General features: G+C 46.7%; 1 protein-coding gene across 2 annotated transcripts; it reads left to right on the forward strand.

The window, feature by feature from the left end:
• The first annotated feature begins 6718 nt into the window (after nucleotides 1–6718).
• On the forward strand, nucleotides 6719–78861 carry Rgs9 (regulator of G protein signaling 9). 2 transcript variants are annotated; one of them, XM_034507358.2, is made up of 19 exons: nucleotides 6719–6976; nucleotides 21464–21560; nucleotides 26207–26257; nucleotides 26880–26986; nucleotides 27191–27242; nucleotides 27494–27552; nucleotides 29254–29330; nucleotides 33170–33251; nucleotides 41411–41482; nucleotides 52074–52103; nucleotides 53110–53171; nucleotides 53955–54068; nucleotides 55575–55690; nucleotides 61620–61707; nucleotides 62982–63120; nucleotides 64487–64572; nucleotides 67440–67557; nucleotides 76639–77123; nucleotides 78436–78861. In XM_034507358.2, exons 1-19 carry the CDS (start codon nucleotides 6920–6922, stop codon nucleotides 78584–78586), a joined length of 2043 nt encoding a protein of 680 aa, XP_034363249.1. In that variant the 5' UTR covers nucleotides 6719–6919; the 3' UTR covers nucleotides 78587–78861. The 2 variants fall into 2 exon arrangements, with proteins under 2 accessions (XP_034363249.1, XP_034363251.1); XM_034507360.2 differs by having other exon boundaries at nucleotides 41411–41473.
• Nucleotides 78862–144179: the final 65318 nt, after the last annotated feature.

Raw genomic sequence — 144179 nt, forward strand, 5'->3', positions numbered from 1 at the left:
TATGTATGTATGTATGTATGTATGTATGTATGTATTCATTCATTCATGTGTATGTATGTATGTATGTATGCATGCATGCATCTATCTATTATCTATCTATCTATCTATCTATCTATCTATCTATCTATCTATCCATCCATCCATCTATCGGAGAGCACAAGTTGACATCCAAAGTATTTCCTAATCATTCTCCATCTTATTTTTCAGGCCAGGTCTTTCATTGAACACAGAGCTTGCTGATTCAGGTAGAATGGTTGGCCTGCAAGCCCCTGGGATCCTCTCTTTTCCTCTTCCCTTGGGATTATAGATGTATACAACCATGCTTTTCTTTCTTCTCTTCATCTTTCTCCCATTCCTCCTCTTCTTTTTTTTTTTTTTTTTTAAAGATTTATTTATTTTATGTATGTGAGTACACGGTAGCTGTCTTCAGACACACCAGGAGAAAGCATCAGATCCCATTACAGATGGTTGTGAGCCATCATGTGGTTGCTGGGAATTGAACTCAGGACCTCTGAAACAGCAGTCAGTGCTCTTAACCACTAAGCCATCGCTCCAGCCCCCTCTTCTTCTTTTTAATGTGGGTTCTGAGAGAGCCAACTCAGATTCCCATTCTTGCACATCAAGCTCTGTACTGAATGAGCCATCCCCCCAGACCCAGTGCTATCATGTCATGAATCCATTGTGGGAGTCATTCATACATTAGGTCAGAATCTTTATGATCTGGTTGTCTCTTAGAGATGACATCATAGCTACCTTCAAGACTTGTGTTATGCTAATCTTAAGGTGTTATTCTTTCTGATTAAGTTGACCATTTAAATTAGTCACCACAGACTCTTTGCTGGTATACATTCTGTTTAGACACACTTTTCAGGTTGGGCACTTCTGGCTGAATAAATAATTTATTATAGTGAATAAATAATTACTTATTCACTATAATAAATACAAATACAGTGCACCATGGAATAGTTTCCTTGAAGTCTCTTTCCCTGCAGTGGGTCTCTCCTACCCACTCCTTCATGCCCACCCCTCTTTGATTACTGTGGCGGACATGACTGGGGAATGTCTGTGGTAATGCTCCACTTCCCCCTTCTTTGGTTACCGAGACAGAGTCTCATTATGTAGCTCTGCCTATCCTGGAAGTCACCATGTAGACTAGGCTGGCCTTAACTGCGTGGAGATCTGACTGCCTCTGCTTCCAGAGTGCTGGGATTAAATGCATGCTCCACTACACTCAGCTTGGTGCTCAGCTCTTGGATGTCTGACTTGTGACATCCTATGAGGTCTGAGTTAACATAGGATCACCTTGTAGGGAAGACTAATGTCACCATCAGCCCTTTGGGGCTGGTTTACTGTAGAAAAGAGTTTGACTTAGAATACTGACATCATAGACTTTAAAATTGAAGGCTACTTGAAATTCAAGTCTGGGTCCTTGTTGTTAGTAGTGAGAGGAAGAGGTTAGGTAATTTGATCGAAGTCACCCATCCACTAATCCATAGCAACATGAAAAGCAGGTCTGGATCATGTGGGAGGAGCCACAAGAAGAACTTTGAGGGGAACTGATATATTTCTTACCTTGGCAGTGTGCATATTGTTTTGTACATATGTTAAAACTTACCTGATTATACACTTCAAATGTGAATGGTTCATTGCATACCAATTATTATACCTTGACAAAGCTACTTAAAATGCTATCCAGTCCGTCCTAGGCAGAACAGGGGTTCTACAGCACACAGTTTGTGTCTTGAGGCCTCCACATCCCCTTATGAGGCCCCAAGGTTTTTTTTTTTTTTTTTTTTTTTAAATCAAAGTCTATTTTACATTGTAAAAATGTGTCTTTCTATAGTGCCAATAAAAAAATTCTATAGAGGGGCTAGAGAGATGGCTCAGCAGTTATTCCAGAAGACTGGGGTTCTATCCCCAGCACCCACATGGTGGCTCACAGCTGACTGTAATTTCAATCACAGAGCTATGACATCCTTTTCTGATTTCCAGTGACACAGAATGCACATGATGCCTGGGTATGCATCTGGGCAAACGACTCAAACACACACACACAAAAAAAATAATGAAAATGTTTTAAAAAATGCTATACTTCCAAATTTTCTAGAATGAAAATCACTAACACCCTTAAAGAAAGCTGAACGGATGTCACTAGTTCTGAGGTGACTTGTCTGGCGGGCAGATATAAGGGCACTCTGCCAAGTGGGGAGGAAGAAGGGTCAGAAGGAGCAACATTGTCTCCTTTTCCTTTGTTCCTTTCTACTGTGCTTATAGAACGGGCACCCAAATGAATTCAATTTAGGATACTAAAGACAAGATGGACAGGGTATGTAATATAGGATTGAGCTTTGTGGCTGTAGGTGGTGGTTACCACTGGGCTAAAGCAGTTTCTAAATAAGCCCTGGTTGAAGAAGATTTTTCCAGAAAGTTCCAATTCCTCTTTCCCTGTCTCTGAGCCAACATGCAGCATGCCAAGTGTGGATGATTTCTAGCCATCTAATTTTCTTTTTGGAGGAGGGTGTGCTCCGCCTCTACTTCCCTTCTGCTGAACCGCAGCTGACCAGTGAGGTGCCTGCTGGCCCCATGTGGTCCCTCTGTGGAATACTAGGGATTGGTAGGTCTCCAGGAGGTGTTGTTTGTCTAGTAGGAGTGGGGAGAAAAATTCACCATCTAAGAGGATCCCCCAAGTTTCTGTTTCATTTTTACATTTGCAAATGTAATATATACTGGTGACAACTTACACCACGGAATCATAGGCATGCAAATGGAAACAGTGTGGGCAGCGGCCCAGGGAGTCAGGTGAACCCAACTCCATTTCTGTCTTAGGCAGGGAGTTGTCAGTTATTACAGGAGTAGGTGCTGCAGAGCTGATTTAAAGTGCTCGAAGGCACGCCATGTACCCCAAGACATCTCTAGTCATTTGTGACATCAGAGACATTTGTCTTCTCTTCTGCTATGGTCTGCAATCATTTAGGCTGCTCTGCCAGACTCTGCTCTTGGAGGCCGACCCTACGATTCACCTCACCCAGGCTGAGCTGCCCTCTTTATTGTAGACTAGAACAACGGCCAGCCACAATAGAAGACTGAGGGCAGGAAGAGAGACATCTGGTGTTTATTCTCCAAGAGCTCTGTCCTGACAACAGCCAAATCTCACTGAGAAGACTGTCTTCTGCATAGAGAACCAGCTCTCTTTGGGCTTTGGTAATGGGAATAACCTTCCCACACTTGTTTCTCTCCAGACTTTCCCACGTCTTCTGGTGACTCCTTTAATTTAACACTGGCCAATTTCTAAGAAATGACTGTGTGGGACTTCCTGCTTCAAAGCAGTCAGATAGACCCACCATGAGGAAATGAACCCCTTACAGTCCCACCTTCCTTCTCACGCTGTAAAGGAAGCACAAAAGTGAGAGCCGAGTCTTTTAAACTCTGCATATCCAGACCTTGGTACAGTGGACTGAACTACAGAAGCTAGGACATTCTATTGAGATGGTCGTTGACCCAGGTGTCGAAGGACATTGCGGCGTGTGTGGACAACACATCATCCATCATACGTAGAATAGATTTTGTTCTTTGGGGACAAGAGCCATGGCATTTGTAAGTCGCATTGTATAACACTTATGGCTGTGATCTAAGTTTAGGCTCTGAATCACACTCTTTTAATGATGATGAGAACGCAGGATACCCAGGATGAAGAGGACAATGACGGAATCATTGTAACGGAACCAAGGAAAAGATTAGCTCTTAGCCCAGTACTCCTCTGACTTCTTGCAAGATCAGTTGGATTTGAGGATCTGTTTCTTTGTTGAGGTGTTGTTTACATACAGTGAGGGACTCTAATTTGAGCAGCATAATTGTTTGAGTGTTAATAGATGAATTCACTAGTGTAGCCGCCGTGCCTTTTAATGTGGCCACCTTTACAAAGATTTGTTGCGTATATAAATATGCGTGTAAGTGTGTTTGTGTGGGTGCATGTCTGTGGGTGGGAAGAGTGGGCATGCACGTTCATGTGTGTGGGTGCTGAGGCTGGAGGACAACCTTGGGTGTCCTGCCTCATGAGCCAGCCACTTTGTTATTTACTATAGGGTCCCTTACTGGTCTGGAGCTCACTGCATAGGCTGAGCTGGCTGGTTAGGTATCCTCAGGGATCTGGCTGTCTCCTTCCAGTGCTGGAGTTACAAGTGTATTTTAATGCTCCTTTTTTTTTTTTTTAGGGAAAAAAAAGTGGGGCTCTGGGGATTGAACTCAGGTCCTTAGGACTGCACAGTACGTACTTTACCCACAGTGCTTTCCCCAATACAGATTGTTTATATATCACTTTGGCATGTCCCCTCTGCCCCTTCCCATTCTGTCACAGACCCAGCCCCTCCAAACAGAGTCAGCGTTATGATCTGGGGTTCAGTGAGCTCCTTGTCACCACCCTCCAATCCTGCTGACTCTTGCTTCTTTATCCTCTCTTGCTTACTTCTGGTATCTTTGTTTGCCTGCTTCACCTTCTTGACTCCCCCCTTTTCCTTCAAGATCCTATAATGCCCCTTCATCAGAAATGCCTTCCACTCAGACTAGATAAAAAGCCATTTCCAAAGCCCTGTGTTGTGCCGTCTGGTTTCCGACGTATCTGAATTGTGTTTTGTACTGGTTTTATGCAATTATTCTTTCCCTCCGTGAAACTGTAAGTTCCTTGAGACAGAAATGGGATCACACAATCTGTTTTGAATGCCAGGCCTTTCGGCACAATGCCCTGCATACAATTATAATTGTTGTTTAAATAGGTTAGCGGCATCAATTTCTTTTGCAGGACGCTTTTATATCAAATTACATATTGGAGCATTTTGGAAGGAGCAGAGACTTAGCTCTGTGGGAGATTCACAGAGACACACTTGCCCTGGGAAGGCCGTAGCCCAGCTTGCCTCGGGGCGGGGGGTGGTGGTGGTGGTGGTGGTGGGACTCTCACCTGCCCCACAACTCCCATTGCTCTCTGTCTGTCCTGTTCATTGGCTTCTCTGTTTTCTGCCTTTCTCTGCTCATCTCTCATTTCTACTTCCTTCTGCACTCAGCTCGCATTCCACCTCAGATTCCTCTTGTCTCCGTGTCCTGTCTGCCTCCAGTTGACATTTGCAAGAGTAATGATCTAAGAAGCTGAACTTAAGCTTTGTGGAGCCACATCACAGGCCGAGGACTGGGCTCTGGTATGCCTACCAAGCATCTCTGGTCCAATGGGCTAAGGGAAGATCCTCTAAAAGATGATTGCGTCACCGGCAAGCTTGATAAGAGATGGCAGGGAACAGCAGGCTTCCCAAGACAGGTCCTATTCTAGAGCTGCGCACAATTCCTTACATTTTTGCCTTTCTTCATTGCGGAATGATTTAAACTCCCAACCCACCATCCCAGGAAGTCACCTCTATTTTCTCTACTTAGAATTTGTAGAACTAAGGAATGCTGGTGCCAGAAGGGAACCCGGGCTTTATTTGCTTATGTGTATTCTGTGTAACATTAAACCAGGAAGTTGTTCCATGAAGAAAAGTCAAGCTATTGCAGCTCTTTCCTGGGTTCCCAGCTCACATAAGGAACATACTTCTCAGAGGTCTGGTTTGATTGGCAGAAACTCTGGTCCTCTGCACCAGTGGATCTCTGGAGAGCTCAGATCCTATTCTATTGAAGGTTGTGATGCAGGGGCTTCTGAATGGGGTCCCAAGGAAACCAGTCACGAGCACTTTGATGTTGCTTGCAAACGTGAGTCAGTGTTATGTGAATATGTGTGTGAGCATGTTTTCCGAGAGTGTCTACAGAGTTCAACGGATTCGTACAAATATACCCTGAAAGGAAAAAAAAAATAGTGGATAAGGGTTTATATTCTAAAGGAATACCAGTTGACTGAGCACCCCTTTGGTCTCTCTTAACTTAAACATGTGAGATATTACGGTGCCTGTCTATCCTGCCTGTGTAGACTAAGTGAGGGCGTCATCCTTTTTTCTACATATATGCCAATATAGGCCCATCAATTGGTGACACACATACTAATATCCCCAGACAGGTTGACCATGGAGGGGGCTTAAGAATGTGTGGAGCAAGTGGACACTCTGGAGGCCTCTATTCTGTTCTATCTGCTCAATTTTTAGGTCAATTTAAAAGTTCTTTTAAGAGTCTATTAAAGACAAACAAATACAAGTATTGGGAATTAGAAGTAAAATATAATTTGCCTAAGGGCTAACAGCTAGCTAACGAGTGTCCACACTTCCTCACTTCTTCCTCTCTTGAAACCAACATCTTACTCATTAGTTTATTAGGTCAATAAGTAAAAGTCGACATCTGATTTTTTTTTCTTAAATATCTATTTAGGAACAATCACGGCGTTGTTCATTTATCTACCAGAAGCTTGATGGACACTTCTATTGGATATCATGAAACTGTTTAAAAGTCTTACTTCTCTCATAAAGAAATTCTTAGCACTAACTTACCAAAGATGCTCAACTCTTCTGCAAGCTGGCACGGGAAAGCCCTGTTCCCGCCGTGCTCTGTCTCACTTCTGTACATAATTTCTCCTAGGTTAACAGGCTCAAACACCTTGGGGCAGATGTTCTATCAGCTTCAGCATCCCTGATCCGGGCTTCCTACCTAAGGTTGGGTCCAGGTGGAGCCGGACGCCGCCCCCTGGTGGCAGGTGGGAGCCCGCGCAGTGCATGCTAATGAGCGCGCGGCGCTGCTCGCTGATTGGCTGGCGCGAATTCCAGCTGCTTTGCATGTCGGCGGGTGCGAGGGAGAGTCGAGGGGCGGCGGGCGGCATTCCGGGTCCTGCGCGCTCCGCTCTCTGTGTCTCCCGGTCCACGCCCAGGCTGGGGCGGACCAGACTGGCTTGTGAACTTGGGGGTTTTCCCTTTCGCTCCCATTCGTGTTGTGGTCGTGAATTCATCCAGGGTCCAGAATGACGATCCGACACCAAGGCCAGCAGTACAGGCCGAGGATGGCATTTCTCCAAAAGGTACCCCGGGTGTCCCCACCTGGACCCTGGCAAGTGGGCGGGGACCCAGTATGTGGAGTGTCCAAGGGAAGATTGGGCAGGGGCAGAGGGCGTCTATCTAGGTCTGTGCGTGCTGCCCAATTTTACTAAATGACTTCTGTGTGGCTGTATGTGTTGTATTTAAAACCATAATGATTGGATTTTCGCGTAAACTGTTTATAGTGGAGAATTTGAAGGCAGCCGTGATGATCTGCTGGAGGCCAAAAACAACCTGTTACTCAGGAGGGTGCTTGAAGCTGCGCGGAGATTTGTTACAAGGAATCGGCTATTAAATGAACATTTTGAACATTTCTCCCAATACCAAACAGCAGGATTTTTAAGCGTGTGCATGCGTGTGTGCATAAAAAGACCAGAAAAAATGTGATTTGTGGAATCAAGAGCCCCCCCCCCGACCCCCAGGTTGACAATCGGTGTATTTTCTCTATAGTTAGAACCTTTTCTTGTCGATGGCAAATGGCCAGCACAGGGGGTCCGTTCCTGATGGACGTGTGGGAGGTGGAATGCACCTATGGGGTGACGTGTCTGGGGACAAAGTGGTTCATTTTGTTCTGGGCTTTTAAGTTAGAAAGTGTGGGAAGAGACACTCACAGGATTAAGTCCCAGGTCACTTGTCTGCCCTCCCTCTGGCTCATGCCACTTTTCATAGGATTATCCTTTTGAGGATAATTAGCCAGATGCTTTGTGACAAGCTGGGCCCTGCCTTGAGCCCCTGGAGCTTAGCAACTGGGTGCAGTTGGTGACTAACTGTCCTAATCTACAAGATGTTAAAAGCTGGACAGACCTGGGCACACCAGGACATTCGTCACACCTGGTCATCTTCTCAAGAAGCCAGGTAGAGGAGATGCCAGGGCCATGCTGCAAACGGAAGGGAACGCTGTCTCACTCGGAAGAGTAGACAGTGCAGCTCCCAGCCCCTAAAATGAAACAAGAAGCTGCCCAAGTCTGGTGGTCAAAAGTAAAACATCATCTTCAGATTGTGTCTAGGATGGTCTTCTCCTGCCATGCAGGACAGCCCTGGCTTGGAGACTTAGAGTGTCTGTCTGGAGCACTCATGTTTTTATGATTTCCAAGTACCCTTTCCCTTAGCCTTTTGAGTGGTGTCTTGTTCTCCAGCCTCCTCTGTGCCCCACCTCCCACCCCAATCCTGGTATACCTTACCTCCACAGAATTTTCCTTAGCTCCTCGGACTTCTCAGCTCCTCCTCGGACCCCCTCACTTCCTTCACAGCCTGTCCTCTTCTCCGCTCCATCCTAAACTTTCTCACCTCTACCTCAGCTCCCCTCACCTCTACCCCAGCCTCTTCTTCTTCACCCTGTTCTGTCCCATCTATCCACATCTCTCCCTTTCTCCCAGCCAAGCCTCTCTTTCCACCCAGTCCCTGCACTCACCCCACTTCTTGGTCCTCACTGCCTCTCCTCTCCTCCCTGACATCCTTCATACACATTGGTTTTCTTTCCCAAGCTGAGTGAGCTCTCTCACAGGATGCTCCCCGCCCCTTTGACTTCCTAGGCACACAGGACACTGTCCACCCTTTGCAGCCTGGTTGCTCAGGGCCCGGTTTCCTCCCATCTCCCATTCCTGCCCTCCAAGGAGAAGAACCGGGCAGCCCGAGCACCCTGAGCTGTCACTCAGAGTGTCCTCATTTCTCTAGGACCCCAAGCCCTTCCAGGAATATCCTTTCCCATCTCTGCCAAACTCCTCTGTGAAGCAGGCTTTTCTGAGTCCACAGGGAGAGCAACTTCTCTCTCTGGGTCTACACAGTCTGTCTTCCTCATCCACAGTATTGCTTTCCTAGCTGCCTTCTACTGGTAAGGATCCCGTCTGCAACCCATCTGTGCCCACCGGGGTTTTGGGTTGGATCACAGAACCCCATAGGTCAGAGGACAGAATGGAGGTCTTTAGAACCTCAGGAGCCTATGGTAGAAAATCCTCAGCAGTTATCCACATGAGCTAGATAGACAGCCAGGCCTTCAGGAAAAGGCCTGGACCAACAGTATGTGGACCCAGGTGCAGGTACCATTCCCTACTCAATCAGTGTTCAAGGTGGACAGGAGGGCTTTGCATGCATTATCTTGTTTTGTCAGACAGTTGCTATTGTCCTTTACAAAGAAGGATACTGAGGCTCAGAGAGGTTAAGTGACTTGCCAGTCACACAAGCGTTGGTGGAACCTGGAAACAATACAGGTGTGGCCCTGTCTGTGCAAGTGTGATACAACGATCAGAGTTTTCTTATGGTGTGGGATAGGTGAGGAGGTTGTAAGTAGACCTATGTGCTTCGGGGACATGCGTCTGAGACCTGAAGGATAAGTGGAAGAGTCTAGGCAGAGAGAGACAGAGAAAGAGAGAGAGAGAGAGAGAGAGAGAGAGAGAGAGAGAGAGAGAGAGAGAGAGAAGAGGAAGAGGAAGAAGAAGAAGAGGAAGAAGAGGAAGAAGAAGGGAGAGAGACAGAGACACACACAAAGATTGAGAGACAGAGAGGAGAAGGAGGAGGAGGAGGAGGAGGGAGGGAGAGACAGAGACAGACAGAGAGACAGAGACACACACAAAGATTGAGAGACAGAGAGGAGAAGAAGGAGGAGGAGGAGGAGGGAGGGAGAGACAGAGACAGGCAGAGATTGCAGGTAGAGTGAACAACATAAGCCAAGGTGCAGAGGTGTAATGACACAGGGAATCTGGTGAGTTTGAGGGTCTGTTGATGCTTAGAAGACATCTTTTAAAGCACCAGGAACAGGCAGAAAGGTAGAGGGGGCAGAGGAGACAGCAATGAGCCCTCAGAATGCCTTGAAGGCAGTTTGATCTCCCACCCACCCTAGGGAATCATTGCAAAGTTTGGGATAGACAAATGATGTGGAGGACTGTAAACTAAGATGACCACGGTGGTGAGCCAGATGGGTAATAAGCTATCTTCATGTCCCCTGAGTTCAGCAAATCAATTTAAGGGTCTTCTGTACCTGCCTCATTACTCCAAACACCCTGGGAATGGAAGCTCTTCCCCAAAGTAAGGAGACCAATGCAGGTCAGCAGGACCTTGTCTCCTGTGAGTCAAAGTGTTTCCATCACAGGCTTCCACCTCAAGCCCAATGCAGTGTCTGGAGAGAGTACTCCCAAGCCAAGTTGCTGCCCTCATGTCAGATTGTGTTTAAGCTATCGATGCCTGGGGATCTGGAGGAAGTCCTGGATTCACTCTTCAGTCCACACACACTAGACGTGCTGTGCATATTTGTAATCCCAGTGCTTGGGAGGTGGAGGCAGGAGGATCAGAAGCACAAGGCCATCCTTGTCTGCTGTCTTAGTTGGGTTTACTATTGTTGTGGTTAAACACCATGATCAAAAGCAACTTAGGGAGGAAAGGTAGCAGTTTACCATTGAGGAAAGTCAAGGCAGAAACCCGAAGGCAGGAAGTGAAGCAGAGGCCATAGAGGAACACTGCTTACTGGATTGCTCCCCAGCGTTTGCTCGGATTAATGTCTGATAGCATCCAGGACCACCAGCTCAGTGGTGGCACTGCCTACAGTAAGCTGAGCCTTCCCATATTAATCCTCAATCAAGAAAATGCCCTACAGGCTGGCCTATAGGCTAATCCTATTGAGGAATTTTCTTTATTAAGATTCTGTCTTCTTAGATGACCCTAGCGTGTGTCAAGTTGACATAAAAAGTAGCTGTTACAGCTACCTAGTGAGTGTGAGATGTTGGCTCAAGCCAACAAGTGTGACAGAAAGGTAGAGACCCATCTGCCAGGATTTACTGTGGGGTTAGCTGGTGACACATGGCGAACTGAAGAGCGTGGGTGATTAGCTCGGACCCCATGGACCCTTACTCTGGTGCTGGTCTGCATATCTCAATGATAACATAGTCACTATCCTGGCCATTTTTACTTATCAGTGCCCTGGGGATTTTTTGATGCTATAGGAAGGAGCGCTCTGTTAGGTGACTTGGCTTTTCTGTGTGGCTTATGGTATCTCCCTTCTGCTTAGACAACAATTGAGAAGCAGCGGTGTGAAGGAGACTTGTTGAGGAGGATGGGCTCACTCTCCCATACTATCCTCTTATTTGGTATACAAAATGCAGCTCTGGGTGCCAGGTGCCAGGTGCGCCAACGAGCTCGGAGTCCAGTAGGAAAGACATACTGGGTAAGCCATGAGAAACACGGTACACGGTTGTGGCAGGTATTGTTGGAGGATGCACCCAGTACGGGACAAGTATGCTATGCTCGGGTTCAGAAGAGCAAGGTTTCACAAGGAGGCTTGTAACTGGGTTAGAAAAATTATTGATGTTTTTCTGGGAAGAGGGGAAGATGAGCAACATCTTAGGGTGATAAAAAATACATACATGTAGGATAGCCTGTCAATACGGAAGACTCCGTGAGTCCGGATCAGCAGGAAGAGGGAGGGCAGGGGGTGGGTGTTGAAGTGGGTGGATGAGAAGGCCGGAGGTAAGAAAGGCTGACTGACGCTGAAGAACTTCACATGATGCGGTGAAGATCTGACGCTTTCTGCATTTGATGAGATGCCGTTTGATGTTTTTTAAAACCAGGGATGAGTGCCGTGGGTTAGTTTACATGCTACAGGGGTGGTTCTGATGAGACCATGAGAGCCTCTTGATACTGGCTGCATTTTGGAAATTGCTGATACCAAGCCAGGGTCTGATGTATCCCCAGGCTGGCCTAAAAATTTCTATGCCATAGAGAATGACCTGGAACTTCTGACCCTCCTACCTCTACTTCCCAAGTGCTGATACTGAAGATGTGTGTCACCGTACCCAGTTTATGTGGTATTGGGAATTAAGCCCAGGGCTTCATCCATGGCAGGCAGGTGCCCTACCACCTAAACTACATTCTGCCCAAGCGTTAGTCTTTCTAGAAGAGCTTGTTAGTTAGTTTGAATATACGTTTGAAACAATAGCCTCTGGGGACACTGGGCAACAATTGGATCTATTATGGGTACCCAACTGGGAATTTTACCGGCAGTGGAATACTAATTAATATCTACCTTGCACTGGGCAGATCCCCAATGAATAATGTCCACATTCAAAGTGTCCACAGGGTACTCTTCCTTAATTTAAGGGGCGGCATGGTCATGATGAATGGATGCTAAACTCATCACTTAGGAGGGTGAGCTGGAGAACACACTGAACTCTGTGGACCAACTAAAGCAGAGACTGTAGTCCAGAGTGGGTCAGAGGACTTCCCAATGGGATAGGATTTAGTGGCCAGGTATGAGATGTGCAAGACACAAAAACAGAATCTAGCCACAGTCCTTAGCTGGGGATGCCTGAAATGCCTTGCTGAGGTAAGAGTAGGGTGGAGAGAGCAGATCTGGGGGCAAGACCACCATGTAGTGGCCAGGCATAGTCTGGTATGTCTTTAATCCATTGAGTTGAGCTGATCATGGCCTATTTGCAAGGTCACAAACGCCTCAGTTAGAAAAACAACCCTGTGGTTTTGGGTCACTTGCCCTAACTCAATATAGGAAAGCGGTAATTATGATTGTCCTCTTGGGGGCCTTCTCCAGTGTTAAGGAAAATTCCAGCCCCTGAGATCTTCCACTGTGAGTGACAGCTCCTTAATTTGGGGAGCAGTGTGGGTGTGGTAGGTAGGTGGGATGTCGGAGCCATCAAAGCCATCTCTTCCGATCCCTTTATGAGACTGTAGGTCCCTAGCTCACCCGGAGTCAAGTTTCAGCCAGGAACATGTGCATCTAGGAGGCCAACACAGGGTCATCCAGAGGCCCAGCAGTGGCCTGGTTTTATGGTTTTTGTTGTTGTTGTTGTTGTTGTTGTTGTTGTTGTTGCCTGGGAACCCGGCTGATTCTTTATCTTGAGAGGAGCTGAAAGCTGGTCTTCCCGGGAGCAGAGTGGGGATGGTTGTAGCTACCCTTTACCTAGGGATGATGTGAAAGTTTATGCTGCTGTCACAGGCTGGCTGAGTGGTTTAAATAACAAAAGCATAAGCCCTTGAGATGGAAATCTGAGCTCAGCGCTTGGCAGCTTGGCAGGGATGGGTTCCTGAGAAGCCTCTGTTCCTTGGTTTGTAGATAGCTCAACTCTGTCCTCACATCATCCTCTCAGCTAGGGTCTAATCCTCTTTTCATAAAGATCCCGCGTGTGTGTGTGTGTGTGTGTGTGTGTGTGTGTGCGCGTGCCTGTGTGTTTGCATGCTTGTGTGTGAGTGTGTGGGTGGGGTGGTGTCCCCGGGGATTGAATTCAATGTTTCATGAAAGCTAAGTCATGCTCTACCACGGGCTCTTGGTTTGTTCTTTCCATCAAAAATACTCTTTGAAAATTTCGCTTTTTCAGTGTCTTTGTGGACGTGCGCTGACCCCACCACTCATGTGTAGAAGTTGAAGGACAACTTTTCGGAGTCAGCTCTCTCCTTCTACCATGTGGCTCCCAGAGATTAAACCTGGGTTGGCAGGCTTGGTTGCAAACACCTTTACTTACCGAGCCTTCTCGCCAGAACCAGCCTTTGGTTTTTTTTTTTTTTTTTTTTAATACAGAGGTCTTACTGTGTAATTCAGGCTAGCGCTGACTGTTCGACTCTCTGGCCTCTGATGAGTAGGATTGCACGCATGCCCCCCCCCCCCCAACTTGGCTCTTACCACTCTGGCCTTTTAAAGAGCTCCTCCTCTTCTCAAAACACCTGTCTTCGGAGATACTGAGGCTGGTATATGAATTTGGGGAACGCTTCTCAGACTGTGACAGTTTCTCAGAGATGGCACCATGAACTTAGAATCCCATGAGTTTTAAGTGACTGGGGAGACCCCTCAGAGGGGTTTATGGGGGAAAAGCCTGAGAAAAATTGATCGGAACCTTAGTGTACTGACTCCCTCACAACGTTCCCCGAGTTCAGTGTGATGAACCCCCCTCCCACAGGCTTCTCCTTTTTGTGAAGGCTGACACACCTGTTAGAAAGAAATCTGACTCCCTCATTGTAATTTTTAAAATAACTCTCATTATTCCTCCTCTGAAGGTTATTTTCAAATTCTTAATAACTAGTTTTTTTTTTTTTTTTTTTTTTTTTAATTGCAAAGACAAGGAATCAAATCTGCTGACTTTCTCTTGGGGAAACTCAGGGTTTTTAACTTTTAAGGTGGGATACAGTCTCTTCTCCAATATATAGGCCCTCATTTGCATGAAACAACTTTCTTTCATCGAACAAAACAATTTTGAGGGTGGAGAAGATAACTCAGTAAAATGCCCACATATATTTTAAAAAAAGTCCATGTGTGGTGGTGCACATTTCTAACCCCAGTGTAGGGGAGGCACAGACAAGTGGAACCTCCAGATGCTGTACTCAACCTGCTTGCTGAATGAGTGACCCTTAAATGCAAGGCGGTGGCCTGAGGGAGAAGAGCCAAGGTTGTCCTCTAGCATATCTCTCTCTCTCTCTCTCTCTCTCTCTCTCTCTCTCTCTCTCTCTCTCTCTCAGTGAATTTATCCTTTCAGTTTGGCAGCTAACATGAGAGAAAGAAATCTTGGCTTTAACTTCAGAAAGTCAGGTACTTCTTTAATCTATGTCTCCGAGACTCACTGCTAAGAACTCTCAAGGGCCTTTCACTGGGACTTGGGGTTCACCAATTAGAATAGGCCAGGGGTCTTCCTCTGCAGCTCTGGGATTCCATGGGTTATACCCGGAGTTTTCCGTGTGTTGTGGTATCTGTTAGTTGTTAGAAGTCCGACCGCAGTTCAGAACAGACCACTCCAGACCACACGGTTCCAAGGGGAGGAGGTTTATTCAGGAGATAGGGCAAAGGTGGGGAGAAGAAGGTGGAAGGATAAGAGAGAAGAGAAGTAGAGGCCGGCCATGACCACGTGGAGAGAGAGGAAGGGGAAGGGGACAGAGAGGCAAGAGGGTAAGAGAGAGGGTAAGAGAATAAGAGAATAAGAGATTAAGAGAGTGAGGAGGGGGCAAGCAGCCCCTTTTATAGTGGGCCAGGCCTACCTGGCGGTTGCCAAGTAACTGTGGAGGTGGAGTTTAGACGGAATACTAACAGTATTTGGCACTGGCCTTGGGTCCTCCTCTTGCTTTTGTGGTTAGCACTTTATGGGCTGAGCCACCTGCCCAGACCCTGAAATGCATTTTCCGTTCAAGATGGCACTGGGAATGGGAACGTTTCTTCACAGACAGGCATGAGTAGTATCTGAGAAGTTTCTGGAGTTGCTGGGTTTCGGCTTCAGGCTGACCTTTGACCTGTGTGTGGCCGTGGCTTGGACCACACAGGGGATCCCAGCCTGGATCCTGAGATGGTGGCTTAGCTGCAAGCCTTAATTTTGCAACAAAGGTGAATACTACCCAGTACTTCTCGGTGCTGAATGAGGACAGCGCCCACACTCTTGAGAAGGTGGGAGCCCTCCAGCTTCAAGGCAAGGTGGCTGAGTGGGAGAGAGGCAGCAGGTAGAACTTTCAGTTCAGGGCTTCCCTGAATGATCTTTAACCTCCACTGCAACTGGGTTAACCTCTCTTAATCTCAATTTTATTGTATCGTGGTAAGACTTAACAGGAGATCTAACTTAGAGTTTTAAGTGTATGGCCCAGCAGTATCAACTGAAAAACAAAACAAAACAAAACAACAACAACAACAAAAAACAACATCCCCACCCCCAAATCAACCCAATATTGTAGAGCATGTCTCTAGGACTTACTCCCCTTAGCTGAAATTTTATACTTCTCAATTAGCAAATCTCCCCTTCTTCTTTTAGCCCCTGGCAACCAGCATTCTTTAAGCTGATTTTGCCTTTAAACAGCTCTTCATATGAGCACTCTGCCTGCTTCTGTGTCTGAATTATTCCCCTACCAATGTGAATTACATCCGCATTGCTCATCTGTATCTTTGAATATTGCAGACATGCCTTTTGGCATATATGTGTGTGTGCATATGTGTGTGCATGTATGTGTGTGTGTATGTGTGTGTGTGTTGTGTGACATATTCCTTATCTCCTCACTTGTTTATGGCTACTCACATTCTCCCCACATCTCCGCCATTGTAAATGATGATGGGGTTAACGTGTGGATGCAGATTCTTCTCAAGATCCCGATTTCAGCTTCCTTACATGAATGTGTGGGGGTCGGATGGCTGGATCACACGGAGCATCCTTAAAGTTGAGTTTTAACCTCTTTGCGCAATGTCTCCATCGCTGTCTATTGTGTACACAAGAGTGCACGCACGTGTCAGCCGCCTTACTTCCCCATGTAGAGAAGTCCAGCATTCTTCCACAGCATCCCCCTGTGGGAGTACAGTCCGGCTCTCACGACCGAGGGCAATTCTACCCACCCTCCTCATAGAGTTTTGAGGGTTATTTTAGTCACCTTCCCCTTCTGGCTTTTAACACTACAAGCATTGTCCTTCCTTATAATTCAGTGTGTAATTTTGGTCTCATAAGTACTGTGGTGTATCTTAATGCCTCCATGCTTCCTCTCACGTTTGATCTCTGCAGCATCCCCATATGATAAAAGCCACAAGCTCTAGTTTATGGAGATTCGAACGAATCACCGAAATGTTCAGCTTCAGCTCCTTGTTTCTTTGTTTGGAATCTGGGTGTCAAACTAAGGGCTCCATGCATGCTACATGTGTGCTCTTCCACTGAGCTATGCCACCTGCCCCCCAATTTCACAGTTATGGTTTCTCAATTTTAGATTGGAGCAGAATTTTGAACTGAGCTTTCCTAACATCCAGATTCCTTGCTTTTATGTTAGTTAACTAATTTTCATGCCACTCTCTGAGGACTAGGGGTATGTGGCTGAGGACTGGGTGTATATCTGTGAGGACTAGGGGGTATATCTTTCACTGTTTTGTACCCTCCCAGTGCTTAATAAGCACCTGAATTCGTTTCAGTGATGGGATTGGGTTTTCACCCACGGATGTCTAGACAGATCAGTTGCTGAGTTCCACAGATGCATCAATTCCATGCACACTACTAATATAAATGAATGTAAGCATGGCAGCTCATGCTGTCAGCATTCCTAGTCAAAACAATATAAAGACCTGAAACCGAACGCTTCAGAACTGGAAGCCTGTTGAGTATCAACCTGATACCACAATCAAAAAAGTCCACAACACACACACACACACACACACACACACACACACACAACCTATTTCATGTGAAAAATAATTTAGAATACTGCATAAAATTTTCTTTCGGGCCACGTGTCAAAAGCAGTAGATACAACAAATGTGAATTTCACGTTTAGACATAACAGGTTTCCATTTCTGAGCGATACCATGTATATGTGAATATTCCCACAGCTGTACTCCAAAACCACTTCTGGTATCATGCATTTTTGAATAGGGGATATTCAGCCTATATGGCTTTATATGTATGTACACACACACACACACTCACACATCTCTCCATATAAAGCATTCTAATGGTTGTTCAATTACATATCAAGCTATTATCAAACCATATAAATTACTGAGATACATGTTGGCATGGCCCCCATTTTGGAAAAGGGGAAAGAGATCCCATGAACTCAAATGGGCTGCTACAAGTTCTTCAGTTAAGAGAGAAAGGAATCCCAGGAGGTGGGGTGAGAATCTGGGGTTCATTTTGCTTCTGACCACAAGTACCTTCAAGGTGCAAAAGGACTTGTCTATCAGAGCGGCCACACAGAGTGGGAGGCGTCGTGATAGTATCAAGTTTGTTAAATTGAGAAGAAGCTAGTAACTGGGGAGCTGCTTGCTTTGAGTGTTTTCGAGGATGGGTCTCAGCTAGTCCTGAGAGTGTGTCCAAGTGTGTGCAGCTCAGACTTTAGGATAGAGCTGTGGACCAGGGAAAGACAGAGGGGGCTCTTCTCCCTTTCTTGTTCAGGTCCCGAGCCTGTGGGTGGAGCTCCCCTTTAGCCTGGGGACACTGTATCTTCCATCAGATCTTCCTATTGCACACCTGTGTGTCTGGTAAGATTCGCTCTGGGACCGATGCTTCCCTATTGCATTCACATGACCTTTTCGGCTTGGTCTTCATTGTTATCTTGTTACAGCATTTTTTTCCTTGTCAGCAGCTTCAGTTCTCTCCATTGCTAACTTGGGAATCAACCTTAGTCTGGACATTATAAACAAGGAGTGGGAGAGAGTGAGTGGGGGAGAGGGAGGGGCAGGCAAGGCAGGATGTAGCTTGCAAGGACATCTCTCCAAGGACCCTACCCTCTCCAACTCCTTCCCACCCTCCCTCTAAATTTCCATCATTCCCAATAGTCTGTCAGATTAAGAGCTTGTAGTTGGATTAACCCATTGGTCAGAATCCTCATGACACAATTGCTTCCTCAAAGTCCTACTTCCATACAGATTTTGGGAGCAAGCCTTCAACATTGGTCTTTGGAGGGACTTTTCAGATCCAAACCAGATGCAAACCAGAATACTTCCTGTGCTTGATATATACATTAAAGTTTATCATTGCAATGCATAGGACAGGATATGTTAGGGTAAATTAACATATCCTGGATATAGTTCTATCTGTGGCTATAACATCTGCTGGGATCTTGCATTATCTTCCCACATGATAGAGAGATGATTGCACCTGTGCAATCTTAGGCTTATGGACTGCCATCGTTCTTTGTTTTCCCAGCATTCCCCAGGGATATACCTGCTTGTTAGAACAATGATGGCCACTGGAAGCAGTGACGGTTTAGGGAGGGACTGTGATAGTCTCTTTATTAATAGGAACTTCCTGAGGAGGTGACATTTGAGACTTAGTATCCCTGTACATGAGACTTAGTATCAACTGTAAACATCAAATGTCAGTAGAAACATCTAGGTAGTCTCTTTTGTACATACAAAAATGTCTATTCTGCTTAAAACTATTTCTCACCTGATTTTATTTCCATTTTTTTTTCCAAGTGGAAATATTACTTTGTTGTTGTTGTTGCTATATGGTTTTGGTTCTTTTGAGACAAAGTCCTACTATGTAACCCTAGCTGGCCTGGAACTCACTTTGTAGAACAGGCTGGTCTCAAACTTGTAGCAACCCTATGGCCTCCACCTTCCAAATGCTAGGGTTATTGTCATGTGTCACCATATTCTGTGGGAAATATTATCATATTGGCTTTTTAAAACTGTAAACACATTATTTATTACTTGTGGGTATGTGTGTTGAGGTATTTGGTATGTGTGCTACAATGCATGCACACAGAAGTCAGAGGATGACTTTAAAAAGTTGGTTTTCTCCAACCACCTTTATGAAGGGTCTGAGACTCAAAGCCAGACCTCCACACTGGCACAGTAAGTGTTCTTACTTGCTAAGCCATTTTTTTTCTGGCCCGCTATTTAGGTTTTACTGGGACAGGGTCTCACCATGTAGCTGTGGCTGGCCTGCAACTTGAAGTGATCCTCCAGCCTCTTATTTCCCCAATGCAGACGTTACAGGCATGTACTACCATGCCTGATAGAAGATAAAAGAGTCTTTTTTAACAAAAGTAAGGCTAAGGTAATCTCCCTGTGAGTCTTCTCTTCCTATGCTTCCAGCTTCCTTGGACTGTTTGTCATTTTTCTCTGGCTTCCACACACTCATGGCTTTTCATTACCTTTTTGCCTCCTGACTCTTGCTTTTTAGGTACTTGGGGCAGTCATCTCCACATAGTGAGAGTCTCTCAGCAGCCTTTTGTAATCACGCCAAGGCAGAAGTGATGTGTTTCTCTTATTTCCCCCCCGCCCCTGCCCAGTCTTTCCTCATGGCTCCTTCTCCTCTCTTCATCTCTCTACTCCCTGTCTGTGCACTGGGGTTGAACCCAAGATCTTCATCATACTGGGCAAGGCTCTATCACTGAGCTACAATCCCGGCCATTCTTTGGGATTTTTATTTTCTGATAACTAACTGCTCTGGTCAGATAGGACCCGAACCTTGGCATCGTTACCAGCCCCCCTCATTCAACTATCCGACCACTGCAAATGTGGCCAGTTTTCACTTTATCAGTGTCGAGAGCCCGGTCTCCTTTCCATATTCTTCACGCTGCCTTTGTTTGCTTATTATTTATGTGTCTAATGCTTGTTTAGCACCAGCTCTATGCAAGACGCTCCTTCAGGCATCGGGAATACAGCAGGAAGCACTGACAGAGAAAGACCAGCCTCCAAGAGCTGAGTTTGCAGGTGCAAAGGGGAGACACCTAATAAACAACAGGCCGAAGTAAATTGCTCTCTGTGTTAGAAGTTGTATGCTATAGAAAAGCAACCAGGAGATCTGAGGGTGCTGAAGTTGCAGCTTTGAGTAGGACAGTCAGGGTAGGCCTCCTGGAATATCAGAGGGAAAGGTGAGAAAAGGATCCTAGGAACATGTAGCTGGTCTTTTCTACTCTGTGGGGTCTTCTTTTTCCCACCCTTTATCACCCCTATCACTAGATAGGAGAGAAAGAAGGATAGAGGGGAGAGAGGGGGGAAGGAGGGGAGAGAGACAGAGGAAGCCCTGAGTCTTAATTTCTTTCTTCTTGTTTCTTCTTTGAGCATGACTACTAATAAACAATAACCAACCCCCACCCCCACCCCTACCCCCAGTGACCAGCAACCACCAACCCCGTCTCTCTGGACCCTAGCATTCATATACCACCTGAAAAGTTCCCAGAATTCCAAACAACACATAATCTGCAACTGGCAAAACCACGCCTCTGCTAGAGCACAGGGCAAATCATAGTCAGCCACTTCAGACAGTGCAAAGCAGCCCCACCTCCTCCTTACAACTGGGATTCTTATAATATTGTTTCTCTCTCTCTCTCTCTCTCTCTCTCTCTCTCTCTCTCTCTCTCTCTGTGTGTGTGTGTGTGTGTGTGTGTGTGTGTGTAAAGAAATCAAAATTCCAGAATTCTCACTACAGGAACCATTTTAGCTGATTCAGAGGCTCATCTTATGCTGGTACAGCTTGAGGGTGTGGTCGCAGGGGAAGAAGCTCCATGGTATCTTTTCTGGATGGTTGCAACAACTCTGAATGGATCAGGGACCATCTCACCCTTTTTCTCCCCTGGAAAACCTCTTTCTGCCTCCTTGTCTTTGTGATGGACACGTTGCTCTCCCGTAATAGCTGCTGTTCCAAAATCTAACTCAGAAGCAGCATGTGAAGACCATTGTAACCTGGTCCCCACCTGCCATTCCCACTTCAAATAACACTTCATCTCGTTCCTTTCTCAAAGTCACAGGCATTGCCTCCCACTACTGCCTCCCACCTCTGCTTGTGGTGTGCTCTTATTTTCTGTCCATCAAAATCTTTCTTGTTGAGGTCAGTCTGTTCTTGAGGCTCTGCACATTCCCTGGGTCAGAATCCATCTCTTTGGGGCCTCCCAGGCAGGGAGGCCTCTATCTACAGAGCACACGCATGGTTCTGGTTGTGCTGTAACTATTTAGTGTCTGTTTGGCTCCTGCACCAGGTTGGAAGCCTCTGGGTCCCCTTTGCATGTTTGGATCTTGCTGGTGTTATGAAAAGTTTCTGACACAGTTTAACTCAGCAGGTTTTTCCTGTTCTGTTTTGCAGATTGAAGCACTTGTGAAGGACATGCAGAACCCAGAGACGGGAGTCAGAATGCAGAACCAGAGAGTCTTGGTCACCAGTGTCCCTCATGCCATGACAGGTGATGTGGCTTGTGGCTTGGATGTGACTTGAAACAAAACCCACAGGGGACTGGCAAACTTGAGCACACATGATGTCCTGGTTGCTTTATTATTGTTGTTATTATTGTTGTTGTTATTATTAGTTTATTTGCTATTGTCAACTTGACTCAAGCTAGAGTTAGCTAGAAAGAGGAAAGTAACTAAGAAAATGCCTCCATCAGATTGCCTGTAGGCAAATCTATAGGGCATTTTCTTATTTAGTAGTTGATGTGGGCAGACTCAGCCCATGGAGGGGGACAGTGCTACTGCTGTGTCCTGAGTTGTATAAGAAACCTAGCTGAGCAAGCCACAAGGAGCAAGCTTGTAAGCAGTGTTCTTCCATGGCTTCTCCTGTAGTTCCTGTCTCCAGGTCCCTGTCTTGGCTTCACTCAGTGGACTATGACATATAAATCAAATAAACCCCTGTCCTCCCTAAGTGCTTTTGGCTATGGAGTTTTATCACAGCAATAGAAACCTACCCAGGACACAGCCCAACTACCCACAGCTTGCCTGTGTTTGTAAGTGAAGCTTTAATTCTGTTACATGTAATCTATGGCTGCTGTGTCATACCAGCTACAGAGCCCAAATATACGGCTGTGCTCAGACAGCATCGAGTCTACAAAACTGAAATATTTACTGCTGTTTGGCTGAGAAATGGAGCCTCTACCTATCTTCCCTCACCCTCCCAATCCACCCTCGGACCCTCCTGAGCTTTCCCTATGGGGCAGAATCCCTAGTCCCTCCTCGTGTGAGGGTTTAAGGGTACTCCAGAGTGTCACTCAGGGACATTAGTGTGTGTGTGTGTGTGTGTGTGATGTTGTGTGTGAACATAAGGATGCATTTTGCTTTCTCAGTTACCCACGCTTTGTGTCACAGTGGGGCATGTTGCCTGCAGAAGCAGACAGCTTCTAGGAACCAGGGATTTGGGAGCTCCTGCCCCTACCCATGACCTCACTGAATGCCTCTCTCTTTCCTTCTCTCCTCCTGCACATGTCTGTAGAGGATCAAGCTTGGTTGTTGTTCCTTGGATACTGTTTTCTTTGGTCTTTTTTTTTTTTTTGGAGACAGGGTCCCTAACCACGCTTGAGCTTGCTCATCTGTCTCCCCAGTGCCTGCTGCCACACTTGGCTTTAAAAACAAAACAATCAATCAATGAATGAATCAAACAAACAAACAAATTAAAAAAAAAAAAAACCAGGTCCTCAAGCTTGTGTGCAAAGCACTTTATCAGCTGAGCAGTGCCCAGCACTTGGACTATGCATTTTTTTTTTTTTTCACACGAGGTGCCTTTGTTGCAGAGACAGGCTGTTTCCCATCATCCTCTGATTGCTTTGAATGCGTTGTTGTTTAACGTAAAAATCACCAGGGTGGTCATACCTATCCCAACGTTCTTACAAGTGCGAACAGACATGGGGAGGGATAGTTCAGGCTTTTACTGCCCATCAGCCATCTGCTGCATGCCCGGCCCCTGAGCAACACAGGTTTACTCACTCCTGTGACATTTCTCTCAGACAGGGACATGCTGTACAGTTCATGCCTTACACCGAGAAAGGCAAGGCAAGGGTAATGCATGTTAAGAGTTCCTCCAGCACAATTAATGGAAGACCCACTCTGGCTCGTTGAGGGCAAAATAGGAATTATTTGGAGTGCTTCAGAACAGTTCAGGAACACATGGGAGACTGGGCTTCAGAGTGGCCCTGGGCATCCAGAGAGTAGAGACCTATGGGTAGGCTTTTTTTTTTTTAATGTTCAAGAGGTTTAAGAGGCAGCTGTCCTGGAAGGCATCCTGGTGGCTGTCTGTCATCTCTGCTCTGAATTTTTTAACTCTGGTCTAGAGGACCCTTCAGTGGGAGGTTCTTACGTTGCTTGTCGGCAACCCCAGCACTTGGAGTGACCACACGCATAAGGATGCTAAGAAAAGCTTTGTTATATAAATACATGAATCAGTTTGAGTTAGCTGTGTGAAGAGCCCTAGACACGAGTGGAACACCCGGGGTTTAATCCCTTGAGTACCCCTTTCCCAGCCCTGCCCTCATTTTCTTACTATAAAGTGGCAGCAGAAAACCCGCCCTGAGAGGAAGGTAGCAGGGACGAGAGAGGCCATGCTTGCTTGCTGCTCAAGGGCCCATTGTGTGGCAGATGTGTCAAGCTTATGAAAGCTGCCAGTTCCCTCCCTTGTGTCTGCTACACCCAGGATAGACTTAGGGGTAGGTACGACAACCCCTGTTTTACAGATGGGGCTATAGATAAGTAAAGACGTCCAAGTTGTAGCTGTGGCTGAGTGGTGCAGCTCTTGCCCAACCTGTATGAGGTCTCAGGTTCAATCTCCAGTATTGAAACAATAAAGAGGTTGAGAACTAGTCCCCATGGCACTGAGTCTATTCAGGAATGACCTTGAATTTGAGTCTGGCTTTGAGACTTAGACTCCATCTTGTCTCATGTCAGTGTGTGTGTGAGTGCGTGTGTGTGTGTGCGTGTGTGTGTGAGTGTGTGTGTGTGTGTGTGAGTGTGTGTGTGTGTGTATGTGTGTGTGTGTGTGTGTGAGTGTGTGTGTGTGTGTGTGTGTGTGTGCGCGTGTGTGTGTGCTCGAACGCCCTCATGCTTTTCCTCTCTCGAACATGGATTATATGTGATTTTAGATTTGGGTGAGATTGCCATCTTCCCTGTCTTCACTTGAGTTTCACCCTCTGTAGAAATAAACCATGAGGGAGGACCCCCCATCCTGCCAAGGCAGAGGCAACGAGAGCAAACAGTGCATACAGCTTCTTCAATGGCGGGAGCCAGGGCTTCCGGAAACAGTCGGCTGTGGAGCCTGAACAGCCAGCCTGCCTTGCTGCCAGCACAGTCCCCTTGGTACAGATGCTGGTGGCACTGTAAATTCATTTGGTCTATTTCAGGAAGCAGTTAAGTGGATGAGAAAGCCCTGGGCTCCTCAGCAGAGAGTACTAATCAGTCTGATGTCTGCCTGAGGCAGTTTTGCAAGTTGCACGCCTTTAAAGAGATGCATGGCGTGGAATGTTGGTTCACACACACACACACACACACACACACACACACACACACACAGAGGCCTAGGATTTTAAGCAGAATTTTAGATAAAGTATTTTTGCTTTGGAGCAACCAACTTAGGGTGAGTCAAAGCTGAGAGGCCCGGGAGGTGAGGGCGTTTGGAAACAGTAGTGTGGCGTGTGGGTACAGACAGAGACAGTGGCTGGTCATCCATTTCAGCCTACAAAATACGTAAGGAAGAGGTACAGGTTGTTCATACGTAACCACACCGTATCAGGTAATTATGTCCAGGGAATATAAGGAGATCATAATCGATCTCTTTGGAAGGCTATAAAAGGAATATCCTTTCTCTACCTCCAAAGAGAGAAGTATCATTGAGGATTGCTAGCCACAAAGATACAGATGATAGGATCTCAAGCTGTGACCTTCTCTGACATGCTTTGGGGGCCAGTCCCCAGGCAGGCAGGGACCAGATTCTGCCTTTGGGATCAGGCTGAAGATGTGGGGAATGTGACCATTGCCATTTACAGGTGCTGTCTGAGTTGGGGAGTTTGGTTCTGGGCATCTTGTCTTTCTTTGGAGACACCACTGCTCTTGTACAGAAAGTGTCTGGTTGTGAGGCCAGAGGCCTCAGGCTGAGAAATCAGCTCAGAGTTCCTACGGGTTCTACAGCAGCCTCAGGCTTCTCTGGACTTATTTCTTCTCCGCCCTGAGGTAAACGTAAATGTTCAGGGACGTGTAGCTGAGTGCACTGTCTCTCTTGACTCATCCCTGCCTGCCTTTCCTGCCTTTCGTTTTATGCAGTCTTAGCTCTGTGTAGTTCCCCGGCCAGAACCCAAGATTTGCAAGGCCCAAGGCAAAAGTACCAAAGGAGCCTACATTCTATGTTCCAAAGTTTTGTATCAACCTACAAGATGTTACTAAAATAGGTTCCCTCCTCCACTCGGATAAAAGTACCTTCGCAGCAACCTTAAGGTTTGAATTTAGAATTCTCTGGCTCTTGAGTGTCATACCTGGAGACTTGAGTAGGGAGAACCATCCCTGCCTTCAGCCTTCCTTTAATTCCAATCTTCCGTTCTGGTTCACTCTCATATGTCTAAACTCCATTCAGAACCCTAGCTGGCTTAGAATCTATTTTTTTTTTCTTTATGCTTAGACTTAGTCTGTTTACTGTCCACTTGATGGGTGGTGGTCTTTAAACCATTTTATGGTAAAAAGATAAATGCAGCGAGTAAGGTAAAGACTGAGCGTGACTACTCAGGAGATAGAAACAGAATTGTGAGTTCAGGACTACCTGGACCGTATAGAATGATTTCACAGTCAGCCTGGGCAACTTAGTAAGGCTCTGCAGAAAGCAAGCAAGCAAACAATCAAACAAACACCAAACAAACTTATACATAAAAGACAGTGTGTAGTGGAGGATGAGCTGCAGATCTATCTGGTGGGGTCATGTCTCAGTGGATATTAATTGTTTTGAATTATTTAAATGAATGGGTGGGGTCGCTCAGGGACAGGACCACCACCAAACAGTAAGGATGCACTTTGTGGAGGAGGGCATGGTGTTCCCCGGCTAGGTTAAGAGGTTACGGTGCTGATCAGATGCGTCTCTGTTTTGCAGGAGGTGATGTTCTGCAATGGATCATCCAGCGTCTTTGGATCTCTAACCTGGGTGAGGCCTTCGCCTATGCAGTTACCGGTTGCCATGCATGCAATACTAAAGGGGAAAGTCAAAAGGAGGCTTTGCATGAGTCGTTAAGAAATGCACTTCTCGGTTGACGAGACAGGACCTTCATGGATAAAACAGCCAGAGTCGGCAGCAAGGGCGTGGGCTGGGGAGATGGCTGGATGGATAAAGTGCTTGCTCTGCAAATGTGAGGACCCGAGTTCAAATTCCTAGCAGTTGTGCAAAAGACAGCACAAGTCTGTAATCCCAGCACTGGGAGCTGGAGGTGAGTCAGGATCTTGTGGGCTCACCAACTGAAATGGTGAGCTCTAGGTTCAGTGAGAGACCTGGTCTGAAAAAATGAGGTAGGGAACAAGAAAGAGACATGACATGGCCCCTTCACACGCATGCACATGCTCATGCATACAAACCCACACACCATATTACATCCATGTACATGCGCATAACACATCAAACAAATCTTTAAAAAAGGAACCTCTGTCCCAGGCCTCAGGTCTTATGCTGTAAGGATGGGCCACTCTCTTGGAGTTTGGTGGTCACGGGCTGAACCACAGATTCTTGCTTTGGTTCCATTTTTAACTTTTATCTGGAAACTCCTTCTCTCCAGAGGCACAGAACCTGGGCAACTTTATTGTCAAGTATGGCTACATCTATCCTTTGCAAGACCCCAAGAATCTCATCCTCAAGCCTGACGGCAGTCTCTACCGATTTCAGGTGAGCTTTAATCTTGACCTTACATGGTAATGGGGGGGGGGTAGATCTTTCCTGGAAAGTTAACTAGTTAACCTTATATCCTCAAAGATCAGGAATTTAGAAATTTAGAGTTCTAAGGTAGGGCTATCTTTCTCATCCCAGGCTGGGGAATCCACAAGTCCCCAGCTCCATAAGTAACCATGGTTTTTCTGCTTTCTACTGTAGACACCATATTTCTGGCCCACTCAGCAATGGCCAGCTGAAGACACAGACTACGGTAAATACTTCACTTGCTCATATGCCTCTGCTCTCACCGAACACGCTGCTTATTTGTGTGCTGGATTTGGATGACATTTGTCTAACTGTCATCCTGACCTTTATGTCAGCTCACATCTGTATTGGAAGTATCCCTGGAGGCGTGGGGTGGGGGGAGAGGGAGGGAACCTAGTTGGCTAAGCATCTTTTCTGGCTACCTCAGGGGATTTGGAATATGACAGTGATAGAAAATGCCACTGTTTTCCTTTCCAGCCATCTATCTAGCTAAGCGAAATATCAAGAAGAAGGGGATTTTAGAAGAATATGAGAAGGTACAGAGTTTTTAATAATGGAGTAGAATGTAGTCGTGAGATACTTTCTCTCTTTTCTATATTACTACATCTATACATCTTCTACTTATCTGCCTACATGTCCTTCATCTGTGTATTCCTCATTCTTCCATTACCCATCCATCCATCTGTCCATCCATCTATCCATCCATCTGTCCATCTATCCATCTATCCATCCATCCATCTGTCCATCCATCTATCCATCTATCTGTCCATCTATCCATCTATCCATCCATCCATCCATCCATCCGTCCATCATCTACCTATCATCCATTCATCCATCCATTCATCTGTCCATCCATCCATCATCCACCTCTCATCTGTCCATCTGTCCATCCATTGACTTGTTTACAGCCTTTATACACCCTTTTCTGTGTATAGCTTCAGTTCTCTCCTGCTGTAACTTAACCCCTTGCCTTGGTGGTTACTGGGGATATTGTGCCTATCCTGGTCCTTTTGTTGCACTCAAATGAGATAACTTAATATACGTAATAACACACAGCTCTGGATTAACATATTTAAACTTAAATTTGTGGTGTGGAGATAATAGGAAAGACATATTTTTGGCTGAGTGAATCAGATTTCCCAAAGGACATGCCGGAAACTTCAGAAGGTATCTTAGTTCGATTCAATTACTGTGATAAATATCACGAATGAAACACAACTCTGGGAAGAAAGCTTACACTTTCAGCTTATACTTCCCATCACAGTTACTGAGAGACATCAAGGCAGAGACTGAAGTAGAAACCATGAAGGGATAATGCTGTTTATTGGCTTTCTCATTGGCTATGCTCAGTTAGCTTTCTAGGTAGTTCAGGATCACCTGCCTAGGAATGGTACTGCCCAAAGTGGGCTGGGATTCCTATATCAATCAACAATCCCAGAAGACAATGCCCCACAGATATGTACCATAGCCAGTCTGATCAGCTGGGATTCCCTCTTCCCAAGTGACTCTAGGTTGTGTAAAGTTGACAGCAAAAATTAACTAGGACATGAGGCTGACATATCTGGTAGAGGGCAATAATTTTATGGGTTTTAATTCTTTAAAATGTGTCCACACCTATCCACATCCATCCATCACATCAAGTCAGGGTTAATCTTTGATAATTCTTTATTAGTATATGTTAATAGTGCAAAATGTTGTATTGCAGTGTGATGGTTCCATACACACTTTGAAGGCCTTTCTCTTTCTTCCTCTTTCCCCCACTCTCCTCCCCTCCTTCCCTTCTTACCCTCACTTTCCCTGTCCCCCTTCCTAGTAGGCCAGTGTTCTGAACCATGCCCTCAGCTCTTTTAAAAACTCTTTTCTTTTGAGACAGGGCCTCACTGTATTATTCAGGCTGGATCCTCCTGTTTCAGCTTCTTGAGAAGCTGGGACCTCAGGCCTGTGCCACCAGGCCTGTCTTGCTTTCTAGATTCTTGAACCTCATTGTCGAATAAAGTTTCCACCCCCACCATCCACCTCCTTTCTTCCCAATCAGATCCGGGATACAGTTATTTTAAAGAAAGCAAAGGGAGACCTACTGCAAAGGCATTTGAGAATTCTGTCTGACCCCTTGATGCTGTGGGAGTTGCTGGGCCGTGGAGAGCCATGGGTATCCTTTGCTGGTTTGTTGTGTTCTGCCCTGCTGTTTGTGGCCTATCCTGTGAAGCTACCTGTCTCATTCTGGTTTTCTTCTCTAGGAAAATTATGATTTCTTGAACAAGAAGATTAATTACAAGTGGGATTTTGTCATCATGCAGGCCAAAGAACAGTACCGGTGAGTGAGAAGTGGGCACCGGGGCTTCTGTACTGGCTGTCCCTGCTCTCTCCTTCCTGGATCCTTTGTTTTGCTTGCCTCTGTGTGTACTCAGGCTAGAAGATAACTTCCCTGATTCCTCAGGTGCCAGCTTCCTTATTATTTGAAGCTGAATCTCTCATTGACTGGAAACTTTTTAGTCCCAAGTAATCCAGGTTGGCAGGCCAGAGAACTTCAGTTCAGGGATCTCTCTCTCTCTCTCTCCTTAAAATTTTTATTTATCTTTTTATTTTTATGTGGGTGCTGGAGGATAAGACTCAGGTCCTCATGCGTGGGAGGCGAACACTTTACCAACTGATAGGGTATCCCATTCCTGTTTCCTTTGTTTAAAACCAGCCTATAACGAGCATCTGTGTGATAAACAGCAGGCTGAGGCTAGGGAACAAAGGCCACAGCCCTGCAGGTCAGGCAGATGAAGGAACAGGCAGCACAGGGTACTGGAAATTAGGGTCAAGCAGCAGGCATTTGCAGAGGGAGCTAGGGAAATAGAGTCTGTCAGCTATGGAGGATGTTGGTGGTGGGTGTAGGAGAAGATGGAGGAGGAGGAAAGGGAGGATGTTCCAAGCGTGTAGAACTAAGGAGACAGGAGAGTGTCCTGGGCGGGCATCTTCTGTGGCTGGAGCAGATTGTGAAGTGTAGACTGGGCAGTGCCTTATCCCTCTGAACAACTCACAGACCCTACAAGGTTCATTTCTTACTCATATCACATCTACTGTAGGCCATCTGCAGCTTTGACATGCCTTCTCTTACTTCAGGACCCAGAATGGCAAGTCTAGGAACCGAAGTGAAGGAGTGAAGCCCCAGTTTGGGGTTACAGTCCATCATGGCAGGGAAATCATGGCGGCAGGAGCGCGAGGCAGCCGGTCCCACTGCAGCCGCCCCTCAGGAAGCAGAGAGAAATGACTGCTGGTGCTTAGCTTGCCTTGATGTTTCTGTTCAGTCCAGGCCATGTGATGGTGCAGCCCACACTCAAGAGGGGTTTTCCCACCTCAGTTAAACTTCTCTAGAAACACCTTCATGGTCACTGCCAGATGGTTGCTTCCTGATTCTAATCCAGACAAGTTGACAATGATTAGCCGTCATGTTCTCCTGGGGCATTGGTAATACATCTGTCAGTGCTCTCTTGGCCACTAACATGCTCCTGTGTGACATATTTGAGACAAAGCAACGTGGAGGCGGGACCTTTCTAACACACCCTTGACATTTGTTTACAAGGCTTCATTTGGTGTTCACCAGTGCCATCTTTTTTTTTTTTTTTCTTTCTTCGAGACAGGGTTTCTCTGTGTAGCCCTGGCTGTCCTGGAATTCACTTTGTAGACCAGGCTGGCCTCGAACTCAGAAATCCGCCTGCCTCTGCCTCCCAAGTGCTGGGATTAAAGGCACGCGCCACCACCGCCTGGCCACCGGTGCCATCTTATTTTAAATTGGTGTGGCAGAAACACCCAGGGTCATAGTCATCATCCCTCCTTTTTAGTTGGGAAACGGAGGCTCGGAGGAGGGGCTAAAATTACTTGGCCAGGGTCACTTGCTTGGGCTAGAATGATTAAATTCTATGCAGCACAACTCTTTTGCGTGTCTAGTGGGTTCCAGCCCTAAGCTGGGCCCAGGAGCACGGAGATGGAATTGTGTCTCTTCCCCCAGCCCCTCCACATCCTACTTCCATGCTCTGAGTGGGACATCCCAGCCACCCACACCCTGACAGAACCATTCCAGGAGCTGCTGCTCAGAGCTCTCTCAGTGGTTCCCACTTTCCTCCTCCAGAAGCCCTAGATAAGTCTTCGTACCCAGACGCTTGGGAGATTCCTCTCTTCTCCTCACTTCAGGCACTGTGGGACAGGGAATTCCTAAAAGGCTCTTTTTTTTTTTTTTTTTTTTTTTTTTCCTTCTGAGACACCAGTGTCCCCTTAACTCCATGACTTAACTCATGGATTTCAGATTTGGGAATCCCACCACGAAACTCTAGATGAGCCATGTGGGTTTGCCTGTGGGGGTAGTTTTTGTTGCGCTGAGTCCCTCCTGCTGTGTGTGTGTGTGTGTGTGTGTGTGTGTGTGTGTGTGTTTGTGTATGTGTTCTTCCTCTTCCTTTTTTTTCCTCATCTTGTGGCTATGTGACTCACTCTTTCTTTGGTGGCCCAGCCTCATAAATTACACACGCTATGCCTGACACTAGTGGTGGAAGTCAGCACAAAACTCCACCTGGTTCTGAGGGGGAGGGGAAACAGACCCCTCCATCAGCAGGAAGGGCGCGGAGACACATTTCAGAATCTACAGAGACCAACCATCCTTGTTTTTGCTTTAGTTTTTACAATGTTTTCTCACAGTACGAACACCACAGGCAAGTCTGTATTTACTTAAGTATTCTTGTAATGCTTAGTCTAAAAACCACTCAAAGGCTGGAGCTATGTTTTGACTCCCAGTAACTAGAACGTAGTAGGAGATCAATAAATCCACGAATGAACAGAAGATTAAACAAATGGAATTGTGAGAAAACAGTCATATGATCAACTAAATGAACTCCTTATTTACTGGCTGTTTGGGGTTGCATCTGTCACAGTTCTCCTGCACTCTGCACAGAGTTACTGCTGAGCAAATCCAGAAAGGCCCGCTGGACTCATTAAAGACAGGCTCTATTTACAAGACTGACTAGCATTACAGAAACCACGCAAACCTCAGGGTGCTCGTGGTCCATCCTCCTGGAGACTCCGGCTGGTTAAGCTGGTGGAAAATCCATTAGGTTGTTAAGGAGGAATGGGGCAGCAGTGTTTCTATTTAATTTCCAGAGGAGATTGGTAGAACACCCTCCTGGAATGGTGCTGCTCACCCATCTGGCTCTCTGGATGCTATTATGTTCTTCACAGAACATTAATGGGGAAATAAATCCACCGCCTCTGTCGCGAGGAGGGTGTGTGCGTCATCTCGTGTTGCCCGTTGCCTGGGAAAACAGACGTTAATAAATGTGAGCACAGCTAGCCTTGGAAGTGGGACTGAATGGTGCCCTTGTCGTGATAATGAGTACTTCTTCCCTTCCGGAGGGGGAGGCCCCACATCGCTTCCTCCTGCAGTGGCAAAGGGGAGGGTGGTTAGACAAAACAGGATAACCTTTTATAGTCCCCAGCAGGACTAAGAAAAAGCTATGACTTGTCACCACCTCACTGGAGAGACAGAGAAGGACAAACAGGAGAAAACAAGATTTCCTGAGACCCTTGTTGCCCCAGCACAGCTCTGGCGTGGATTGATACCCGCCTGTCCAGATGTTGGTCGTATTGTTTGCCACAGCAGGGAAACCAGTATGAAGCCAGGGAGGCCAAATATTGGCTCACATGATCATCTCTGCTCGCTCCACAGTGGCTTCGGTGACATATCTGATTCTGGAGCTAGTCAAGCGCCACCTAAATCATTGCAGCCCAGTACCATGAAGGAGAAGTAGACCATGCATGCCCTCGACTCCCAGAGAGGATGTAGCCCCGGCAGGGCCTTCAACTCCTCCTCTTCCTCCACTTCCCCTACTTAACAGTGACACACAAGCTATAAGGACCCCACTAAGACAAGGGACCCCACCAAGTTGTGAGGTTGGGAAGTTCCCTGGGAGAAGTAACTAGGTTGGGATGAGTCCATGCATGTTGGAACGGTACCTGGAGCGAAAGTGTGATGTGGTTTTGGCAGTGCTTACTGTGTTTGCTGTCATGTGCATTCTTTGAGCAGGTGGAGAAAACCATCCAGGTCATCAAGAATGGAGGTCACCTTACACCTAAAGATGTGAAGTGCTTCTAGCTCTGAGCATAGCTTTGGTTTTGTTTTAGGACTGGAAAGGAGAGGAACAAAGCCGACAGGTACGCGCTGGATTGCCAGGAGAAGGCATATTGGCTGGTGCACCGAAGCCCCGTGAGTATGGGTTCCCTCTCTCTCCCCGGAGCCCCAACCCCCACTCTCCTGTACTCACTTCAGCACAGCTGCCTCTGGCTTCCCACCTTCTTGTCGCCGACAAGAATTGGATTCGTTGGAGGATCTGTCCAGTGTGGCCTGCCTTGTGCTGTGTCTTCTTGGTGGCATCTTTACAGCTTGTCTGTTACTGTTAAGTACCAAGCAACCGGAATTGACTTTCGTGCGGGTTTGGAATTTTTGTTGATGAGATTTCTTCCCTGGGGAAAGAAAATAAGGTCTGGGAACACTGGTCCCTAATGAGAAAAAAAAAAAAGAAAAAAAAAAACGAAAAAAAAAAAAACAAACAAACAAGGCACTGAGAGCAGACAGAGATGTCCTGTGCATCTCCAGCTTGTCCTTTTCCTCCCTGGTCCGGGCCAGCAGCTGGGAAGAGAGGAAGACAGAAGGACTGAGCATGCTCGTGCTTCCCATTGCTTGGAGCACCTTGCTTCTTTGGCATTTGGGCTTCTTTTTATTTTATGTGTATGAATGGTTTGCATTCATACACGAGTGTGCACCAGGTGTGTGCATGGTGCCCCCAGAGATTAGAAAAGGGTTTTGGTCGAATCCTCTGGTACTGAAGTTATAGATGTTTCTGGATCACACCTGCATGTGGTGTGGGAGTGGAACCTGGCTTCTCCACAAGAGCAGCAGGTGCTAACCGTGAGCCATCTCTAAAACCCAGCTTCGAGACTTCTAATGGCTCCAACTTGGCTCCAAGAGACAGGCTGCCCATAACAGATGTAACCTGTCCCAGAACTGATTTTCCAGCATCCCACTAGAGTTATCTCAGCTGCCTCAGTTTCCCTCCGGGTTACAGAAAGTGAGAGAGGTTGGTAGAGACTCGGGAAAGTGAAGCAAATGTCCCCTTTCCTCCTCTTTTATTGACCTTGCCTCACAATGACCAGAAATGCTCAGAACAGGAAGTGAATTGAGTCAGGAATGGTGTTAAGGCCTGGCCACTCTCCCTTCAGAGTTGCCTGGCTTGCTCTTCTTTGTATATCTTCAACAGATTGTTCTTAAGGTGCAGCCACTGTGGTGCGTGATTTGAATGTTGTGTTGCTGAAGTGAACGTTCTGGGCTTGATTACCAAGTAGCTTGTTTGGTTTAATCTTTGCTTCAGGGGTCCTCTTCAGGAGAAAAACCGATTTTTAGGTTCCCGACCCAGATTTCTGGGGGTTGGATCTGGAGGATTGAGCTCAGAGTCCTAGAGCTTCAGGGGCTCCACAGTGGACGTGTTGAGGGAGAGCTTGTTTTGTGAACTTTTTGTTGCCTGTGTGTTCTAGAAGCAGCTTGTTGAGGTTGAGAGGAGATGGTAGGTTCACGCTTACTTTCTGGGATGGCCCTGTGCTCTGTGGCACCAAAGGGAACCATTTTCCATCCTGCCAGAGTGGAGGATGGCTTCCCCACTGTGCATGTAGAGAGTCCATGGTAGGAGCCCATGTGGCTGCTGTCCTTACAAAGCATCAGTCAGGCTGCTCAGTGAGCTGCGTAGGACTCCCCCACTCCCCGCCTTGGTTGCCTCATCCAGAAGGCCTAGAGAAGAGAACGAGTAATGGACCACCCAGATTTTCCTTAGTTTTTCTGGTGTAAGCTCTTAGCCTCCATCGGGAGAAGTGACTGAGTGGCTCTTCACAGCCGGATAAATGAGTTCCTGTGATGTGGAGTCTGCACGACTACCTTTCCCTGTCTCCTTCCCTCATATCTAGCAGCATGAAATCGTCTTATCTCTATCACCTTCTTCACTTATCACATTTTCACTACTAATACCACGATTACCATCACCACCACCACCACCACCACCACCACCACCACCACCATCACCATCACCACCTGCATCACCACCACCACTACCATCACCACCTGCATCACCACCACCACCACCATGACCACCATCAACATCACCACCACCACCACCACCACCACCACCACCACCACCACCCTTACCATCAACATGGCTGACCTGAATTGAAAACTCACACCTTCCTAAGCCTCCTACTCCTGTTTCTTTATTCACCCTTTGTCATTCCTTGTGGAAAGCAGTGTTGTTCCATTTTGCTGGCAAACCCACTGGGACCCTGGGTTGTTGCCCAGCTACACATCTCATATGTGCCAGAGGATCTGAACCCACACCCTTAGTTAACTATGCAGCCCTCTCTCTTAGTCCCTATGCTTTTTTTTTTCTTCTGTGACAACGTCTCCTGATGTCCTCATGTGTTCTAGTTTGTTTGTAACCTTCTGAGTCACCAACGCGCCATAAACATAAACATTATGTTCAAACAAACCTGGCTACTTTGATAGCATAGGGGGCAGGGACTAGTTTAGAGAGAAGCTTTGGTATGCTTGGGATAGTTTCAAAATGACAAGAACACAAAACTGCTCCACCTGTCTGGTCTCCCTCACTGTTGGGCTCCTCAGCTGAAACCCAGGCAGCATCGGGAATGAGGCAGGACTGTATGGGGGCTGCTGCCACTGACTCTTCTCGGATACTTTTCGCCTCTCACTGGCCAGCATAGGGAAGATGGTGTTCTGCCTAAGGAACATCTCTGCCTGGAACAGAGCAATCTGTCTGACAAGCGTAGGGAGCCCTGTAGCCCACAGACTGCCAGACTGTCTCCAGGAGACCCAAACAAACTTCAGTGCAGTGGGAAAAGAGCCAGCCGTAGCAAACTAAGCATTTGGTTCTGTGGATGCCAAGCAGGAGCTCTGTGGACCCACTGTGGACACCTGTTAGAGTGTGAAGGGGTCACAGTTACCAGATGATCTGTTAACATGTTCATTTGTCGTGTGTGTACACGTGAGTGTTTGTGGGTGCATGCATGCATGTATGTGTGTATGTGTGTATGTATGTGTGTGCTTGTGTATGTGTGTGTGCATGTGTTTGTGTGTGTGTGTGCATGTGTATGTGTGTGTGTGCATTTGAGTGTTTGTGTGTGTGCTTGTGCATGCATGTATACATGTGTGGATGCATGTGTGTACATGCATTCATGTATGTGTGTGTGCATGCACATGTGTATATATGTGTGTGCACATTCATGCACACATGCATGTGTGTGTGCGTGTGTATACATGTGTGCACGTGTGTGGGTGTGCATGTGTGCATGCATGCGTGGGCATATATGTGGGTGTTATGTATATGCATGTTTGCAGTTTGCAGGGGCACACGTGTGTCTGTATGAATGTAGAGGACTGAGGTTGATGTCAAAAAGCATCCTCCCTTGCTTCTCCACCTCATTCATTAAGGTGTGTTCTCAAAGTCAAACTCAGAGCTCACTGATGTACCTAGTCTCACTATTCAGCTTGCTCTGGTGACCACTTCGCTGCCCTCCAAGACTGGAATTACAGGACAGCTGTTACAACCCATCCATCATTTATATCATTCTAGAGATCTGAACTCTAGACCTCATGCCTGTACAGCGAGAGCTTCAACCACCGAGGCCGCTTCTTTGTCTAGTTCTTATCTGCGAAATCCTTATTGAGTTCAGACTGCCAGGAAAAGAGTGTCGGGCACATAATGTCAGATAGACAACATTGAGTTTGTACTGTGTGTGCACCTGCAAAGAAAGGACACCTGTCTGATGCTGTGTCCAGAAAAGCATCCCCAGTAAGAGGTGTTCAGACAAGGGCAGCAGTTGGTCAGTCATTGAGTTTGACCCACATGGATCAAAATACAGATCTATATATCATGATACAGACAATAGAAATGAACAAGGGGAAATGGTTTCCTTATGTAGCTAAGGATGACCTTGAACTTCCAATCCCCTTGTGTTTATGTCCATATACAATTTGTGTGTTGCTGGGGTTGGAACCCAGGGCTTCATGTATGCCAGGAAAGTACTCTACCAACTAAGCTATACCCTGCACCGAGACATGATTCCTGGAACAAAACATTTTGGTGTTTCCCATAACTTCACTCAGCCATCTGGGTACCACTAGTGACTTAGCATCTTCTGAGGGTACAGTCCATCACCCAGGCCTGGCTTTCTGGGGAGAAGGCGTTTTCTGGCCTGTATCCTAAGGTCACATGAATGAACACTAAGCAGTCTTCATTATAGCCACATACAGAGATATCAACAAAAAAGGTATCTGCTTTCCACTTCCTGCTGAGGTTGTGCTAAATATCCCCCAGCGGAGAAGAGCAAGATAACTTACATCATCAGATGTGATAGGCCATTGTGAAGCTATTAAAATGATATGGATAAAGACCATTCGTTAACCTAGAAAATAGTCTGAAATGTAGTGTCGTATCTCAAAACAGTATGAGACCCTTGACAGATGCTGGCGGTAATTAAAGAGAATCAACATAACTTTTGGATGTTTATTTTATGGTAGGTGATCTTGGAGCAATGGGGCTATTTGGCTTTATGAGCCAGGACAGACATGGTTCACGATCTCAGGGAACTTATTATAGGACAGTGGAGGAAGGTATGACTAAATTATTATGCAAATGAGTGAATGACTACAGAATGCCACGCAGTCTTGTAGAAGAAGAAAGGCATCTTGCATCAGACCGGGTGCCAGGAGACACCTCCTCACAGAGCAGTCACTCACATTGAGCTGTGCTTGGTACAGACTAACTCTTCAACCTAAAATTGTCTCCTTGTTTCAGCCTCGTTCTCCCTCTTCCCTTTCCTCGTTGTATTATGTTTATAAAACAATGTAGGATTTTGTTTATCCTCTCTGACCCATGGCTCAGAGGGTCTGATGGTTTAGGGAACAGAGTGGTGACCAGGAAGGGAACTAGAGAGCCAACCCTGTGACTGGTAGAAGGCTGGTGCCACCCTGGCATGCCTGTTCCTGCTGACCTCGCTATCAGATTACCAAGCATTTAGCCAATTACCTCTTTTGTTTATTGCCCAAGGGATGTGATAGAGGAGTCGTACCCTGGTGCTCACAGTTCCTCCAGCTGAAGGAGGGAAGCTCAGAGCTTGTACATCTCTGAGGGGCTTTCGGTGTGGAGACACCAGGATAGAAGAAGGCATCAGCTGGTAGCACCTCAGCTGGTCACCTTTATTTATTGTTCTGTGCATTGACAATCAATCGGCTCTGGGTAACTTTCAGTTAAGTACTCACTTGTGGACCAGTAGCTCTGGCGGTTATTACAGTAGGATAAAGATTATACTAATTGCCTGATAGATGAATGAATGAGTGAATGAATGAACGAACCTGGGAGATTCTTGTACTTGTAACTGTCTGGGGGACTTTGGACAGGACAGTGGTTGGGGTTGCAGTTTCTACAACTTGAAGAGCTGTTACCCACAGAGAGGCCAAGATGAAGGCACAGGCAGAGGAGGGTGTAGGGCTGGCTGTCCCCTAGAGCTGGTGAGGAAATCCTCAGGGGTGAGGTGGTGCCCAAGAGCTAGAACAATAACACTCAGAGGTGACTGTGAGTCTGGGCAGCAGAGGTGGCCTTGGAACTGGTTTCAAATGATTGAGCCCCAATCATTTGGGGCCAGGTGTAAGGAGCAGTTAAACAGCCAACTCAGGCCTGGAGCAGGTGACCCCACGAAGTTGCTCAGGCAGCAAGTGCCTGTGAAAGGAGCAGGACAGCGGCTGTGGGAAACCGGGGGTTGGGGGTGGGGTGGTGTCTGAGTGCGCGGTGAGCATGGATGAGTACGTGTAAATGTGTGTAAATGTGTGGGAGTGTGTATGTGTATATGGGTGATCATGCGTAAGTTGAGAGGGTGTGTAGGTGTGTTAGACACCACTACGCGAACGTCTGTGTGTATGTGAAACTCATCTTCAGTTACGCTGGCGGGGCTAACTCCGTAGCTGGTGTCAGGGGAAATGCCTGGAGGCCATTTAGGTGAAAGCATTAGCCTGGTGGCCACATCCTTCTCTTTCATATGAGGTTAGGTCATCTTGAGGTCTGTCTGGGACTTCTGCACTTCATGACATTCATCATGACACTTACCTTGTGACTACTAAGGGACTTCCCCCCTCCTGAAGACTGGAAATGACTCCTTATGTCTTCTGGGGTGCCCCCCACCAAGCAGGAGTCTCACATCATATTTAACTAGTCTCTGAAGGCTTAGCAAGTGTCTGGCATATGTGTAGCATCGACCGAGGTCCACAGGTAATAGTTAGGGCGAGGTTGGGAGCTCCCTCTCCTCATCCTCCTCTCATACATTTCCTGGTTTGCTTTTTCATCTCTTCATTTTGTGGTTAGTAGGCCCAGTATCTGCCTCTATGGTAGCCTGCTGAGCTAGCATGTCATATTTAGCAAGCTGGATACAGGGCACCTGGTTTTTAATTAATTAATTTCATGTGTGTGAATGCAGACACACACACACACACACACACACACACACACACACACACGCTTGCCACACCAGGGGCATAGAGGTTAGAGGACAGCATTGGAGCTGGGTTCCTCCTACTTGTTTTTAGGCAGTGTCTCTCATTGCTGTACCCGTGTTGCTGGCCTGTGAGCTTCTGGCTGATTCTCCTGTCTCTGCCAACCATCTCTCTGGAGGACAGCTGTGACTACAGTTGTGCACCAGGCTGTGACTACAGATGTGCACCAGGCTGTGACTACAGATGTGCACCAGGCTGTGACTACAGATGTGCACCAGGCTGTGACTACAGATGTGTACCAGCCTGTGACTACAGATGTGCACCAGGCTGTGATTACAGACCACACTGTCTAGCTTTTCACATGTGTTCTGGGGGTTGAACTCAGTTTGTCAGACTTGTGTGACAAGTACTTTCACTCACTCAGCCACTGCCCTGGCCTCAGCAATAATTATTTTGCAAAAAAAAAAAAAAAAAAGTTTATATCAGAATTTATTTGCTAGCAAAATTTATTTTATGTTTTTAGTATAAGTGTATAATAAGTGCTAGGCTATTGGAGCTGGGCATGGCAACATGAGCCTGTAACTTCAGGCTGAGGCAGGAGGATTGTGAGTTGTAAGCCTATTTGGGGTACATTGTGAATTCCAGGCAAGCCTGGTACATAAAGACTCTGTTCTCCACCCCCAAGGGGGAAAAAACAAAAAGCAACAGCAAAACAAAGCAAGCAAACAAACAAACAAAAAACTACCAACCAAGCAATTTATATCCTAACTCCTCCAAAACTGTATGGGACATGAATTATTTGTATTTTATTTATCTGAAGCTAACCAGATATCCTAGATTTTAATCTAACAACCCTTCCTCTAAACTGAAAATGCTTTCAGGGCTGCTGATGGGACTGGATCTGATGGGGAGAGAGTCTCCACTGTTGTGAAGTCAGCCTTGTTAATAGTATGTGCCAACACTTGCCTGTCCACAGGAAGTGAAAACCCTCAATTGCTGGCCTTGAGTAGGTGAGAGAGGCCAATCAAGACTGGGTGCAGGATGGGGTTAAGGGGCAGAAATGGGAACTAACAAAGAGAGTTGACACAGGTTTGGTTGCACTTTCGCTTGCACACAGGTTTGGTTACACCTACACATGCACAACCTTGAGTCTCGGCCTTTATTCAGTGATAGCTACGCTCAATCCTAGAAGTGCCTGACAGGGAGGAGGCAGTAGCTCTGCTTCTCAGGTGGCTGGGCCAGTGAAGACAGAGAAGTATCTCCTAGGATGTCTGGCACATCTGGAAAACACCAAAATCAGGGCAGGGATGGGCTAGTGCATGCCTGAAGCACGGCTGGCTTCCTTCTTCTAACTCAGCCCAGGCAGCAACTGAAGGGTGTGGTGAAGGAGACCTGTGGGAGGAATCAGGAGTTCCATGTATCAACTGCAGTAAAGTCTTATTGAGATTTAGTGTCATTTATCCATCCAGTCTATTACATCTGTCATCTATCTGTCTATCCATCTGTCCACAGTGCATCCCATCTGTCTTCCATCCCCCCTCCATTCTCTTATGGTGAAGGAGAGGCATTCATCTGTCTCTTCCTCCCTCTGTCCCTCCCTCCATGTCTTCTTCCCACTATATTGAGTCCTGGTGATCTGTGGTAATAGACCAACTAGCAGCCAGAAAGCTCTCCAGCTCATTTGGGGGTTACCTCACCTTTCTTTGGGGTTAGACCACAAGCCCTTCTCAGCTTGATCTCTCAGTTGGCAGCTTGGCCAGATCTGAAGCTGATCAGAAGCTAGAGACTTCCCGTGGTGACCCTTATTTTATTCTTCCATTCAGCCTGGAATGAACAACGTGTTAGACTACGGCCTGGACCGCGTGACCAATCCAAACGAAGTTAAGGTAAACCAGGTACGTCTGCTGCATTCTGAGGTTGGGAAGGTGTCCACATGTCTAGCTGTGTATGTGAGGCAATGTTATCTCTCCTTGGAGACTGCTGTTAATACCAGGGTCTGAAACATAGCTCTGTGGTATCAGAGTCAGGGGAAGAGGAGGCCAAGGCAAGGGTCCTGGGTCTGGAGTCGTCCTGGTGAGTGAGTCTGAGTCGTTTCACACCTTGAAAACCTGATGAGATTTCTCTACCCAGTGTGTCATTGTTATGACTTGGCCTCGAGGCATGAGTGGGGACCTGGAAGGGCCGTGTCTAGGTGGGAGGAAGATGGAACTGCCAAGGAGGAGAGAAGGGAACCGGATAGGGCTTGTAAAGTAACACTGTGGTGTGCAGAGAGACTTAGCATCTCCAGAGAGCATCACCAGGGGCGTCATTAAGACCCTTCCTTTGATACACTTAGGGCACGACAGCCAGCTTTCAGCTTGCTGTTCTCCCAGCAGTCTCTTCCACGCTTCCTTGTCAGATAGCAGATCAGTGCCAAGGTCTTGTAGGCTCAGTTGCTATGGAGACAGAATCATCGAGTAAAACTCAGAACCCGGGTGGGAGAGGTTTTTTATTTTTTTATTTTTTTAGTGGCTAATGTACTGCTCTGGAAACCTCTCTCCTGTGGAGGAGGGGGAAGTGGAGGCAGCAGGCTCATCACTGGTTCTGAGGTGGGCGGGGTGTGGGGACTGACTGAGGCTCAGCTGGGGGTACTCGGGGTGTGTGGAGGTTAGAACACGACCTTCACTGAGTCAGTTTGGGAGAGTGGACATAGAACTGTGCTGCTCCGTCCATGCTGTGGATGGATGACTTCCGAGGAGTGTGGCCAATAGGCCTTCTCACCGAGGAAGCATCTTCATGCCTCCTGGCCACCGGAAGGAGGCAGCTATGCCTTCCCTAGCATTCAAAAACCCAGATGTGCCAGCTGCTGGCAATGCTCTGAGCAGGGAAGTAGAGGATAGACTGGGTAGGAGGCAGAGTGCAGACACACGGTGGTGGGTTCTGCGTGGGATGTGGGTCGTCTTTGCTGTACACTCACCTCTCTCTCTCTCTCTCTCTCTCTCTCTCTCTCTCTCTCTCTCTCTCTCTCTCTCTCTCTCTCTCTTTCTCTTTCTCTCCAGCTCTCTTTCTCCTCTGTGTGTGCACACTGGCCATTGTGGAGCAGTAAGAAGAAATAGCACACAAGCTGCCCTCCCCTCTCCAGCTGCACAGTGCCCACCACATCCCCTGTGCAGGAAGAGGCTGGGGCTGGGGCTGGGGCTGGGTCTGGGGCTGGGGCTGGGGCTGGGGCTGGGTCTGGGGCTGGGGCTGGGGCTGGGGGTGGGTCTGGGTCTGGGGCTGGGTCTGGGGCTGGGGCTGGGTCTGGGGCTGGGTCTGGGGCTGGGTCTGGGGGCTGGGTCTGGGGGCTGGGTCTGGGGTCTGGGTCTGGGTCTGGGGGCTGGGGCTGGGGCTGGGGCTGGGCTGGGGCTGGGTCTGGGGGCTGGGTCTGGGTCTGGGGGCTGGGTCTGGGTCTGGGGGCTGAGGCTGGGGGCTGAGGCTGAGGCTGAGGCTAAGACTGGGGCTTGGGGCTGGGGGCTGGAGCTGGGGGCTGAGACTGGGGCTGGGGGCTGAGGCTGGGGCTGAGGCTGGGACTGAGACTGGGGCTGGGGCTGGGGCTGAGGCTGGGACTGGGGGCTGGGGGCTGAGGCTGAGACAGGGGGCTGGGTGTCATGGCAGCGTTTCTCACAACTAGGCTACCCTATTTCTTACTCTTCCTGCCCTGAGAGGAGAGAGTCACAGAGAGCTTAGAGCATCTTTCATGAGGCCTTAGGAAGACAACGTTTTGATTTTTGTCTCAGTTTGGAGAACTCACAGTGTGGAGAACAGGGTCATTACTGAGAAGAAGGAAATTCTTGACCTCTGTTATGTCTAAACAGAGGCAAAAGCTCATTGAGCATGAAAATAGAGGCTGTGAGGCCAGCAGGTGTCTGGGAGGCTGCTAGGCCAGCAGGTGTCCAGGAGGCTGTGAGGCCAGGAGGTGTCCAGGGCCTCCGGCTTCACCAGACAATGGCCATTGGTTGGTAAGGCTACCAGCCCTGAGAGGATCTAGTCTCAACTAGGAGCTAGCTTTAGTATATAGTTTTTCTTTTCCATTCCTATACCTTGAGGGCATACAAAAGGTCAAGTATGTATGTCTCCCAACTACCTTGTTTCATTCCAAAGAATATTTGGCCCTACAAGGAGAACCCTGGAGAGACTGGGCACTGGTCTGGTTGTAAGCCCTGTCTCATTCTGGACTAAGCATCATTTCCTCCACCCCAGGGCAGGTTACACTGCCATCTAGTGGTTCTCATGGTCAGGTCACACTGTCACCCAATGACAAGGGGCTGAAGAGAGTGAGCTAGGCCCTAGGACCCAACCAAACTCTACCACGTTTGGCCAAGCTCCCAAGCCTCAGAACTCCAGTGTCCTAATACTTTTCTTTTTATTTCCTACATCTTGAGTTTCAGTTTCTACACCTAACGTTAGTTCCTCAGGAGATTAATTAGGATCCCTTGTAGAAGTGTCCGGGGCGATACACACCCTGTGAGACGCTCACTGTACGGGTAGCTTTCACTGTTATCAGTAGAACATGTCATTGTATTGTGAAGGTGATGGGTTAAGGGATCTCGCCTTTTACTTAGGTCTTTATTATTCTTTTTAGTTTTGGTTAAGTTTTAAAGTTAGCGTACAGAGCGATGGGTTTTATTATGACACTTCCATGTATACATTATATATGGAATATATGTGTGTGTATATGTATACATATATACATCTATGATGTATATCCTCATACTACGATCTTATACATCATCTCTTCTACCCTCCCATCTCCCTTTGCCCATTTCTTACTGGTCCCCTTTGTGCTTTCGTGTCCTTACAGAGCTCTGTCCCTATTTTGGGGATGAATTTGGGCCACTCTGTCCTTATACCTTCTCATGCTTCTGGCCTGGGAGGAGGTGGGGGAGGTATAAGGGGAAAGTCACACCGTTCCATCCTCTCTGCTTCTAGTTGAATTGTCTGTCATGGGAGCAGCATAGGCTACATGGGTGTGCATGCTAGCCTTTGAGAATAAGGCAGAAATATGGCTCTTGGGTATCAGATGCCGTGGGTTGCTAGGCACTCAGCCCAGAGTCTTCACTAAGCAAGACCCATGTGTTCCTACCGACAGAGATTGCTTTCTTCCCATGGCTCTCGGAGTGACAGTAGCTAGCTAAGGATAGTGTGACTCTAATGTGCGCTGGTGTCTCCTGTGCCATGCATGGGGAGAGAGTGCTCCTCACCTGGCCCTGGCTCAGAGACTCCCTTGCACTGAAGGAGGCACAGAATAATGAGGCCATTCCTGTGAGTGGATGAAGCAGGTCACAGGAAGGGAAAACTCAGGCAAAGACACACAGCTTGGACATAGTGAATTTGGGATGTCCTTCCTGGTGGGCTCTGATGCCAAGCATGTGGGTTTTTAAAGAGGCTTTATTAAGGTCTTGACATAATATCCATTTTATTTCTCATGTGACAAAACGAAAAACAGAGAAATCTAGCTCTTTGTCCAAGGCTTGGGTTGCAATACAGAACTTAGGTCACCCAGCCCAAGTACCTCATTCAGCTCCTCCCATCACCCAGACCAAGTACTTTATCCAGCTCCTCCCATCACTCAGTCTAAGTACCTCATCCAGCTCCTCCCATCACCCAGCCCAAGTACTGCATCCAGGATCACCAGTAGGTAGGGTGCCTGATGCCAGCACCCAAGTTCTCATTCTCAGAATGGCCTTGGCTGATTTAATTAATGCCCTATTGTCATCTTACAGTTCTTTTCTCTCAGGGTTAGAGAGATAGCTTTGCTGTGCAAACATGGTGGTGTGTGCTTGTCATCTCAACACTTGGGAGGCAGAGACAGGAGGGCCCCAGGTCCCTCTGGCCAGCCAGGCTATAAAAATTCCTGTCTTAAAAAAAAATCAAGGTGGTTGGCACTTGAGGAATGACACTTGAAGTTGACCCTTGGCGCACATGCTCTCTCTCTCTCTCTCTCTCTCTCTCTCTCTCTCTTTGTTGTCTTTGCCTGGAGAAGAAGCATTTTTATTTTGCACTTGCCCCTTCAAACCGTGAGTGAGTTATCCTGCCTCTCGGTACTCAGGAAGTACCTAGTAGACAAATGTCTGTTCAGATAATCACTGCTTCAGATCCTGGATCCTCCGACAGTTGGATCCTCCGACAGATGCCTGGTCTCCCTTTTTTTCTGTGTACTTTGCACTAACAATTTCAGTTTCTGGATTTTCCTGTTTGCAATTTCCTGTTTCCAGTGCCTGGTCTGGTCCTCACCGTCCTCCCTGTTAGAAGTGAAGTGTTCCACATCACTTCTGTTTGCAGACTCCTACCAGGCTGCCTTGCCCCTAGGTCTCTGCTTCTCTGTCTTCTGGCTCCTCTCTGTCTTCTGGCTCTTCTCTTCTCTCTGGCAGGGACCCAGTGCTTTCCAGGCATAGCTCTGACCCCTCCAGTCTCCCCTGACAATTTGTTCCCAACCTCTGAGGGCCATGAGATGTGTAAACAAGTCTGTCTCTATTTGGGAAATCCCCAGAAGAAGAAAATAACAAGTTGTTAAGAATTTCAGGAATGGAGAGTTGTCAGAGTCCTGTCAGAATATTCTTAGTGTGGGGAAGGGTATCCCTTTAAGTGGGAGTATAGAAATGGCTTCACTCTAGAAGAGCCCATAATCAAGAGACAGGTACTATATGTGTGAATTCCAGAGTTAGAAAAAAAAAAAAAAGATTTCTTCGTCCTATTCTGTCACCTGGTGGTTTTCTCTGAACTGCAGAGTGTGTGGGTGTGTATATTTTCAATAACTTGAGCATGATGTTTTCTTAATGACCTTTGGCTAAGTAATAATAATATTGATAGTGGGTTTGCAAGTTTAGCAAACAAACAAAAAAAAGGATTCCTAGTTAAATTTGAATTTCAGATAAACAGTGATAATGTCTTTAAGTATAACTACGTCCTGACTATTGCCTGGAACAGTATTTTCTCTCATAATGAGAGCTGACATCACACCCTGCGAGTGTTAAGTTCAGCGTCAGTCTGTTTAGCCCTCATTAACGGTCATTATATGTTGAGTCTCTGCAGTATGCCAACCGCCTATGTGAATCATCCCGCTTAAGCCCTTCATTTCCCTTTTATAAATGAGAAACAAAAGGCTTTGAAATGCCAAAAAAACAAAAAAACAAAAAAACAAAAAAACCCAAAACCAAAACAAAATCTACCTGTTCAAGATCATATAGCCCAAAACACAAAACCAAGATTTCAACTTTGGCCTGTACCCAAAGCCCACATGCTTCCTCCATTCACAGGTCAGATCTGCCCTTTAGAAAAGTCTAGAACCTTTTCCCAGCGTTGCCTCATTTTGCACCCGTTTCATTATGTATGTGTCTCAGTATGCACACAGGGTACACGTGTGTCACTCCTGAGGTGACTAATCCCATGGACAGCCATGCGTAAAGCCGGAATTAAAAGCTGAGATTTGACAAACCAAGATAGAAATTAGGATGCCTGGGCATCAGCTGGATCCTGTCTTCTACTGAGCACCCTCAGCACAAAGGTCTTCTGGATCTGAAACATAGAGTACCAGCATGATGCCATGGGTGGAAGAGATTACACCTAGAAGCTTTGTTTGGGCTGGACATGGTAGTGCATGTCTTTAATCTCAGTATTCTACAAGGTTGAAGCCAGCATGGTCAACATGGCAAATTCCAGTTCAGCCAGGGAAATATTCTAGGACCCCTTCTCAAAACATACAAAGTTTGTTTTATGCATAAAATGATTGAAACTATCCTGTGAAATTACGCTCAGGTTATGTGCAGAAGGTACCAATGAAGTATTAAATTGATTTTCTGGTTAGACTTGGGTCCTATCCTCTAGATGTCATGTCTGGGTAAATTTCCAAAGATCTGATAAAAAAAAATCTGAAGTCAGGAATGTTTACAGTTTGCATTATTTAGAGTGTGCAATCCCTACCCCATGTTAGAGAGCACACTGAAGGCTGGACCCCAGAAAATGACTGGCAGTTCTGGGAACCCCACGAAAGAAAAAAATACCACACCAGGGGAAAAGTTCTGAAAAGATAATAAAAAGCAAAGAAAGGAAATGAAATATAAAAATAATTAAAAGTCTGAGGATGGAGACGGTGGCCTCGCGGGCAAATACCGAATCCACAGGGAGATCAGAAGAGGTAGAAACAAGCGTGTGCACATGGCTGCCACATCCAACAGCTCACGGTAGGGCCTAGAGAATGACAGGACAGCCAGAGTCCGGCTCTTTTCTTCTGTGTTTGTGCACTGAGCCCCTGGGCCCCAGGGCTGGCTGTAGGGCAACAGAGGATGGGCAGTTTGATGTGGGTCCTAGGTTCTCTGAACAATGATGTCTAAGATACTGGCCGCTGAGCACGGAATTAGCTGTGTCTTTACATCATTATGGTAAAGAGTTGTGTTTCTATCTCATCTGATGGCTGAGGCTTTTCTCTCTTTGTTTTAATTATAAATGAAAAGGCCGGACAGCCACTCCATTCTGCAGCATCCTTAGCTCAAGGCAAAGGCAGGCTGTGGTGCAGAGAGCAGGCGAGGTGGAGAGGGGCAATAGATCCAGTGACTTTCTATCTGTCTCTCATGGCTCACTCCTCAGCCTTGCCTATGGCAGAGGTGCATTTGAGTTTTGGTTGAGCCAATGATGGGCCAACAGCTTTTGTGGCAGGGTATTAATACTAACACCTGTCCAGAGCCTTGGTCTCCTCAGTATGGAATCAATCATAAAATCTTTCCCCTTTAAGCTTTTTAATAGTTCAAAGGAAGTGTGGATTGCTTTGTGTTTGCTGAGAGGCAATTACTGTGTGAGAGTCCAGCTCCTCTTTCAGCAGAGGCCCTAGATCATTAGATACTATTTCGAGTATCTATTTCAGCATCTTACAGAGGCATCTGATTATATTAGATCTGAGTGCAGGTCTACTCCACTCCCAGGGTTCCTTTCTATCTGAAATGTATGTCTTCAAAAACAAAGCCCTATGTTGAGAGAGAATGGGGCAACGATAAGTGTGATCTCCAAGACTCTACATCAACTTATGGGTTTCGGCCCCTTTGTGTGTGTGGAGGTGGGGGGGGCGGGTTGTCAAATGACCCTTTCACAGGGGTCATTTATCCTGTATATCAGACATTTACATTACAATTCATAACAATAGCAAAATTACATTATGAAGTAGCAACAAAAACAGTTTTGTCGGGTTTATGGTGTGTGGGTCCGGGGTCTATCTTGGCATGAGGCTAGGGCCACTCCTGGAGACAGAGGCTCGGGAAGTTTGACCGTGCTCTCCCCTGCACCAGGCAGGCATTGGGCTATGTTAAGCCACGGGACCCTCCTCCTGGGGTGATGGAGTGCAGTCTGAGGTCTCCGATGACTACCAGAGTTGGGTGAGGGTTCCCTGGGTCAAAAGGCAGCCAGAAACTGGCGGGTTCTCAGGCTCTTGGGCCTCTAGGCACCACTAGAAGCCATAGAAGAGAGGAGAATGAAGTGGGGACATACAGGCTAGATTGGCCCTCAGCCGAAAGAGAGAGGGGGAGAGAAGCTCCGGCTGCGTCCTGTAGGGATGAGAGTTCCTGGTCACAGGGGCTCACTTGGCTTGGTCATGGTTGGCTCAGTCGGCTTGTTTGGGTTGGTGGTCTTTGTGACTGGGAACGCAGAGAGTTCTTCTGCGGGAGATTAGGTGGTGGCTCTGTGGATGAAGGCCTGCTCCACTGTTCCCCATGGCAGATACTGAAGAAGAGAAACAGTCCATGGTCTTAAGCTATTTATTGTCACGGCAGAAAGTAGATGAAAACTGTACCCCAGTTTCCTCAGGGCAGGCCTGAGGTTAAATACCATTTGCTACGCCCCTCTGGCCTTTAGGTATCGCATTAATATGGAGATGAAGATCTGTCTTGAGGCACAGTGGCCTGTAGTCATACCCTCTACCTGTGGAGGGGCTAGGGAGCATTGCCCTATGACTGAAAGATTCAAATCTATGGGGGCTGTGTCCTCATGTCAGGAGCCTGGAGTCTGGGAGTGCGGCGAAATGCATGCTGTCCCTTGCAGGGGATCCTGCGGGGTCTCCGGCAGTTTCTAGCTGCTGTTCAACCAGAAACCAGACTGCCTTTCACAGTCGTACACAGTTTTATGGTTGGGAGGGTCACCACACCATGAGGAACCATATTAAAGGGTCCCAGCAATGGAAAGGTTGAGAACCACTGCTCTAGGCTGTCTGCTGAGTCTTTCCAGATGTTTAAGAGGAAGCTTATAAAATCTTTCTAAGCTCCCAAACAAAACATTCACAGACAGTGGATTCGATGCAATAACATGAGGTTTATTGATAATGATAACCAGTGCACTGGGGTTTCCTTGTATACAGACAAGAGAAACCCCGAACTGAAGCTAAGGGCAGTTTATATACCATTTTCATAGAATTCATGAGGGCAGTTATACAATTACCTCTTAAACAATAACCACAAAGGCTGAACTCCAACAGCCGTCCCCAGGCCTGGTTTCTAGGTAACTCAGATTTGCACATTATCTTTATAACGATGGGTGTCTTCTGTTTGCCCAGGTTTATTGTGTTAAGGGGCTCAGTTTCCTGATTACTGCTTATCTTGGGTCCTCTCCTGGAATGTTTGTTTAAGTCTTTCAAATGTACTCTTCCCGGCATGTGTCCCTGGGGGAAGTTAATGTTTGAGTTTAAAACCAAAATCGGAGCTTTTTTTAATCTTAAGTTTCTACCCCCCTCCCCCACTTGTGCAACTGTAGTGACAATCTGTAGATTTCTTGTGAAAAGCAAAGGGCTAAAAGCACAATGAGTCAAAACAATATTCTGCATGAATGAGAGAGGAGCTGTGTTCTTGACATCCCATATTGGCCCCTGGGAGATGCTGCGCCTCTGAGCCAATGGAACACTGGCTTCTTTTGCGATGTCTGAGGAAAAGCGGGATCCTTCTAACACATGTGACCCTATTCCTAATGAAGATTTGGTTTAACTCAGCAACATCAATATTAGGCAGGCAGGAATTAGGAGGCTCAGCTTGCAGGATTAGAGTCAGCACCAAACAAACCCTGGACATAACCACGTCTCAGAAAACCAAGACTGAGATTCCCATAGCCTCAACCTCAAAGGATTTCATGGGACAGAGAGGTGGACCTAAGAAAGCCAGCTCCTGTGGCTTGTAGACTGGGAGATCTCAGCTGGAGAAAGAGAGGAAAGCCTGCCTTGGAGACACCCTTTTTTGTACTTACTCAGAAAGCCCAGAGAGACAAAGAGGACGGACACCCTGTGGCTGATCCCCAGTGTGAACCTGAACTTGCTTTGATAGTAAGGGCAAGGGGCCCATGTGATCTCCCCACATTACGGGCCAACTCTTGAGATTAGGCTGTGGGGTTTATTTTTTACTTTTAGTCGTGTGCTTTGGTTTTAGAAACACAGCCGTGTTATTTTTTGTTTTCAGTTTGTGATGTCAGTCCAATTGTTACGAATGCCCGAGAGTGAATCTCATAATCTATTCCAAGTTCCTCCTGGTGAGAAGAGAAACACATATTCAGGGTCTGCGATGGTTTCTCAAAGATAGAGATCTTTGTCCCTCCTGCTATGTATCAGGGAGAGGTGGCTTCCAGTTATTCAGTTTTTAATCTATCGTTGTGTGTGTGTTGATGCATACTTTCCATGGTGTCGTAGTGTTCCTATTGCTGTGACAAAACACCACAACAAAAAGCAACACGGGAGGAAAGGGCTTATTTCAGTTTATGACTCTTGGGTCAACTGCCCATCACTGAGGGAAAGCAAGGCAGGAATATAGAGGCAGGAACTGGGGCAGAGGCCATGGAGGAGTGCTTGCTTCTGTGGCTGCTCAGCTGGCCGCCTTATACACCCCATGTCTACCATCCCAAGGTTGGCGCTGCCCTCATTTACTGGGCCCTCCCACCTTATCCACAGGGCAGTTGTATGGATGCATTTTCTCAATGGTGCTTCAGTTTAGATAACTCTAGCTTATGTCAGGCTGACAAACAAGCAAGCACATGACATATATACACAGGTCAGAGGGCAACTTTGTGGAGTCAGTTCTCTCCTTCCATCTTTATGGAGGTTCTAAGGATCAAATTCAGGTTGTCAGGCTTGCAGTGGTAAGTACTACTGAGTCATTGTCTTAGCCCAGGTTACCCTCTTTACCTTCCGTTTTCATCTCTTTCTAATGGGACAGAATGGGAGAGCAAGGCCAACTCCAAACTTGGTCTTGAATTTGCCTTGGGTTTGCAGAATAAAGTTATAGTGGTAAATTACATTCCTGCCCTGGCCATTCATTTTGCTGTTAGTCTCCACTGGTGGCACAGAGGAGGGCAGAGGTGGTAGAGACAGTGGCGAGAGCAGGATCCCGCCTTTTAAGTATGAGGAGAAGAGGGGTTTTTCTCACAGGCAATGTTTCTTATTTTTCAAATGGACATTTGAACCATATAGATTCAGTGGCACCGATTTAATGGTTTTTCTTCTTTGTTTTACAGAAACAAACTGTCACTGCTGTCAGAAAAGAGGTAATTAGTCTCCCAGTTCCAGTGAAGCTTGATTTAAAAATCTTCTAACAAATTATGTGTACGATGGCTTTGTGCTTCACACTCAAGTAATGAAATGAAACCCATGTGCAATGTTCAGACAATTGTTTCCAAATGAATGGGCAGAAAAGGATCCTTGGTAAGGTCTGAATGGAGCAGATGCCGAGGCTCAGGACGTGAAATGTCCCTTGAAGCCACATATCTGAGGGATGGTCAGGGGACTGTGGAGGGAAGGCTGCCCATCCCTACACTGGACCCTGCTCTTACAAATCCATTTGGAATCTGAGCAGGCTGACAAGCTATCTACCTCGGCCGGTCTCTGCATGACGTCATCCTATTATCTCCTCTCTGTCTCTCACTTCCAAACTCCTTTGGACATTTTGTCCCCTTGCTGTTGGCTTTTCTCAAACGGACACACGACGGGTTCAGTAAGATACTGAGCAGAAGTCTGAGGTGTGAACCCAAGCCCTGACTTAAAAGATGTAGAACACACTGTTGGCATGGATAAATGGCCTCTGGTCTTGGATCCCTGTGTGATATCAGAGTCAATCCTACTCAAGGGTGGGGAGTTAGAGATTATGTTACTTATCTTGTTGCCTGACCAAAGCAGCCTAAGGGTGGAAGGGTCTATCCCGGCTCACAGTTTTAGGGGATACAGTCCACCATGGGAGCGAGCGGGAGTCACAGCAGCCCGGCATGAGGCAGCTGGTCACAGGGCTTCCACAGTCAAGAAACAGAGAGACATGAATGCAGCTTCTGCCCAGCTGACTTTCCTCTTTGTCTTCAGTCCTGGAGCCTTGCCAATGGCCTGGTGCTGTTCACCATAAGGGTGGATCCTCTTATCACAACCCAATCTAGAGATCCCCACATAGGCACCTCCAGAGGTCTGACTGCCAAGTGATTCCAGAACCTGTCAAGTTGAGAGTCATGATTAATAATTTATCATGATTAATTACAGCTATCTCCTAACAGCCGGCTCTCTTTCCAGATCATGTATTACCAACAGGCCTTAATGAGGTCCACGGTGAAGTCTTCCGTGTCTCTTGGAGGGTATGTCCCTGATTTGTCTTGCTAAATCATGAGCGATAGGTGTGTAAGAGAATGTCTGCTTTAAATCAAACGTGACAAGCCACGTGCAGACTGACTTCAGGTTCCAATGAGCCATATTTTGTCACTGCTGACTTCTAATATTAGGTTGTCATAAAAATCTTCAGATAGTCAAATTAATAGTTTTTGAAAGTGAGCCGCCTTCCATAAAAGCGTGCCTATGGCTGTGGACAGAATTTGTGGCAGGAACCCGTGGTTCCTCCTCACACACAGATAAGAGCATTGCTTCTGCCTCTGCCATCAGGAAACGCATTAACTCAGAAGGTCTCACTTAGCTTGAGGCCAAAGGTTTCCGGTAGTGCATTGAAATTGCCAAACACAGGCACTCTTGTCCCAGGGGTGGAGTCCAGAAGCTCAGTGGCCTTGGGTCATCTGTGGCAATTGTAGCTTCTAAGATGGATACCAAGACACAGATAGATGGGTCAACTTCGGAATGTAAAATTGTCTCATGACATGTGATGAAGCCATGTTTGAACTAGGGACAGGAAACTGACAAGGGAACAGGACTGGAAGAAAGCAGAACTATTTTCCAAGTACACTAGGACAGAGCTTCCCAAACAGTTTCCCACCTCAGGGTCTGGCGCACATTTTTTCTCAGAAGTGAGTAATAAGCATGTAAGTTAACAGATACCAGAAGAGAGTGGTAAGCCGGCCAATTACTCCATGCAGTTATCTGGCCTCTCTGGGTTGAGTTTCTAGGACCCCTCTCCCCAATCTATTTTTCAGAATTGTCAAGTACAGTGAACAGTTCTCGTCCAATGACGCCATCATGTCGGGCTGCCTTCCAAGCAATCCTTGGATAACAGATGACACCCAGTTCTGGGATTTAAATGCCAAATTGTATGTATTTCAAATGTTGGGATTTTAACAAATCTGTTTTTTTTTTTTTGGTGAGTGTACGTGTGTGATGTGTTTGCATGTGTGTATGAGTGAGTCATGCGTGTGGATACATGTGTTCATGTGTATGGAGGCCTTAAGTTGATATCAGGTGTCTTCCTTCACCCATCTACACTTTATTTTTTGAGTCATGGTCTCTCACTGAACCCATAACTCTCCAGTTTTGTCTTAGCTAGCTAGCTAGCTAGCTTTAATCCCTGAGGAAGGAGATTACAGGTGGCTACCAGACCTGCTAGGTTTTCACATGGGTTCTGGAGACCCAAAGTGGTCTTCACACTTACATGGCAAACACTTGTCATCTTCCCAGCCCAAAATGGGCTTTATTTTAGGGTGGTCTATGGTTCAGTTAGTAGAGTGCTTAATTTGTGAAGTCCCATATTTGACCCCCAACACAATATAATGGTGCACACCTGTAACCCCAGCACCTGGGAGGCAAGAGGATCAGATATTCAAGGTTCCCGAGGTACATAGCAGGTTCAAAGCCAACCTGGCATATGTGAGAACCTATCTCAAGTTTGAGGGTTTTTTTTTTTTTTTGAGTTGTAATTCATATGTCATACAATTTACCCATTTAAAGTGCACAATTAAATTTTTGTTATATTGGAGAAATGTAATCTCTACCACAATGTTTTAAAAATAAATCTGCACTTTTAGCTATTGGTGCCCCCAATTCTCCATTCCCTAAGCTCCCCCTAGATGACCACTAGTCAATACATTTTCTGATTATCTGTATTCTCCTATTCTAGAAGTTTCCTGTAGATGACCTCATAGGATGTGTGGTCTTTCATTGGGCATCTTTCACTTCCTGCTAAACTTTCAGAGTTTATCCACCTTGTAGCAGGAGTTCTCATTTTGTCTCAGTTATGTATAAACCAAGCTCCCTGTGTGAATATGCTTCACACACACCTGTCTGCCTGCGGAAGGACCTTTGGGCTTTTCCCAAGTGGTAACTATCATGACCGATGCTGTCACAAACATCCATGTACGTTCAGGGTGAAAGAGAAGTCTTGGTGAGTGACAGGCACTGACTGGTAGCTGTGGACACAGTATCCAGGGACCAATATCTCACTGGAATTCTAATCTGGCTTGAAGGTGGCAGCCTGGCCCTTCACAGATTGTTTTAGGACTGGGATCTTTTCCCCTGAAGGTTTTTGGGACAGGGATCCACTGGGGTGTGACTCTCCCTCAGCTTTGGGAGGCCACATCTCTGGTGTGAACCCCAGGGGACTTGGAGGCTGCATCCTTCTAGTAAGTGATAACTTAGATTGTATGTCTATGCAGAGGATGGGGGCAGAGCTAGGTGGAGACATTGGCCAAGGACCTCATGAAGGTTGGTAGAGGCTGGTGCCTATCGTGAAGGTTGGTAGACCTATCACTCTTACCCAGGCCAGCGCCTACTACAGCCTGTCTCCCAAGGAGTGCAACATTCACTAGTCATCATCCTTGCAGGGTGGAGGTCCCAACCAAGATGCGAGTGGAGCGATGGGCCTTCAACTTCAGCGAACTGATTCGAGACCCCAAGGGTCGGCAGAGCTTCCAGTACTTTCTCAAGAAGGAATTCAGTGGTGAGTTCTCTTTTCCTCTCTCCCTCCCTCCCTCCTTCCCTCCCTTCTTCCCTCCTTCCCTCATTACCTCCTTTCCTTCCCTCATCTTCTTCTCTCCTCCCCCTTCCCTCCTTACTGAGACAGAATTACATGTAGCCCAGGCTAACTCTGAACTCTCTGTGTAGCTGAAAATGATCTTTAACTCTTGATTCTTTGGACTCTGCGTCCCAAGTGCTGGGACTACAGGCACGAGACACTCTACTTGGTGTTAGAGGGTTCTGAGGATAGAACCCATGGCTTGGTGGGTGCTTGGCAAACACTCTAGGGACAGAGCAGCCTCTCCAGCATGAATCTTTTTTTTTTTTTTTTTTTTTTTTTTTTTAAGCTACACTCCCTTTAATGCCTAGCCTAGGCTGTTAGGAGTTTCGCAGTGGGTACTTCCATACCTTGTGAAGGCTTTTAAACAGGGTTTCTTGCTTTTCCAGGAGTAAGAGTCCAACCTGGGTCCAGGACCTTCCTTTTCCGTAGGCTCAGAAAGTCACTGCATTCCGGGGTGGGGGGAGGGCACAGGGGACCATGCCGTCTCTACAATCTCCTCAGCCTCACTCACAATTCCCAGGGCTCCCTCCCTTCTTGGTTCTCCTCTTTCATTGCCCAGCGTTCTTCTAATCCACTTCCCTGACCTCTGACCTCTGACCTTCTACCCTCACCTAAGTACAGCTTCAGAGGTCAGGAAGCTGAACAAGGTAGCCTCCCCGCTTCTTTGGAAGACCTATTGCCTTTAGCTTAGAATACGATCTTCATGCAGTGCCCATTGAGGACATAAGGGGCATCATATTCCCCAGAACTGGAGTTCCAAAGGGTTGTGAGCAGCCATATGGGTTCTGGGAATTGAACCCAGGGCTTCTGGCATAGGAGCCAGTGCTCTTAACCACTGAACTATCTCCCAGCCCTGCATAGATATGTTTAAACTCATGTTCACCTGGACCCAGACCAGGGATGCCTTTTTAATTGGGTTGAGTTGCAATTGCTGTGATCGTGAAAGCTCCCCAGGTGACTGAAGTGTAACCTCTTGTCCTGGTTTCTTTCCAGCCTTCAGAGGATGTGGACTTTAGTGGAGGTCTGTCTCCAAGTGTCTCATCCACTGAGAAATTTCCGGGAACACAATAAGGCCAGATTAGAACCAATTACACGTTCAATTTCTTTGCCACTTTTGCCGACAAATTGGCTTTTATGCGATTTATTTATGTTTGTCCAGTCCCATCACTGGGGAGCTTCATGATTGGGTTTGAGACTCCAAGGCTTATTACCCTAAAGCAGTTAGTCTGGGGACCTGCTCCTGAAGCAAATCATACTGGATTTGCTTTAGTCTGGATGGCATCCCGATACAGAGCATTGCATTAGAACATGGCTTGCTGTAAATCATTCTCTCTAAACAAGCCTAATGGCACAGATGTAATAATCCTCACAAAGATGGATGAACAGGAACAAGCTAAGCGCCCAGTGACTAAGTAGAAATGGTGCCATCTAGTGGACAGTAAATAAGGTAGCATGCTGAGCTTCAGCCATCCATTCCTTGATAACAGAAAGCATCCAGAAAAATTTCCTGGCATCTCTGAAACCATATTATAGTCAGTCTCCTGAGGAGATTCAGACAGATTCATGTGTGAACAAGGAATATAAACCGTCAGTTTTCTTATTTAATTAAAAACTTAAAATCTAGGTATGACCCATATGAGATTCACGCACGCACACACACACACACACACACACACACACACACACACGGCACTTTAAATTTTAGTTTCGTATAACCAGAGTCACTGTGTTGCTGAGCTTGAACCTGATGTCCAAATCCTCCTGCCTCTGTCTTCCAAGTGCTCTTTTGTTGTTGTTGTTGTTTGGTTTTGAGACGACAGGTCTCTGGGTAGCCTAGGCTGGCCTCAAATTGGTGATCCTCCTGCCTCAGTCCCTGAAGTGTTGGAATTGTATAGCCCACCACCCTGGGCTCAATTCAGTGGCTTTGCTGCCTTGCTTTGTCTTATATGTTCACTGAGCCATACAACTGCCAACACTCGCTAATTCTGTAACAGCTCAGGGAGAAATGCCTCACCCTCTGTAAGTCATTTTCAATATTTCCCTCACTCCCACATGCTGCCCACTCCTCTCCCTCAGTCCCTGTGGATTCGGGTATTCTGCATGCTTCTTGCGATGGGGACCATACAGTGTGAGACCTTTTCTTAGTGTTCTATACTCTTCTTTATGACTGCATCAGGTTCCACTGTATGAGTATACCACCTGTATTCATCCATCCATTAGTTCACGGGGTTTTTAGGTTTTTTGTTTTTTTTTTTTTTTAAACTTATATACACGGGCATTTTGCCTGCAAGTATGTATGTAACTCTGTGTGCATGCCTGGTACTCACAGAGGCCAGAAGAGGTGATCAGGTCCTCTAGAACTAGAGTTATAGATGGTTGTGAGCTGTCACGTGGGTGTTGGGACGTGTACCTGGGTCCTCTGAAAGAGTAACAAATGCTCTTACCCATGGAATCGTCTCCCCAGCTCTTGAATTTGAATTGTTTTGGCTTCGGGTTTTATGACTATAGCAATGAACATTCTTATGTGTGTTTTAAGGTGTTGGTTTAACGTTTTAAAATGGGTGTGTATAAATACTCCTGTGTGTGTATACATGTATATGTGGGTGATTGAACACATGTCTGCTATTGAGTGTGGAAGACAGAGAGACTGACCCCAGGAGTCTTCTTTGGTCTTTCTCTGTCTTAGTCATCAAGTCAGGGGTGTTCAATTGAACCCAGATCTTACCGATATGGCTAATCTAGCTATCCAGCTGTCTACCACCTGAAGGGTAGGATTGCGGGCAGGCTTCCATGGTCATGGTAATTTTTTTTTTTACTTAGTAAAAAATATGTAACACAAAATTAGCAATTTTAAGCATTTGAGTGCACTTTCAGTGAGCAATGTGTGTATCGGTATCTCCAGAATGTTTCATCATTCCAAGCTGAAACTGTGTACTTAATACTAACCTCCCATCCTCCCCCCCCCCCAACCCTCCGAGTGATCACCATGTCACCACATGACTTTCCAGGTTTGATGGCTCTAGGTTCCTCATGCAAGTGTAATCATAGGATTAGTCCCTTTGTGTCTGGCCTGCTTCACTTAATATAACCTCTGTCCTACTCAGCATGCTATTGCTGTGAAGAGACACCATACCACAACACCTCAAGAAAGAAAGCATTTGATTGGTGCTGGCTTACAGAGGTTTAGTCCATTACCATTATGGTGGGAAGCATGGTGGCATACAGGCAGACATGGCGCTGGAGAAGTAGCTGAGAGTTCTCCCAGATTAGAGCTTAGTCAGCCACTGGATTTGCAGTCAGCAGGAAGAGAGCAGCTCTGGGTGTGGAATGGACTTTTTGAAATCTCAAAGCTCACCCCCACAGACACACTTCCTCCAACAAGGCCACATGTCCTAATCGTTTCAAATAGTAACACATCCTGATGACAACGTATTCAAATCTATGACCCTATGAGGAGGGGACATTCTCATTCAAACCATCAATGTCTGCAAGGTTCAACTCATGTAACACCATGTTCTAGCTTGCTTTCTGTTGCTGTGATAAAAACCACCATCACCAAAAACAACCTGGGGAGGAAAGGGTTAATTTGGTTCATATTTCCAGATCACAGTCCATCCCGGAGGAAAGTACAGGCAAGACCTCAAGACCTCAAGCAGGAGCTGAAGCAGAAACCGTGGAAGGGTACTGCTCGTTGGCTTGCTTCCAGGCTAATGTTTAGTTACATTCCTAGTACAGACAAGGCCCACCAGAGTGGACTGGGTCCTTTTCTATCACTAATCAAGAAAACGGCCCACAGATGTAGCAGGAGCCAATCTGATTGAGGCAAGCCTCCCATTCCCATGCACCGATTGAGATTCCCTCAGATAACTCTGGGCTGTTTCCAGTTGGTAGCTGAAGCTGAGAGATTCTTTCGTGGCAGATGTGTCTGTGTACCACGGGTGTTCCTCCTCTGTGCCATTTTGAGTTGTTTTTACCTTTTGGCTTTTATGAATAACTGCTCATTTAATTTAGTTATGTGATTAACTTTCTATAAGCAAGGGGTATGGACCTCAGATCAATAGATGACTGAAGAAAATCATCGGCCTGTGACTTTTGTCCAAAGAATATCTGCCTTAGTAATTATGGGACAAATTCTAGTTAGTGTAGAGTTGTGTAGCTTCCACCAGTCTGACATAACTGGGGGCTTTCAGGAAGTACTGTGGAAGCAGGGAAGGTCTTCTTGTCTATTAAATGGCACCATAGCACTTCACAGTGTGTGTATGACACACATACACATACACACACACACACAGAAAGAGAGAGAGCGAGAGCGAGAGAGAGAGAGAGAGAGAGCATCTTTTTTTCCTCAGGTAAAATTGATACAAGGAATTATTAGAGTCTTTGTACCAACCCATCCTGATGCTTTTTTTTTGTTGTAGTAATTATTTTAAAAACGTCCGCTGGTCAAGCTGACTGTCTAGGCTGCGGCGACGGCAGCTCTGGCTAGATCAGATACCATGTTCAGTGGCCGGAGGCCATGTGGTCACTGCAGCTAGAAACAGCCTGTCAGAAATTCCAGCCCTGCCACCCATGAGACGCCAGCGTGGGACATAGCTCTGCCAATCTTCCACGCTGTCTCTGCAAGGCTGGGCAGTGCTCGGACCATCTCGCCATCCATGTGGGCCTGGTAGAAAAATGAGACTCTAATGTTTAAAGATTAATCAAAGGCTTATATATTTAGTAATGATCAATAACAAGATGCCCTTACAATCAGAGGTGTAACCCAATACCCAACCTAGATATACCAACTACCTTTGACTGCTACAGACAAGCAAACATTCACCTCCATGTCCTCTCTCTCTCTCTCTCTCTCTCATCTCTCCCCTAGCTCCTCCTCTTCCTTCTCCTCTTCCTCTCTTACTCCTCCTCTTCCTCTCTTTACTCCTCCCACCTTAGCTCCTCCTACACTTTTTGTGTTCAGCCAATCACTGGGGAGTGGATGTGAAACTGGGAAGAGATTAAGGATTTGGGGGGTCTGGTTCCCCCTCTTCTCAGTCTAGAGGAGCAAAATCCCTCTGGTTCTCGTGACACCAAGTGCCCCTAGTAGCCAGATATCTTCTAAGCATCTGCTGTCAGCTTTCAAACATTCTAAGGACTTTTGGGCTGAAAGATGCCAGTGGTAGTATACAGAAGGTGGGGGTCCCTATGCACAGGCAACTAAAGCAGACAGAAGTCACACAGGCATGAGACGCAGCAGAGCGTAGGAAGTGGTAGAGTGGAGTCATACATGCTCATGATCCCGTGTGAATTGTTCAGGAAGCATTTGCTGTAGATGAGTTCTCGCACAGAAAGAGTATGGGAGCTGCTAAGATGACTCAGTGGGTAAAGGCGCTCGCTGCTCAGACCGATGGCTTCAATTCACTCCCTGGCACCCACATGATGGAGATGACCAAATGCATAATTTGACCTTTAACCTCCACACCATGGCCACCAATAAGCAAATGAAAAAGAACACGGCAGCCCACAGGAGTGGGTTATTAGGAGCTGTGCCCTATGTACCATTGGAGGGCAGAACAGCATTCACATAATGAGTGGATACTCACTTTAATCATGGTGGCAGCCAATCCAGTTTATGGCAGAGGAGACTCATGAGCCACACCATTGCTGGGACCCAACGACTCCCTCACCCCAGAAGTGAGACATGGCCCCTTCCCTCAATCGACATGTAGTAGTTTGATGTCCCGGTGCTCAGTGACTTATCTTACAGGAAGATGTTCAACAAGTGAGTGGAGCCCGCCTGACCGTTATCTCCTCTTCTCTCCACTCATTTCCTGCCGGGCTTTCATCTTCCTGGACTGTCTTTCTCATGCAGGGGAGAACCTAGGATTCTGGGAAGCCTGTGAGGATCTGAAGTATGGTGATCAGTCCAAGGTCAAGGAGAAAGCAGAGGAGATCTACAAGTAAGGCCCCGCTGAGTCCTGGGGAGAGCCTCCCTCAAGGGCATGCTGTGGAATGAGGGTTGGGGGAGGTCCCACACCCCAGTGGCTGGCTGGGCTCTGGCCAGCATCAACTGTTGGACCTGACGTGCCATAAATGCCTCTCTGATGTTTGGGAGGTTTGAGGGTTTCTTTGAAGGAAGCCAACTGAGATGGATGGTGGAATTTTCCTATTCCCATTGGTTTGTGTCCAGGGATTATGAGAGCAAGCCACTCTGAACCACAGTGCAATTTGTGTGTGTGTGTGTGTGTGTGTGTGTACGTGTGTGAGTGTGTGATGGGTAGGGAACGTAGGGATATTGCACAGACCATCTTAGACACAAGACAGTGAAAGGTAGAGACATCTCCATGTGTGTGAGATAGCAATCTCAGTTTGGGGTGCAAGTGTGAACAGGTCTTTGATTCTCCACTCCCGTTCTAGCCTCCACCCACTCATTCTAGTAACAGTGTGAGTCTTTCTGACCTAGAGCCTGGGAGATACCCCTGTGCCAAACCCTACACAGAGCTACATACAGGACTTGAGAAACTCAGCCAACCTTGGGGTTGCTGGCCTGGTTGCTAAGATGGTCACACTATGGGAGTTGGGGTTATGGCTGCCCATCCTCTCTAATTAGCATTAGAGAGTCATCATCAAACTTGTCTAGCCTGGGCCATGGGAGTGCAGAGGTTCCAGAATGCCATTTTAGAGGTGTCTGTACCTGGCTTCAGGTTGGCCGTAGGATGGAGGTAAGGCGAAAAGTTAAGCTGGAGGTGGGTTTTTAGAAATATTTTATTTTTATTTGTGTGTGTGTGTGTGTGTGTGTGTGTGTGTCAGTGTGTGTGTGTGCTCAGTGTCTTCAAGATCCAGAAGGGGGTTCTGGATTCCTCTGGAGCTGGAGTTACAGGCAGTTGTGAGCCACCCAGTCTGGATTCTAGGTATAGAGCTCTTGGTCCTCTGCAAGAACAGTAAGTGCTCTGTCAAGCTATTTCTCTAGTCTTTCTGGAAGCCAATTCTATCCTAGACTGCAAAGGCATCACTCACCTCAGTCCACCCTACCAGCCTCTAGCTTGCTCTCCTAAGAAATCAAGGTTAAACATTCCATTCTCCAATCTGCCATGGCCTTAGTCTGGTGTCTGGGAAAAGCTGATCGACAAGCTCTCCAAAGTTTTAACTCTTCAGCGTCTTCTAACCAGCCTGGGTCCATCTGGGGCCTCTTTACCCTTTGTCTCCTTTGATGCACATTTCCTTTCCTTTGCAGGCTCTTCCTGGCTCCGGGGGCGAGGCGGTGGATCAACATAGATGGTAAAACCATGGACATCACCGTGAAGGGGCTGAGACACCCTCACCGCTACGTGCTGGATGCAGCGCAGACTCACATTTACATGCTCATGAAGAAGGTAGGCAGGCCGTGCTGAGGATGCCCAGTGCTCAGGGAGCCCTCTTCACAGTCACCAGGAAAGCTCCTTAGATGTGGGAAACGGGAGGTGACATGTGGATACATGTGGATACATGGGGAGGTGACATGTGGATACATGTGGATACATGGGGAGGTGACATGTGGATACATGTGGATACTCTGTTGCAAGTAGTAGGAGACAGAACAGCCTGCTGTTTCTTCCTCTTATCCACCAGCCCCACCCCCACCCCGCCCCAGCCCCTCTGGCCTTAGAAATCCTAATAGAAGCTGTTTGTATCTACGGGCTCCTTGTGCTGTAGGTATGTTGCAGGTAATATCAGTGACAGTAAGACAGATTAAGATAATTGCTGAGAGCTGTTGAAAATGTATGGGGCAGAGTCTCTGCCTAAAGCAAGACATTTGTCCTCAAAAAGATCCTGAGGGAGGCTCTTAGTCTTTAGTATGGATGTGCACAGTCGCACAAACCCCTCCTGCTACACATGTGGACTAGCCGGGATGAGGCCGAGGCACCACATGAAAAGAATGTTCTATGTCTGCAGTGGACTCCACATCCCTAGAGCCATGTGGTGACAGGCCACAGGACTCAACGGCTTCTTTCTCCCTAGGCCCAGAGGCCATCTTACTTCTCATAATTGTTACTACCACCAACCAGCCTCTAGGATTTAATAAATCCTTGGGACTGTTCTCAGTTGCTGGGTTGCTGTGGCGGGCATTTTCCATGTTAATTGCGAGTGGAGTTTTCAGATGCCTTGGAGGTTCCAGACAAGTGGGGAGCAACCTCCTTACCCTGCTCAGATCCTAGGAAGCACCGCCCCCACCCCTGTAAGAACACCCTAAACCCTGGTCCTTTCAGTATTTTGCACGGTATTATCTTCCTTTTTTACCCCCAAACACCAGGCAGAAATGGGTATGAATGGGTTTAGAAGTGGGCTTCGTCTCCATGGCAACTAAAGCTGGGAGGATAATGTCATCTTATCTCTTGTTAGCCTCCACACAGGCTCTCAACTCTGGGAGGATTTTAGTGTTGGGGAATGGATATGAATTATGGTCCTAAAGACTCAGGTGGTTGTCCCATCCTTCGAGTTCATGATTGGGTAGGACTGGGGTGGTCCCGAGAATGTTCATTGGAGTTCTCTGGGAGAATTTGACAATGTCTGGTCTTGGGCACCATACCGGAGAACCACTGCTCTCAACACCTCCCTGAACACCCGGCATTCAAGGGAACAGATGCCCTTAACTCGGCTGTCCTACCACGGGAAAAGCTCAGAATTGAAGGCACATTGTACTCTGCCTAACACATCCCTGCTCCTGGCTCATGGCCTCTGCTCTCCTCTTGTTCCCACCAGGATTCTTACGCACGCTATTTGAAATCTCCGATCTATAAAGAAATGCTGGCCAAAGCTATCGAGCCCCAGGAAACTACCAAGAGAAGGCAAGTGGAACGTCTTTAATCGCTGGTTGCCTGCTGTTTGCTTGAGAGACGCGAGGCTCTCTTTCCATGAAATGGCTAGAGTGGAGTGATTTGCTTGATGGCAATGTTGGGGGCTGGAAAGGCTTGTGCAGTGAATGAGTGCCTCATTTGCTTAGAAACGCCCGCCAGGAAGATTCCCCTAGTAATTGCCTCCAGCAAGTTAAGTTTTGTGTCTCTGAAGGGCCCTGGTTATCAGACCGATAATTATGAGTATTGCAAATGGAACATCTGATTGTTTTGTCTTGTTGTTTTGTGTTATTACCCCACCTCTCTACCACCTAACCGATGAATAAGAATTAATCAAGGCATGCCCTTGCATCTCTATTGTTTCCAGATCCGAGAGGGAGGGGGGATTGCACACTGAGAGAAAATGCTAGGCCAGAGAAGCAAACGGCAGTACTCCAAGTGGTGGTACCTCTGGGGACTACTTCTTAGAAGTCCCTTAACTAGTTGGAAACTTCTCTCGCCTCGTTTGATAGAGACACTGGGACAATGGATGATGCTGTATTCTGAGGAGCAAATTGAACTCTTTTTGGGGGACATAAGGATTATTTAAAGATTTAAAGAGCGAGGAATAACAGCTTGAACAAAGCTGTGGAACCGCACCAGAGGTTTTTGTTTCCGAAACACAATCATTTGCAGGCTGTGTGTTCCCACCCACTCCCCGTCCCCCACTCCCCGTGGTTAATAAATATTCCTGTTTATTCAACCGATGCTGGGGCCAGTTCCAGCATCTTCAGTCAACTCAGATGCAGGGCATGGGTGGGGTGGGAGTGAGCCAGACTATCAAAGGAGTTTGTGAGAGAATATGCCACCCTATCCTTGAGGGTAACAGTCCACTGAGAGGAAGGTGACCTTGAGGCAGTGTTCTAGGGTTACAGAGTAAGAAAGTCTAGTGGCACTCAGACTCCAATAAAGAGTCTCAATAACCCAGAAATCCTGTCAGAAAGAATCTGGGGACAGGGTGGGGGGTTGGTTGTCTCATGCTTCTGTCCTAGCGGTTTATAAGTTGGGGTAGGCATGGGAATTCAAAGAGGGTCATTCTTGGGTACAACTGGGCCCTTGAGTGACTGGGATGTCAGGGACCCCTGCTGGAGCCATTTGACTTTGGACATCACAGTCCGAGATTGATATTCCTGTTGTGAGTGAGAACAGTGTGAATGTTCATACAGTGTGACCCTTGACTTGTGTCCAGGTGGGAACAAGTGGATGGAGGGGTGGGAACCCATCCCATGGCTCACGGATATAAGGAACTCTATTCGAAATTAAGGCACAGACCTTCTCTTTGGCAGAGTTGACAGTGTAGCTGGTGTCCAGTTCTTCTTAGGATGAACATCCTACCTCTGTGGTGTAGAGACAAGGTCTGGGGGCTCAAGTAGTCCAGAAATTAGGGGTATGTCCTGGGTCTTTAGTCTGTTGTTGCCGCAGAAATGCCAGCTCCTAAACCTATGTAAGTCCCCGAGGCTGCGTGTCTCAGCTCCATGCCTTACGCCCTTAAAGCCTTGCCCTTTTTCCTAGGATGTGGTAGGCAGTTTAGTCACAGGAATCTATGTTGGCTTTGGAATAATTCTAATTCATCCCGAGATACGACATGTGGGAAGGGTGGCTGCAGCCTATCATCTGCTCACCCTCTAAAGACACTTCCACACAGCCAGCCCTGTGGGACAGCTCAGCTTTCTTTACCTCTCTGTGAGTGTGTGTCTGTGGAGGCCGGAGGACAGCCTTAGGTCTTCTTCCTCCCACCCCAGCGTTTCTTTTGTTTGTTTGTTTTGTTTTGTTGAGGTAGAACCTCTCACTGGCCCAGAGCTATTTCCTTAGGTCAGGCTGGATGGCCAGCAAGCACCCCAGTGGTCCACATACTTTTCTCTTCCAAGCACTGAAATAACTTGGTATTTCACTAGGCTCCACCCCACAGGTACCTGGCAACAGCCAGATGTGCCTGACTCACTCTAAAAGGGGCTGCTTGCCCCTCCCCTCTTGCTCTCTTCTCTTGTTCTTGCTCCCTTACCCTCTTACTCCTCTCTTCACTTGCTCAAGGACAGTCTCTCTCTCTCTCTCTCTCTCTCTCTCTCTCTCTCTCTCTCTCTCTCTCCTTTCCCTCTCCCTTTACCTTTCTCTCAACCCCCCTCCCCACGCCCTGAATAAACTCTATTCTATACTATACCATCATGTGACTGGTCCCTCAGAGGGAAGGCATGTCTCAGCATGGGCCTGCAGAGCCACCCCCCTTCCCCACACTATACCATACCTCCACCAAACACATCCCTGGCTTCTTTCCTTTTTATTTATTTATTTTTTAAAATAAAACACAACACTAACCATCACACTAGGTTTGTTTGTTTGTTTTTATATGGGGACCAAGCTCTGGTCCTTACGCTGTTAAGGAAGCTATCTCTATACCCTTGGACCTTGGCTTTTTAAACAAGTGCTCTGAACCCTTCTTCTTTCTCAAGACTCAAGCTCTCAGGCACCGATCGCCCAACCCCACCATGCCCTCTTTCTCTGAGGATCTTTCAGAGATCACATTGAGATCTTGAAGATTTTGCAGTGATGTAACAAATCAATCGCTCATCACAGCAGAAGGTGTGTCTGTAACCATTATCACCAACCAAAGAGTCTTCCTCGTGCCTCACCTGAAGTCTGGTGATGGTTGTATTTACTCTGGCCCCACACTCTGGCCATGTTTCTGAAGATCTTGGAAGGTCACTGGGAAAATGAGGGGACATGTCCAAACTCTAACCTTCTAGCCCAGCCTCCCGTAGGCATGTCGGTGTCACTGGGCAAGCGATATGGTTTTCTACCAACCACTCGCCTATCTCTCTTTGTAGCTCCACCCTCCCGTTTATGAGGCGTCACCTACGCTCCAGCCCAAGCCCTGTCATTCTGCGGCAGCTGGAAGAAGAAGAGAGAGCTCGAGAAGCAGCCAACACCGTGGACATCACCCAGGTCATGAGCAAGCTGGACCGCAGGAGCCTACTCAAAAAGGAGCTGCCTCCTAAATGAATATCTGATTCCTGGGGTTGGAGTGGGAGTTGTGCACTTAGGAGACGCACTTACACCACCCCCAGAAAGGATTAGCGTTTACAAGGTTCATTCTTTGTCGGCAAAGTGTAGGGTTCAGAGGGGGCTTCCCAGATCAAGAGCTCCTTGGCTTTATTTTCCTATTGCAGGTCACCAAGTTAGTGGCACTGCCTGCCCACATTGCTTTAGGGAGTGCATGTGTGAGAAGCATAGGAGAAAAGACATTGTGCTTTACCTTATAGAGAGACTGGCCCTGCCCCCTCCTCCACGGCTACTTTTCCAGGAGTGTGTATTTAGGGTAGCTGTGTGAAACTTCTCACCCCATCTCTCTAGTTTAGATGCCACATCTGAAGCAACTTGTGATCCCTCCACATGCCTCTTATAAGTCCCTTCCCTGGTCTCCCCTGCTACATCTGCCTAGGGAGAGACTCCTTGCCTAGTGAGCTCATTCTTAGCCATGGTTACTTCTTTTCTTTCTTTCTATTTTTCCATCCCCTTGGGCATAATGTATGGATAAATAGCTTATAGGAATGAAAGACTCAGGCCAGAGGAGACAAGGAGAAATGTCCTGTTGAGGGTATCTTTTTGGTCAAAGAAGAAAGAAAGGCACTGATGGTTGCCACCAGGGTGAGGATGGTGGATATCAGGTATACTTCTTGCAATTTTTTCTTGATGTTGAAACTACCTTTCTCTATAGCTATAGACTATAGCTCAGTTCGTGACTTTGAGTCCCACAAGGTTATTTTGAAGATAAATACCCCCTAATTATGCAAAGGAAAAGGAAATGAGTGTAAGAAGTCAGTGTTCTAAAGTAGGAACATTCACACATCCCACACATATAATGAGTACCTACTATGTGTTGGGCTTGGATGAACAAAAGCAATACCATTCTTCTCTTATAGAGCTTGTGGTTCAGGTCTGACAAAAGATGTTAAACTATCAGGTAGCCTTGGCACAGCGATAGGCCACAAACTTGAGCAGCATGCCGTGGTGAGCATTTATTGCTCATACGGATGGGGTCATCTCTGTGGCCCTGTTGTTCTTGGCTTGGTTTACCCCTGTGTCTGGAGGTTGGCTTATAGAAGCTGATGCTGACAGGACATGTGCCTCATCCTCCAACAGCCCTGCCTCGGCTTAGGGTGGCAGAATGGCAAGGGACAAAATAGAGATGCATGCCTATGGCTTCCCATGGTCTCATCCATCTTTTCTTGGCCAGAGAAAGTCACAAAGGGATCCTAGGTTAAGGGAGTGAGGAATCAGGGCTGGGGATGTAGGTGGCTGGGTAGAGTGCTTACCTTCCGTACATAAAGTCATGGATTCAATCCCTGGCACCACATAAAACCAAACATGGCAGTGCACACCTGTAATCCCAGACATTGGGAGGTAAAGACAGGACTATTATGAGTTCAAGGTCATCCTTACATGCATAATAAATTCGAGGCCAGCCTGGGCTATAAGAGACCCTGTGTCTAAGTGGGGAAAAGAAGTAGGGAAATAGGCTCTATTTTTTTTTTAAATAAAAATATGTTAGAGTTCCATTGAATAATACATGGATACAGGAAGTGTATAGATTGGATTCACTGTAGTAAGTGTTAACTAAAAACAGGATAAAACCTGTTGAATAGGTTACAAAGGGAATGGGTATGATACCATGATAAGGAAGTTGTATTCCAAGTAGATTTATGCCTCTTTGAAACATTGACAGAGGAACAGAGGATGAGGAAGAATTGTCATAGGATGTGGATCAAGCAAGGAGAATGTTCCACAGTCAGAGGGACTTTAAGGACAAAGCCCAGGTGTGGGAAACGATTCAGTGTGAACTGAAAAGCCGAGTGGATGGAGTCTGGTGAAGGAGGAAGAAATGGTACAAGACAAGGAGAGGTGGGCGGGGCCGAGAGAGATGGGAGGGGCCAGCCAAGAGGTGTGGGCGGGGCCAGGTCACTCAAGACTGTCTTAGCCAATACAAGTAGTTTGCGATTATTGGTTCCATGCTAGCAAGATAACCCCAGCCCCAAAGGGGAGAACAAACATTTCCAAAGTTCACAAGTTACTCTGAGATGGCACCCAGAGATGTTTTTAAATATCCGTTTGGATATCTAAAATATCCAAAATTTATTTTTTAAATAAATTTTACTTTAAAAATATAAAATAAAAATTTTAAAATATCCTTTTGGATATTTATATTGAAGTTTCCCAGCAGAAGCTTCAGGTTATAAACTGAGTGGTATGAGGAGAAGGACAAAATTCTAGCTTCCTTCGTGGAGTCTAATGCCCAAGACCTAACAATGACCTAACAATGTCACATGACTGGATGGATGGATGGATGAGTGGATGGATGAATAAATGAGTGAATGGATGAATGAATGGATAGAGAGATGGATGGACGGATGGATGGATGGATGGATTGATGAGTAGATGGATGAATAAATGAGTGAATGGATGAATGGATGGATAGAGAGATGGATGGATGGATAGATGGATGGATGAGTGGATGGATGAATGGATGGATAGAGAGATGGATGAATGGATGGATAGAGAGATGGATGGATGGATGAATGGATGGATGAATAAATGAGTGAATGGATGAATGGATGGATAGAGAGATGGATGGATGGATGAGTGGATGGATGAATAAATGAGTGAATGGATGAATGGATGGATAGAGAGATGGATGGATAGAGAGATGGATGGATGGATGGATGGATGGATGGATGGATGGATGGAAAGAACTCTAGGTTCTGAGGAAGACCCTTGGGCCCTGTCCCCAGTTCTAACACAAGCCATTGTAGCCCTGAGCAACTCACAGGGCCTCTCTGCTTCCTACTCATTTGTAGAAAGAGAGGCTGTCTCAGGATCACTTCCAAAACTGGGATACCAATTTTACTTGAATATTTAGAATAGGAGGAGGAAATTTAGGTAATTTTTAAAAAATTTACATTAAAACAACCATAAATATATTATGAAATAGAATGCAAGATGCACATGAATTTTTAAGGCTAACATTGGAGACATCAAAGTCATTTCATGCTTGGCTATGCAGGTTCAGGCGCTGCCCCCCTAAGACTCCTGGGGGATGCTTGTTTACCCAGCTCTCCTGCTGTTTGGCCTACTTAAGTGGGAAAGTTGGAGAAGCATGAAGCCAGAGATTGTTTGCCATCCCTTCTAATCAGTCCACAGGAGCTGAGATCAGATCGCGCCAGCAGCATGGTGGAACCAATGAGTTTGTCATGAACTCCTCAGGGCACCGCTGCCTAGATCCTGTTCATCTCTGGTCTCTGCCACCTGCCACCCCACTCCCCACGCTTGTGTTTCTTCAATCTGTCTTTCTCTGAAAGACAGCAGTGTGCTGTTTCAGGTTCTTTCCCACATATATGGGAATCTACTCAGCATGGGAGGTCCTAGGATCAGTGAGTGTCATGGGCAGTAGAGTCGGTGAGCATTCTCCAGTCAGTGAATGCAGATACAGAGAGCATGATCCAAAGGGTAGGTACAAGAGGGCGGCAATTAACAATTCACAATAAGAGGAGGAGGAGGAAGAGGAGGAGGAAGAAGAGGAGGAAGAGGAAGAGGAGAAAGAGGAAGAGGGGGAGAATGTATGCAAGTGGGGCTAGAATATATACATATACATACACATACACATACACATATACATATAATTTAGTTTTGAAACAAGGTCTTAATATATAGCTCTGGCTGGACTGGAACGGCCTTGAACTCACAGAGTGCTGCCTGCTTCTGTCTCCAAAGTGTAGGACTGAGGGTATGTACCACCACAAGTAGAGCAGTTTTGCTTTTTTTTTTTTTTAAATAAGAATCAGTAGAAGATTATGGGGGATAAAAAATATGCAAAGTGGTCTTTGTCCTCAAGGGGTTGATGAAGATGTGTGGATGCAAATGGCTGTACCGTGGGCCAGAGTGTGATTAGGGATTTGACTGTGTTTAACACTTACGCCAGAGTAGGGGGAGAATTGCTTGGCTTAAGAGCAGCTTTCAGAAGTTGCGTGATCAGAAAGTATGTCAGGCTTAGGTGAGGCTCGGTAGTGCACACCTTTAAATCTAGCACACTAGATGCAAGAGGCAGAGGCATGCAGGTTTCTATGAGTCAGAGGCAAGCTTTCTCTACATATGGCTTCCAGGATGGCCAGAGATGCATAGTGAGACAGTTTCTCAACAAACTCAAAGAACAAACAAGAAGAGGGTCAGACTCCAGCACCAGTTTTCTTCTGTGTGTCGCAACCACTCAGCCTTCCACATCACCCACTCCTCAGTCTCTGTTACATGCCAAGCATTGTACAAGTGCTGCAGTCAGGGACTGGGGTGAGGGGAAGAGGAGTGAGGGGAAGAGAGGAGAGAGGCCCCTATTGCCTACTCACAGTTAACAGGACAGACAAGAGCATTGGCAGTTGAATTACAGGGAAGCCCCATGATGCTTTGGGAGGTCATAGTAGGAACTAGTAACCTGTGGAAGAGTAAAGACTTTAGGGTGACTAGAGGATCCCTAGGGTAGGTAGTTGGTGTGTGTGATTAGGACCAGTGGGTAACCTGGACTACCCATCCCGGAAGGCTCTATTTATCACCCAGCCCCCATGACTTCATGTCTGTGTGGCCTCAGTGTACCTCAACTCCAAGCTTCAGCTCTTCCCCTCTCTCACTCCTGCCTCACCCCAGGGTCAGAATCTGAGTCTGATAGTGTTGTCTCAAGATGTATAAGAAGATTCACAGGCTTGGTGGCAAAGGGGCTGGATATTTCTTTCTAATTCTTAGGTGTTGAGCGCGTCTGTGGCTGCTGCCACAGCTCCAAAGGGAGCAATGGCCCCTGCTAAGTTGTTACTGTGAGCAAAGCTAACAGCAGTCCTCCAGGGCCCATTCGTATCTCACGTAGCACATACTTAGATAATGTTATTACTGTATTTAAATCACTACAATGGCATTTATTGCATCATGTTCTCAGACACCCTCTTAATTTCTTAATGGCAAAATCCAACCACATCACAAGCTTCTCTGCCCATGGGGGCTAGCTATGCTAGATTATACTCTTCTCTAAGGTTCTAGCATTTTCTCTGTAGAATTCTACTTTCCTGTTTGACTTTGACAGAAAGCATTGCTTTCGTTATGGGTATTAAGTAAAAAAAATGCAAGAGCCAGGGGCAGGAAAATAAGGGTAAAGTACTTTGAATCACGGCTAGCACATCAGAAACGCTCAACAAATGCTGATCGATGCTACGTTGTCACCATCAAAATTATCACCCTTACCATCACTAATGTCAACATCGTTATCGCAACTACTACCACCATCACCATCACCATCATAATCACCATCCCCATACCAGTCACCATCAACATCCCAGTCACCATCACCATCATCATTGCCACCCCACTCACCATCGCTACCCTAATCACCATTACCATGCCATTCACCATCCCAGCCACCATCCCCATTCCAGTCACCATTCCAGTCACCATTCCAGTCACCATCCCCATTCCAGTCACCATCACCATCCCAGCCACCATCCCCATCCCAGTCACCATCACCATCACCATCATAATCACCATCACCATCCTAGTTACCGTCACCATCTCAGTCACCATCACCATCCCAGTCACCATCACCATCACCATCCCAATCACCATCACCATCCCAGTCACCATCACCATCACCATCCCAATCACCATCACCATCCCAGTCACCATCACCATCACCATCCCAATCACCATCACCATCCCAGTCACCATCACCATCCCAATCACCATCATCATCTCAGTCACCATCACCATCACCATCCCAGTCACCATTACCATCCCAGTCACCATCACCATCCTGATAGTCACCATCACCATCTCAGTCACCATCACCATTCCAGTCACCATCACCATCACCATCTCAGTCACCATCACCATCTCAGTCACCATCACCATCATCATCTCAGTCACCATCACCATTAGTACCATTCCCATTGTCATCACTATCACACCATCACAGTCATTGTTGTCATCATCACCATCACCCTGTCACTACCATCATAACAATCCCCATTACCATCACTCTCCACCACCATTCCCACCATCTTCAGCAACAGAATCAACATTACCATTATCTCCACCACCTCCGCCACCACCACCGTAACAGAAACAGCACCGTCACCACCGCCATCACCATGATCACCACCACTACTCTCACCGCCATTATCATTACACTCCCTGTATGCTTCACGGCCTTGAAGTGAGCAGCTGCTCTCTTCTGTTGGTGATCCGCTGTTCTTTCTGGTTTACGTATAAAATGAGACATACATGAATCATTGTCATTCCAAACTGTCTTAACTCTCTGCTGCCTCAGTGTCCTCTGTGCTCTGTAGACAGCATTAGGTTACGTTTGAGGTATTACATCCTCTAATTATAGCTTCTAAGAGAGGACTCGTTAGTAACATTGTGGGGACCAGCAGACCTGCGTCTCCAAGTTCTCTGGCTGAAGCGAGGGTCAGTCCCAGCTAGGATGGTCTGGCGCTTGACTGTGTTCAGTGGGATGACTAGCCAAAGAAGTGACGTGGTCCCCTAAGTTGTCTTTTATGGGACCAGCTTTGCTTGCTCTTGGAGAAGAGGGGAAGGGGACGACAGAAGAGGCTAAGGGGGGGCTGGGTCCTTGCATGCTGAACGCTGTCACCGCTCTTTGACTTCTCAGCTAGATTCTGACAGAACGAGAATGAGTAGAAATACTGAACCATCTGCTCTGTCTTCCATTAAAAACTCTGTGGTTGTGTCTTCCTGTTAATGTGCCGCCTCATTTCATGCTCCTGCCACCTCTCTCTGTTCCCATGCACAACAATAAAAAGAAAAGCTGCTTGCACCAGTTCTAAACCAGGTTCGACTTTGTGTCCTGGCGCGTTTCTGCGTTCTGCACCTGTCTTGCATGCCTGCCGCTGCTTTGCTGCTCATATCATCGGTAGAAGGCACATGAACTGGAGGCCCGGGTTACAGAACACAAGCCCAGGCCTCCATGAGAAGGAACAGAGTGGGAACTCATGGTTTCCTTTGAGAAAGAGCTAGGGGAGAAAAAAAAATCTGTCCTGTACCAACCAGGAGAGTGGCCATTTGCCCAGAAGAGACCATCTCAGGTCAGGTAAGTGACGAAGGGAAGACAGTGGCTGACTTCCTTAACCTGTCCTGTCATTCATCCTGAGAGGGAGAAGGTTCTAGGGAAGAGGTGAGATGGGGCATGGAGAGAGAGGGAAGAGAAGAGGAGGAGAAAGGAACAGTCACGCACACGATCTCCGTTAAGTCCCTTTACCTCCAGGAGCCTCAGACTTCTTATCTGTAAGGTAGATGATCTCAGGAGTTTGTGACACATTCCAAGGCAGAGAGGTTCAAGTGCACTTAGTAGGTACCTTACTCCCCCCTCTCTCCTCTTTCTCTTAGTTCACTTTCCAGGACATAGAAACTACACAGGCAACAGGAGGCGACATGCGGGGACATCAGGGGCTTTTGGGTCACACACCGAGGCTCAGAAGCACATTTCGCCATTGTCTTAATTTTCTATTGCGCTGTAACAAGTGAGCTCATTTCGCTCAGTGGTCCCTGAGTCTAGCTGGCTATATGCTGGGACTGGATTGTGCGAATGACCATGAGACCAGGCCTTGCTCTGAAGCCAGTAGCCTCCTGCCCAGGGCTCAGGCAGCCTCCTTCAGTCTTAGGGGCTGAGGGATGAGTGGATCCCTCCGAGCAAGCAGTCTGTGTGGTTGTTGCAGAGAAGGTCTGTTCCTTTTTGTAGTAGTCTTGGATGTGGTAGTGGTTCAGCTGTCCCTAAGACACCACCCACCTCTCCTCAGGACTTCTGTCCATGACTGGCTTTCATGTGGTAAATGACTTTAGAAGGGTCCCAGCAGCCCACACCTTGTGGCCTACGAAGAAGAGGTGACAGTGAAGAGCTTTATTTTCCTTGCTCAACTTGGGAAAAGCTCCCTTGGGTTCTCTGAGTTAAGGAAATGCCACCCCCTCCCCTTCTGCCCCAACACTCTGGACTGCGACCATAATGGCCAGGACAATGAGATCCTTCCGTTTTCTCTGTTGAGCCACAGAATCAACTCCATCTGTAGAATTGCTTCTTTCCTGTAAGTTACTCAGGTTCTACACTCAGCATCCCCCTACCCCCCAGTTTCCCCTGCCCGATCTGAGGGGGGTACCTGGGCAGGTGCTAGGATTGGAGCATCTAAAACTTTGCCAGGGTGGAAACAGGTAGGTGTGGTTTCAGGCAGGGAAGCTCAGCAGGACACCAGTTGCAGGTCTCCCCATTTGCACTGACCAGTTAAAGTTAAACTGTTGAAGTTAAATATCTTTGGGTGGGGATGGCTCCATGGGAAAGCACTTGCCTAGCATGGGCAAAGTCATGAGTTCAATTCCCAGCAACAACCCCTCCCCCCACATACACATACACACCAAACAACAACAAAATAGTGTCAAATGCTCCAGGTCTAAAGCTATGGTGAAAAATGAAGAGGTAACCTGGGGTAGGAAGGACAAAGGCATCTAGAGATTTGATTTGAGGGATAATTAAGTTTAGCATAATTATACTCCAGCATCCCAGGACTGGAAGGTCAGTTTGTGGCAGATGGATCCTGGCAAGAGGTCTTTGAAGGCTGTGCCACTATCATGGGTACCTCAGGGTAACCTTTGCAATCAATCCCTCCAGGGGGCGTCCAGAATAGATCGGCATCATTGGAAGGAGATTGAGTTAGATGAGGTTAACCCATCAGCCCCAGTGGCTGGAAGGAGATCGAGTTAGATGAGGATAGTCTGTCTATAAGGAGCTCAAGTTAGATGAGGATAACCCATCAGCCCCAGTGGCTGGAAGGAGATCGAGTTAGTTGAGATTAGCTTGTAAGGAGCTTGAGTTAGATGAGGATACCCCATCACCCTTGGTGCCTGGAAGAAGATCGAGTTGGTTAAGACTAGCCTGTCAGCCCTGGTGGCTGGAGCCGTGACTCCTGACTAACTTCCTTTTTTCCTTCCCCACAGCCAGGTCAGCACTTGGCTCCCAGCCCTCACCTGGCCGTGTATACAGGGACCTGCGTGCCTCCCTCTCCCTCCAGCCCCTTCTCACCATCCTGCCGCTCCCCCAGGAAGCCCTTCGCTTCCCCAAGTCGCTTCATCCGGCGGCCCAGCATTGCCATCTGCCCCTCGCCCATCCGAGTGGCCTTAGAGGGTTCTTCAGGACTGGAGCCCAAGGGGGAAGCCAGCTGGTCTGGTGCCAACTCTGGGCCCCCAGTCACTGAGAGCAGCGAGACCTCTGTAGACCACTCGAGACCACACGGCCAGCCCAGGGCCCCTCCCAAGGCCCGTGCGGCTCTGTCCCTTGGCAGGTTTCTGAGACGGCGCTGTTTGGCATCACCAGTTTTTGCCAGGCTCTCACCCAAGTGCCCCTCTGTGTCACACGGGAAGGTGCAGCCTCTGGGGGACGTGGGCCAACAGCTACCCAGGCTGAAACCCAAGAAAGTAGCCAAGTAAGAAGCCGGAGGGGCTGGTGTTGTGTGCGTGTGGACAGTGGGTATGGGTGGGAACCGTGGCTTTGTGGTGATGATGGAGACATGGGGCTGAAATAAGGATTGTGGGGACCAGTCACAAGCAGCCTAATCATATCCCTAAGCGACCGAATGCCCCCCTCCCCCAGTCCCATTATCTCTCCCTCTTCCAGAGATGGAAAAGGGGAGGAGTCTTTTTCTTTATCTATCCATTCTCCTTGACACAGCTGCCCCATCCCAAGACTGCTACTCAAGTCAATTCACTGCATTTGAAAAGGACCTCAGCCCTAACCACAGGCTATCATGTTCCCGAGACACGATTCTCCAGGGACTCCAGCCCTTTCCCGTATCTTACATGTCATGACCTCCTTGGTCCTCACTGACACATGCCTGCTCTCCTAAAGGGCCTCAAAAAGATACTTGTTCCTGTGGTGGTTTAAGTGTCAGCTTCCAAGTCTGAAATCTGAGAACCCCGAATGCCCCGAGGCAGCCACTGTGTATACAGCAGAAGCCTAGAGGAGTGTTCGGGAGTGCCTGGATCCACAGCTGAGAGGCGGGATAGTCACAGGCACCCCCAAATCAGTTGATACAATCCTACATTGGGCCCTGCCTGGGCCCAGAGAAAGAAATGTTATGCAGAAGCCTTGGGTTGCTATGGAGACCCAGAGAGTGATTCAGTGCAGTGAGTGTGGGGACAGCAGGGAACGAAGGCTATTGTGGCTATTGTCCCTTCTTGCCTGTGGCTTGGAGAAGGAGGAAGGAAGTTAGGCTCTGCCTCTTTAGGAAATAATCAGGATGAGTTTGTTGGTTTTCCTCAGCCAGTCCTGCTGGGAGAACGTTTCTAGCTCCGCAGCTACTTCATATGTGGACATGGGGCCTTGAAAAGGCTTCCTTTTCAGTGTCCCCAAGGGACGGTTTAAAGGGGTTGAGGATTACATGCTGGTATGTCAACACTACAGAGGCAGGCTGAATTAATCAAAACCATAAAGACTGAAAAAAACAAAATAAGGCATATTTGGGATTGTCTTTGATTCAACAGAAAAATATAAATCCCAGTCATAGGAGTCCCCAGAGCCAGTGGCTGCACACGCCACTCTGGGTCAGTGTCTGTGGCATGCTTGTCCCTGGGAATGTTGGGATCACGAGGCGTGATTACTGGCGTCCCTCGATCTCATGGGGATCACCTGCCATCCCTTGATCACGTGGGTGTCCCGAGATCACGTGGGCATCCCGCGATTACCTGGGGGATTGCCTGTGCTTCCGATTCTTTACTGTTTCCCTTTTGTGTCTGAAGCTTTTTCCAGATCAAAATGGAAATGCCTACAGAGAGTGGGCCCTGCCTGATGGATGCGGATGACCCCGGAGCAGGAGAGTCTGGTGACCAGACCACAGAAAAGGAAGTCATTTGCCCCTGGGAGAGCCTGGCAGAAGGGAAAGCGGGCTGAGCAGGGCCTTGTGCCAGGAAGATGGTCCTGGCAGACACCATCAGACCTGGGGCACACTTGCTCTCAAACCCAAGTGCATTAGGATGGTTTCGGAGGACTGGAAAAAGCGAATGGGGTGGAGTGCAGGGACGTGTGCTCTGGCTGACTCCCAACGGCCAAAAAACCTTTTCCCTTTCCCTGCCTTTCCCTTGCTTGGCCAGACAGGCATGTGGGCCAGAAGATATCCCTTGCTGCCTTAAAACCAATAAAAGGGTCATCTGGAGGATTTTCTTGGATTGGGGGCACTGGCGTATTCCTGTTTTTTGTTTGTTTGTTTGTTTTTTAGTGTTCATAACCTGTTACTTGTGAGTTAAACTCATGTCTTCAGTTTTTGTGGGCAAGGGGCACAGAGTCACTTCAAAGAGTTCCCTTCCTGTCTGAACTGGTTTGGACAAGATGATTTTATTAACTGAGTTCCACAGTGGCAGTCCCTCAAGGTGGCATTGCTCAGAAAGGTCAATAGCTAGGCCAAGGGTCACTTGGAACACTGCATTCTCCAAGATGTTCACAAGACAGGGTTTGTCTAGGGGAAAGTAAAGCATGTATCCATCCCTCCCTCCCTCCCTCCCTCCCTCCCTTCCTTCCTTCCTTCCTTCCTTCCTTTTCCCTCCCTCCCTCCCTCCCTCCCTCCCTCCCTCCCTCCCTCCCTTCCTTCCACCTTTACTTTCTTAAAAATTTGTGCATATGTGTGGGAATCTATGTTGGTGTGCGCACATGTGAGTGCAGGTGCCCGAGAGTCCAGAAGAGGGCGCTAGATCTCCTGTATCTGGAGTTATAGATGTCGGTGAGCTGCCTCACATGGGTTCTGGGAACCAAACTTTGATCTCTGGAAGAGCAGCAGGCCCTCTTTACCACGGAACCATCCTCCCAGCCCTTAACCACTACTCCCATTGCTTTGTCAAACCACCAGTCAAAAGCAACTTAAGAAGGGCTTATTTCGCCTCACAGTTTGTAGATGCTTGTGCTGGAGACATCACGGTGACCAGAGTTTGAGGCAGCTGGTAGCATCGTATCTGCAGTGAGAGCTGAATGGTAGTACTCAGTGCACTATTTAGTCCAGGACCCCAACCAACGGTGTGGTACTGTTCATATGAAGACCCGTACTCAGCATGGGTCTTCCTTGTTCAGTTCAACTTTCCTGGGAAATAGATAGATGCAGAGGAATGCTCTCCATCCGACTGACAGTGTGTGTGGTTTAACCATCCCAGAGTGGGACCTGGATGAGAAGGGGAGGGCTGATGGTCTGATGCAGGGACAGGCCACTTTCAAGAATGTTTTGGACAGGCCATTTGTAAGGCATCCTCGTATCAAAGTCATTGTCTGAGAAGTCATAAGGGGCCTGAGAGAGGTCCTACGTCAGTCTTCAGCTGTGCACAGTCACTGGCTGGGACCGCAGGGTTCTTGGAGGGACCTGTGCTGCAGCAACCAGAACTTCAGTCTTATGTTCCTTGCAGCAGGGGTGTGAAACACACGTTCTTCTCATCTACCGCACCAGGCTGGACGTGTGGACCTAGTACACTCTACTCACCTTCGCTGCAGGTACTCATCCAGCAGAGATTTGCTGAGTCCCCACTGGGTGCCTGGCACTGTGCCGGGTCCGAGGAGATAACGGTTAGGCTTCATGGATTCATCTAATGGTTCTCAACCAGGTCAATTTTGCCTCCCTGAGTGTTGGATGGTGCCTGGAAACAATTTCAAAAGTCAAGACTGGGACAGGGAGTGGGCGTTGCTACCAGAAGCCAGTAAGTAAAGACCAGGGACACTGCTTAATATCCCATGATGCTCCAAGCTCCTAATAAAAGACTTATCTGTCCAAAATATGAGAGGCACCACTACTGAGAAGTCTTGGTTCCTGTTGAATGGTGAGGAGGGGACACCATTGCACAATCTCTTTGCCCTTCTTCCCAATATGACCATATTGAATATTTTTCTTTTTTTAAATGATATTTTTTCACCAGAAAAAGAAAAGAAAAACAAACAAACAAAGAACTTGGGAGTTTGGGCTATACCCTTGACTTTGGTTTCTGCCAGCCCTGAAGCATTGTCTCCTGGGTCCTCCAGGGATTGTGGTGGGATCTGACCACATCGTGGTGGACAGAGACTCAGAACTAAATGCCGAATAAAACAGCTCTTGACCTCACATGGAAAGTCCTCGAAGGAGAAGAACTTCCAGTGGTTTATTAAACCACTCATTACATGGCTTCCCCTTTAGCCCTCAAGTGCATCTGAATTCAATTAGCAGATAAGAGCCCCGGACTTGCTGTCAGTCTCTGACGGCTTATCATATGTGAGACATAAAGAGTGGGGCTGCTCAATAGTCTTTCTGCATGTGCACTTCCAAAAATGAATATTGGGTAGGTGTGTAAGCTTCTTGGGCTTGCTAACCCTGGCGGGGTAACCATTAATGCTTCATCTCTTTGGGGCCATTGCCCATTTTAGATTCCACCAAATCTCTACCACCAGACCCACACGACAGTCACTCCTTGTCTTCTGTCATTGAAATCGTGAAGTGAAGGGGGTGGGGCTGGTTTATTTGATGCCTTGGTTTGCAGAACCACCTTAAAATGAGATTGTAGATGAGGCCAGTCCAGACCCATAGTCCGCCATCAATCAGTGTGTCTGGAAACAAGGGGAGTCTCAAGTCTGGATGTGAATATCTCTGCTTGGACACAATGTGTCTAAGCCTTCATGGTCCTGAAGAGAACTAAGCTATTCTGAATCCCCAAAATTAACCACAGAAGGCTCTGGAATCCACTGATTGTATCGGTAAAGTCATTTAGTCTGAAGTTCAGTAATAAACAGACCTTAGAAAGTAGGAAGTGGTTCATGTCTGGAGAGTTTCCATCTCAGACATGTAGCTAGCTGCCCAAAGACAGGAGGGTCCAGGGCAAGTACAGTCAAATGAAGAGAAGACACTCAGTTAGTGGCACATTGACAAAACACCAGCACAGCTGGGTTTTAACTAGCTTAAGTTGCATAAAACCTTGACTGATGACAAAGCCTAAGAGAGGTTCTGAGTCTAACCCCAGGAGTGGGGCTGCTCTCCTTGCTCTGGAGTCAACTGGGGAGCTGGGTCCCTAATGGAACCCAGGGTCTGACCTCTTTCCAACTGGGGACATTACTTCACTTTGCTCATCTATGAACTATGCTGTGTGTGGGATTGCTTGGACGCATAGACATGGTCTCCTCAGCAAACTTAAGAGAGAGTGAAGAACTTCTTTCTCAGTGGATGAGTTTGTGAGTGACTTCCAGACCTTCATCTTGGCTAGGCCTGCCCATTAGGGGACAGGTGGCCAGTACCTCCAGTGTGTTCTTGCCTTTCAGGACACAGAAGAATTAGGGGCAGAGTCCGTTCTCAGCAACTAATTCCACTTGCCAGAGCCTCAGAGAGATGCTTGTTTTCCTGCTTTCTCTTGACAATTATAAACACAGCAAGCTTCTCTGGGGACCCCTAAAGCAATTGCCCCTATGCACTCTGGGTATGGGACCTTTGGATGGCCCATAGAAAACTCTGAGTTCCTTGAGCTGAGTGAACGGTCTGCTTATTTGCTAGAAATAAGGAGTCTGTGGTGATCATGTTTTGGGGTCTCGTCTGCATAGGGTGAGGGGAATGGGGATCTTTAAATACTTCTGACTCAGAGGCCCAGCCTGCCACAGAGGTGTCTGTCCTCATAGTTCACCAGAAGAGGGAGTCTCAGGCTCACAGATCCCCTAACTCTTAGAGGCTGGGAAGTCTCCAGAAGAAAGGAAACTTCCTCCATCCTTGCCCAGTAGTGTCCCAGCCTTTCAGAGATGGGTAGTGTTTCTTTGTGTCCAGTAGGAAAACCCTGTACTGAAGACCAACAGAGTCTCATTCATGGTTGACTTTCCAGCCTGAGGGCTTCATGAGCTTTTCTGTTGAGAAGGGGAGCTGGGGAACTGGGAAGCCAGGTCAGCCAGGCCAGCATAGGGCAACAGGAGTGGAATAAACATGCTTTTCAGCTTCTCAGCTGATGGGAGGGACTCCCGTATAAGGAGGGGCACTAGTCTATTCTGTTCTTGAAGAGGAGAATTCAGAGGCCCTGCCAAGCCCCTGCATAGGGAAAGTTTATGTACACAGTCTCTCTGGCCACATGTCTATGTGTCACACATGTGGGAGTGTGTTCCTGTGAACCTGCCTTGTTCTGGCCTCATGAGGGACACTGTGCAGAGCCCAGTGAAAAGAAGGATTCATATGACCTTTAGAGAGACCAGAGAACCCCAGAAGACCATAGTAACTCAGTGGTAAAGCTGGGGTCTAGATGCCCTTGGTGAACATGAGCCAGAGAGTCTGAGCTCACTGATGTCATGGTAGCTGAGGTAACTGAGGTGCCCTGGGATTCAGCTGACATGACCCTGTCATTATGTGGCCTAGTCCCAGGCAGTCTGCATAGAATGTGTAGGAAAGAAAGGTTGCCAATAGTCAATCTACTGACTTCCAACCCCTCAACTCTATCTGTAGGTGGTTATCAAATAGTCTTGTTTGGCAGGACTTGATCTCCGGGAGTTAGGATGTTGGCCACCCACAGATTATAGATTCACTGAAAGATCCCCTCATGAATTCTCGTGCACGTGCATGTATTCCTCGCTCTAGCGTGGGACAATGGCTCACCGTGGCCCTTATGCTGCCGATGTGACCTCACCACCCATCAGTAATAGAAATTCTCCAATTTCTCAACTGCCTGCAACCCCAGCTCCAGGGGATTCAGCACCCTCTTCTGGCTTCTGAGGGTACACACACACACACACACACACACACTCACAAAGAGGGAAAGAAAGAAAAAAAAATAAAAATAAATCTTTAAAAAAAATTCCTTAAGCGAGGCATGGTGGTCTGGCAGAAAAGCAGGGCAGACAGAAGGTAAAATTCGCACATAAAAGGAGGAGGATTGGGAACCCTTCCCTACTCAGGGCTGATGTAACCGAGCATGTGCAGATTTCGCTGGAGCACTATACAAATGTCTCATAAAGGTCATAGTCGAAGAAGTGGGAGTGTTGTTGGCCTCCCAACCCTCTTTCATCTCTAACCCATCTCCTTTTTGTTTTTGTTTGTTTTATTTTATTATTATTATTATTATTATTATTGTATTTATTTATTTATTTATTTATTTATTTATTTATTTATTTATTGCGAGACAGGGTTTCTCTGTGTAGCCCTGGCTGTCCTGGAACTCACTCTGTAGACCAGGCTGGCCTGGAACTCAGAAACCCGCCTGCCTCTGCCTCCCAAGTGCGGAGATTAAAGGCGTGCGCCACCACTGCCCAGCTTAACACGTCTCCTTCTTTGGAAGCATTCCTTGTCATACTAAACTGCATTGGGTTTTACCACTCTCTGTGAATCCTTGTCTAATTGTCCCAGGAAACAAGACCTGAAAAATTTCAGTGGGCTCCAACCATACTCCAACTGTGATTCAGGCCTGTGGTCCTAGCACATGGGAAACTGAGACAGAAGAGTTGCCATGAATTTGGGGCCAGCCTGGGCTATGCAGCAAATTCCAAAGCAGCCACAGCTATGTGGTGAGACACTATTTTTTTCAAAATAAAACTTCCTAAAGTGAGTGATTGTACTGAGCCATGAGCCAAACTAGATTAGGATGGGTCATCAGAGCACAGCCTGGAACCTTACTGGGAGGGAAGACGTCAGATGCACAGTGGCCAGGAGGCTGTGGACAATGGACTCTTTGATTTCCCTCATCTTCCACAGTAACTTCCTGTTGTTTTACGCCACCTCTTTCGTGGTGCTTCATTAGGGTGGTTCTGGGAAATGAATGCCATCTTCACGTGGCATTGACATCATCCTCCCAAAGGCAAAGGCTGGGTTGTTCCCAAGCATTCGTGAAAACTAACAATGCTGCAACAAGCATCTCTGTTGTGCTTCTGTGTCTTCCCAGGACAGAAACTAAAAAGAGGGACTGAGATATCTGTGTGACAAAAGTACTGCCTGTTTGAATCAGCCCACCACAAGGAACTGTCTCTTTGGAAATCTATACTAATTAACATTCTCCCAGTGATGGATATTTGTTATCTTACATCTTGGTCAGAACTGTCACTAGCACATTGACAATGTGTGCCAGCATCTACTGTAGCATGCAAGCATCTAAGGTTTGGCATGTCCTTCTAGATGCCAACAAGGCTTGGGTCTTGGTCCCTCAGGCAAGGTATGCTGGCAGAAACAGGAAGCTGGCTGATTACATTCCATTCGCTCACAGGGAAACAGAGTGAGCAAGAACTAGCTAGGTCCAGGTTATAAAATCTCAGAGCCCACCCCTAATGACGTATTTCCTCCAGCAAGGCTCCACCCCTTACTCTTATATAACCTTCTTAGTGTGGCCAGCTGGGGACCATATGTTAAACATGTGAGTCTATGGGGGAAATTTTACACTGACACCACAAGAGATCTATGCCCACGGAGGTGACCCAGTCTCAGTGGGGCTCTAGCTGTGGGTTTGCTGTTGTTGACATCTTGGGTCCCAGCACAGTCAGTCAGAGAACCTTTGTTATGACATCGGTTACGTTATCTGTTGTCTATCTGTCTCTTAGAGTGTTTCAGCTTTGAGGTTGGAGACTATGAAGACCCCACAGACACAGAGGAGCCTGTGTTTGAGGAGAGGGAGGTGGCAGCTCTGTCAGTCTCTTCGGGTTCTGCCTCTGAGGCTGCTGGTGCCCCTGTATCTTCCCTAGTAATGGTGTGTCTCTGGAGACATAATGAGATACCCCTCCCCTATCTAGGCAGGCCTCAGATGTCAGCCACAAGGTGAGCTGGCCTGCCCTCAGAAAATGCTTCAGATGCCTGGAGCCCACCCTGTCCCTTGTTGTGGGGAGTCCCACCTGGAGAGGTTGGCTCTAGGGCTGCTGAGATTGAAGAGACAGTTCTGTTGGTGACTGCTTAAAATTCATGTTGCCATAGCAGCATGGCATTAGGCCACGGTGATCCTGCCTTACAAAGCTTTGATCTCAGGAAAGGCAGGGTTTCTTTTGCTCTTTGGCTGGTTCTAACGGGACATGGCCTTGGGACCAAGCTTTGCCTTTGCTCCAGGGCCGGAGGATCATCCCAGAAGCAGAAAGCCGAGGACAGAGGAGACGCTCAGAGGTAGATTCTGATCTGAAGGAGTCAGCTCAAAACCCTTGAGGGCAAGCAATCAGGGTTGAAGGAAAGAGGGGTCAGATGGCTCTGTAATGAGGGGATGTGCAAACAGACTGAGGCAAGCTCAGATGAGATGTCTGTGTGGGTTGTGAGGAGCAGAGCTGAAGAAGAGAGAGGTTTATAAATACATGTGGGTTAGCTCAGCAAGTCTTGTCATCACTAACCATTCAGCCCCAGTGGAAAGATGGCTCAGTCATCAAGTTCAGAGTCCCAGCACCAAGGTAAAAAGCTGGATGTGGGGGAATCTGTAATGCAGACTCCGGGCAGACACAGGCTCCAGATCCTGGAGTTTGCTGGCCAGCCAGTCTGGAAGAATCCTTGGATTAGATGTTGAATGAGAGAGGTGAAGTCTGACGGGGGAGATTGAGGAAGATGACCAGTGTCAGCCTCTGGTCTCCACATGAATGAATATGTGCACACACCAGTACACAAGTCACACACAGACACACAGGCACACACATGCTAACACACATGTGCACACACTTACATATAGACAAGCACATGCACACACATGCACACAGACACACACATATAGACAGACACACACATGCTCACACAGAAATACAGACACACACAGACATACACACATGCACATACAGAGACACACAGACAGACACACATGCACATACAGACACACACAGACAGACACGCACACAGAGAAACACAGATACACACAAACACTGATACACATGCATACACCAACACAATAAATACACACAAAAGACAAGCTGATATACAGACACACAGACACATACAAACATTGACACACACAGACACACTGACACACAGACACATAGGTGCACACAAACTGACACACATGAGCATACATACACACACAGACACACATGTACACACATGCACACAAACACACATACTCAGACACACTAACAGACATGCATGCAGACACACACATGCACACACATAAACACAGGCATACATATACACTGACATATATGCACACACATATATAGACAGACACACACATACACACGCACATATAGACAGGCACACACAAAAACATAGACACACATACATGCACACACAGAGACACACACACATACACAGAAACACAGATACACACAGACACAAACACACTGATACATATGCACAAAGACACACACATGCACACACACCAGCACACATGCGTACACAAAAAGATACACCGACACACATAGACACATTGACAGGCACATATAAAGACACACACAGACACACAGACACATACAGATAAGTGCAGTCAGACACACACACACACACACACACACACACACGCACGCACACACACACAGAGATTTATTCATTCATTCCAAACTCATTAGTTTAGGACACATTGTGTGATAAGTAGGGGGATGCAAATGGCTCTCATGATTCTGACCCTAACCCACAAGGATTTCCCCATAGCCAGGAGAACTAAAGTGTATTCTAGAATGATACAGAACACGATCATTTGCTGGAAAATATAGCAACTCAGCATGGAGAACCAACGTCCTGGTGGGGCTGGAGTCTTCACAGGCAAAGTTGGGTTGAACATTGAGAAGAGAGGGAGGTGTTCTGCTTATTCAGAACCACTTGGACTGGATTGGACAGGTAACAAGGAGCCACAAGGGGTTTTGAGCCATGCAGTGGCAGGTTGAAGCTACACCTTAGAAGAATGAAGCAGGAGCAGAATGAGGGAGTGGCTGAGAAGCAAAGAGACTAAGCTCGCAACCTCCATAGGACCAAAGATGGAAGGGACCGGGTGAAGGAAAGGAAAAGGCAGGTGAACAAGGAGCCTAGTGTGGGCTCTGTGAACATGGCTCACAGGAAAGAGTAAAGACAGGAGGAGATGAGACTGAGGCCTGGTCCATTAGGGAGCCGTGCTGCCTTTCCAAGGGATCAAGGAGAAATGTTCATGACCCAGAGCTAGTGGATGCTGAACTGGCTTCCAGGATGGAAGATAAGGCTGGTGTCAGAGCCTCGAGGGACACTGAAGGACAGAAGGAATGGAGGAGAGTCACCGGAAGGTTGTGAGGAGCTGAGTAATGACAGAAGACACACAGAAGTCAGATCTTGAAGAAAGCTGGTGGGGAAGGCCAGGGTGGAGAAGGCAAGAGATGAATGAACGGTAGAGGTCCACAAACATTCAGTCAAGCATCACCCACTCAGGCCTTGCATGACCACTCATCTCCAGTGGGCAAGGATGTCAAGTGGACGAAGACAGAAAAGGCGATTGGTTATGTGCACCCCAACACCCCTGTCACGTGACTTGCTGACTCCTTCCATTGCCTTGTATAAGCTGTACAACTCTGCCAGGAATGCCTTCCCCCTATCAGGTGAGGAACATGGCAAGAAGATGGCTTGTTTTCAGATTCCAGAACACCAAGTACCAACTTGAAGTAAACATCAGAAGGAAACTGGGGAAGGGAGAGAAGGGGCATGCATTATGAGTCTGAGTGGCCTGGAAAAACATCTCCTAGAAGACCCTTTTGAGAAAAAGACATTCTGGACCCAAGGAGAGGAGAGCCATTGAGAATACTCTTAGGGGAAAGCCATGACCTGCAGGGCTGCTGTCTTCTCTGTAGCTACTGTGCTGAGACTGGATTGTGTGCAGAGTGAAAGCAGGGATCGAGCCAAGAGGCTGCCAGATGTCAGAGTGAGAGAAGACGATGATGATGGTGGTGGTGGTGGTGATGTGGCAGCAGGGTGAATGAAGGGGCAGAGTGTGTGTGTGTGTGTGTATGTGTGTGTGTACATGTGTACCCATGAATATGGAGGACAGAGGACAACTTCAAGTCCAATTCCTCAGTTGTCTCTCACGTTGCTCTTTAAGAGAGGGTCTCTCATTGGCCTGACATTTACCAAGTAGCCTAGGCTGTCTAGGGTGCCTAAGGATCTGCCTGTCTCTGTCTCTCTAGCACTGGGATTGCAGACATGTATCACCACACTGGGGTTTTCGCATGGGTTATGGGGGACTGAACTCAAGTCTTCATGCTTGTGTAGCAGGTGGTTGACCAACTGAGCTGGTGCCCCATCTCTCCGCTCTGATGTTAAATCCCTTGGTGAGTTGGGTATGGGGTGTGAGCACAGGGAAGGCTAAAGACTAACTCCACAGTTTGGGGGAGGAGCAGAGAAACAGACACACATAATGATGGCCCCTTGTGGCTGATGGGGGTGGGTCAGAAAGAGGACTTACTGAGAAGAGAAGCTCAGGGGCTTCCTGTTACATATAGATCTCTAACATACACTCAGTAGAGAAGTTAGTACCCTCTAGGGCTCAGGGGAGTCCTTTGGACCTGAGTTAAAAGTATGGGAGTTTCCCATAGGTAGGCAGGATCATCAGTCGAGTGCCAATTGGCTAGAGAGTCTTCAAGGATGTCCTCATGCACTCTGTGGAGGCCAGGGAGCACCAGCAAAGAATATTGGGAAGGACCAATGACGGATGAGGAAGGCCACAAGAACAGAGCTCTGGAGGCTCAAGAAGGAAGTGTTTCTTGGAGGAGAGAGTGATGGCTGTGTTCAATGCTCTTTTAAAATTGTTTTCATTTTTAAAAAAATATATTTTATGTATATGAGTACACTGTTGCTGTCTTCAGACACACCAGAAGAGGGCATCAGACCCCATTACAGATGGTTGTGAGCCATCATGTGGTTGCTGGGAATTGAACTCAGGACCTCTGGAAGAGCAGCCAGTGCTCTTAATGGCTAAGCCATCTCTCCAGCCCCCTGTTTTCATTTATTTCCCCCTTTGGGTTTTTCGAGACAGGGTTTCTCTGTATAGCCCTGGCTGCCCTGGAACTCACTCTGTAGACCAGGCTGGCCTTGAACTCAGAAATCCGCCTGCCTCTGCCTCCCAAGTGCTGGGATTAAAGGCGTGCGCCACCACTGTCCAGCCTGTTTTCATTTTTTAAGGCAGGGTCTCATGTGTCCCAGCCTGGCTTTCAACTCACTATGCAATCATTGACTTTGAACTTCTGATCCCCTGGTGTACACATAATATTATTGTGCCCATGTGAAAAGATTATTCTTTTATCATTCAAATGTTGATTCAAATGTTGATTTCTGTGCACCCATGTCTGGTTGCAATCCTTACTTATACTAAGAATCTTCCTTCTCAGTGTTGTGTAAGCAGCGCTCCCCAGTTATTCCTGATTGGTCAATAAAGCTAGTTGATCAGCCAATGACTGAGCAGGGGAGAGAATAGGGCTGGACTTCCTCTCAGCTAGGGGAGTGGGGCAGGAGGGAGGGAGAGAGAAAGAGAGAGAGGGGGGAGAGGGAGGGGGAGGGAGGGAGGGAGGGGGAGGGAGGGAGGGAGAGAGAGAGAGAGAGAGAGAGAGAGAGAGAGAGAGAGAGAGAGAGAGAGAGAGAGAGAGAAGGGGGGATTAGTGGCAATTAGTCAAGGGAAGATAGTCCAAGAGACACCATTAGAAAAAATACCTGGAGCAGAGAAAACCATAAAATGCAAATACCATGGGGATTTTGCTAGAAGATACTCAGATCAGCTTAAAGGATTAAAATAGTGTGATACTACTCAGTTGTTGTGCCCTTAAAACTCGATAAATAAGTATACTATTCCAGTCTTAATTATTTGGGAGCTAGCTGGGTAAGAGGAAACCTGCAACACTTTTATGAAACTCTACTAATGCTCTGGCCTCTCATATGCTGGGATTATAGGCAGGCACCACCACAGTGGGTGCTCAGGATTGAATCCAAGGTTTTCTGCATCCTGGGTAGGTATTCTATAAACTGAGCTATGCCCTTAGGTCTGACAATGCTTTTGCTAGGTCAAATACGATGTGACTTTGGTAATGTAGAGGGTACTGGTGGCCTTGATAATGGCAGTTGCAGAGGACTGAGGATCATGCAATGGCCAGTGGACTGTTTGATTTAAGAGATTGAGAGAAAAAGAGAAGACAGGGCATCAAGAACACTTTCAAGAAGTTTTGAGAAGAAAAATGAGACCATTGCCTACAGGACTATGGAGCCAGGAGAGGTTTCAAGGTGGGAGAAAAAAAAAATAGCTTGCTTTTAATTTGGTGGGAAAGATCCAATAGTTAAGTGTGAGACAAAGATATAGAAGGAGAAACAGAGGATGGGTAATTATAGCCCTTACTGTGTGGAAGGGGATGAGATCTTCTGCATAAGGCGGGATGGGCTTCTGTTGGAGCACAGAGAGATTGCCTTCAGGAGGAAGGGAGGGGGCCGAGCTCACAGGCATCTCTGCAGACAGCCATAGGATGCTGTACCTGGATCCTGGGAGAGCTCTCTTCTGGTGGCTTCTGTTTCCTCAGAGAGGAGACATGAAGGAAGGATGACTGATGGTGTGGGGAGAGAGATAGTATGTAGTCAAGTCTTGGAGGAAAGCAGGAGTCAGGGGGAACAAGGTGAGCATGGGGCCTGCTGGGGCACATCTGGGAAAGCAGGAGACAGAGCCAACAAGGAAAGCAGGGGGCTGCTCGCAAGCATCTGGGAGTCACCTGTGGTTGGAAAACATGTGATTATATCCTGTGAGGTATAAAAATTTTCATAGGCAAATGCCTTGGCCCAACTGCAACAAACCCCACTCGTCAGTGGAGGACACATTCCAAGACCATCAGTAGATATTGGACATCACAGACAGTATCCCCATACCCTCAATTCACTGTTTTTTTTTTTTTTTTTTTTTTTCTGTGTATGTTATATACATTGTGGTGGTTTCAATAGGTTTGTCCTCCATAGGCTCATGTGTTTCAATGCCTGGCCACAGGGGGTGGTACTATTAGTGTAGGAGGTGTGGCCTTGTTGGAGTGGGTGTGGCCTTGTTGGAGGAAGTGCGTTGCTGTGTTGGTGGGCTTTGAGGGGTCCTATGCTCAGGCTGTGCCAGTACGTAGACTGGAGTCTCCTCCTGGCTGCCTGCAGAAGTCAAGTCTCTTCCTGGCTGCCCTCAGATCAGGATGGAGAACTCTCAGCTCTTCCAGCACCATGTCTGCCTGCATGCTCTCATGCTTCCAGCCATGATGATAACTGACTAAACCTCTGAAACTGTAAACCAGCCCCGATTAAATGTCGTCCTTTATGAGAATTGACTCAGTCGTGGTGTCTCTTTATAGCAGTGGAAATCCTAACTGAGACATACACCTAACATGACATGTCAATGAATGGCTTCCCTTTGGTATATGTGAATGAGCGTCTCAATGCTCACAGGTTGGGGTCATTAGTAAATAAAAATAGAGATTTATATTAATTACAAGCAGTGGGAAAGCCAAGACACTAGATCTGATTACTGAGATGGCTTCTTAAGTGACTGACAAGTAGTATTCTAGTTGTGTTATCAATCGCTGTGATAAAATACCCTAATGAAAGAGAAGGAGGAGAGGAAGGGTTGAGTCTCGCTCACAGTTCTAGTTCTTCCCATCATGGCTGGGAAGTCAACGGGGGTAGAACCTGAAGCAACCGGTCACATCCACAGTCAAGAGGAAAGAGAGAGTTTGTTGACTGCCATCTATGGTAAGAAATCACAGGACAACAGTGCTGTTGGTGTTCCATATGTGTCCCCTCAGTGTACCTCAGAGTTGTGGTAGACACTCCCCTGTAGTATGACAGGGATGCTCTGTGCCCTGTCTTTCTTCCCCAAGGGCCGTCTCTGGCCATGTGTGCACATTTGGTATTTTTGATGTCTAGAGTTAGGGGCCTCATGCCTAAGCTAGATCCTACTCAACAGAGGACCAAGTTTGAGGAGCAATGCCCTTCTGAGAGTCATCTCTAGTGACCCTGGTCACTGAGGAGACAACAGTACCCACTTTGCCAGTGCCCTCGCTTCTTGCCTCTTCTCCTTCAGCTCCTTGCTAAGCTCTACTACCTTTCAGGGCTGTTTCCCACGCCTGAAAGGACAGGAATGGGTTAAGACGAGTGATCCAAAGTGTCCAGAGACCATGCCTAGCCCAGGGCAGCCAACTCTCTCTGCCGATTCTGCACATGTACAGACAACTAATCCCAAACTGGAAAACATTCAGAAAACAATCGGACCCGTTGAACAGGCACAGAATTTCCCGCTTTGTCATCCTTCCCTAGGCAGCGCGGAGGGACAAGCTCTTCTGCGGTATTTATGTTGTGTCAGGTATTAGAAGTAGCCAGGATGTATGCGCCAGCCAGAGGTGTGGCTGGAACAGTGTTTTCCAGATGTAACAGGGCAGATGAGCTCACAGAAATGGAGACAACATTCGTAAGACCTGAACAAGCTCAAGCCAGATGAAATCCCAGCACGGGTTGGGTGTGGCTGTGGGCAATGAAATCCCAACCCTAGCCAAAAAGCTATTCACAAGTGATCCCTGTTGGGAAAGGGAAAAAAAATGAATTTTCTTCACTGGAGGGACAGTGGGTATATCAACCACCCACCAGAGCAGGACTTACGCTCAGGAGGAGTCAGGCAACACAATCTGGGCATGATAATATGATCAAAGTATATTGTATTGTTAAGGCCTGCCCCCGAGCATAGCTGTAGCCATTTTGTTCCATGACTACCAGCTATTTCATATGGTTGCCATGATCCACCTGCTAGTCACCGATGTAGAAAAAATAGCTTGACTCAGAGTAGGGTCGTGCTGACCACATACCCTGTTATGTTTTGTATGTTATGAGATTTGTTAATCTTTAGAAAAATTCCATAGCCATAAGCATCAAGGTCAATATGAACCGTTATGTCTAAAATGGCTTGAGTCAGGGCTGACCATTGGGAAACACTGCCAGCACCCGCGTATGTATGTGCTCATTGTGGTTTTTGAGGTTTTAGCCTTTGTAAGCTGACCATAGAGATGGGTTAGGCTTACTTAAGGTTTTGAAAGATGAGTGCAGGCTCCGTGCAGACTGTACAGTACTTTATTTAAGGGACAGGGTGCAGAACAAGTACTTACACATTAAAAAACAAAAAAACAACGAAAAACAAACTGGAATCATAGCAGGTGTATACGGGACTTAAACACTCATAGATTTTGGTATCTTAGGTGGGGGGGGCGGTTCTAGGACCAATTCCCTGCAGCTATTGAGGGATGACTGAATATCCAATGCACTCTGACCCCACGTTTTCCCTTCCCGTTCCTCCCCTCCCCTCCCCCTCAAATCTTCCCTTCTCTGATATGCCTTCCTAGTTTGTTTTGACAGTTCACTCTTGGGTGTTAGTCTGTAGCTTCAAGATCACATCCCTTGTTCAGGCCCCATGTTCAGGATCACACTGGCAATCTGAGAACAGGGCTGTTCACCGGGAGCCAGTGAGTCGCCGAGGGCGTCCAGAAGGGCTTCGAGTGGCCTGTGGGCGCCTCTGCTTCATTGAGTTTCAAACGGACACTTCTTGTCAAGAGGCTCCTTCATTGGTCTCCGCTGACCATTTGGCATGAAGCCCAATGGAGACAATGGTGCCCTTTTCTCTGAACAGTCCTTTGGGTCACCTCAGAGAAGACCAGGGCCGGGAACTGAGGGTGGAGAGAGCAATTAGGAAGGAGGAGATGTGGATTTTCAAAGGTCAGCTGGAGTATGATTAGCGATTGCCTGGAGATTTATTCCGAGTGCCTTTCCTGACTAGAAAAACAACAATAAGAGGGGGGGGGGGTGGAAACCCACCCAAGCCCACAAGTGGGGTAGAAGTTGAAGAACACTTTAATTCATAAGGAAAAGGGCTTGAATAATTGATGCTACCGCCCTGCCAAAGATAATTTCAGCCCGCTCCCTCTATCTCACAAAGACATTTAGCATTGATGGAGATCAAAGTATCAGGAACCCCTGCTGCTAGGCTGAAAGGCAAAACTCGCAGCGGCCTTTCTCCGCTCTGATAATGTCGTCTTTATGTAGTTAATAAACTGCGTACTTCAGTCAAACTGTATCATTACAGAAGACTTAGGGAGCTGATAATTTAAAAGCAAAGAATTGCCTCTGTTCCTCACTTTGAACTAAACAACATTCTGTTGAATGAGGGGGACATCAAAGTCTTGTCACTATTACCAGTGTGGCTCTAGCAGAAGGCCCCACAGAGTGGGTACTTCAGTCATCAAGGGGAAAAGAAAGAAAGAAAGGAAGGAAGAGATTAAAGACATTGGCTTATCCACCCAAAGGCAGTACCAGGTGTTTTGATTATTATTGTTTGTACTGGGCAAGCATCAGGTGGCTCTGGTATCAATCTGTGTCCTTGTCCAGCTGATGCTCATGAACCCAGGTCACACAGCTCACTTTTCACCTTGGCCCTGCTTTGAACTTAGTCCTGATGATATCTCTGTTTGCCTTTAGCCTGTCAGCCCTGCAAAGCACCTTGGCTTTCTTGGGGTTCTGTTTCGGTGGCTTGCTTGTCGTCTTCTTCCAGTGTTGGCTGGCTGTTGGTCATTAAGTGGCTTGTGCACTCCTACTTGGCTGCATGAGGGAATCTGCTGCAGATCTGTTTGAGGGTATTTTAAGCAGGAAGCTATGAGATGGACAACCCCGTTTCTTTCGATAGCTGGGCTGCGCTGCTTGACAGGAGGACCATTGTTTTAAGTTCACACACTTTCCCAGGAATTATTCTGAGGATGGGGTCACTCAAAACAGGGATGCTCATGCAAACGGTTTGAGAGAAACTCTGAGCAAGAAACTCGAATAAACATGTAGGAAGCAGGTGATGAAGAGAGGCCTCTGCTGAAGGTTTTTTTCCCCCTTCTGCACAGGAGCTTTGCAATATGAATGGTGGTCCCATTGGGGCAAGGAAGCTGTCTTACGCATTTTCTATCCACTGTCTGGTGGCTGTGGCTGTGATAGTGGTGGTGGGGTACTAACATATCTGACAGATCCAACCCAACTGGTTCTTTAGGCTGATGACATTTTGCAGACAACAGTTGGGGCTGCTCTGAATCCTTTGCTGTCAGTTCTCACCGAAGCTGGGAGACAGTGTGTCAGCCTGCAGAGGGCATCTGGGCAGGATGGTGCTGACGGCAAAGTAAATTATCTACCAAATACAACTAGAAATTTGCAAAGTATAAACCTAAATCTTGAGGAAGACATACATGTATTTTAAAAAGTTGTGCTGTCACCTGGGCATGGTGATACATTCCTATTGTAGGGGCAGTAGCAGTAAGAAATCCATCAAAAAAAAGTGGTCTCTTTTGGTTAAATTAAGGCTAACCTGGGCTAATTCTGTCTCAAGAACAAAATAAAACAAGTTCTGTTGTTTTTATTCTCCATCTTAATCGACTCCAGCATCCTTGGTCGATCATGTCTTTTCTGGACATCTTACATCTATCATCTCATTTCAGACTGAAGCCCCGTGAGATTTTGAACCATTTGAGCAGGTCATGTCCATTGCTGCTGAGTTGTTTATAGCCATTGAGGTTTGGGATCAAGCTATTTCTCCAACACTGAGCACAGCCAAGTAAACACTGCTTCCATAGAATGTCATGACGTGTAGATGATAAGGATTCTATGACGACACAGGGATGGACCCCTAGTGCATGATGGGATGGAAAACATAGGCTTTTGAGCTTTATGATGAGCAGTGTGTCTCAGTGGGTAAGGTGATTCCTGAGCATGCACCAGAACCTGGGTTTTGCTCCCACGCACCCACATAAGTGCCATGTTTGTGTGTGTGTGTGTGTGTGTGTGTGTGTGTGTGTGTGTCAGCAGCCTATAATTCTGCTGCTTGGAAGGCTGTTGGGAGCCAAGTCCTAGCAGAAAGCGGCTATCATCTTTGTAGCCATCTCAGACCGTATACCTTGACAAGAGACTTGTTTTTCAACAGCCTACAACAGCTGAGCACACTCTGATAAACATCTTGTTTTTCTCACATATCTTGTTTTGTTGTTTAGTGCCCCCAGCTGCAATGCACGTGGTCTTCCCCCGCTTGTGCCTATAAATAAATACCCTGGATTTCCTTTCAATAAATGGGACTTGATCAGACTCTCTGTCTTGTCTCCATTCTTTCCGTCTCTTGCCCTTCCATCCCCCAGTCTCTTTCTTGCTAGACCCTGTTGACTGACCTGCACAGGCCAGGTCACCTGACTCCAAAATGTGGGGCAGCACAGACCGGGTCATTTGGTGCCAAACGTGGGGCGTGGAGCAGAGCAGAAGGCAAAGACAGAGAACCCTCAGAGCAAGCTGTTGAGCTAAATCAACCATTATGAGTGAGCTCTGGTTCAACCGAGAGACTCTGTCTCCATGGGTAAGGTGTGCAGTACCACAGAAGAAGATTCCTGATGTCAACCTGGGACCTTGAGATGCACCTGCACATATGTGTAGACGTGCCCCACCCCATGTGCAAATGCACACTTTCATATATGCACACCTCACTCATAGATACTTGTTATCAGTGTGGATGTGTGTCCTGGAGCAGCTGCTGAAGTATCCAGCTTCTGGCTTCTCACAGAAAAGAATTGCCCCAGGGAGCCAAGGTTAGACAAGCAAGACAAGGTTAGAGAGGCAGTTTATTAAGGGAAAACACTCTGAAGATGGGAGTGGGCTAGTAGGCGGGAAACCCCAAAGGCATTGGGCCGTGAACTACATGACCAGTTACTGGACACCAACATAGTACCCACCCTTCCCTCGTTTGTATAGCATATAGTTTTCTAGGCATGCTCTGTTTGTTGTATGAAACCCAGGTGGGGAAGGGCATCTAATGTTTCTTCTCTACTAACTGGCTTCTTGCATGTATTAATGGTAATGCCGCGTTTCTCCAGGCTTTATTCTCCAGCCACATACATACATGCACGAAAAACAGTGACATATGGTGAGTGTGTACACATGTAGGTGCTCATATGTATGAAAGTGTGAATACAAATATGTGTGGAGGTTAGAGGACAATCTTAGGTTGTTATGCCCAGGAATATTGTCATATATATGTATATATATATCCCATATATATACATATATATATGTATATATATCCCATATATATATACACATATATGTATATATACATATATGTGTATATATACATATATGTGTATGTATACATATGTATGTGTATATATACACATATATGTATATATACACATATATATGTATATTATACATATATATACACACACATATATATGTGTGTGTCCCATATATATGTCCCATATATGTGTGTCACACACACACACACATATATATATGTATATATATATATACACACACACACACACCACATATATAGGATACATGTGTCATATATATATAGGATATATGTGTAATATATATAGGATATATATGTAATATATATAGGATATATATATATAGGATATATATGTAATATATAGGATATATATGTAATATATAGGATATATATGTAATATATAGGATATATATGTAATATATATAGGATATATATAGGATATATGTAATATATATAGGATATATATATATGTATATGTATATATGTATATATATGCCATTTACCCTGGAATTATAGCTACAGATGGTTGTGAGCCACCTTGTGGATGTCAAAACCAAACCTCAGTCCTTTGGAAGAGCAGCAAGTGTTCATTGCTGAGCCATCTCTCTAGCCTCTATCTACCTATTTTGAGACAAGATCTCTCTCACTGCCTTGAAGCTCATCCCTTAAGCCGGTGTGGCTGCCCAGAGCACTCCATGGATCTTCCTGTGCCGGTGTGGCTGCCCAGAGCACTCCGTGGATCTTCCTGTCTCCACCTCCTTGGGGTTAGGACTGTGAACCACCCTATTCGGTAGTTTATAAGGGTTCTAAGGACTGAACTCAGATATCTATGCTTGCAATGCAATTGGTTTATTAACTGAGTGGTCTCTTCGGCTTTTGGTTTTGTTTTTTGTTTTTCTTTTAATGTACATTTTATTTTTTCTTCAATAAAACATTAACTTTGAAGTTTGGAGGAAAAGAACTAATTTAAAATCTTTCTCCTCCTACCCCATCAACCGCTACAGTAGCAATGCTAACTTGTGTTTGTTAAGGACTCTTCGGATGGGGTAGGTGCCGGCTGCTGTTACTGTATTCTATAGATAAGAGATCAGAGGCTTGGAAAAGTCAAACAACTGATCCAGGGAGGCGAGAGTCAGGAGGCATGAGATTTGGAGTCCTGTGATCTTTTTGTTTCATCCACTGTCTATCAGTAGAACTTTATCTGCTAAACTCGAAACTAGCCAAAGCGTCTGGGGAAGGGGTTAGAGGCTGCAAATGAGCATAGGTGCTGGGCAGAGCTGGCCCTGATGATAAACAGCAGAATGCACACAAAGGGCTGGTCAGCGTGGGAAAGACAGACATGCCTGATGGATGACATTGATGTCACCATGAAAGGAGCGTTTTCTGAAAGAACGGAACTGTTAGTAAAAGGCAAAGGCACATGAATCACAGAAGCATTGATCTGCTCCATGTAGTTTCTGAACAGGCAGTAGTGTTTGAAAGGTATGTTGTCATTGAAGTCTAACACAAATAAAAAAATAATAGTGCATAGAGCAACCAGGGTACAGCTGGGTGGATCCTTCACAAAGAGAACTCGCTCGTGCGAGGGCCTTCCAGCTCCAGAGGCAAGCCTTCTGAGACGCCCAGACACTCTCTTGGGTCTTCACCCAGTGATGTTCCCTTTAACAAAAGTAGCCACAATCCTGGTGTCTAATACTTTAGATTAGTTTATGTTTTTGAATTTTATGTAGATGAGACTTCTTGAATAATATCTAATTGGATCACGAGGTATGTTGCTGAGATTTATTAATGATATCTATATAGAGTGCTGATTCATGCTCAGCAGATATTTGTCTTTTTATTGCCTATCTATCTATCTATCTATCTATCTATCTATCTATCATCTGCCCATCATCTATCTATCTGTCATCGATCTATCATCTGCACATCAGAATAGAATTTAATATTCCATTGAGTGGATACATGTTGTGTGTGGTGAGTGTAGAAAATAAAACTCTGTTATTCATCTCCCCTCCCCTCCCCTTTTTATGTTGCCTAGGGAACAGATCTGTGAACTTCTGAGGAATGGATTGCTCCATTGTTGGGTACATGTATGTTCTACATGATTCATTACTATCAAAAGGTTTTGTAAAGTATCAGACAAAGCTAGGAGTGTGTGGGTTTCTATCTGCTTTTTCTATGTTGGCCCCATGATATTATTTTGAGGAATTTAAACACGTACTTTTTTTGCTATGGTTGTGGGCCACTTGGACATTCTCTTTTTATGAAGTCCTGTGCAAGTCTTTTGTAGACAATATTATTTTTAAATTTTGAGTCAGAGTCTCACCGTGTATCCCTGGCTGGCCTGGAACTCATGGAGTAAACCAGGGTGGCCTCAAATTTACATAGATTCACTACCTCTGCCTCCTGAGTGCTGGGATCAAAGGTGTTTACCACCCTACCCTGTGACAACACTATTTTAAATAATAGTTACCATCTTTTGTAAATGGTAGATCTATTCAGCTTCCTCTATTGACTGTTTTAGACACTGGTTTAGGTGTTTTTTTTCCCCTTGCCTAAAAGTGTGTGTAGGGACCACTGTTACGGCTCAGTGAGTAAAAATGACACCAGGCAGTTCAAGCCTGACAACCCAGGTTTGATTGCTGGAACCCACTCCACAAAGTTGTCCCATGGCTCGTACATGCATGCCATGTCGTATATACTCCCACATCACACAGTCACACAATCAAAACTTAAAATTGTGATTTTGGGTGTGTGGGTCTTTTGCCTGCAAGTATGTCTGTGTACCAGTTGCATTCAGTATCCTTGGAAGCCAGAAGAAGATGTTGGATTCCCTGGGATTGTAATTACAGGCAATTTGGGTGAGCATTGGGAATCAAACCTGGGTCCTTTGGAAGAGTCAGTGCTCTTTAGTGCCAAGTCATCTCTCCAGCCCTCCTCCTCTCCCCAATTAAAATAGCCCAGCTGTCTATTTTTGCTAAGGTACAATATGTCTGCGTTGACTTCCTTTGCACTAGGACGGTAGCTACCTGCCTAAGCATGTGCATGCTAGCGGGGAACAGAATAAAAACGGCAGTAGGTCCTTTTGAGTAGTATGGAGATGAGGTATGTTCTGGACCACAGTTAAGGGAGTTTGATATAGGGGCATAAAGGCAGTCTAGAGAGACAGGAGGTGTCTCAGCTGTTCCAGCCAGGCCTCATGAGAGGCACAACATCCTTCAGTTTGCCAGGTGTTTCAACAGCAGCTCCTTCATCCAGCAGAGGGTTGGCTGTATTGCTGCCTCTGAGCTGAAGACTTTCATGGTCAGCTGCACAGGTGGTGGATGCCTGTTGCTGTGACCCGGTGTTACTTCTCTCCCTCTGGCCAGATGCTGCCACACAGTGGTTTCTACAGTCTCTGTAAAAAGTCTTCTCTCTGTGTCTCTTCATGGCTGCCCTTGCCACATCTGTTACACCTTTCCATTTCTCTGTAAGCCTTGATTTCAGCAAGAGTCATGTGCATGTATATCCACTTTTCTAGTATATCGTCCTCATTGTATGTCCTTGACAAACTTTTCAAAAACCAACTGGGAGGCTGAAGCATGAGTTCAAGGCCAGCCTGGGCTACAGAGTGAGCACCAGATCAGTCTGAGTGACAGTGTGAAACCCTGTTTCAAAAACAAACAAAACAAAACAAAACCCCCCAAACCAGTATCAAAACAAAACAAAAAACCAAAAACCTACAAAACCAAAAAAGAAAAAAAACCACAATTAACCACATATGTGTGATATTCCATCTCCCTGTTCTGTTTGGTTAGTTTACTAATATTTTTATGCGAATATCACAATTACTTTTAATTTATTCTTTGACAATTTCCTCCATGTTATGGTGTATCTTTATCATATCCATGTTCAATTCCCAGTCCTACTCACTCTAGATTCCTCCTACTTTCATGCCTTCCCTTTGTTTCTTTGTTTCTTTCTAACTCACTGAATCCAATGAATGCTGCCCACATACACATGGGTATGGGACTATCCACCAGGGTCCGGACAACCTACCAGGGCTTATTCTCCTAAGAAAATCTCTCCCTCAGCTGCCCATATCTCCTCAGGTGGAGGTCAGCCTCAAGTGCCCCTCCCCATCACACTGAATGTTGATGGCTTGATCTTGTGCAGGTCTTATGCAGGTAACCACAGCTACTCTTCGCTATCCTCTGCTTCCGCATTCTTTCTGGCCACTGCCCCCTTCTGTAAGGCAAAATAAATTCTTCCTTCTATAAAGTCATAGTATTTTATCGCAGCCTCGGTTTCTGCCTCTAGGTTGCTGCTCTGCTTCATTCCCTCAGTGATGGGCTATAACCTCTAAATAGAAATAAACCCTTTCCTGTCCAGATTGCTCTTGATCCCAGTGTTTATTGCAGCAGCAGAAAGCAAACTGGAAGAGTCCACCTCTGGATGTAGCATCTTCTCTTTCTCATCTTTAGAATGACTCCTAGTTCATTCGTAATCAACTGGCCCTTTTGATCAGATCTGACCAATCAGAACACTCCAATTTTCTCCTTGTAGTGACTGGCTCAGGAATGGGCACCTGACACAACCCAGGCCTATAGGGTCAGTGGTGAGACAAAGAACCACTGAAAAAGACATCTATACTTTTCTCTATGATCATTGGCTGAGAGGACTAAAAGGTTCCGTGCTGCTTGCTACGAAGTATCTTTTTAAGGCCACCTGTTTAACAATCCACCAGAGAAGGCCAAATTAAGAAAACACATGTGGTTGTGGAGAGAGTGAGTTCGCTCTTTAGGAAAAAAAAAGTGAATTCTCTTTCACGTGTCTGGGTGTTTTGTCTGTGTGTATATCTGTGTGGTCCATACAGGTCGGGTGCTCAAGGATGTCAGAATACAGAGGGGATTGAGAACTGGAGTTATAGACAGCTATAGCCGCTGTGTGGATACTCGAGACTCAAGTCTCCTGGCAGAGCAGCCAGTGTCTTTACCAAACGAGCCATCTTTCTAGCCCCCAGAGTTTGCTCTTAATTATTTATTATCATGTATTAGTTGTGCATATCAATGTTTCAGTGGAATATTTCTGCATATTCGAACACTGTGCACTGGTCAAATTCAGTCTCTCCATTTTTACCCACCCGTGGGAGTAAGCTTCTGACTGTGATGTTCATAGACTTGATTTTGGCTATACAGGAGGTAAACTGAGCCCCTGGGCTTTTGGTTTATGGACACTGATAAATTCATGTGGCTTCATCAGGGCTGTTGTCTCCTATAACCTAAAGTGCTTTGATTAATTTAGCACACTGCCCACATAAACATTAATGTGAAGATGGTTGAGCAGAAGTTGCAACATCTTCCTTGGAATATTTTCAAGGTTTCAAGAACATGAAAATCCCCGAATGTTCTTCCTCTGAGTGAGCGACGTGAACCAAGGCCAGGCCCTGAAGAAAGGGAGTTTTGGTTTAGTGAGACTTTAGATGAGGTATGCTGGATTGGTTCTGCTTTGTTTCTGACAGTTAATTCTTATACATTTAATCATCCAATTGTCTCAGTTCATTTCTGGCTGCTGCAAGAAAATACTGCAAACCACATGGCTTGTGACTATCACTAGCAGCCCCACAGTTCTGGAAGCTACAGTCCCAAGCCACAGCCCCAGCAGATTTAGTGTGTGATAACCCTACTTTCTGCTTTGTGGACAGTGCTTTCAAGTTTGTCCTCCGATGGTGGAGGTGGAAGGGGCAGGGCTGTTGTTTGAGGATTCCACAGGGCTCCACACTCAGAATCTAAACATTTTCCAAAGGTCCTGCTAACTAGTGGTGGATAGTTTCAACATGGGAATGGGGTGAGAGGAACAGCAGATTTGGACCCTGGGAAGGATAAAAAATACTTGTCAAGTTGGATAGTGTTTTTTTCCCATCCATTCATCCATCCATCCACCCACCCACCCTCCCATCCATCCAAGTGCTTATTAATTAAACATTTCCTGAGTTTAAGGCTAAGTATAAGGCTTCCTGAGAGAGAGAGTTTGACCTGGGCCACAGGTCATCAAAGATGGGGTTCATTCAGGGTACCTTCCTTATTGCTTGCAAAGTGATGAAATCCAACACTTCAAGTTGAATCCTCCTTTGAACTCCATTGCTTGGTGATTCCAACAATTTTCAAAATAGGTAACACCTAGAGGGTTGTCTGGTTCAATTTCCTCCTGAAATCCAAACTCGGGGATTTCCTTAAAGACCTATCATTCTCTTCCTTCCTGTGGTGACCATTTTACCGGTGTTGTGATGGCTGATGAGCCTGGACTGAAGAAGATCGTGGGCAGAACCCACAGGTATAGGCATCTGAAAGGAGCTTGTGTGGTAATTAGTACTATGGGTGTCCACCCAGGCGTGGGAAGTAGGAGGAAGGAGAAAGGGCGAAGGACACCTGCCCGAGTTTTTTCTCTCTCAACAGCTAATATTTAACAACGTGGGTGGATTTAGAGTTACCTAGGAGACACATCTTTGTGTGCACTGGTGAGAGCGCTTTCAGAGAGGTTTAACGGAAGAGGCACGACAGAGCCTGAATGTGTGCCGTCCTACATCATAGGCTGGGATCCCGGGGTGGGGGGAAAATGTGGAAAAGGGAAAAAAGCAAATCGAGTACCAGAATTCATCTCTGCTTCCTGACATCTCTGTTTCAGAGGCAATGTGACCAGCTGCCAAATGCTCCTGGAGCTACGCCACCAGGATGGACCAAATCGCCTCAAACCACTCAGATCCAGACAAACGCTTCCTTCAAGCTGCTTTTCGTCACGAGTGTGTCATAATGATGATGAAGTCACCAAATCTTTTCTCCCCTCCCCTCCCCTCTGCCTTTTCCTTGCTTCCTTCCCTGTCTCTGTTCTCCCCCCCACCCCCCTTCCTCTCCCTTCTTTTCTTCTTTCCTCTCTATCTGTTCCGGGCAGTTGAAAGACAATGTGTGGACTTCCAAAGGAACTGGGCCCAGCTACCTCGTAGAATGCTATTTCTGAGCAATGTCCCCTGAGCCTGTGAAATGCAGCCTCTCAGAGGGTGCCAGGCTGCTCTATCCAGTAGCTGTTTCCCTGGCCTCCCCTTTCCAGAGAAGAAATGGCAGGCGTCTTTCTGCTTTGCTCAGGACCAGGGATTATGGAGTTTAAACTCTCTACTCCAAGCCGGGTTCAAGTTTTTGACTTAAAAGGGAAATGTTTCATTTTCGGCCAAATGTATCCCCCTCTTTCCCCCTCGCTGGAAGGAGAACAAAGCAATTCAAATCAGAAAACACAGGGAACTCCCTGCACACTGTCCACAGGGACCAGGCTCCCAACTGGATCCCACGGAATTTGATTGAAGTGCAACTGAACCCTCTGCGTTTGTTCAAATGTCATTTAAATAGAAATGTTTCAAATCTCTGCCAAGGAACTGCCCAGGGGGTGACATGGGATGGAGTCAGCCCACTCTGCTCTGCAGGCAGCTGTAGGCCCAGACTGCAAGGGCGGGACCCAGGCCAGGTGGGCTCAAGAGGTTCACAGGGGAAGCAAAGTGGTGGGAAAGAGGGGAGAGAGGAAGGGGGTGTGTGAAGGAAATGAGGCAGGGGAGGACCCTGGGCAGTTTATACCCTGAAGATAACAGCTACAGATGAGGTATATGAGATGCCTGAGTTCTGGCATATTCGTTCTCTCTCTGTGTCTCTGTGTCTCTCTCTCTCTGTCTCTCTCTGTGTCTCTGTCTCTCTCTGTCTCTGTGTGTGCACGTGTGTTTCCATACCAACCCCTATTCCTTTCCTTTGTTTCTTAAAAAAAAAAACAAAAAAAAACAAAAACAAAAACCACACACACATAACAAACATACTTTCAAAGTCTAGGTTTGGTGATCAAACCCCCTTGAGGCTCATCAAATCAGGAAGTGCTAAAGGTCAAGTCACCTGCTCAGCTTTTGTTGTTGTTGTTACCAGCTGCCTCGCCAAGGCTTTGTCGGGGCAGATGTATAGGATATGCTTTGCAATTGGGCTGAGGGTACAGGTATTGGCTTCCTGACTTTAGGTGATTAAGGTGGCTATGGGGTCTGGGGTTTGAGATACTGCTGGTATCCGTTCCGGGGAATCACCGGTGAGCCTTGCCAGTTTCCTGAGATGTCTAACAGGAAATGTCAGGTAACTCATCTATTGTCCACTAAGTTGTGGGAAATATTTTTTTTTTTCCTTGTTTTGTAGTTCTGAGTAAAAGTTTGTGGTAAGAGCTGGGGAAATGGCTCCGTGGTTAAAGTGCTTGTTGAGCAAGGATTAAGACAGGAGTTCAGGTCCCCACTCAAGTGGGCATTGTGACCGACTATCAACCGAACACTCAGGAGTTGGAGATGGAGTCCCTAGAGCAGATGAGCTAACCAGACTAGCTGTGTCAGTGAGCTCCAGCTCCAGCTGAAGGACTCTGCCTCAATGAATAAAGTGGGAAGATCTAGGGAGACACCTGCTATCAACCTCTGGCTTCCACACACATGTAGCCTCTACATATGCAAACGTGCATATGCACATACCACTTACACGGGAGAAAACATACACATAGCAATGAAGGTGCTTTAAAAAACTATGACAAAAGTTGCCACTAACACAATCACTAAAGTAGATGTTTCAAAGCGTTAACAGTGTGGAATCTTCCAGATTAGTAGTTGGACTTACCTCCTCTGTGGACCAAGAGTGAGTGTGTATACATATGTATGTATGTATACACACATATGTATATGTGTATATATATATATATATACATACATATGTATGCACACACACACACACACACATATATATTTGTCCTTGAGAACCATTGTATGCTTATGTAATGAAGACCGACACACATACAAAACGCTCCCCGTGGTGCTGATTCACATAAAGACACTCACCCCATTTGCCTGTCACTGTGAATCAGAGCCTTGCTGGCTTTCATCAGCCTCTTTGAGACCATTGCCTTGAAAGACAACTGAATTACAAATATCCATCAGCTGAGGAATTAACAAGGTGTAGTATTATGTATAATGAAATATTTTTAAGTTCTAAGAAAGGAGCGAGGGCTGAGGAGATGGCTCCGTGGGCAAAGTGCTTGCTGTTCAAGTGTGAGGTTCTGGGTTTAGATTCTCTTCTTTGGGGGGAAGGAGCAGAAGCCAGGAGAACCCCTAAAAGTTTGTGAGTCTGTAAGCTAGACTGGTGTACACAGTGGTAAACAAGAGACCCTGTGTTAAAAAGGTGGAAGGCAAAGACTGACATCACACAGAGAGAGGGGAGGGGGAGGGGGAAAGGGAGAGAGGGGAGGAGAGGGAGACGGGGAGGGGGAGGGAGGGAGAAGGAAAGAGAGAGACGGAAACAGAGACAGAGAGAGACAGAGACAGAGAGATGCATGCTACTGCTTGGGTGAATCTTAAAAGCATCATGAGAAGTTAAGAAGTCAGAGACAACCGACTACACTTATTGAAAAGGTCCAGAATAGGCAAATTCCTAGGAATTTGGAGGAGAGTAGTAGTTTCTAAGGGCTGTAGGATTAGTGGCAAGGCAGTTTTTTAATTATAAGAAGTTTCACAACCTACTGGATAAACTCCAACCTGGGGGCTGTATGCTCTCAACTACTAAATTTGATTGTCATGGTTAGGGTTTCCATTGCTGTAAAGAGACACCATGACCAAGGTAACTCTTATAAAGGAAAACATTTAATTTGGGTTGGCTTACAGTTTCAGAGGTTCAGTCCATTATCATCATGGTGGGAAGCATGAAGGCAGACACAGTGCTGAAAGAGAACTCTCAGGAGTTCCACATCTTGATCCTAAGGCTACCAGAAGACTGATTTCTGCAGGCAAGCAAGAAGAGGCTCTTTTTCCACACTGAGTGGTGTTTGAGCACTGAGACCCCTCAAAGCCCACCCCACAGTGACACACTTCCTCCAACAAGGCCACACCTATTCCAACAAGGCCACACCTACTCCATCAAGGCCACACCTACTCCAACAAGGCCACATCTACTCCAGCAAGGTCACACCTCCCAAAAGTGACACTTTCCATGGGCCAAGCATATTCAAACCACCACATCGATGGAATGTGAGTTATGGGTATGTTTTAAGAAGAAGCCACGGAAATGGATTTGGGCAGTAAATTTAGACCATCAGCAGGGGAATGCTTAAAAAGCATCAAGACTTGATATTGGGTCACTCCAGGATTTTCTTTAATCATCCAAAATAAGTGGTACCTGTCCAGTTCATTTGTCAATAGTGCCCTTGGCCTAGCTCATGCTTCTGTGCTTTGCCATCTGTCTTTCCTGGCCGGGTGATTTTCATGTTTCTAGACATCTGATAGAGAACTATTCATATCTCTCTCTCTCTCTCTCTCTCTCTCTCTCTCTCTCTCTCTCTCTCCTTCCCTCCCTCTCTCCCTCTGTATGTGTATATGCGCTTAAGTGCACATGCATGCACACACACACACACATCCATATTTGTGTCTGAGTGGAGGTGTACACAAGCCGAGTACAACCTCGAGTGTCAGCAGCTGCCTTCTACCTTGCCTGACACAGGGTCTCTTGTTCATTACTCTGTACACGAGGCTCACTGTCCCGAACTGCTCTGCCCCATGCTTGGGGCTCCGGTCCGCAGGTCAGGGTCTAGCAAGAGACAGAGTGGGGATAAAGGGGAAGAGACTCGAAGAATGGAGACAAGACAGAGGTTCTGATCAAGTCTCGTTTATTGTCTCTCTCATTGAAGGGAAGTCCAGGGTATTTATATGCTTCTGCCACGTGCCTTGCAGGTGTGGATACCACGTGAACCTTGCAGCTAGGGGCACTAAACAGCAAAACAAGATATGTGGGATAAACAAGATGTTTATCAGAGTGTGCTTCAGCTATTGTAGGCTGTTGAAAACAAGTCTCTTGTCAGGGCATATGGCTGGAGATGGCTGCAAAGCTGATAGCTGCTTTCTGCTAGAAGTTGGCTCCCAACAGCTTACAAACTCCTTCCCCTCCCCTTTCCTCCTCTCCCGTCTCTTCCCCTCTCCTTTCATGTTGCTTGAGGAACATGTTCTGCTTTTTCTGTATCAAGAGAAACAATGTGAATCCAAGAATCTCTGTGCTGGATTTTTGTTTTTTCTCAGCTCACCAGGGGACTTTGGTCTCCCAAACTCTCAAATTCACATCTGTGACAAGGGTGGTGGGAGGACTTGGTGCTGAGTTGTAGAGAGAATCTCTTGTGCAGTGTATGGAAGCATCACCTCTCAATAATATGCTGTTGGCTTATTAGCTTGGGCAGGAAATAGAAGGTGGGGCATCCAGGACAGAGAGAGAGAGAGGAGAGAGAGAGAGAGAGAGAGAGAGAGAGAGAGAGAGAGAGAGAGAGAGAGAGAGAGGATTCTGGGGAAGAGATAGGCAAAGGAAAAGGATTTGCCCCCCTGACACAGAGGAAGATGGTCACATGAAACTGAGGACCAGTAAACCAGTCACATGGAAGAACTCAGAATAGAATAACAGGATTATTGAGATATGAGCTAGTTGGGGAACAGAGTGCTAGCTTTTGGTCTAGGCATTTATTCATATACAAGAAGTCTCAGGGTCATTATTTTGGGGAACAAAAGGGCTGGGTGGAAAGCACATGATTACACCAATTTCTCCTTCTTCTTCAGGGTGATGAGAGCTTGGTGTCCATGAACAAACATGGGTATTGAGGGACACTGATGGAAGATGTAACATTCACTCCTCCACTCCCTCATGCAGCATGCGGTCACAGCCAAATCCCTTAGGTTCTGATTTTGCCTGATGACAGTTCCCTGTGGGTCTTCCAGGGTGAACCACATCTTGAACCAGAAGGTGTAGAGCTGGATGAATTTCTGAAGCCAGCTGTTCTGGCTTTAATTCTGCTGCTCGGCTAAAAACTAAAACAGAAAGCAGCTTAAGCGAGAAAAGTGCTTCTCTGGCTTACAATTCCAGGTTATTGTCTATCCTAGCAGAGAAGCCAGTGGCAGGGTCTAGAGGTATCTAATTGCATCACATCTGCAGCCAAAAAACAAAGAGAAATGAATGTGTAAGGCTTTCTGTTTCCTTGCTTTCTCCTCCCTTACATACATACCTAGGGAATGGTGCTGCCCATAGTAGGCTGGGTTTTCCCATATCAATTAAAAATTAAGACAATCCCCTACAGACATGCCTACAGGAAAACTTGATCTAAAAAGTTATTTAATTATGACTTTATCCCCACTTACTTCTAGGTTGTGTCAAGTTGACACTTAAAAACCAACCATCATCACCCCAGGTAATGACAACAAATGTCCCCACCCCAATGCCTTCCCTTTTCCGTGAAATGTGAAATGTGAAATGTGAAATGTGAAATGTGAAATGTGAAATGTGAAATGTGAAATATGAAATGTAGAATTTCCTTGAATTTTTCCTGAATTGCTTGCAAGAATCCTTGGTACCTTCATCATTGTGTGGGTGTTATATGATTTACCTAGGGATCTCTCTTTCATTCCTTTTTTATCCTCAGTAAGAAAGAGAGGGAGGGAGGGAGAGAGGGAGAAGGAGAGGGAGAGAGGGATAGAGAGGGAGAGAGAGGGAGAGAGAGAAAGAGAGAGAGAGACCTAAGCAGAGAGAGAAATCAAGTGAGACACTTTCTTCCAGAAGCCAGCCTTGTCTCTCATCGCTCTGACCTGCAAGTCAACTTTTATTCTTTCTGTCTCTCAAATCCTTCCTAACACTTGTCAAAAATAAAAGTGGGACCTCCCTTCAAATATCTGCCTTTGCCAAGAAGGCAAGCCTGTCACCAAAGAATTTACATTAATATTCCAAATATGCACCGCTCAGAGACGAAATAACATCTTCTGCTTTCAAGCCAGGTTTGGGTGACCTCTGTGCTTTAATATTTTCAGCAAAGTGTCATGTGACAATTCAACTGTATTCAGAAAGAGGAGAAAGTGAGCATGCCCTTATGGACATGCCGACTCTGTTGCAAATGGGGTGGGCGAGATGTAGCTCACGGCCAAGTACTTTATCCTTTTTGTTAGTGATTTTTTCTTTGGCTAAGCAGATCCACACGAAACTCCGTGTGTGTGTGTGTGTGTGTGTGTGTGTGTGTGTGTGTGTGTGTGCATGTTCTTGCACACTCACTGGTGGATGACAGATACACACACACACACACACACACACACACATATATATATGACAGATCAGTCGTCTTTGGAGTGGCCTGCAGGGAAATCCACTACCTGCCTGTCATCCACCAGTGAGCCTGTGTGGGAGGCTTTGAGCAGATGCTGGGGAACAAAACGGTGGCTTTGGTTGACACTAGGAACTTGATACAACATGGCCCTGATTTGTCATGACGACCCTGAGGTACTTTAGGGCTGCTTGGTTACATATAGGAAACAGGCTCATATATATATAAATATAAATATATATATATATGTATTATATATGTATTTATATATATACATATATATAAATTGTACAATATATTATATATAACCATTTTATATGTATATATATACATATAGAAAATAGGCTCATATATATATATATAACTGTATAATATATATATATATATATATATATATATATATATATATATATATGTATATATATATTCCAAGAGTAGAGGACAGAGTATAATTTTGGGTGTTAGTCCTCTTTGAGACAGGGTCTGTTTTTTGATTGACACTGTGTGTGACAGGCTAGTGCACTTGCATGCTTTTGGAGTTGCCTAAAACTTGTCCCCATCGCACCGTAAAAGTACTAGGATTATGGTTGCATGGTATCACACCCAGGTTTATGGGTTCTGGGGACCCACGCCAGCTTTAAGTGGGTTCTTGGGATTTGAACTCTGATTCTCACAATTGCTCAGGAAGTATTTTATCCGTGGAGCCAGCTCCCAAGCTCCAACATGAAGGACTCTTACACACAAAGAACAAAGACTAAGGATTCTTCATTTCCTAACACAAAATCATCTCCAAGAGCTTGCTCGCTCCCCGCCCCCTGTCCAGTTTAGTAGTCCAACGTTACCTCGTTCTAGCTCCCACTGGAAGCGAATCTCATCACAACCAAGTCCCATTAGCCTTGAGAGAATGAGGAGTCTCTACTCTTACCTATAAAGCAGCGGTGAACAGTTAGAATCAACTGGCCCCTTTCAGGCCTGAGAAGTGCTACCCTGGGCCAGAGAGCTCAGAGGCTGCAGCTTAGGGTGCAGTCCCTCAAGAGGCCAGGAGGGGGGTGTCTTGTGCTTCAGAAGTCCCTGCAGATGGGCAGCTCGCCCTCCTCGTTATCCTATCTTCTCTTGGCCGGAAAGGCTCCATCCCGACAGAAGCAAGGTATTTGCTCCTGGGACAGCCTGAAGACCCGCTTGCCACAATAATCAACTCTGCCCTAGGCTGCGCCACCCAGGTCTTTTTTACTTAGAAGTTAGCCGAACTGCGGGATTTTTTGCAATGGCTTCAGTCATCACCCTGGCAGGCCAGTGGGCATGCCGTTGGGGGCAAGTTTACACAGATGCCTGCATTCTGCCACTCAGAGCAGGTGTCCACTAACCCCATTCAGACCACCCTCCCAGAAAAGAGCCCCCCCTTGGGTTTTAGGGATGACAGGTCAGTCTTTGGAGTGGCCTGCAGGGAAATCCACTACCTGCCTGTCATCCACCAGTGAGCCTGTGTGGGAGGTTTTGAGCAGATGCTGGGGGACAGAACGCTGGCTTTGGTTGACACTAGGAACTTGATACAACATGGCCCTGATTTGTCATGACGACCCTGAGGTACTTTAGGGCTGCTCGGTTACATATAGGAAACAGGCTCAGATCGATGACAGGCTATGCCAAAGGTCACCAAAGCAGCAGGTGGCAGAGCAATGGCTTGCTTGGGGCCCTCAGAATGCTGGCCCATGCTGGTGAATCCGCCCCACCTGCACAAACAGCTCCCACTGGCCCTTGGAGGCTGGAGAAATATCTAGCCCATCAATGCTTTAAGATGCTTAGGACTTTTCCTATGTGTCTATTTCTGTTGTCTTAGATTCTCTCAACATATCCCTGCTGGTATGAACGGGAGAGATATTAGACCTGCATGTCAACATGTTAGCTGGCTCACTTCACATCAGAGACTTCCTCCTTCAGCTACCCCTGCTCCCCACCTTCACCCTGGGCTTCATGACTTTTATTTAAATCCTGAAGGGAGGGAACTTGCCTATAACACACAGGAATGCGATTGAACGGCCCCTCTTTAGTAAATACATGGAAAGGCTGCCACTTGGCACTTGGCTCTTAAGTCCTGGTGCTTCTAGAAGCTTCCACCTCTATGTCTTTCACCCAGAGAGGAGGGATGATGTCTGAAAATTCCTCGATATGCAATATTTTACTTTTAAAAGTCTGTGGAGGACTGGCAAGATAAAGGCAACTGTCACCAAGGCTGACAACTTGATACTAGTCTCCAGATCCCACACTGTTAAAGGAAAGAACAGACTACGGAAAAAGTTATCCTCTGACCACAGCAAGTGTGCCATGATTCACATATACACAGCACACAATCAATCAATCAATCAATCAATCAATCAATCAATGTAATTTTTAAGAATTGTGGAAAATTATATTCTGTATCACAAACCTTTTTTTCCTTTTCAATGTAGCAAAACCATGCATTGTGTAACATTTACCATTGTAATCATTCATAACTGTATAATCACACAGCACTAACTACATACATACACAGCTGTTGCTGTCACCCACCTACAGAATTCTCCTCACCCTGCCTAACAGAAACTCTGTGTTGATTAAACAGTAACACCATTAGCCCATCCTAAGACTACCACTCTACTTTCTGTCTATAAGAATCAGGCTACATGTACCTCATGTGCTTGGAATCAGACCGGTATCTGCCTATTTTGTAAGCTGCCTTCTTTCATTCAGTAAAATATCCTCAAGATTTTGTCCACATTGCAGTCTGCGGCAGGATTTCCTTTCTGTTTGAGAGTGAGTAGTATTCCACTGTGTGTCTATATCATATTTCATTAGCTTTTCAACTCTTTAGTTCTTCAAGATAGAGTCCTACTATGTTTTTAGCTCAGGCTAGCCTCAAACATACTACATAGCCCAAGCTGATTTCAAATTCACAGTAATCCTCCAATCTAAGTTCCCAAAAGAGCTCAGATTATAGGAATGAGCCACCATTCCTGGCTTATCTTCTTTGGGTGAAATATATTGTTGCTTACTCAAGGAAATGGATTATTAACGTTGTAATCTAGGGTGGGGATCAGCAATCTTATCTTCAAGGACCAGACAGTAAATACTTTAGGTTTCCCAGACTGTTTAGCACCTGTGGCAGTCAAACAACTGGGCAACTGTGATGTGGCGCCATGGTTACCACAAAGTGTATGTAAATGAATGGGTAGGGCTATCTATCAATAAAAATTTATTTACAAAAAAATGGCAGTGGGCTGGAGTCAGCCCAAGGCCAGTGATGTGCAGATTCTGTGAAGGGGATGGAAGCAGAGTATAAAACACAAGCTTTAGTGTTGGGGGATGAGTTCGTTTTTCTTTTTTAGTTCAAAAAATTATTTCTAGCTTGATTGTGATATATAAATGCAATCACAGAACTCAGGAGGCTGAGGTAAGAAGATGGTAAGTTTGAGGCTATCCTCGGCTACATGGTTAGATCCTCACCTCAAAACTCCAAGCAAGCAAGCAAACAAGCAAGCAAGCAAGCAAGCAAGCAAGCAAGAAACCAACCAACCAACCAACCAACCAACCAACCAACCAACCAACCAACCAAATATTTTCTTCTTTAATAGCCACATATTCACCAGGCACCATGTGCTATCCAGGACTACTCATTTCTGGTTTTTAGACCTAGAGCTGAGTCTGAATCTTCTGGCCAAACTCCTTCAACAAAGCTGATTGATTCTCTAGGGACCCAATGGTTCTGCCCAGCCCCTCCATTCCAAGTTGACCTTAGTTGAGGGCTTTGGTTCTTACATCATCCCAGATGGACTTACGTGGGGAGAGAGGGCATTGAGGAGGTGAGTATCTGAAGCACACTGTCACCCTGCCCCAGTACAATCTCTGCATTTGCTTACAATCTATCCATTTCCATTTTTGGAAGACAGTTTTACGTCTTCCAGAGAAACTGACCCCAAGCCAACATTTTTGACATCATATGCCCGATATCTCAGAGTAGGAAATGTGAGTTTGGGCACCAGATCAATTGTACAACCTTCAAGACAAGGTTCCAAGTTAGGCTTTTTTCTTACCCTTCTATTTAGAGTCTTAAGTCATTAAAAAAAAAAAAAAAACCTTTACTGAGAAATAATTTACATACAATAAGCTGCACATAAAATCTAGAATTAGACAAATTTTGACTATGTATTCCTTATATGAATGAGTTCATGCAAGAATTCATGCCATAAAACCCAACCTATTGACGCTATCTATCTATCTATCTATCTATCTATCTATCTATGACCCATATCTATCTCCTTATCCATATCTACTTATTACTGATCGATATCTATCCTCTATCTACCTACCTACTTATCTATATACCTATCTATCCATCTATCATTTATCTATTCTCTCTCTCTCCCTCCTTCTCTCTCCTGATCTACCTGTATCTGAGAACTCAGCACACTAATCAAGAGAGTCAAAGATTCATTGTCTACTCTACCTATGATCCATATCTATCTACTTATCCATATCTACTTATTACTGATCGATATCTATCCTCTATCTACCTACCTACTTATCTATATACCTATCTATCCATCTATCATTTATCTATTCTCTCTCTCTCCCTCCTTCTCTCTCCTGATCTACCTGTATCTGAGAACTCAGCACACTAATCAAGAGAGTCAAAGATTCATTGTCTACTCTACCTATGATCCATATCTATCTACTTATCCATATCTACTTATCACTGATAAATATCTATCATCTATCTACCATCTATCTTTCTGTCTGTCTGTCTACCTACCTATCATCTATCTATCTATCTATCTACCCACCTACCTATCTACTATCTATCTATCTATCTATCTATCTATCTATCTATCTATCTATGTATCTATCTATCTACTGATCTACTTCAATCTGAGAACTCAGCACACTATTCAGATAGCCTATGATTGATCATCTCTTAAAGTTTCCAGCTTTCCCAGGCCACTCAACCCTAGCCCTCCTCTGTGCATTTAATTTTTCATTCCCCTTTCACCTCAGGTCAGATTTCCAAAATGCAGTGCCTGTGTTCTGGAGTCTCTGTTGACATACAGGCCCCACCCTGACAGCTTTACATACAATTCACCCAGGCGCTCCATGCAGAGAAATGGCCCCCACACGTGTTGCCAGGCCTCAGTGGCTTTCTGAAACCTCAACCCAAGTCCCCTCGCTCTTGCATCTTGGATGCCTCCAAAGCTAGCACCTTGTAGATGACATCAAAGCCTGCCAGCTTGAGATGTATCCTGGTTGGTCCCTTGGAAGACCATTGAAGGAGAATCTGAGAGGCTTCCTGGATAAACCCCAGAAAACATTTCCTGTTTGAACAAGATAAACTGGGGCACTCTCTGTTTAGGTGTTCTCTTTGGAAATAAAGAATCTTCCAAGTGGGTTTGCATTCTTATGAAGCTTTCAATGAAGGAGGTCTTTCTTTTTCCTATTGCTCCAGTGCAGGGTGTGAGAACTTAATTGCAGTAATTTCCAACAATTAAGCTGCTCTGTTTGACCCTGCATTGCGCTCTCTCCCTGAAACTTTAACCTTTTTCACACATCTTTCTTCACCTAACAGCTGTTCACCCCACTCTCCCTTTGCACCACCTTCTGATTTGAATTCAGTAAGTAAACTTCATGAAATTCAGCGAGCCCTGCCATAGTCTGGATGGGACACTATGCTGAAATTTCCTTGGCCAAATGACTTATCACACTACTTTTTAATTCTCCTTCACCCGAACTTTCAAGACATGGGTGGAGCATGGCCAGATCCTTTCCCAGAATGCAGCGTGAATGACCTGTAATGCAATGCCTGGTAGAGTTTTTGTTCCCCTTTGAACCTGCCATGAGTGTGGCCTTGGCTTTCTGAGTTTCTCTTGGCATTCTAACCACCCACATGCCCACCAGAGTGGCTCACTGAGGTCTGCTTCCACTCTTCTGGGCTTCACTAGTCTTCTTCTCCAAACTCCTCCACATTCTTCCCACAAACCTGTTCCAAGGGACTATGAAGCACATGGCCAGATGTCCCGAAGCACCTCCCTCACTTCTTAGCATCATTTGGGGGGAGGGGAGGGTATGATACTTCTTGTCCCAGAGACCAAATGCACAACACCGATAATACAAGGGAGAAAGGATTCACTGAGTACATTCCATCATGGTAGGAAGGTGTGGTGGTGGCCAGTTCCACTGGGAACATGAGGCAGCTGGTTACACAAAGTTAGCAGCCAGGAAAGCAGGGAGACTGAGTTGGAACCAGGGCTGGACCACACTTCACACGGCCCTGACCCACTTCCTCCAGCAAGGCTCCACATCGGAAAGGCCCCACCACCTCCACAATAGCTCAACCAGCTGGGGAATCAGGTGTTCAAACACATAAGTCTGTGGGAGACATTTTACATTTAAACCATAATTTTGATGGATGAATATTTGAAAAAAAAAAAGACGTTGGAATCTGTGATTACAGTGATGGTTATCCATTTCCTCTAACGGTTCTGTTAGAGTTTTGCTTCGTGTATTCCGAATCTCTGTTATGAGGAGAATCAATGTTCAGAGTTGTTACATTTTCTTGAGATCCAGTTGATCCTTTTATTGTTAAGAAGTGGTCATGTTTATCCCTGGTTTATGGCCCATAAGACAACGTTATGGTTACTTAGGTATGCTTTCACCCTGGAGACTATGGTGGAGCAGAGGAGTCTGAGTCACTTCAGAAGGCGGAGTTACAGCGGTATCCAGTCTCCTCTGATGGACTTGCGATTTACCATCTCCGTTCTAGACCCCAGGCTTTCCCCAAGGAATGAGAATGAGTAGAGGCTACATGTATAGCTGTGTAGAGAGCGAACTAGGGGCCCAGGATCTGAAAAGTCCTCATTTATCACTGAACTCATGATCCAACCTGGTGAAGACCCGGGGTAGCAGAGAAATCATGATGACCTTGTCTAGGCTCTAAATATATATTTTAAGAGACAAATTTGGAAGCACGGCCCAGACTGTTCCATGTGTTCTGAGACGGTGTTAAAAAAGAATCTACTGTGCAGGGGCAATGTCCTGGGTTTACAGTTTCCTGACTAATTCCATCACAAAGTTAATTGCCTTTCCTTTGGCTTTGAAGCCCAAAGACTCCCTTGGCACAAGACTCCCTCCTACACACACACCCAGACTCCTGGCAGGAAGTAATGACTCAATATGCAAGTACCAAAGCTCCTTGACTTAATCTCCAAACGGTTACTTCTGCCCAGCCAGGAGCTGGACTCTGCCTCTTCAGGGAGGTGATGTCAGGGGGAATCATTCTGCCAACTACACCCTGGTGCTTTTGGAAGCCAATGTTCAGGCGTTGCTACTTCCGACCTCTCTTCTGAGAGCCGTCCCGAACCCTGGGGGTTCCAGTCTGTCGTCTCCTCCCTCAAATCCGCCCTCTGTGTAGTAGGGGCTCTGCCAACTTTTCCAGATGGCTTCAACTCTGTTGTTGCTACCTTTGAACTCCACCTCATTCTCACGACGATGGCGAGAGCCAGGCAATAGTAAATCCTAGTCCTCTACAGAGAAAGACCCTAAGGATTGGTGAGGATGGGGGAGTTGTGTAGGGAAGTCTATGGCCAGGCTACACATTTGAGTCATTTGATTCCAAGAACAGGCCTGGTTCCATTACTCTATATAAGCTTGTATTAATTTCCCAGACCTGCCATAACGAATCACCACAAGGCTGATGGCTTAAAGCAACAAGTATTGATTCTCTGAGTTCTGGAGGCCAGACGTCCAAAAATTAAAGCCTTGGCAAATTAAACTGAGGAGACTATGTTCCACATATCTCTCCAAGCTTCTGGTGACCATGGAGGTCCTTGTTTACTGGCTCATAGATACATTTTTGGTAACCTCTGTCTCTCTCTGTCTACACACAAGCCTTTCCATGGTCTTTTTTTTTTTTTTTTAAATTTTTCTTTTTGATAATAATGAAACTGGAGGCATGATAGGAAAGCTATCTAAAGTGGAAGGAAGACATCAAGTGGTGAGCTTCTGGGTGAATCTTGGCTAGTTAACCCTGCTTTTGTTGCTGAAGCTTAAAGGAAGATGGCAAAGGTCTACACCTAGAAGGTTCTGGAAGAGTTAAGTCTAAGTGAAGCACTTTATCCTATACCTGGCAAGAGCCCAACTAACATTATTTGTCAATAGCTACTATTGGTCATGGGTCACGCATCTCGCCAACACTCTTTCTGGGGAAACAACACCTCTATAGAGGGTACATTTTTCTGACTCAGATTTTGCACCCAGCTTATCTGTCGTTCAGATTTCAGCTGCCCCAATTTCTGGCTGGTACCCGCTTGTTTCCAAAGACCTTCAAATGTGGCTCTCTCTACTTGGCCTGCTCTCTTCTGCACACCTGCCTGCCTGGACACTCAATTTATTCTCTTGCCTGTTTAAAAGGTGGCTTGATATGAGACTTACCATGCTCTCCCTATTTAACAGGTCACCTTTGTCCTCTTATGTATCTCCTTCGGGTCCATGAATCATCTTCATTTTAACGTTCATCACTGATACACATTTATTTATCTAATTGTTTATGGATGTCTCCTTCCATTAGGATACCAGCTCTATTGGACTTTATTTCTGTGCCTCATCTCTCAATCACTCGTGCCTGTGATAGCGATTAGCAGATAGTGGTTATTACAATAACTATTTTTTGAATGAGTGAATGAATGATGAATGAATGAATGAAATCTTACTGAGCTAATTCAGTTGGTAATGAAGTCCATATCTACAATGACGTCTTATCAGCCTGTGTGGTCTCTTCAGGTTCCATATCCCCACTGTTGGGCACTTCAGCTAAGGTTAGATTTCCCATTTCCGTGGAGCACAGCCACTAAACCAGTGATTCTCAACCTGTGGGTTGAGACCCCTTTGGGGTTGCATATCCGATATCCTGAATGTCAGATATCTACAGTAAAATTCAGAACAGCAGCAAAATTATAGTTATGAAGGAGCAACAAAATTATTTTATGATCAGGAGTCACCAAACCATGAGGAACTGGATTAAAAGGTCTCAGCATCCGGAAGGTTGAGGACCACTGTGCTAAACTAATCGGGCTGGTTAGTGACCTCCAGGATCCATCTGCCTCACCTTTCCAGTGTTAAGTAGAATTCAACGCATGTTTGTTTTGTTTTGTTTCTGTTTTTGAGGAAGTGGTTCCACACATGTTTATCAAAGCATAGCCATGCAGTGGGCTTGCCGGATGCCCTGCTGGCAGAGACTTATGAGGGAGGTCACAGTAGGTACTTATTACATGTGCACCAGAGTCCCTTGCCACATTCATTTCAAGTGGCCTCAGAGACCGTCGCCTGTGACTCCATGTTGTCCAATAGGAAGCTTGAGTCCAATTCCTACCAGCCCAAGCTGGGGCGTCCTTGTGCTCTGATTTCCAGAAGAGGAAAATCTGGGTAAAGATGGAATTGGCCACCATCAGGGACTCCATGAGAATTCCTCTAACCTTGGTTCCCAGAAGAGTGTCTTGCCCTCTGAAATTCTTGGCAGGAGTCGTGAGATGTGCCCAGACTTTCCTGTGTCTGACCTTGAAGAAGTATCTTCACAAACTCTTTTAATCTAAAATCCCCTGCAGCTTGCAGCCACCCACATCTTAAATCCTGTCAGCAGAGCCCTCTCATATTTGACATTCTTTCTCCAAGTTCCTGACCTCAGAAGTCTGCAGCAAAGCCCCCTCGTGCTCCCACCTCTGTGCTTAGAGAGCCCTGGGGAGTAAGGGGCAGGGGCGCCACAGATGGAGAGACTTGGGCCACTCCACTGGAGACAGGAGCAGAGTTTCTTCTGCAGCTTGCCAAAGAAAGTCTATCTTCAGGAATGTTCCAGAACTTTCTTTGAAATGTTGGGGTTCCTTCTAGACATGACTTCAGTCAGAAGCCACACGATGGTGGCTCGGTGTATTCTAATCCAACCTTAGAGGTAATTGGTTCATTTCTTAGGCCTAGGCATTTTCTCATTTGTGGCCGGGTCTATTCTCAGACATCAGGACCCTCATTCTGGGCTTCTGAGTCTATCCAGTATAGCCTTTCCCTCCAGTAGAGAAAGAAAGAATTCAGGGCTAGCGGACCACTTGCCCCTTCATGCCCAGTTCTGATGTCTGTTTATCCATCTGTGGCCAGACCTTCACTCAGATCTCACCTCTACTCTGAAGTCCTCTCAGGTTAACTTGCCTAACTTAGATCCCCACAAACCATCCTCCGAGAGGTAGCAAAGGTTTCCTGCCAGCGTGTGTGCTCAGGACAAAAGGCTCAAGTTCTGAAACTCTCAGTGATCAGTCTCTGTTCCCCTCTTTGCTGCTTCTGTCCTCAAAAGACTCTGGCCTCTCTGATGCCATCGTTGGTCCAGAGCTTTGTCCAGGCCATTCTTTTTGAGTCTTGGGTTAAGTGGCATCCTCTTTAAACTCACATGTCATCCCCTGAAACTCAGACTGTGACCCTATTGGACATAAGATCATTGCAGATGGGGTGGGTTGAATGTGTGCCTCAGTAGGCTGAGCCTTTGATCCACTATGGCGAGAGTCCTCAGGGCATGCAGGGCTGTGGGGGAGGGGAGGAGGAAGGGATCGCAAAAGAACACTAACTACAAGGCCTCTCTGTGACCACAAGAAGCACGGATGGGGTGGAAATGTCCCCTCCCTTGTAGCTGCCATGAGACTTCTTGATTTCATATTTCCAGCCTTCGACCCGAGAAGGGGAGATTTTCTACTGTTTTAGGACAACCAGTCTGAGCTGCTTGACGGTAGTATCCCTTGGAAATGCACATCAAATACTGAATAGAAATGAGTCTTCCTATGGAATCTCTCCATCCCATAACCCCCATGGTCACACCATCTCTCGCCCAACCCCTCCTGCTGATCCCACACCTTAACACAAGATATTCTTTCTTGGCTGTTCTTCATACATCCTAGTTTGGCTTCTGTTCCTGTAACAGACACTATGGTCAAAAGCATGGGAGTATGGTTATTTGGCTTATGCTTCAAAACTGCAGTCTCTCACTGAGGGAAGTCGGAGCAGTAGCTCAAGTGGGAGCTGAGGCAGGAGTGGCTGAAGGATGCTTGCTGGTTCTGGCTTGCTTCCCCTGGCTTGCTGACTACTGTTGCTCAGCCCAGGTTCATCTGCCTAGGGATGGTACTGCCTACAGTGGGCTGGACCCTCCTTAGCCCCTCCTTCATCAATTAGCAATAAGGAATATGTCCTACAGACATATCCATAGGTTAATATAGTGGCGGGAATTCCTCAATTAAGGTTTCTTATTCCCACATGACAGACAACCAAGAATAGCACATCCCACCAAAGCAGCTCAGGTTTTCCCAAAATATATCATGTCTTCCCATGTCATCATGATGTTCTCTTTGCTTGGCACGGGTCCTCCTACCTCCGACCCCTAGCTGCAACAGGATATGTGGATCTTGGAGTTGCACTAGATCTGAGCATGTGTGCAGGGTACCAACTGAAAGATTTCTCTAAGTGGTCTCTGGTTGTATTAGTTCCTTCTCAGCTTCCAATGTGTGTGTGTGTGAGAGAGAGAGAGAAAGAGAGGGGGGGAGGGGGAGGGGGAGGGGGAGGGGAGGGGGAGGAAGGGGGGAGGGGGAGAGGGGGGAGGAAGGGGGGAGAGGGGGGAGAGGGGGGAGAGGGGGAGGGAGAGGGAGAGGGAGAGGGAGAGGGAGAGGGAGAGGGAGAGGGAGAGGGAGAGGGAGAGGGAGAGGGAGAGGGAGAGGGAGAGGGAGAGGGAGAGGGAGAGGGAGAGATACGTACACAATATACCACATACTGTCTCTCCTCTCTCTCCCTCTCCCTGTCCCCCCACCCCACCCGTGCATGCACACATGGCAATACTTGGCTTTTAGCATGGGAGCTAGGGATTTGAACTCAGGTCCTCATGCTTATGTACCAAGCATTCACTGAGCCATCTCTGCAGTCCCTATATTAGATTTTATTGGGCACCCATAAGGATAACTTATCAGTGAGACCAAGAGAGAGCTGGGCAACTAATGTCTCCTTTTCTGTTATGGGTGCTGCTCTGGCATGCTGTCCTCCTGGGAGCCAGTCTGGAGAGATTCGGAATTATCAGTGGGCACACTGCCGGGTAACCTTATTGTAAAGGCCTAACACTCATTTCTGGCTTCTTCTCACTTCCTTGCCCTGCCCTGAGCCTGCATTTCACAAATAAAGTGTCAGCGCTTTCTCATCTCCGCAGACTTTGCTTCCCAGAGGGCCTCATCTCCAACAGTGGCCAAATGAGATCAGGAGCCACTATGCTTGGAAGGGGGAGGGGGAGGGGGAGTCACAGTGAACCTAAACTTCTTAAAGGCTCTACACTGAAACGAAACTCAAACACATCTTTAAACACGTCAAAAAGGAACATTTATCACAAGTCCATGCGCTTTATACGTATCAGCTTTGTTACAATTTCTCCTACAACCATTTGGGTTAAGAATCGCTATGCTCCCATTTTGCTGACAAGGAAATTGAGTCACAAGGTTCTTCAGTAACATGCAACACAGATATCAAGGAGAGGTGGCTTCTTTTTGTTGTTTTATTTTTATTGACAGGTCTCACAATGAGGGCCCAGGCTGGCCTTCAACTTAGGGGATATCTGCTTCAGCCTCTCTTCCGTGGGACTGGGATGCACTACAGTGCTAGGTAAAAAAGTGTCTAACCTGGGAGTCTGGCTCCAGACTGAGCTTGAAAGCACTTCACTTGACCTTGGGAATGCCCTTTTTTATGATGGTTGTTTTAAATCAGGTTACCTGCTAACATCAACTGAACTGGCTCTACTGGAAATGGGTTGTTTATCTTGGTTTCCTGCAGAGCTAGCCGTACAATAGGCCTTTCTGCCTCTGCTTACCTGATTGCTTTAGGAGTTAACAATTTTACACTATGATAAATATTTTTAGGAAAAGAAAAGATGGGGCAGAGGAAGGAACAGTTATCACTATGAAGGACCAAGGGACCTTCGGTATGTGTATGCATATCTGCGTGTTTATGTGTGTGTGTGTGCATGTGTGTACCTGTGGGTACGTGCATGCGTGTCTGTGTGTGTGTGTGTGTGTGTGTGTGTGTGTGTGTGTGTGAATGCAGTGAATGCAGGTGCTCTAGTATCATACATGGATGCCAGGGTCAGAGGACACCTTTAGGGAACGTTAGGTGGTCAGTTTCCTCCTTCTGCCATGTAGAATTCAGGGACCAAACTCAGGATGGCAGACTTGCATGACAAGTGTCCTTCCCTGCTGAGCCACCTGGCCACTCATCTTAACAAAATAACCCTGGATAGGCAACTAGGCATCTTTAATTCCACGTTGAAAGTGAGAGCCTCTTTTCTGGTACATGTCTGGTAGTCGAGTTCTCAAGAAGGATGACGTGACGAGAAAGCTTGGTCCCCTCTCTTTGGGAGTATCACTGTCATGCACAGCTATATAGGTTGTGCACTTCACAACTGCAGGCTGTCCTGTTCCCGTCCTTCTCCGGCAAACGGTTGCCCTGCACAGGAGCCACAACATATGGCAATGAGGTCAGGCGGGACGGTGTGAGGGTAATTGCAGGACTGTAATCATTTCGGACACAATCTGGCTTATCTGTGTGGCTCTGGGTGTATCCCTTCACGGTATCACAAAGCACCAGGAAGTTCTGACAGTGGCGCCTGGAAGCCTGCCCTGTCTGAGGCGGGTTCTTGAGGGAGTGTCAGCAGAGGCATCGCCCCACACAGCCCTGACCATCCTCCAGCATTATGGGGATCAGTGGGTTCCCTGGTGACGTGGAAAACTCTCCTCACTCCTCCTTGTGTGGTGCCTTTCTTAGGCATCTCTCATCTCCACCCACAGGAGACCAATAGCACCTTTCATTTCAAAGTGTGAGCATCCAAACTGTCCCGGTTGCCCCCAGGGACTGAAGTTGTTCAGGCATGAAAAGCAACAAGCGGAGGTCTGGAGGTCAGCATCCTCTACCATGTGACCAGGAGATACCTGCGGGTTAGATCTGGTCCAACCTAAGACGTGTGCTCTAAGAACAAAACAGACCCCAGAGTTTGGTCAGCTAGTCTGATGGTAAATACTTCAGTGACGATTTTAAAGCATTGACTCCATGTTACAAGGACAATATTTTGCGTCTACTTGGCTAATTCAAGTATTCTATGACATTCACTTCACCTATTCCTTTCGCATCTTCTGTGTGCTGGGAGTGTGTGTAGGCATGGGAAGGGCATGTGCACAGCTGCCCATCATGGTTGGTGAGAAACAAACTTATGTGGTTAGTGGGAACTGAGCTGGGGTCACCTGAATCCCTGTGACAGCTGGTTACACAGTCCTCCTGAGTAACTGCCCTGCAGCTGGTCCATCAGTCGTTCAGCCCTGCTCTTCCTTCTGGGGTACTTCAGGCTCAGTACAATCCCATTAAAGGTCCATCAAAGAGGCATCCATGGCTATCTCATGATGCCCCAAGGAAGCCCAGACTCCTCAGCCGCATCCTCTCCTCTTAGTGTAAGCTGCCGATAGCCAGGGGTGTGGCTTTTGGAGATCTATCTCTATGTGTCTCACTTCCTGTTTCAGTCAGACGGGCCTATACCACTCTCTTCTTCTAACTGCCAAACCCCCAAGACCTTGTAACATCTCTCCCCGGAGACAGAAAGATCGTGAAAGCCAGAGATGATGAGTGACTCCTGGAAAACAGGAGTATCTTTCAGATACATGACTGATGTACTTACGACCTTACAGAGACTGCAGTAGAATGCACATGGTCTGCGTGGGCCCAGGTCTGTCAGGGTCCCCACACTGAAATGGAGAAGTGAACATGGGCTCCCAGTCCTACTAGAGAAACTGTATACAATTGATCTCTACTGGTCATGGAAAAATCCATTTCCTCAAATGAGTAGTTGGCCAACACAAATGAGCTCAATGGTATTTTTTGTAGATTTTTGTTTTATTTTACTTTGTTTCATTTTTTTGTTTGTTTTGTTTTGTCATATTGGTCTCTTGGTTGTTTATTTTGATTTTAATGTTTTTGGGGCTTGTGTGTGTGTTTCTTGTTTTGTTTATGTGTTGTCTGTTGTTGGTTGGCTTTTAAGATAGACAGAGAGACAAAGAAGATAAAGTTTGGTGGGTAGGGAGCACGGGAAGATTCTGGAGAAATTGAGAGAGGAGAAAACACATGATCAAAAGATACCGTATGAAAATAGCTTTTTTTTTTTTTTTATTAAAAAATAAAATCTCCCCTCCTCCTAGGAGTCTTTCCAGTTGCTATGGTGACCTAGACAACTATACTTGAGAATGTCTTGAGGAAAATGACAGGTGGCTGGTTCTCCTTTGCTCCTGTGTCTTTGGCTTGTCTTCCTTCTTCGTGCAGGACCTTCTTTCGTTTGCTCTGAATCTCTGAATAGCCACTCAAAGCCTTGCTACAGGATTGACATCTATGACTGTTTTCCTGCATTAGACAGAGTGCTCAGAGACTAGCGGCCATCATGATTGTAAGCATCCTACTGTGTCTTAGCACTGCCCATGGTATGTCTGGCATCCGCAAATGGTTACCAGTTGGATGAATGGAGAATGGAGCCCCAGTTAGAAGAATGAATCAGACATATTGGAGATAGTTCAGGATGGTTAGACAAAGGGTGGATACTTTTCAGAAATAGCTGCCTACCACACATGTGTATTATAACCTGCTTTGGCTCTGATGGCTTTCTCTGAGGATGGAGAAAAGTGATGGGGATATTGGAGGCTATGGGGGGGGGCATGATTATTTGTTCTTTGGCAAGGCATCTGGGACACTAATTCCTTGGTTGTCTTGTAGGTTGGTGAGTTCCTAGTATCTGGCTTTCTCTATCTTCCCGCTCCTGGTAGATCAACATTGGAACTATGTTTTATTTAAATTACATCAGCTAACCAGAATGGTGAGACTTACTTCTCTGTGCCACATGCACTGGGTTCTAGATGAAAGGCTATAACCTCATGGAGGGGAGGGAGAGACGGCATGCCCTTGAAGATTGTTTTTCCCACCCAGAGCACAGTCCACAGCAGGTCAGCCTGCCCTGAGCCATCTTGTTCCTCCACCTGCATCCCAGAAAGCCATCCATTGTTCCTGTGTCTGTAAATGCTTCTGCCCAGGGCCCTCTGGACGTTTTGGCCAAGCTGTGATCAGCCTCACACAGTAGCTGATGCTTTCTCATCAAAGCTGTCCCTTCTTTTTGACTTTTGTCTTTAGGGCAGGATGACAAAGACAAACAACAAAGGTCCTCTCTGGTCTTCTTAGCTCAGGCCGAGAATAGGAAAGAATGAAGAGGAAGTTTGATAAAACTGCTGTGTGCACCAGGTTGAAGAAACTGGGCAGGTTCCCAGGGCTCCTGGGCTCTCTGCTTAGGATAGCCAGTAGGTGGCTCTGCTACACAATTAGGTGACATGAACCAGAAAGCAGGCCTGGAAAGCCAACTCTCTTCCTGTTACAGGCTGCCTGAGAGTGTTCTGAGGGACCTCCGGGGCTGCCTTCTTGGGAGAAGGCAGAAGGGACATTTTAGGGTTCAGGAGGAGGAGTGATGATTAGAAAGGCAAGACAAAGTGAAGGGACAGAGAGACAGACAGGAGTGCACAGTGGGAAGGAGCCAGCAGGCTAAAGAAGCCCCAAGAGAGGGCCAGTTCTGTAGGGAGCATGGTCAAAGCTGGCCGGGTACGGAAGAAAGCACACATTCTCAGGAGGAAGGCAGGGTCCGGGTTTGATTCTCCACTCTCATTTTAGCTGTGGGGCTTTGGGCAAATGCCCCAGTCTCTCTGTTTCCTACACTGTGAAATGCCATTACAAGGTTGTTGGACCATTTAAATGAGAGTCCAGAAGACAGGGACCTGCCACCAGATAGATGCTAGAACTGTTATTTGGTATAGTACCTTGTTGGACACGCGTTGGTCAACCTGGGCTAAGCAGTGTGCACTGTGCTATGGCACACATCCTTGTGGGCACTCAGGCACCCTTCTTCCTCTGCAGGGAACCAGGCTATCAGAAGACACTGGCTACACACCTGCATGGCCTCCACCCCTCACCTGTCCTAGCACCACTAAAGAAGCAACTAGGGAACTCGGAAGCCAGATTGCCTCAAACCAGAAAGGCTGTGGAGATGTGGTTGTGTGGTCATTGAGAACAGGCCTGTGTCAGGGCATCAAGAGGAACCACCATTTATCCCAGGGAAGAGCTGCTGTGTGGGCGGGAAAAACTTTGAAAGATGGGAGGCCGAAGCCTGGAAGCTGGGATTTCTTCCTTCTTGAGAAGATGTGTGGACAGGAACACACTCCCTCCAGGAGAGCCCAGTTCGGGGACCTTAGCATCCACACCCTAACTCTGCCACTGGCCTGTAGTGCAAGTGACATTAACTCCTTCAGCACTCATTGCCTGCCATGGAGGATTTGTAAGTCATCAGTGAGTCAGCCTGGGAAGTGCCATTTAAAGCATGGCATTGCCATGAGGCAGAGGAAGTGAAGAGGATTTTTAAGATCTCATTGTTCCAAACAATTTCATTTTAATTCACCTTCACTTTCAGGGAAGGTCACAGCAGGTCAAAACTATGAAGGGAATTTAATACATACACATATGCACACATACCACCTTCCTCCGGGCAGAGTTATTTACTCATGGTGCGTCCAGGGAGGCGGGGCTTGTCTCTTGGCTTTAAGTCAAATGTTTCTGAAAATTGTTATAACTCGGGCCAGTGGGATGGCTCATCGGGTAAAGGTAGCTGGTTACTTGAGTCAGATCCCCGATATCCACGAAAAGAGGAAGGAGAGAATCAACTTCATAGAGCTGTCCGATCTACATATAGCACGCACACTCTGCGCATCGTGAACACACCCATACACACACACACACACACACACACACACACACACACACACACACACACGACAGACACACTACCACCACCACCACCAACAACAACAATGAATGAAATACAAATATAAAAAGCCTTATCACGCTTTAGTCTCATGTTCAGGATATTACCCCAAACTGCACTTTTCTAAACATTTGTCAAAGGAATGGCCATGGATTGTAGAAATATAATTTTATAGATAACTAAATTTGGAAAATGTTGAGTTAGAAAACCAACCAGAGGGCTCTTTTTAATTAATTAATTAATATTATTTTACAGTGGAAATGATCAGAGCAGTGAATAGTCTCTATGTGTGGTGGCACTTCTAGAGGCCAGTGTAGTAAAAACTCAAACATTTTTAAAGTTATATTGTGTGTGTGTGTGTGTGTGTGTGTGTGTGTGTACAATTGTGTTATGGCACACCATGAGTGGAAGTCAGAGGAAAACCTATAGTAATTGGTTCTGTCCTTACACCCCATATGGATCCTTGGGACTAAACTCCAGTTGTCAGGCTTGGTGGTAAATGCCTTTACTTCATGAGCCATCTCTTTGCTCTGAGAAGTCTTTCTATTTTGTTGCCCTGTTTATTTTGAACACAGGGGCTCACTCTGCAGCCCTTGATAGCCTAGAGCTCCTTATATAGACCAGGCTAGCCTTGAACTCACTGAGATCTGCCTGTCTCTGCCTCCCAAGTGCTGGAACTAAAGGTATGTGCCACCATGCCCCCACCTGGAATGTTATTCTTGTAGGAATTAAGCACGCCCCTCCTTGCCGTCTCAGGTGCTTCCGGGAACTAACAGCAGGGAATATAGTTTGGATTGTCAACACAATCACTGTATGAAGCAAATGTTCACGTGTGATGTCTATGTACTAGTTAAATATGAGCAATTACCTACCTTCTCATGCTACATAAGCAAGTCCACAAATAAGCCTTCCAGTACAGTGCATGCCCCTTAGTCTGTGCTGATTAACATATACACATTTAACATAGAGCCATACAAAATGACAGTTTTTATGATGGGCAGTTGCCTGATGGGAAAGTGAATTCTCTTTACTTCCTTCTTAGACTTATCTGCACTCCATGACTGTTCCCAAATGAACGAGCACGTCCACAGCCCTGAAGAGATCACGCTTACCACGTAGCCAGCAATGAGCCATCTATTTGAAAGAGTGCTTCTTCTCTGGGGATTAGCTGCTGGGCCCATCTAATGCCTTAAAACAAAAGGTTAGGGGGATGTGCTCGTCAGATCTTCACACGATACTAAATTTGGTGGGGTGGCTCACACTCAGCGAGCCAAGAATAAAATTCAAAACAACCGTGACAAATTGAAAACACGGCCCCACAGAAACCGGATGAAATTCAATAGGACAATTATAAGGTGACATACAGCTAAAAGCAGCCGCCATATGTTAACGGATAAAAACGGGTCCAACTTCCAATGGTCGGTCAGCAACTACCAGGTGAGTCCCTCCCAGGCTCTATGCTAAAATTTGGTAGAGGCACCCCAAAAAGAATGGCAAAGGTTATGTCCATAAGCTGAGGGAAAATATACAAGATTGTCCCAGGGATCCTCATGGCTGAGTTTGAAAATATACTAGAATTCTGGAACATACTAGAATAATCTTGTATGAGGTACCACTTCCAGTTCACTGAAGGAAAATGTCTCTGAAACAGAGTAGCCTTTCCCTTCCGGGACTGCTATTGTGTGACCTACCATGTTAGGATGTCATCTTCCCAGTGGCCAGGCCAGGGGAACATTTTGGTGTTGCAGCCGCGTGTCAGAGGCACCATGGGACTGCCAGTGTGGGGCAGGAACGTCAGAACTTCTGGGATGCTTTACTTGTTTATGGCATCAGTCAAGTAGACAATTTGAAATCTGAAGCAGCTCCAAAGAGCCTGTCCTAGACAATCTGAGGCATCTGGTGGTAGTCAACTAAGCGCCTTCCCTGCTTCAAAGCTGGCTGGATTCCGCACACATAAAAGGACCATGATGTGCCACGAGCCCCTAGTGACCCCCTTTGCCAGTCCCATGTCAGTTAGCTCCTCATTACAATGTTGAGTGGAGCCTGTGTCACCCCCTCCTGAAAAGGCTTGAAGAAGCTGGAGTGGATCCAGGCAAGAGCCACAGACACGCTCAAAGAGATGGAAACTGGGCTTCATGTAGAAAGACTAAAGGAAAGGGAATCATTCTGCCTTGGGTAGAAAAACACGGGGAAAGTCTGAATAACCCATGTTGGAGTGGAGGCACATGGACGTTACCTCAGCTCACCTTTCATCCCATCTTTGACCTGGCCAGGGGTCACCTGGAAGTAATAACCAATAGCGCGCATGGATTGTTCTCTTTGTATGACCTTTTCCAGCTTTCTGTAGAGGACTTAATGGTCCTATCATCTCCCAGCCTTTCATAGGAAGAAGCTGAGGTCTGACACAGGAGTTATGTCATGGCTGGAGTTCATTTCCCTAGTGGGTGGAAGACGCAGGCTTCAAGCTAAGGGAGTCTTGTGGTATTTCAGCCGTAGCTCCAACAGCAAATGTCCTTTATGGGACCAAGTCCTTGAGAAAGCCTTTCTCAGTTCATGCTGCACCGAATGGCCCCAGAGAATGTTATTAACAATAACTTCCTTGGCTTTCTTTTCAAGTTTTGGAGACAGCACAGGCTGGCTTTGAACTTGCAGCCTTGGACCCTCAATCACACTGCCTCTCCCTCTCAAGTGCTGGGATTATAAGTGTGTACCGTCATGCCTTGAGAACTTTTTAAGTGACTAAAATCCTGACCTCTGCCAGACTTTTTACACTAGTAATCTCATGTAATATCAATCACATAGCTACCCCCGCCCTTTGTACCCTATCAGAGTTTTGAGCTGGATTGTCTCACCTGTCCCCATTCATATACTGAAGTCTTAGCCTTTGAGACACCAGGTTGTAACTGGAGAAGGAGTCTTTGAAGAGGCATTAATGGTGGTCACTGGACTGGGTCCCCACCGGGTGTGATTGGTATCTTTGTAAGAAAAATACATTATCATAAGGGGACTCTCACAAAGGAAAGCCTATATCAAGCCAGAGGGAGAAGGTGGACAGCTAAACCCAGGAGTGAGGCCTCCAAAGAAACCAGCCTTGCCAAGACTTTAGCCTTCGACTTCTAGCTCCAGAGCTTTAAGCCAGTACAGGTCAGTAGTTTAAAGCATTTTGATAGCTTGTCAGGGAAGCCTCAAGCAAGCTACAATCTTCTTAATAACCTTATTACCCCCTTGTGTAAGGATAAGATCCGAACCTGTAGCCTTTGAGTACCTTTCGCAGAACCAACAACAGAGAAACCAGCAAGGCTCTCTTGAAGCACATGCCTTGAAAAAGCCCAACCAGCCCCAGATCAGGGTACAGTAGAGCAGACCAGAGCATGGAAACAGATACTAGCTCATCTTGGCTATTGTCAGACTAGGGGACAGGTGGAAATTGGCTTTTGTAATCAGATCTCTGCTTTAGTACAGAAAATTTAGCATCGAACTAATAGAAACTGAGGTTCAAGTTCTATGGACTCACCGTGGATCCTCATGTGTAAGGAGAAAATATCCCCAGATGTGAGGTGAGGCGTTCTGAGGGGCTCTGAGGGGCTCTCACATATAGCACTTGCATGGACTCCTTGGTAGAATGCTGGTTTCTAGTGGGGAAGCAGCTTTCGGAGGGGGCTACCTGTCTTGCTTAGCATATGAGTCTTGGATCAGAGCAGTTGCGATATATCTGGTTTCTGACCACCCAGAGCATGATCCATGCACACATTAATGATGGCTTTCGTCTTGTCTACTACTGTGGGTACCAAACACTTTATTTTGAGGGTTGGCAGCTTTCAAAATGGCCTATTATATGTACCTGGGAATAACTGAACATCTATAGATGTTGAGCAACGACCAGAGAGAGTAGCAGTCAACTCAAGTCATCAGCGTAGGTTGGTCTTATTCTAAAGCTCCTGCCTTTCCCTGACACATGACTATCTTCTTCTAATCCCCCTTGCTTTCCTTTTACTTTTGAAATTTCTTAATGTCCAGCCTAGCCCTCAGTGCCTTCCTTGTCTGAGTGCCCGATTCTGTTGGATCAGATGATAGGCGGAGAGCATTTAAAGGAGCCACCTCCCAATTAGACGAAAACACCAATCAATGATGCTATTCTAAGCATGTGCGTGATGACTCCAGTCCCATGGGTGTGGGGAGTGGATGTAACATGGACCATCTGAGAAGCACATTGCACAACATCAGACAAACAGGGTCAGAGGACACCCGAGACACCACGATATCTGGAATGACCAGTCCAGCATTTGATCTAGTAGGAGCTAGGAACGTATTTAGGAATCAAATGAGTGGGGGGAAAATGGATGAAATTCTTTTTAAAAACCTGTGTGGTTTGGTGAAGCATATTCATTTCTTGTAGCTTCTATGACAAAATAATAGTGCCAGGATAGCTTCAGCAATGGAAATTTAACTGACATTTCTTCTGGAAGTTTAACTAACATTTGGTTCTCAAAGCTAGAGGTCAGGGTGGAGGTCAAGTGGGATTGTTTTCCTCCTGTGGGACTCCAGATGGCCATCTTCTCACTGCATCCACATGACATCTCCCTGGTTCTGTGAGCAGAAGGCAAAGTTAGTGGGATAGAAGGGATGAGAGAAAACAGAGAGGAGAGGAGGGAACACTAGGGGGAGCAAGCTCAAGCAATGAGAGCACTCCAGAAAGCTATTTTTTTTTTCTAAAAAGCATACTAAATTGACAGGGCCAGAGTCTGTCTCATTTAATCATAATTACTGGTTTAATTACTTAGGGACCAACTCCAAACATCGACACTCTGGGGATTAGGATTCCAGCACTCTGTTCCTAATATCCAGTGTCTCAAACTTGTCTGTCTAAACAGATTCCTTTAAAAAACTGATGACTGATCCAACCTTCTTGGTATTTATATATCTATCCAAATTTCTTTCTTAAAATAAATTGTATTTATGTGTATGTGTAAGTACGTACATGTATCATGTGCATGCAGTGCCCAGGGAAGCCAGAAGAGGGCATCAGATTCCATGGAGCTCAAGTGACAGGCAGTTTGTGAGACACCAGTAGGTGCTGGGAACCTAATCCAGGTCCTCAGCAAGAGTAGCAAGTTCTTGTAAGCCCATGTGCCACCTCTCCAGTCCCTAGATAGGATCCTTTGGTGGAGCAGCATTCTGAGAGATGTGTTTCCAGAAAGGCTGGTGTATATTAGCACTGCCTGGCTTTCCAAACCTTCAGGGCTGGAGTTTGGAACAGCTCACGATGGAGAGTGGAGTCTGAGGTTAGGAGTTGGAGAGAAATATCCAGAGGCTGTTTGGGCTCTGGAAGGTGCAGTGATTGGACACCTAGGCTTTGGGAAGGTACAGGCAGGGTTTGGAGCTATTCTCGGGGCAAGCTTTAAGTAACACAGCACGGGTACACTCTCCCTGCACTGAGAGGCATCTTCGCCAGTTCAGTTTGTTGCAGCAAACCCACAAGTGACTGGGTGGCTTAAACGCTGACATACATTTCTCTCAGTTTTGAAGGCTATGAAGTTCCCCTGACTCTCTAAAGTCATTGATCTCTGGACAGAGGAGACATCTCTGTTGGTAAAGTGCTTACTTTGCAAATACAAGGACCCGAGTCTGATCCTCTACTTACACTTAAAAAAAAAAAATCAGACAAACAGACAAAAACGTCACCAAACTAGGCAGAGTAGGACATTTGTAATGGCAGCCCTGGGGAGGCAGAGACAGAGACAGGCAGGTGGATTCTTGGATCTTGGAAGTTCAATTGAATTCCAGGCCAGTGAGTGACCATGTCTAAAACACAACCAAACAAAAGGAGGGAGCTTGGAGATATAAAGTAGTTAAGTGTTCTTGCTTTGCATATATGAAGGTTATCTTCTGGTCTCCATACACATACATGTACACACATGTGCATGCACTCCCCATACACTTGTATTCAAATACGTGTATACACACACACACACACACACAACACACACATTACAAGGGCTCCATCTTGAACTTGATTTTCACAATGCACCCTCCCACTCCAAATCCCATCACATTACAGATCAGTTTTCAATGTAGATTCTGAAGGGAAGAACACAGCCTGCAGTCTATACTCAGGGTGGAAAGATCCTAGTTTTAGTTTTCTCAAGGACTGGGGAGAAACACAGAAGTTGAGGGCCAAGATAGACACCCACAGGGACCTATCAAGATCTGTGACTCCTCCCCCCCCCCCAAGTTGACGGTAAGGGGCAGAGAACCCTTTGGAAAAGGCGCCAGTTGCTGTGAAAATCCTGAGCCTGTGAAGTCAAATCTCACCCCTGTCTATGTGGAACCTGTGGAGCTGTGGGAAACTGCTTTGCTCTGAGCTTTGCCTCCCCCTACCTGCTGCAGATTGCTGTGTCAGCTTAGAAGCACGAAGGTTCAGCATCAGCTACAAAGTGTTCATCAGAGCCCCAGTGACTTGTCTTGCTGCAGCATCAGCCCACTGCTGGCGGCTGCTCTCTGCATTGTTGAACTCCTGGGCCTAGCACGGTTCCACCCAGCTCAATGTTGCTGGCCCAATCTGGTTGACCTATCCTTGCCTGCTCTGGTCTTAGTTTGCTTTGTGTGTGTGTGTGTGTGTGTGTGTGTGTGGTTGTGTGGAGGCCAAAGGTGGATGGACGTTGAGTTGAATGCCTTTCTCAAGTACTCTCCATCCTAATTTTGAGATCTTGTCTCTCCTTGTGCCTGGAGCTCATCACTTCCTCCAGGTTGGCTAACCCTGAACTCCAGGTGTCCTACTTCTTCACTCCCAACCCCTCAGTGCTGGGGTTACCTATGTACCTCATGCCCACTTTTAAATGGGTGCCAGGGATCCAAATTTGGATCCCCCCCATTTGCTGGGCTAGCATTTTACCCATTAAACCATCTCTCTAACCTCTGGCCTAAGCTTTGCATCATTTCTCTGCTTCTCTCTATGGTCCCTTCCAACAGTTGACATAAGTTTCTGGGCCTCAAAGGATCTAGGGAGGCTTACAGCCCATCATCTGGGAATCTGAGACCTGAGTACAAGGGAGAGAATAAACTACATGGTGTCTCCTTCCTTTCTCCACAGCCCAATCCTGTCAGGCCCATGGCCCTTGTGGCAGAGTCAGTTTGGAATATTTTTGTTCCATTCACGGGCCTCTAATGGAATCAAGACTCAGCTATTTATATTTACAGATGGCCCACACGTTAGCAGAACATCAAATGAGCCACATGTTGTTAGGACAGGAAAATTAGCAAACATGTCTAATAGGAGACCAAAGAGGCCCTTTGCACCCGAACTTTTTCTGGACCAGAATGTACTGGAACCTGAACTCTGCGGCTGATACAGGACCGTGCAATTTGGGGTGGCTTCGGCAGCCCAACCAGGCATGTTTATTGCAGCTTGTTTTGCTTGGGGAAAAAAATGCAGTCATTGTCTGTGTCTCTTGTTCCTTCTGAGACGATGCGGGGGATGAACAGCGGGCGTTTCATCTCCAGTTATTTTCAGCCAAGGGGGGAAAACAGATGGTAAATAGCACTAAAAAAAATTTTTTTTAGTATTAATATTAATAAAAGATGTGGTGGAGGTTGACTGAATCCCTTGGAAACAAGAGCCAGCCTAGTGTTGGGGCTGGGGAAGGGGAGAGGGCCAGGACACAGAGAGGTGGTTGCAGAGTTATGTGTGACCAGGCAGGTGGGGATCCCCACCACGAGGGATCCCCAGGTGTTGAGGATGGTGTGGTGATGAACCTTTGGAAGTCCAGCATCTGGTGCAGAGCCGAAGCCCTAATACCACGTGGCGCCTGTGGAGGCTCTGAGCACCCAGGGGAGGAAGGCAATGGGGCCAGGCCGAGGGCTGCCCACTCTCACTTACAAGGCACACTGGCGCCACTGGTCCCCTAGCAGGGGGTGTGGCCCAGATGGCTCTTTGGTGCAGCTGCAGCTCAGAGAGGAGGCAGGAGGGTGTCCCACACCTCCCGTGCCACGCTAGCCGCTGTCCCTGTCCAGCTCGGCCAGTCCCAACGTTCATCTGTCAGCAAAGGCTATAGAATGTCCACCAGATGCTCAGCTGTCCCGGGAAGGCTTGGATTCCACAGTCAAGAAGAGAACGAGTTCCGGCTCCTTCAAAATGCGAGGCATCCACAGGGGAAGAAAGGCTGGCACAATGAGTTCTGTAGAAAGAAGAGACTTGCTCTTCGGGGCATTCACAGACAAACATAGGCTCTGGGACACTCACTCTGAACTTGGGATTATTCTGAGCCCTAGAGGGGCACTGAGGGGCAGAAAGATGAGGCTGGCCTGTGGAGAACTTATTCTGCAACACAGGGGAGAAGTACCAGTCAAAGACACGCGCAGATGTCTGAAGACACCACTTACAGGGCCTCTGCGGCGTCTCCCAGCATCTGTTTTCCTTTAGCTCCAAGCTCAAGAAGGCATGAGCTTGGAGAAGAAGCTGGGGAGAGAATATGTGTTATAATCCAGAACTATAGACACCAAGATTACAAAGAAAAGGCTACTGTAAAACAGAGATGCTCCCTGGGGACCATTCTGTGGTCTTCACAGAGATGCTCGCTGGGGACCATTCTGTGGTCCTGACAATTCAATCTTGTTCTTTCTCTTTGCTTCTTTCGGGTTCTAGGAAGCTTTCAGGCAAACACCATCTGCTTGCAGCAACAAATACCATGGCAGGTTTAGTAAGTCCGTGGGAAACAACTTTATTCCCAGCTTTAGTATTTCCTCCCCTGTCATATTCCATCTTTCTCTTGTACCACATCTCATTTGCACCTTTTCCTATAACTATATCTTTTGGGGACTCCTTTCTGGTCTTTATGTTTGTGATGCATGCGTGTACACATTCATGTTTGTGAGCATGCCCCAGTGCTGGTATGCTCAGAAGATAACCTTGAGTGTGAATCGTCAACTCCCACCTTGTTTGAAATAAAGGTTACCTGTTGTCGGCCACTGGGTATGCCAGGCTAGCTGGCCCTTGAATTGAGGGCTCTCCTTTCTGTGCCTCTCATCTTGCCCATAGGAACACCGGGCGGAACTGCAGGTGTGCGCTATTACATCTGACTTTATGTGGGTTCTGGGGATCAGGACTCAGGCCTTCATGCTGAGGTAGCTATGCCTGGTTTGTTTTATTTGTTTTTAATAAGAATGCTGGGGATTCGAACTCAGGTCCTCATGATTTCACACCATGAGCTCTTATCCAGTGAGCCACAGCCCCAGCTAAAAATTCCTTCTGAAACCCAGTGCACGGCATGATACCCAGAACAGCATGAACAGTGGTATGTATGTTAGATTAAGGCCTAGAAGTCACCTTTGCTTTATATGACTGGGGGTGGATTGTGAACACAGAGGCCACTGAACGCTACTGCTGAATTCAGACACACCAGAAGAAGGCATCAGATCCCATTACAGATTTGTGAGTTACCACATGGTTGCTGGGAATTGAACTCAGGACCTCTGGAAGAGCAATTAGTGCTCTTAATTGCTGAGACATCTCTTCAGCCCCTAGTCTCTCTCTCTCTCTCTCTCTCTCTCTCTCTCTCTCTCTCTCTCTCTCTTTCTTTTTTAAAAAATAGTTTATTTCTCATATATTACATACTGACTGCTGTTTTCTCTCCCTCCCTCTGCTCCCCACCTCCTCTATCCTTCCCCCAACCTCATCCCTTCCCATCCACATTGAAGAAGAAGAAGGAGAAGAAGAAGGAAGAGGAGGAGAAGGAGGAAGAGGAGGAGGAGAAGAAAGAGGAAGAGGAAGAGGAGGAGAAGGGAAAAGAGGAGGAGGAGGAGGAGAAGGAAGAGGAGGAGGAGGAGGAGGAAAAAGAGGAGGAGGAGAAGGAAGAGGAGGAGGAGGGGGAGGAGGAGGAGGAGGAAGAGGAGGAGGAGGGGGAGGAGGAGGAGGAAGAGGAAGAAGAAGCATGTCTGTGGCCTGAGCACTGGAGAATCGATACAAGTGATAGAGTTTGCTGACCAGTCAGCCTGGCCAAGACATGGGAGTTCCCAGTCCAGTGAGAGATCCTATCTCAAGGTAATAAGGTAGAGATGAACAGAGGAAGACACACACATCCTGTTCTGGCCTCCACAAGCAAGTGGGAAAACAGGTGCAAGCATCCACCCATTCACACAATCACACAATCCCACACACACGCACACACACTCACACACACATCTTTGTTCTTTGCAAATACATGTCAGAATATGGAGAGGCAAAGAGACATGATACATGTAACACACTTTCCAATGTTCTAAAAGTGTATGGGTATCTATCTTGCTTATGCATATATGTATCTGTAGGAAAGGGCATGTGCAGGGTCACATGTATGTGTGTGGCCATGCCTGTATGTGAGGAGCTAGTGACAGTCTTGTGGGTTGTATATTGTTTCTCAGCTGTTTCCTAGATTATTTTGTTTAGACAGGTTTTCTCACTGGCTTGGAACTTGCCCATGAGGCAAATTGGCTGGCCAGTGAGCCCCAAGGATCTTCATGGTTGTTGGCATCAGGAACTGGCTTTACAGTCAGGAGCCAGCTGACTGTAACCAGTGACGTCACCCATAGGTGACAGGGAGCCGCGCATCTGTTGCCATGGCAATCGTTATGCATTCCCTGCATCCACCTGAATGGAGTTTGGAAGAACTAGGGGAGGAATTGTGTTCAGACAATGAGGCACAGTCCACCTGTGCCTCCGGCGTTGCTATAGATACAGATGTCCCATCTAGGTCATCAGCAAAGGGCTTCAACTTCTCAGTGTTTTTCTTCTGGAAGCTTTTATTAATCCAGAGGAGAGACAGAATCAGCTTTTCCCTTCAGCCTTGACTTCTTGTCATTTGAAATGAAACCAAGCACTCTGGACTTCAGGCAAATGGGAGGAGAGATTGCCAGCAAGGAGAATCTCTTCCGGAATCATAGGTCAGTGCTTCCTCCTGGCTTCACTCTTGGTGACTTCGCCTGGACCATGAGTTCCTCCAGCCCAGCATCCCGTCGTCCCTCACGCTCTACCATGTTTCACCCTTCATCCCAGTTAAGGGGTGCTCCACTGGGATCCCCACCAAAAACTGCTACTCCAGACAACTCCAGAAGGAGGCTGTAGAATCTGCCTGCTCTGCAGATTCTTTAATTTCCAGAGTGATCAGGTGACAACCCAGAGACACCCTTCCAGGAAGTCACAAAACACACCTGGGTTCCCAGCTACCTAACAGAACACTCAGTTCTGTCCCTAGGAGCCTGTTTCAGAGCCCAGGACGCCCACTGACCCTGCCCCAGGACACCCCCAACACCACACATGTGTGCATGTTCACACACAACCTTGCCTTCTGAGCTGCTTTAAGGAAAAAAGTGACCTCGTAGGCCATTTTCTTTAGTAAACACTGGATGTTTCTTCACTGTCTCTTTCCACTGATGCTTGTCTTCCTAGAGTCTTCCTCCTTGCCTCAACTCAATGGGTGAATGGAGGCAGAGCTCTGGGTCTTCTAATGGGTGTTTTTTTTTCTAAGTCAGGAAAAGGTCAACACCATTGCCCTGTTTAGTTCACAGAAATCCTAAGAGCTTAGAGCGGAAGGGGGATTTGCTTCCCATTCGGAAGTATCTGGACGGAGTGGGCAAGAGGATTTGCCTCCTGTTCAGAAGTATCTGGACGGGGTGAGCAGAGTGGGGGAGGTCTGAAGACATGGCTGCTGCAGATTGTGAATTAAAGGGTGACGGGAGTTCCGAGAAGTCAAGGGACTTTCCTGGCACCACCTCGCAGAGAGTGGCCCTTTATCCCGAGGCTCATTAGTTTGCTTTTTTCCCAACACTCTTCTTCGAGGCCTTTCATCCGTGCAGTTCAAAGTGTTTTCCCAACTTGAGCTCTTTAATCCAGGCAGCCTCTGTGTGACGCAGGTGATGGTGGAGATAAGGCCTAGAGCAGGAGGCCCAAGCCCCAACACAGTGAGGGAGGTTAGCCAGGAACACGGTCAAGGTGACCTTGGCCACCCCACAGGCTCCTCTTGGAGGTCAGGCTGGGCTGCGACCTGAGGCAAGTAGAGGCACTTGAGGCAAATGAGACGGAGAGGGAGGGGGGTTCTGTGTGTGTGTGTCTGTGTGTGTGTCTGTGGTGTATGTGTGTCTGTGTATAGGGGTGTGTGTCTGTGTCTGTGTGAGTGTATCTACCTGGTACATATGCATCTGTGTCTGTGTTTATAGGTGTGTGTATCTGTGTGTGTTTGTGTGTCTGTGTGTGAGTGTGAGTATGTGTCTGGTGTGTTGTCTGTATGTGTTTCTGTGTCTATGTGTATCTGTCTGTGTGTTTGGGTGTCTCTGTGTTTGTGTGTCTATGTCTGTGTGTCTGTGTGTGTTTGAGTATCTATTTGTGTGTGTCTATGTTTGTGTGTCTATGTCTGTGTGTCTGTGTGTGTTTGAGTATCTATTTGTGTGTGTCTATGTATATGTTTGTGGCTGTGTTTGTATGTCTATCTCTGTGTGTCTATGTGTTTGTATGTCTGTGTGTGTCTGTATGTGTTTTTGTGTCTATGTGTGTGTTTGTATATGTGTATGTTTGTGTCTATGTGTGTGTTTGTGTGTGTGTGTGTATGCCATACCTGGGGTGGATAATCAGGTTCTAGACTGAAAGTCACCTTCCATGTCACCTCCAAGCCGAGCTCTACCCCAGTTCTAGCCTCAGCTCTGCCTACGTTTTTACCACATAGTCCCTTGAGCTGCTTTCATCTCAATCTTCAGCCTTATGGAGTCAGGGCCCGGGTCTAGCCCTGCCATCCGCTGACTGCAAGATGGAAGCTTGGTGCCTTTTGTGGTCTCTAGAGTGGCAGACACCTGGTCTCTGTAAGGTGAGGTCTGTTGGGGTACACTGTGTAAATCTGTGTCTCTCTATATTCATTTTTGTTAATTCTGTACCAGCAGAGAGCTAATGGCCTGTCACTGGTCTCACATTAATTTGGTCCTTCTTCACCTGACTTATGCAGTCTAGAATTGTATCTGATTGGCTTTAGTAAAAAGCTGGTGGCCAATATCTGGGCGGGAAGTGGAAGGCAGAACTTCCAGACAGGGGGGAGAGAAGACTCTGGGAAAGATTTAATTAAGATCTGGGACACAGAGATGAACTGACAGACCAGGGTAGAGCAGAGAGGTAGACCTAGCCGTGCGATGGGACGTTGTGACAGGATTAGCTAGGTTAGAGTGGCCGGGAGACTTCCCGGCAAAAGGCCTAGGCTTTAAAATATTGATAAGCCTCTGCATTGTTGGCAGTTCTGTGAAAGTTACAGTGGACTATCCTGGCCCTGGACCATCTCCACCCTGTCTTACTCTTGAGTACATCTGGGGTCATTTTTCTTGAGCTCTTTGCTCTTAGCCCACAAGCTCCCCAACCTTAAGATGGGTGCCTGCTATCTGGGAGCTAGGTTTTCCCCTGCAGGTAAAATGTCTGCAGCTAATTGAGGCCTTGGAAAAAGTCATCAACGTGAGAACGGAAGACTACTGGCATTGGAGAGGAAAAGTGTCAGGACCATCTGCCTCCCCATCCCGTGCCAACCAGTGACCACACAGTGAGCACTAACTGTACCCCACTGCCAGGCTGACCCTGCCCCCAAATGGAAGAGAGGCTAGTTGGCTCTCATTTCACAGATGAAGATTCCAAGGCTCAGGAGGTTTTAAATCGCAGGGATAGAGTCAAGCAATGGATATGAGTCTTCCCCATTAAGTGAAAGACACGTCACAGAGTCCACAGGACGGTTGCAGGGTAGTGTTTTATCCATCCATTTAAAGATATTAAACCAGGAATGGTGGTTCATGCTGTAATACCAGCACATGGAAGGAAGGGGATGAAGGATCAGACAAAGTTCAAGGTCATTCTTGGCTACAAAGAAACTTTGAGGGTAGCTTGGGCTAATACAAGATCCTGTTTAAAACACACACACACAAACAAACAAGTAGATAACAAGTGTTTGCTTTCGTATACCCACAGGCATCTATGACTTATTCTAGGCTGGGGGGGGGGCAAACTTTAAGATGGAGACACATAAACATGGCCGAGGTTCATAGAGATCAAAGCAATCACACACAGAGACGGGACAAGTACCTGGCAAGTTACCCTCTGAGGTGGTAACACTTGGGCTGAGGCATAGAAGGGAGAATCAGTCTGGAGAAGCAGAATTCTGGTACCTCAGGGCGAAGATATAGAGGCCAAATGGAGCCTAGCAAGTCAAGGCCCAGTGTGGCCAGATGGAATGAACACTGAAGGAAGAGGGGTCATGAAGGAGGGGTCTGTAGGAGTGGAAAGGTATCACTGTCTGTCTCATTTTCCATGAGAGGCTCCAGCAGGTAGTAGAACCCCGACTTTTGCTCCAGGGAGATGGTGCTAGCTTCTGTGGAGAGATAGACACACACAGAGGTAAAGGCCTGAGGGACTCATCAAGTCTGTAAGGGGGGTTTGTGCATCTTATGCCGGAAGAGTGCATAAGGGCATACACTAAGAGATACACTCTACTGAGTTGAGCATACTGTTGACATGGGACACGGACCATAGGAAGCCATCAGGGTGGCCTCACTCTGCTTAGATGAAGGTCAGACTGGCCTCTATCCCTGCGCATAGCAGCCAGAACAGACAACCCCCCCACCCAGAGCCCCTTCCCACCAACCTTCTTGTGGGCAAGCCCCTTTCCTCTCACTGTGGACCACTGAGCTGAAGGCGTTTGTATATTTCTACCCCCTTTTATGTGATGAAACTCCTTATAAGACACAATGACGGGTTGCCTGGCAAGGAGGAGAATAATATGGTTGCTAATGTCCTATGGGATGGAATGGCCACATACCAGCATTCTCAAAGGTTTTTTTTTTTTAAATATTTATCTTCTGGGTGGGGGGTATATACATACATGTCATGGTGCACATGTGTGGGGGGGGGTCAGAGGGCAACTTACAGAAGCCATTCTCTCCTTTTGCCATGGGAGAATACAGAATTGAACTCAGGATATCAAACTTGTTGGATAAAGTCATCTTGCTGGTGCCAGCACTGTTTCTTGTTGGGGGTACTGGGGAGCCAGAACCTGAAGTCCTTGTGTATAACAGATGTCCCTTTAGTTTCACTTTTTACTTCAAGATAGAGTCTTGCTAAGCTGCCCAGGTTGGCTTTGAACTTATGATCCTCCTGCCTCAGCCTATGGAGTCCTGGGATTATAGATGCATACCACCACAGTTGGCTTCTATCACTCCTGCAAGCACTTCCCATGAACAAACCTTTATCTGGTCCTCAATCCAGCTTAGGAGGCAGCCACTATTGCTATCCCTACTTGACAACAACAAAATAGAATAGAAAGTGGGCCAGCAACTTCTAGAGATCCCTTGGATAGAAATAAAGTCAGGGGTGTGAACTATTGAATCTCACTCCACTGGGCGGCTTAGAGAGTGTCCCCAAGTCCTTCAAAATCCAGGTTCTGTCTAGCAGTGGACACCAGCCTACACTGTCTCTTTTCTCTGATGGCTCCATTAAGAAATGCAAACATTT

This window comes from Arvicanthis niloticus, chromosome 6 (genome assembly GCF_011762505.2).
Source record: "Arvicanthis niloticus isolate mArvNil1 chromosome 6, mArvNil1.pat.X, whole genome shotgun sequence".
NCBI lineage: Eukaryota > Metazoa > Chordata > Mammalia > Rodentia > Muridae > Arvicanthis > Arvicanthis niloticus.

What these genes read in the sequence shown, in the direction of transcription:
- Rgs9 (XM_034507358.2), top strand. Translation starts at nt 6,920, where the DNA reads ATGACGATCCGACACCAAGGCCAGCAGTACAGGCCGAGGATGGCATTT. An exon ending in ACGAAGTTAAGGTAAACCAG is followed by an intron (nt 41,483 to 52,073) that starts GTACGTCTGCTG and finishes TTTGTTTTACAG; the next exon opens with AAACAAACTGTCACTGCTGT. An exon ending in TTTACATGCTCATGAAGAAG is followed by an intron (nt 63,121 to 64,486) that starts GTAGGCAGGCCG and finishes TGTTCCCACCAG; the next exon opens with GATTCTTACGCACGCTATTT.